Source organism: Bacillus rossius, chromosome 1 (assembly GCF_032445375.1).
Source record: "Bacillus rossius redtenbacheri isolate Brsri chromosome 1, Brsri_v3, whole genome shotgun sequence".
Classification (NCBI taxonomy): domain Eukaryota; kingdom Metazoa; phylum Arthropoda; class Insecta; order Phasmatodea; family Bacillidae; genus Bacillus; species Bacillus rossius.
This window is the reverse complement of record NC_086330.1, coordinates 325572249-325716427: the sequence shown is the minus strand read 5'-3', so window position 1 is coordinate 325716427 and position 144179 is coordinate 325572249. Positions and strand designations below refer to the sequence as shown.

At 36.1% G+C, this 144179-nt stretch overlaps 5 protein-coding genes across 8 annotated transcripts in view; 3 read left to right on the top strand and 2 right to left on the bottom strand.

Moving 5' to 3' along the window:
- Window positions 1-38658: 38658 nt before the first annotated feature.
- On the top strand, window positions 38659-55103 carry LOC134527994 (NADH dehydrogenase [ubiquinone] 1 beta subcomplex subunit 9). 2 transcript variants are annotated; one of them, XM_063361143.1, is made up of 3 exons: window positions 38659-38761; window positions 53756-53898; window positions 54823-55103. In XM_063361143.1, exons 1-3 carry the CDS (start codon window positions 38682-38684, stop codon window positions 55014-55016), a joined length of 417 nt encoding a protein of 138 aa, XP_063217213.1. In that variant the 5' UTR covers window positions 38659-38681; the 3' UTR covers window positions 55017-55103. The 2 variants fall into 2 exon arrangements, with proteins under 2 accessions (XP_063217213.1, XP_063217212.1); XM_063361142.1 differs by having other exon boundaries at window positions 38686-38817.
- A 4319-nt stretch (window positions 55104-59422) lies between these two features.
- Window positions 59423-80078, bottom strand: LOC134527992 (trafficking protein particle complex subunit 12). Of its 2 annotated transcripts, none has more exons than XM_063361140.1 (8): window positions 78535-80078; window positions 77958-78077; window positions 76387-76497; window positions 74878-75129; window positions 70571-70717; window positions 64304-64476; window positions 60917-61049; window positions 59423-60252 (listed from the first exon to the last, which is right to left on the bottom strand). In XM_063361140.1, the coding sequence occupies exons 1-8, from the start codon at window positions 79366-79368 to the stop codon at window positions 60007-60009; spliced, it is 2016 nt and encodes a 671-aa protein (XP_063217210.1). In that variant the 5' UTR covers window positions 79369-80078; the 3' UTR covers window positions 59423-60006. The 2 variants fall into 2 exon arrangements, with proteins under 2 accessions (XP_063217210.1, XP_063217208.1); XM_063361138.1 differs by lacking the exon at window positions 59423-60252 and adding an exon at window positions 60308-60561 and having other exon boundaries at window positions 78535-79935.
- On the top strand, window positions 80062-91404 carry LOC134527995 (CCAAT/enhancer-binding protein gamma). Its single transcript, XM_063361144.1, has 5 exons — window positions 80062-80191; window positions 80552-80815; window positions 82580-82736; window positions 84842-84986; window positions 86769-91404. Exons 2-4 carry the CDS (start codon window positions 80681-80683, stop codon window positions 84973-84975), a joined length of 426 nt encoding a protein of 141 aa, XP_063217214.1. The 5' UTR covers window positions 80062-80191; window positions 80552-80680; the 3' UTR covers window positions 84976-84986; window positions 86769-91404.
- Window positions 91405-102920: 11516 nt separating this feature from the next.
- Window positions 102921-105748, bottom strand: LOC134527993 (uncharacterized). The gene has a single exon (XM_063361141.1). The coding sequence runs from the start codon at window positions 105540-105542 to the stop codon at window positions 104496-104498; it is 1047 nt and encodes a 348-aa protein (XP_063217211.1). The 5' UTR covers window positions 105543-105748; the 3' UTR covers window positions 102921-104495.
- Window positions 105749-115421: 9673 nt separating this feature from the next.
- Window positions 115422-144179, top strand: part of LOC134527991 (guanine nucleotide-binding protein G(s) subunit alpha) — a 298833-nt gene continuing 270075 nt past the window's right edge. For both annotated transcript variants that reach the window (XM_063361137.1, XM_063361136.1), the window contains exons 1-2: window positions 115422-116055; window positions 116168-116240. In XM_063361137.1, coding sequence (XP_063217207.1) covers window positions 115917-116055; window positions 116168-116240 — 212 coding nt within the window. In that variant the 5' untranslated portion in view covers window positions 115422-115916. The remainder of the gene's footprint in view (window positions 116056-116167; window positions 116241-144179) is intronic.

Sequence of the window (144179 nt, the reverse complement as noted above, 5' to 3'; positions counted from 1 at the left end):
CCAGTCATATACGTAAAATATTTGAAGGAAACTCTAGACATTCAATCTCTCAAATAAACATGGCTGCGATAGTGACGTTTAACGTGACGTCACAACCCTCAAAGATATTGGATCCAACATATTGGAAGGTGTTGGAAGCTAAAATTTGACAGTGTGAATGATTGTTTTGTTTTTTTATTTATACTATCCATAGAAAAGAGAGGGAGGGATAGAAAGGCCACTCTCTGAATAACAGCTAGAACGCTATTTGCAGCGCTGTTGTGGCCGTGCACAGTACTAACCGTATAAACATTGGTGGAAGAATGACCTAAGTAGCTATTTATGCTAAAACCACCTATGGCACAAGCTAGCATTACTTTTGAAATTTGCAATCACATCTACAGCCATGGGCGCAAATCTGTAGGATTTCCAGGGGGGGCCCGTGAATTCTGTGGTTTAAGAATTTTGCGCTAGAGGTCAACCGAAACAAGTCTTCTCTGGATGATAAGCTCGTATGTTATACACTTTATTTTTACGTAAGTGATATTAACAATAAAGCAGAGCAACATATGTTTTAGTAATTATTAATTAATGACTATAACAAGTGATCTCTCGAACATGTTTGAATAATTTGCTAACCTAAATACAAAAAATATCTATGAAAAAATCTATAAAAATAATATACGTGAATATAATGCAAATAGATAACACCCCACCCATACATTACCATTTTCCAAAAGTGTTTATTCTAATTTCAGATCTTGAAGCAAAATGTCAGCTTCACCGTAGAGACCGATTAAATTGCTAAGAAAATCAGTAAAAATTTAAAACTAGGGTAACAGATCTTATTAAAATCATCTCAATCTGACGAAGTATGAGATGTAAAGAGTGGGGTTACATTTTAAGGCTTCCGTACCCAAAGGGTAAAACGGGACCCTATTACTAAGACTCCGCTGTCCGTCCATCTGTCTGTCTGTCCGTCTGCCACCAGGCTGTATCTCATGAACCGTGATATTTAGACACAACAAATACTAAAAACATAGTAAAATAAATATTTAACGTATATTGCAACCAAGGTGATTTTTTGTTCATTTTTGCTAGATATTGAAAACGACAACAGGTAGACGCTTGAAATATTCACAGAATATTTAGTTATATATTCACTTTAAAAACAAATGATTAAATTTAAAAAAAAAATATTTAAGGGGGTCTCCCATACAACAAACGTGAAAACAGAATAGAATTTCACAAATGATGTTTTCCTGTTGCCGCTATAACAAGAAATACTAAAACAGAATAAAATAAATATTTAAGTGGGGCTCCCATACAACAGACATGATTTTTTTTTTTGCCGTTTTTATAGATAATGGTACGGAACCCTTCGTGTGCGAGTTCGACTCGCACTTTGTCGGGTTTTTTAAGCCACATCACATAATTACTGCGCCAAAGCTAATAAACGGATCAACATCAAATGAACGATCGAATCATATTAAAACCCTTAAAGACTATTTTATTTAGTAAAGGCATCAACCAGGTAAAAAAGAAAAAAAACTTAATGACACAAATCTCGGAGATAGAACTACGAAATTTATCCTACAGCTAATTGAACCACATAGATTTCTCTGCTTATATTTAGTATAATCAGTATTTTGGCAGTGAATTATTTAGTTAAAATATACCGCTTGATTAGTTATTAAAGAGACGCGTTTGCTTCCTTATTAACTTAAATATGGATGTGTAACGTTTAAATACTTCTTTCTCACTCTTACTTCTGTTTACTCGTGCAGTGTTGCAGTTATCAAATAACAAATGTTATAAAGTGATTATCGGCCATGAATTGTGAAAATTATCGTTTGATAATAAAAGGGGAGTAGTTTTAAATTCCATATTGACGAGGAAAAAAATTATTCCCTGTATATTCACATGTAACGTACAGAGCAGCTAGCCTTACAGAATGGAGATGAGCTAAAAAATTCCAGAAAATGGTATAGGTATAATATAAGTTTCAGTTCGTAAATAAACTAAATTCTACTATAAATACTGTTATAGTATTAAGTTGTTTATTTACTGGAAAAAATAACGTTACATGATCACTTAAATAAAATATATTACCTAAATAATAGTCACTACTTATAAAACAATCAAGCTTACCAGGTGGGAATCAGATTCTGTTTTCCGTTTCTTCCGCGTCACGAACTTATCCATGTTGATGTTTGCCAAGAAAGCAGAAGACTGGCGCACATGAGAGCAAAACCACTTTAAAAAGAGACTACCTGAAACCTATAATACTGTCGTTTCAGACGACAAGATAGTATGGTGTGGGGGAACTACCTGCTTGAAGGCCCCACTTGGGTTGTCAAATTAGTATGTGGGGGAACTTTTGAAGCTTTATTATGTACTAAATAGGCCCCAGTAGGGTAGCCAAATAGTTATGTGCAGAGACTTTACTGCTTAGTAGGCTCCACACACACACTTAAACGTTGGGCTGAATAAAACTGTGTAATAAATTAGATTTCTTAAATTGTGTGACTCTTCACTGGTAATGTTGATATAAAGGTAAATCACAGTTAGGTGTTATTTGATTGCTGTGGAACATACATAAATACACACTGGAGTAGGTAAAAGTACAAATGACACAACACAACACTTTGAATATAAAATATAGAATTATTTTATTCCCAATGTAAAACTATTTCAAAATTTCAATCTTATTAATATATTTAATTATTATTCATATCCAAAAACAACAACCTAATTTAACGGTGACATCATAGTAATTCAATAAAAGTTCAATTACCAGGAGTTATGTTGCGCACATTTAAATATTTTCAAAAGTCTTAATTCGGGTTCGTTGACACTACACAGTTTTTAATTAATGTTTTTAGGGAACTTAAATCAATTTACCTCGGCTAGTTAGGTTCGAATAGTTCATCGGCAGAGCTCAGAGCCTCTCATCTACAGGACCACTGAGTCTGTTAATTAATGTGTAAATTCGTAAAATTTATCTCCAAGTATTATTTAGATCAGCTATAAAGTCAATTTAATTCATGAAATCAATGTTTATAATAAGTTTCGGCGACGATGTGACGTAAAAACGGGAGTTTCGTGATTCGTGCATAAGATTAGGGCACAAAAAAATCTGGGCACTTTTGTTACTCACGTTAATCACTCCTATGATATTTATCTTTTTAGATAAATCCTATTTAAATATTCTGAACTCCCTAATGGTTCATAATTATCATCCACTATCCGGGATGCCTGATGCTAGATAGCTAATTTTCAGGATTTAAAATCGCCGACGTCACGAAGTTGCCGCTCATTCAGCTGGCCATTGTAGAACTCTCTTTCTTACTAGTTTCCTCAAAATAACCAGTAAGACTCACTTTTAAATGGTGGCCCGTGATTGGCCAAAAGGACCGTTTCAGTAACATAATTTCTTACCGAAAACGTAAACTCCGAACGCAACAATTGCGCGGATAACAAAATTTCACTTAAAATTTAAATACATAAATATTAAAATAATAATTTACATAATAAAATTACGGCGTTAATTTTACCGTTTACAGTTTTCAAGTCCATTAGTCCTTAGAGGGGTATCAACAATACCTCGTTCAAATAGTCCGGTAAAAATCCAAAGAATCACTTTTTCATAGACCTACATAACCAAATATTGCCGTTTCTGAAATAAATAATATTATACATAGAGCAAACAAAAATAAAATAAATCGTAAATAATAATAAATAATTAAACTGTCAAAACAAACATGTTGCAGTACAGATTTTGCCGCCCTTGTCAATTACATTGAACAGTGCTCTTTGACCTGTTCAAAACGGTGCAATGTGATTGGCACTTCCCTTTCTCCGTCGCACAATACACAACACTCTTCGTTGCCTAGCAACGCGCGCACCAAACGACAAACAAAAAAAACAACTTGAGAGAGACTACCTCTCCTCCTCGATTCGTTTTTTTTACCGTTGCGCGCCTGAAAATCGCGCCTTTTTAAACACTTTTCATCGGGTCGTCGCTGCTAACAGACCTGCGCGAAGAAGTTCACGGATTTTGCAGAGCAAAATCTTCGAAGACTGGAACTGCTGCTGCTCTCCGACTGCTTCTGCCTTGAGCCGCTCCTGTTGAGAAGGACTCGGGAGGACTTACTTACTGTGAGTATGATTCACTAAAGGGATTCGAAGGGGTGCAATGTACACGTGAGTCAACAATAGGACGTTCTCCAGGTCACGTCACGGCAGTGGGTCAACGTCCACCTGCGGTGATGACTGCATCCTTGCTGCGACTCCTCCTTCCTGCAGCGGACAGCGGCGTCGAGACGGCGCCTGTCCTCAAAACGACCAACAAACCTGGCCTGGTTCACCACGCGTCGACGGGGTCTGGCGTGGGGCGGTGATGCTGTACCAGTCAGCACGGCATCTGGCACTGCAGCTGACGTCATCAACTGCTGATGTGGCGGCGTCCAGCCGCCCTGCCTCACGACTACGCGCGAGACGGCGTCGTGGCGTCTGCGGTGCTGATTGCGTGGGGCGAGGTCACCACTTCCCACAAGGAAGCACTCGTCTATTCCCATCACTGTTAGGTACACAATCGTTGCGAACCGCACTATGTCTAGCTCACTCTGGTGTAACCTTCGCACCTGACTTAAGTATAGGTGTCCGGGTTTTAATCGATAACTTAATCACTATGTGCGTACTTGTACTCTTGCAAATACAAGTGTCTGCAGGCAATACAACTTGTGTACTTGCCGCGGAACACTATGACGTCACCGTTAAAACAAAAATATCTTAAATTAACCTTAAAATTCCTAGCTTAACATATAACATTCTCATTATTAACATCATTGTTAGAAAAAAAAAATACAATTAATTATTAAATCTCGCTTCTTGCATAACAATGCATGGTTATCAATAACCAATAAATTCAATATTAGTACTTTGCTTGCTACTAACATATCACATTGTTAGTTCGTACTTGATTAACATGCATCACAGTGCATTTGCTTGTTTGTGTTCTTATTTCATGAGATTTCATACATTTCACAAAACATATCATTATAGCATATCATTATTGAATATCAAACATCACATGTTTTGCTTTTCATTATAACATATTGATAGCTAACATAATTTATATTCATTACTCAATGTTTGTAACTTACATGTTTACATTTCATTATTAAAAATATTTGCATTTAACTATAGCATATTTGGCTTGCAATTTACATTTGCATTTTAAAACACTTGTTAACATTTTCATCAAAGAATATATATCATATCATGTACATATTAACAATTAATAGTTCATTGTTATGTTTATATAGTACATACTAGCAATTGATCATATAATATAACATTTATATATAACTATATATATAATAACATTTACATATCATAACATTATGTTTACAGGTTATACAATTCAAATTCCATAGTGTCTTTACACATTGTTTCCATTTTCTACTCCTATACAGAGAAATCGTTGGTTTACACAATTACCAACTTAGTAACTTTTTCAACTTCAGTCTGCTGTGCTCAGCTCAACAGCTGTAGAGGCTTTATCTTCCTCTTCTCATCTTTCATTACTGTATTTTCATCCCGTAGCGGTCTCGCTGGGTTGAATAATGTTCACATTTCATCTCAACTTGGTTACTATCAGTAACATGAGTCTTGTAATCTACTGAGGCTCCTGGCTTCAGTGTAGCTAAGGTTCCTTTTACCAATCAGCTGTTTCACAAACATGCTGTATCAGGATAGCTTTTAACATATGGTATCACATGTTCAATATTTTTTTATTTCCTTTTAAGAAGAATTTTCTTGTTTTTTCCAATTTTATAACTTCTGTTAGGCGAAGTTGCTTGTGGACACTTGTTTGCCGGAGTACCTTCACTTTTCGCGACAAAGGGTTTAGATCCTGAGTTTTTCAGATCCACATGCTTCGCTATTCTTCACATCATTCGAAGAATACTACTCAAGCAACTATAACAGTGCTGCGAGTGAATAGTGTTGAGACGACGTAATTTTCTGGTATAGGGGCTTCTCCCAATAAATCCTTAAAAATCATCGATTTCAAATTTTGTGTTTTCATTTCATAAAATGTCAATACCTTGACATCCAAAGTTTAATAAACTAAATAGTTTCAGCTAAATCTGATTGGATTTGTATGCGAAATGAGTGCATACTTTTCTAATCTGCATTCTGGGTAGAATGCAATCCTAAAGATCATTCTTTTCCCTAAATTCATCCCAGAAATGGTAAAAAAAATAGTGAAGTTTTAAAATTTTAGTGAGTTCTTCTATAAATATTAGAAAATTTAGTGATTTTCTATTTCTCATCATCAACATAACGACGCCTATTGGATTACTCAGCATCATCAATAAATCAAGGTAACCTGCATAATATTATTCTGCTTGTAGTTGCGAAGTGTTATGTGCTCTTAGAGACCGTGGTCAAGTAAATGCGCTGGACAGCAACAGCAAAACATGGCGCCATACAGTATGGGAGGGAATTCTACTATACACGCTGAAAACATCACATTTTTAACATAATTTAACGAAGATACAAGCATATAAAAGACAGAAAAATGTATGAAATATACAACATAACAACATAAATGTACCATAATATAAAAAAAATAAAACTTTTAAACAATAAAAAATTAAATTGTTGAAATATCAAGATAAACACAGCCTATATTTTTTACAAATTTCTTTATATATAAACGTCTCCAGGACTCATACCATGTATTGGCCGAACATCAGCCATGTACCTAATGAAAGCTGTCACCTTACTTAACAAAATATACTGTTCAGAATTATTGTCTGGGCCGACACTTTTAATGCCGACGGACAGCAACAAGATCGTGCGCCCAGTTTTCCTTCAGGCAATAGCTTCACCCGCCCATTACAGGCCCTGAAAAAACCATTTTACTGCTCCGTTAAAATGTGAAATATGAAAATCCAACAACGAGGTCCTAAACACAAGATATGAGGCTTTTTATTTAACCCAAAAAATTATTATTTTTAATAACATTTTTTAAAATCATTTAAGGTCAAACAAAGTACATATTTCAAAAACTGGCATTATATTAAAACGACTCCAGGACTCATACCAAGTATTGGCCGAACATCAGCCACATACTAAATAAAAGCTGTCACCTTACTTAACAAAATATACTGTTCAGAATTATTGTCTGGGCCGACACTTTTAATGCCGACGGACAGCAACAAGATCGTGCGCCCAGTTTTCCTTGCAGGCAATAGCTTCACCCGCCCATTACAGGGCTTGAAAAAACCATTTTACTGCTCCGTTAAAATGTGAAATATGAAAATCCAACAACGAGGTCCTAAACACAAGATATGAGGCTTTTTATTTAACCTAAAAAATTATTATTTTTAATAACATTTTTTAAAATCATTTAAGGTCAAACAAAGTACATATTTCAAAAACTGGCATTATATTAATTTTACTCCAGGATTCACACCATGTATTGGCCGAACATCAGCCACATACTAAATGAAAGCTGTCACCTTACTTAACAAAATATACTGTTCAGAATTTTTGTCTGGGCCGACACTTTTAATGCCGACGGACAGCAACAAGATTGCGCGCCCAGTTTTCCTTGCAGGCAATAGCTTCACCCGCCCATTACAGGCCCTGAAAAAACCATTTTACTTCTCCGTTAAAATGTGAAATATGAAAATCCAACAACGAGGTCCTAAACACAAGATATGAGGCTTTTTATTTAACCTAAAAAATTATTATTTTTAATAAAAGTTTTTAAAATTATTTGAGGTCAAACAAAGTACATATTTCAAAAACTGGCATTATATTAAAACGACTCCAGGACTCATACCAAGTATTGGCCGAACATCAGCCACATACTAAATGAAAGCTGTCACCTTACTTAACAAAATATACTGTTCAGAATTTTTGTCTGGGCCGAAACTTTTAATGCCGACGGACAGCAACAAGATCGTGCGCCCAGTTTTCCTTGCAGGCAATAGCTTCACCCGCCCATTACAGGCCCTGAAAAAACCATTTTACTTCTCCGTTAAAATGTGAAATATGAAAATCCAACAACGAGGTCCTAAACACAAGATATGAGGCTTTTTATTTAACCTAAAAAATTATTATTTTTAATAACATTTTTTAAAATCATTTAAGGTCAAACAAAGTACATATTTCAAAAAGGGCATTATATTAAAACGACTCCAGGACTCATACCAAGTATTGGCCGAACATCAGCCACATACTAAATGAAAGCTGTCACCTTACTAAACAAAATATACTGTTCAGAATTTTTGTCTGGGCCGACACTTTTAATGCCGACGGACAGCAACAAGATCGTGCGCCCAGTTTTCCTTGCAGGCAATAACTTCACCCGCCCATTACAGGCCCTGAAAAAACCATTATACTTCTCCGTTAAAATGTGAAATATGAAAATCCAACAACGAGGTCCTAAACACAAGATATGAGGCTTTTTATTTAACCTAAAAAATTATTATTTTTAATAACATTTTTTAAAATCATTTAAGGTCAAACAAAGTACATATTTCAAAAACTGGCATTATATTAAAACGACTCCAGGACTCATACCAAGTATTGGCCGAACATCAGCCACATACTAAATGAAAGCTGTCACCTTACTTAACAAATTATACTGTTCAGAATTTTTGTCTGGGCCGACACTTTTAATGCCGACGGACAGCAACAAGATCGTGCGCCCAGTTTTCCTTGCAGGCAATAGCTTCACCCGCCCATTACAGGCCCTGAAAAAACCATTTTACTTCTCCGTTAAAATGTGAAATATGAAAATCCAACAATGAGGTCCTAAACACAAGATATGAGGCTTTTTATTTAACCTAAAAAATTATTATTTTTAATAACATTTTTTAAATTCCTTTAAGGTCAAACAAAGTACATATTTCAAAAACTGGCATTATATTAATACGACTCCAGGACTCATACCAAGTATTGGCCGAACATCAGCCACATACTTAATGAAAGCTGTCACCTTACTTAACAAAATATACTGTTCAGAATTTTTGTCTGGGCCGACACTTTTAATGCCGACAGACAGCAACAAGATCGTGCGGCCAGTTTTCCTTGCAGGCAATAGCTTCACCCGCCCATTACAGGCCCTGAAAAAACCATTTTACTTCTCCGTTAAAATAAGAAATATGAAAATCCAACAACGAGGTCCTAAACACAAGATATGAGGCTTTTTATTTAACCTAAAAAATTATTATTTTTAATAAAAATTTTTAAAATTATTTGAGGTCAAACAAAGTACATATTTCAAAAACTGGCATTATATTAATACGACTCCAGGACTCATACCAAGTATTGGCCGAACATCAGCCACATACTAAATGAAAGCTGTCACCTTACTTAACAAAATATACTGTTCAGAACTTTTGTCTGGGCCGACACTTTTAATGCCGACGGACAGCAACAAGATCGTGCGCCTAGTTTTCCTTGCAGGCAATAGCTTTACCCGCCCATTACAGGCCCTGAAAAAACCATTTTACTGCTCCGTTAAAATGTGAAAAATGATAATCCAACAACGAGGTCCTAAACACAAGATGTGAGGCTTTTTATTTAAACTAAAAAAATTGTATTTTTAAAAACATTATTTAAAGTTATTTAAGGTAAAACAAAGTACATATTTCAAAAACTTGCATTATATTAAAACGACTCCAGGACTCATACCAAGTATTGGCCGAACATCAGCCATATACCAAATGAAAGCTGTCACCTTACTTAACAAAATATACTGTTCAGAATTTTTGTCTGGGCCGACACTTTTAATGCCGACGGACAGCAACAAGATCGCGCGCCCAGTTTCACTTGCAGGCAATAGCTTCACCCGCCCATTACAGGGCTTGAAAAAACCATTTTACTTCTCCGTTAAAATGTGAAATATGAAAATCCAACAACGAGGTCCTAAACACAAGATATGAGGCTTTTTTTAACCTAAAAAATTATTATTTTTAATAACATTTTTTAAAATTATTTAAGGTCAAACAAAGTACATATTTCAAAAAGGGCATTATATTAAAACGACTCCAGGACTCATACCAAGTATTGGCCGAACATCAGCCATATACTAAATGAAAGCTGTCACCTTACTTAACAAAATATACTGTTCAGAATTTTTGTCTGGGCCGACACTTTTAATGCCGACGGACAGCAACAAGATCGTGCGCCCAGTTTTCCTTGCAGGCAATAGCTTCACCCGCCCATTACAGGCCCTGAAAAAACCATTTTACTTCTCCGTTAAAATGTGAAATATGAAAATCCAACAACGAGGTCCTAAACACAAGATATGAGGCTTTTTATTTAACCTAAAAAATTATTATTTTTAATAACATTTTTTAAAATCATTTAAGGTCAAACAAAGTACATATTTCAAAAACTGGCATTATATTAAAACGACTCCAGGACTCATACCAAGTATTGGCCGAACATCAGCCACATACTAAATGAAAGCTGTCACCTTACTTAACAAAATATACTGTTCAGAATTTTTGTCTGGGCCGACACTTTTAATGCCGACGGACAGCAACAAGATCGTGCGCCCAGTTTTCCTTGCAGGCAATAGCTTCACCCGCCCATTACAGGCCCTGAAAAAACCATTTTACTTCTCCGTTTAAATGTGAAATATGAAAATCCAACAACGAGGTCCTAAACACAAGATATGAGGCTTTTTATTTAACCTAAAAAATTATTATTTTTAATAACATTTTTTAAAATCATTTAAGGTCAAACAAAGTACATATTTCAAAAACTGGCATTATATTAATACGACTCCAGGACTCATACCAAGTATTGGCCGAACATCAGCCACATACTAAATGAAAGCTGTCACCTTACTTAACAAAATATACTGTTCAGAATTTTTGTCTGGGCCGACACTTTTAATGCCGACGGACAGCAACAAGATCGCGCGCCCAGTTTTACTTGCAGGCAATAGCTTCACCCGCCCATTACAGGCCTTGAAAAACCCATTTTACTTCTCCGTTAAAATGTGAAAAATGAAAATCCAACAACGAGGTCCTAAACACAAGATATAAGGCTTTTTATTTAACCTAAAAAATTTGTAATTTAAAAAATTTTTTAAAATTATTTAAGGTCAAACAAAGTTCATATTTCAGAAAATGGCATTCTATTATAACGACTCCAGGACTCATACCATGTATTGGCCGAAAATCAACCATATACCAACTGAAAGCTGTCACCCTACTTAACAAAATATTTTGTTCAGAATTTTTGTCTGGGCCGACACTTTTAATGCCGACGGACAGCAACAAGATCGCGCGCCCAGTTTTACTTGCAGGCAATAGCTTCACGCGCCCATTACAGGACCTGAAAAAAACATTTTATTTCTCTGTTTTAAACTGAAATATAAAAATCCACCTACAAGGTCCTAAACACAAGATATGGCGCTTTGTATTTAATTAAAAAACTTATTATTTGTTAATAGTATTATTAAAATTATTTAAGGTCAAATAAGGTACATATTTCAAATACTTGCATTATATTAAAACGACTCCAGTACTCATACCAAGTATTGGCCGAACATCAGCTATATACCAAATGAAAGCTGTCACCTTACTTAACAAAATATACTGTTCAGAATTTTTGTCTGGGCCGACAGTTTTAATGCCGACGGACAGCAACAAGATCGCGCGCCCAGTTTTACTTGCAGGCAATAGCTTCACCCGCCCATTACAGGACCTGAAAAAACCATTTTTTTCTCCGTTCAGAAACTGAAATAAAAAATTCCAACTACGGGATCCTAAACTAAATGTGTAAGGCTTGTTATTTAACTAATTAAATTAGTATTCTTAACAGTATTTTTTTATATATTTAAGGTCTAACAAGGTACATATTTCAAAAACTGGCATTATATGATAACGAGTCTAGGACTGATAGCAAGTATTGGTCGAACATCAGCCATGTATCAAATGAATGCTGAAATCTTTCTTAACAAAATATTCCTATCATAATTTTTTACTGGGCCGACACTTTTAATGCCGACGGTCCTCAACAAGTTCTTACGCCCTGTTTTCCTTGCAGGCAATAGCTTCACCCGACAAATATGTTGATATTTTTATTTATTTCATTATATTTGAACCACTATTATAGATTTTATTATTTATTGCATACTTAATTATTGTATATAAGTTTTTGATATGTCTTACTAATACTGCAAGGGGTGGAAAATTTTCAATCTGCGCTGCCATCGGAAGAGGACGTGTTGTGGAGCTGCTCCAAGGGTTTATGACGAGCGCAACGACCCGACCTTTCAAAGTATAAAGAAAGGTTTCCTTTCTGCTAAGACGTTCAGGATATAAAAGTGTCAACTCATCTATAAACTTATAGTCACCCGACTTGGCTACACCCGGGAAGCTAACATCCCTATAGCCTTCTTGTCGTCGGGCGTACATTCGCTAGCTTCGCTCGCGCGTGCTGTCGGCCGGGAGTGCCCTGCGTCCTTTGGGAATCACCTAAGGCGTGCAGTTCACCGAAGGGGAGTTGATGCGGGAACCGTAGCGTTTACTCACGGCATGCGCGGGGTGTGTCGCCCTGCCCAGGCCCTTGTCTAGGAAATACAAAAAGAATCACAAATCTGTGAAAAATTTGTCCATAGCTGAATTTCTGCCAATTGTTAGAGTTGACTATGCTTAATAACATACCTGAAGTTTACCGTTGTAGACCTTATGCGTATCACCGAAAACGTGCAGTTAAGTCCTAGAAGTTAGAGTCTTACAGCAGTCCATTAAAATGATTCCCGTTTACGCAGTTAATAACGTAGACTCTCTGTAAGTGCATAAAAATAATCCAGAAACACTATTCAACACGATCACGTTAAAAAAATTCAATGTTGAATAAAAAGTTGAAACAAAGTCGATAACGTTATTGATTATGTTTTTTTTTAAACATTCATTGAAATAAAAGTATGATTTACATACAAAACAAGGGTCGGCGTGTGTGCCGTCCTGCGGCGGTGCTCCGGTCGCAGCAAGCCGGCGCGACGAGCGTTGCACGCGACCTTCATGGCCAAGTTTCTAAGTTCCGAAGATTTAGTTTAGGGATTGCTGCAGATATGTTACGTTTATTCGATTTAACAAAAAATCAGTTAAATTATCGCAAATAAGATAATAATCTAATATTTTTTCTTAAGTTATGATGGCTCCATAAAGTTGCAATAAACAATTTTGTTAGAACTTGTCAACAGGAACACCCAAAAATACCAAGTTTAACAATTATGTATACAAATATCTAAAAAAAATTGGGAAAGCTTTCCTTCTCATAAAGAACGATTTAAGCTTTTATTTTTTATTTGACTAAATCTGTTTGAAATGGGAAAATCGAAACACTAATGAACTTTAAAGTAATAACTCTAGGCATCGGACGCATGACGTCACATTTGAGATGAGGCACAATATCAATATTTGAGAGCATGTTTTCAGTTCGTAAACTTAAAAAAAAAATGCTTTAGTAAAGACTGAAAAACCAGATTAGAAAAACTAAGTAAAGAATTTAAAATTAATACCAATACTAATCAACAAATAAATATATGATAGTTATTGTCTTATTCTATTACTTCAGTAACGTAATCTATTTTTTATCCAGGCTTCATGGTCTATTAGAAACAAAACATTTACAGTTTTCATAGCGCCCATAAAGGTTTGTGGTTTTTATCTTAGGTAAATATTTTCATTCTGATGTATTGTAATAAAATCAAATAAACTTTTGCATCTACTTACATTAGTTAATTGGAGGAATTTACTAGCGATTTTTATCTTTATTTTTAATATCTTTGTTGCCTGTGACTAAAACACTCCAACACAAACGACTTTAGCATGAAGCCTAGAGCAGTACACATTGCGACGCTCTAACGGCTCTAGCGACCCAATAGGTTATTGTAGACAACTAAATATATACCATTTAAAAACTAATAAATATCAAGAAACTTAATTTAAAAGACTTTCAAGTTCCTGTAGTTTATATATATATATATATTAATTCCTGCGATTTTGTAAAAAAAAAACATTTCGCAAAATTTTGTTGATACAACTTTCTTATTTTGCATTATATATATATTAATTCCTGCGATTTTGTAAAAAATATAATGCAAAATAAGAAAGTTGTATCAACAAAATTTTGCGAAATGTTTTTTTTTACAAAATCGCAGGAATTAATATATATATATATATATATATATATATATATATATATATATATATATATATATATATATATACACACACACACACACACTTCTAAACTTTCAAAAGTATAAAAGATTTTGAAAACTAATTTTATTTGATAACTGAGAAGATACAATAATAAAAACGTTTGTAGAATTCGTATTTGTAGAGCGCAACAAGGAGCTAAGATTTAGGACATAACCGCTAGTTTTCTGAGTGATGCACAAGGTATGGGGCGATAAACTGTTGATATGTTACTACAGAACGTTGATTCTAACTCTACTAAATAAATTCAGCGTTTATGTTTTTTTTATATTAAAAGTGTTAGTTTCCTAAGAGCTAAATTCACCGCAGCCCAAGTGACTTCAGCACCTCCCGCAGTAGAATAGGCCTACACATTACGCCGCTCGGAACGCTTCAGCGCCAGCGGGCAGATCAATGGAGTCACACTCTTAAGCAATATACCATTTGTTAAAGCTTAAAAAATATGCAACTTCGTTGGTTTAAATGAATTTTACGTGGGGCCTTTCATGTTTATGTAATTGTATTTTTATTTTCTTAAATTAAAAAAAAATTGGTTGTCTGTAAAGTCGGTTTATGGACGATAGTTTAACGTGACGTCATAACAAAATATTGATGAAATGATTGCATTCTTTTATGAATAAAAGTGAATCAATTTTATTGAATTATCACTATTTTGTATTGATACAAAGAAGGAGTGAAATGAAATCTACTACCTATTTAATGAAAATATATTTAATCTTTATAAATGTGTTTGTTTTTAACAATTGAAGTTAAGTTCCTAGAACATTTTGGGCTTCATTATGAGATTATACTATAGAAATTGCATTTACAAAATTTATTTTTGTGGGTCAATGCAAGAAATTGTAACTTAGGCCTTAACTGCACGATTTTGGTACAACGCACAGGGTTTGCAGCGGTAAACTTTTGATATGTTACTAAGAAATATTGATACTGCTGCTGTAGAAAATTTCAGGTTTTATGTAATTTTCCATATGTTAAAAAACTTTGTTTCCTAAGACCAAAATTTGTTCCAACCCGAGCGACTTAAGTACCCACACGGTAGGATACACACTACGACGCTCGGAACCTTTCAGAGGCCCGGTCAATTGAGTCAGAGAATTAACCAATATACCATTTTAAAGCTTTAAAAATATGCAACAACGTTTGTAAAAGTGATTATTACGGCGGACCATATATCTTTATGTTAATCGTGTTTTTAATTCTTTCGTTGTGAATAAAAGACACTTCTTATTACTTCATCGATTAATATCGTACCTTTAGTATTAACATTTTGAAAATGTTTTAACATAAATGTGTAAAATGGTGTTTCTAGATTATTTGGATGCATTTACGGAGAGTCTACGTTAATAACTGCGTATACGCGAATCATTTTAATGAACTGCTGTAAGTCGCTGCCATCTAGGACTTAACTGCACGTTTTCGGTGATACGTACAAGGTCTACAGCAGTAAACTTTCGGTATGTTATTAAGCATAGTAGGCTCTACCACTGTGCAAAAATTCAGCTTTGGGCAAATTTTTCACAGATTGAAAGCTTTGTTTCGTGGACGACTCGGGGTGCTCGCCTCGCAACAAGAACCGGGGGCGACAGCTGCAGGCACTCTGGAGCCGGGGCGCCCGCCCGGGCTGTGTGACTGCGGGGAGGGCGTAGAGGCAGTCAGTCACGCCCTGGAGGTTTCCAATACAGGAGCTCTTTGTTGGGAATATAGTGAATACCAACTCGCGGACAATTCGGCGGAAGTCGCTGTTGTATCGTCGGCCCTGAGAAGATCAGTGGAAGCCGATTTTTCAAGTCGATAATGGGAAAGGAACGAGAATATTATAATAATACAAATTTGACAAAAAGTTGCGTGTAAAACGTTACACTACCAAAGCGTTGTGCTCTTATTTATGACAACTTGGTATTGTTCCACGTGGTGAGAACAAAACATGCAACACGCTTTGTTGCTGGTAAGACGAGAGTCGTAGCGCCAAGGTGCCATCCTTAAGGACGCGGTTCAGGTGTATAATACATTTTCTGCCATTGCGATACTTCACTGTTATTCTATTTGAAAACGGGAAAACTTCTATTGCTGCCTATTCGAAGACTTAACTTTGCTATTGCAATTAAAGCTAACGATAATTAGATAAAATAACTTTTAACTCTAAAAATAGGAGCTAGAGTATGAGTCAAAATGCTGTCAATCAGTGTTGTTATGTAACAGATACCTAACATTTTATTCATACATGATAATCAAAATATGTAGTTTCATTGTTTTTCTAAAGTATTATCCCTAAAGTCTCCTACAGATACAATTGGATCATAGTGCTCCATTAATGAGGAAATAATTATTTTCTTTATTTTGGTGAATACATGTGATGACAAAATTAAAATTTTTAAGTGAAATAAGTATAAATACTGCTAAGAGTAAAAGAAGTTTTATGGATTACTTAGATGCTTTGTGCGTTTCCTTTTTTTTCTTAACCTAACTAAAACCAAATGTATTTGGGAGGGGTCTGGGTTAGGGAGAGACCTAGGTCCGTCTCAGGCCGAAGCCTATACGCTCTAATCATGCAGGGGTTAGCCATGCAGGAGAGGTCGCATGCATCATGTGCTAGGAGGGAATTGGTCAGCCATGGCCACCATTAGTGCCATGACAAACTCCCCTCACTGACTACTCTAGACTAACACTAGATAAGGTGGGCCCAGGTGAAGCCTCTATTGACAGAGGGAAAACCCTGGGTTCATTCATGCTGGATGCAAAATTAATGTATTAATTAACAAGCAGGTTGGTAACGGGAACAGAAGGGTTGTTCTGGAAGAAGAGTTGGACAGAGTAAAAAAGCACTACTAAGCGAAGGTGGTGAGCTTGGACTGTTTGGTCCGTGTTCCCGCCATGATGCCAGCCAGCACACATTCTTAAACTAGAAATATCAGTATGAATGTGTACATGTGTATGGGATTATTCTTGGGCGCTTCGCCATTCAAGGTCTCAGGAGACCAAAAAAGTGGAAAATCAGACGATAATTCGAGCCCTGCTGGGCCGAAACACGACAGTATTTTTCGCCTACACGGAAGGACCTACAGGGAGGGCTGCGTCGGTGTTGGGCGTTGTATGTCAATTAGAACCATATTATACTTAATAATACTTAATACTATGAGCTGCCAGCTTAGGATTGCAAGAACTGTGCTTTTTCGCTCCGCGCGCATTGGCCGGCAGTCTGCGCGGCCAATCACGCGCGACTATGGCGGCCGGTGGGCAAGGAGCGATTTCGGCCGCTTATATTTTTGTCTTACGTCCGGATCAAAATTTCCGAGCGATAAAACATGTGGGTTTTAACTATTTACGCATTTATCGTAAAATGTTTCTGGGGTTCGAATGTAAAAGTCTTGCAAAGTTTCCGTGTCCGTTTCACAATGCAAGGCTTCTGTAGGGTAATACATTGGAGCGTCTGTAGCTATTCGAATACATTTATTCTGAATTCGCTGCAGCTTTAATAAATGTGTTTTCGCAGTGGTTGCCCAGACTGGGGCTGCGTACGTAATAATAGGGTGAATCAGTGTTTTGTAGAGCACAGTAAACCGTTCGTTACTGTGCCTCCACATCGCCTGCTCATTACTGGATATAGTGAGCTTAGTCTAACCTCAGCTTGAATTCTCTAGGCATCTATATGATGGTGCCAGAGAAGCTTCCTGTCCATGTGGACGCCTAGATATTTTACGACGTCCTTGTGTGGGATTTGTTCGCCAAACAAACGTATTTATGGCCTGTGTTCTACAGGTGGAAGATTTCCGCGAGTAAACACAATAGCTTCGGACATCGTTGTGTTCACTTTGCTAAGCCAGGTCGTACACCATTGCTAGCACACAGCTAATGCATCCGTTTTTTTTCCTAGCCTAATTTAATCTAAGCTAATGCAGTCTGGTAGTGGCTAGGTGAAGTGTGTATGATCTGCTATACAGAAACGTGTCGTTTGCATAGCACATAGCAGCCTAACTTCACTAGGCGGTGTTCCGGGCGTGGCAAATCTCTAGAAGGCTATATATGTTAAATAGAACAGGGCCTAGAATACTGCCCTGTGGTACGCCTGCTCTTATTTGTTTGATGTCAGACATAGTTCTTTAAGTTGATACTGTAAACGTTCTGTCTTCTAGGTAGGACGCGACTAGCTTGGTATAGCAGACCAGGAAATTAGTTTGATATAGTTTGTATAGATTAGCCCCGCGTGATAAACTCTGTCGAAGGCTTTTTCTACGTCTAAAAACGTCGCAACTACATAATCTTTTACGTTGAAGGCGCTTGTTATCTCTTCAGTGAGGCGTATGAGTTGGTGCACTGTCAAGTGATTACTGCGAAAAATCGAATGGCCTAAGTGTACAGACCTGCCCGATCCGCGGACGAATATTTTCACGTTCTGCGCGCATACTTTTCGTTGGTGATACTGCCGACGAGCGCGGGTTTGAATGGTAGTTTGATGATATGAATTGACAAACTGCTAGACTGTGTGTAATATAGTTACCCAAATAACACTAAAACAACAAAAATGAATTAAATAATAAATAACCATCTCTTTTAAAACTATAACGTGTCAGAACTGAGTGTTATTGTGCAAACAAAGACTAATTTTAGCAAAGATTATTGCACGAAGTAAGGGAGGTAGGGTTATATGAATGGTCAAAATAAGTTTTTATAGCAACTGATCTTGAGAAAATGATTTTTTTGTTTGTGTAGGCCTCAACTTTGACAGCTGAGTAAAGTTTATTTAAACAAAGGCACAGCATTTCAATAAGTGTTTTATTTTTTAATGAATTTCTGAATTATAACCTTGTCACAAATTTTTATGTAGGATACATACAGATGCAAGTTTATTATAAACTGAACTATTAGTATTAATGTTTATACGTTTCATTTAGAAAATAAATTTAGCTCATATTGTTACATGAATTAATATATCTGATACGCTTACTTGCGTTATTAAAATAACTTGCATTAACTTCGGAACAATTGTAACGTGTCCCAAATTTTCGGTTGTAAACGCAAACCAAATATTTTCATTTAATTATATTATTAATTGATGTCATGTTATGTTGATAGAACTAACAAAAAACGGCGAAATATAAATTCAAATTTTTGATATTCGTGCTTTATTGTTTGGCTATTTATTTTGGCAATTTTTCATAGTTTAAGCACTTATGAAAATATTTACATAAAATTCTTATAAATGTTTTTTGAGATTCTTTAATTATGTGTGATGATTCTGCTAATAGTTGTTGAGATAATTGAGGTAGATTACCGGTATTTTACCATTGGTTTTGTATTTTGTATTACGTTAGCTACTTTTAAAATACTTTTAAGTCATTTGGATGGTTGGTTAAGTTTTGTTAGCTTAATTTAAAACATTGTTTAATCGTGTGAATGGCTGGAGGGATAAGGTAATTTAATTTCGAACACTGTTCAATTATTTGAATGATTGGTTGTATACAATATTCATTTAAAATACTGTATATTGGTGTAAATGTTTGGGTAAGTTACGTTAGCCACATTAAAAATACTTAACAGCGTTCTTCGGGATAGGTGTTATTCAAAAAACCATTAAATGTTCTTAATGGAGAACCTTCTCTAGAAAATTAGCATTACTTGAAATAGGGATAACAATCTGCAGGTAGAGAAGTAAAGATTGTGTTAGGTAAGTTCCGGGAAGAGGAGTGGCAGATTTTGCATTTAAAACTGCAGAATAAAAAGTACGAATTTTTGAAAAATTTAAATATTTAAGCTTTGTGAAACGATTAATAACCATGCAACATTTTTAAATAATCAATATTAATATTACAAGAGTGACATATTTTTAATTATATAATCTTGATTTTTGAAATAAATGCTTTTTTTTTCGGATGAGGTTGTACTAACCAGCGAAATGATTTTTTTTCCGTATCTAAACTACCGCGTTATTATTTTCCTGCCTAGTATTTTGTTAGTACAATATATAGTACACAATATATAGTGCACAAAATAATTTATTACGGTTGTGGCAAACAACAGTTAACTGGTGTCACTGCTACAAAAGTTTAACATTATTTAGCCAAACTTGTGTTGTGAATGTATTACACTGAAATAAATAATAAAATCACTTCAGGCTATATAAAAAAAGATTGTCAAAATTAAATGATATCGTAGCTTTCGTCCATTCGAAACCTAAATTGGGCGGAGACAAAACAAAATACAGAAAAAAACTTATTTTGTAATAAATGAGGCAATAAAATTAGTTATAGGTATCTAATTTCTTAATTTATTTACTTGAATGGAAATAAATTTGCCATTAGAATCATCATTTGTTGATAACCGCCGTTCTAACAAAATGTAAAACTCAGATTAACGTATATTTCCGTATACATAGCCTACTTTAGCAAAATATCTCCAGAGTGACGTCACAAATTGCTAGCCAGTGAAAGAGAAAGGTGCGCAAAAGGATACATATATAACTTCACGATGATTCACCCGTTATGTTCACAGTTGACAGAACAGAAGAACGAATGAATATCAAGCAATGATTTGTGTAACATTTTCTTAAGTGTTATGAGTACGTAATAAATATTCTCGCAGAAACTGTATGGTGTTATGTAGGCTGAAGTATCTATTTATTCGATTTTTTATTTATTAGAAAACAATTTGATCCGATTTCCGCATAGGTAGTTGAGAAGTGTAATTAGGATAAGAAATTTTAAGCTCAATATTGTGCTAAAACAGATTAAGATAAATTGTAATTGGAACCGAATTAGGGGTTCATATGTAAAAATACAAATGTTTGTTAAGTGACACAATATTTCTGTAAACCTTTGTGTTCTGTACCATTACAAGAAGGAACAACCATATTTCTATACATTTGAGAATAATAACAGTAGTATTACAGAATTATTTTTATTTGGTTTCATATAGAACTTCTATAAGCACTCGAACTATGGTCAATGGACTGGGAATGTTGCGTTTAATGCCGATTATAATTTGTTGTGTTTGTTGCCAGCCAAACTTGTTTAACTATATGATAGAACCTTACACTTAGTACGTGTGGTTTCCAAGTGATGTTATGTTCTCTGGATTATGTAATTACAGTTTCCCTTATACGAATGTACCGAACAAATATAAAGTGTTGTGGTGTATACCACCATTGAAATATAAGAAACCTCTTAGTTAACACTAGGAAAATAACAAATGCAAGTGACAAGTAGCTCATTTGACATTGAACAAGAGGATCGTTCCAAAGAGAGGTTGCACCCTCCTTCCTGAGCGAGCCTTTTGTGACGTTGCAAGTTGTTTCTTGTTTCATTACAAAGAAAAATTGAAAAAGTAAGCCATAAATTGCACCATTTTAAAACATATTTGCAACATTGCAAATAATTGCTTGAATATCTTTCACACTTGGGGTTGGCTAATGACTAAATTTCGAATAAAATTTTCTATTTACTCATTGGTATAACGTTACGTTAACCATGCAAGCACATTTGTTGAAATGCAGCATGTACTTTGTATGGTGTACAATTAACAGAATCTTTCATGTACTTTATTTTAATAATTCTTGGGAATTTTTTTTCCAGAACTAATTGATATGTTCTCGCCCCTTAAATACAGGTAACGAGATGCTGGCCCGTTACCATCACATGCAAGGTCTCAATAGTATATAAACAACATTATTCTAATGTATTGTTATTGTGGTGACTAGCGAATGAATGCAGCAGATTCCAACTCTTCAGAATTGTTTCCAGTAGACGCAGCGTCGCACTGCGTGGCTGCGACTGGTTGATAATCGCTGGCTCCTCTGTGACATTGTGGGCATTGGTGAATCAAGCTTGTCGTGAATGTCAGTGCGCTTGCAAACTGACTCCCCTGCTGCAGCTCATACACCGGTCGTCACTGGATTCTGATGTACTTTGTAATAATTAAGATAGTTTCTGAACCAGAACAGTTGATAAGCTACGGTCCTGAATCAAAAAAGGTAAATTTAAAATGTGTCGTAACTTTATCTTTGAGCCTCATTTAGAAAATGTTAACATACTCACCTTTCATTGTTAGGTACATATTTTTTTACACAATCCCGCATAACCCTGCAAGTTATAAAAATTCTTCCAATGTATGAATTTCCCAATTACATACATATTGATAATGCCGAATGTGGACTTTATATATATATACATGCATACTTACACATATATGTATAATAATTGAAAGAAAATGTTTGCTTCAATGTCTCTCCTATAAATAATAAATGAATTACCTATATGATTAAATATCCGTGTTCTTAGTGGATATAACTAGGAAAATCTGCATAATTTGTATGTATTTGGTAGTTATTAAAAAGTACAATTAAACTTACAATATTATGAATTGTCATACCTATAATGTTAAATTTTACTCTTGTACAGATAGCACACTGTATCTAAGTAACATAATTAAGATGTCACAGATATAATAATTAATACTTACTAATTTTATTCGACAATGTGTTTCCGATTCATTTGACTTCTTGCAAATGGGTTATAAATTAAGTATAACTCCAGAGACGTACCAAATTAGGTTACCTTGAGAAACTCATGACGTCAGCGTGTATGGTTTATGTGTTAGGGAAAATTTATTCAAATACTGTGTATTAAAAAAGTGCATGACATGGTATATTATTGTTTTATTTTGAAACAATTAACCCCAATTATTGCGAACACCATGGTAATATGCTTAAAAAATGTGTGAACTCTGGAGTGTATGAGAAGTTATTTCCAGGCCGGCCGTCGAATCGTCCGGTTTTAGGATCGAGTATAAATGACAGAACTTCGACTATCATCCCTTTTCTACGTGTGTCTCAAGCCAGTCAGGAGCGTGGAGAAACCCCCCTGAAAAGCCTGACTCGAATGACAATTGAAATGTTTTCCTAACTTAAATTAAACTAAGCTAAAGTGTGTGGGAAAGGGGCCAATTTAAGGTAGGACCTAGGCGTGTCTTAGGGCAAACCCTATACACTAGAATAAATACCAATTATTTAAGTTAAATACAAAGCGCCATATCTTGCGTTTAGGACCTTGTAGTTGGATTTTTATATTTCAGTTTTAAACGGAGAAATAAAATGGTTTTTTCAGGTCCTGTAATGGGCGAGTGAAGCTATTGCCTGCAAGGAAAACAGGGCGCGCGATCTTGTTGCTGTCCGTCGGCATTAAAAGTGTCGGCCCAGAATAAAATTCTGAAAGGTATATTTTGTTAAGAAATGTTACAGCTTTTATTTGGTACATGGCTGATGTTCGGCCAATACTTGGTATGAGTCCTGGAGTCGTTTTTATAAAATGCAAGTTTTTGAAATATGTACCTTCTTTGACCTTAAATAATTTAAAGAATACTATTAATAAATAATATTTATTTAGTTAAATACAAAGCGTCATATCTTGCGTTTAGGACCTTGTAGTTGGATTTTTATATTTCAGTTTTAAACGGAGAAATAAAATGGTTTTTTCAGGGCCTGTAATGGGCGGGTAAATTTATTGCCTGCAAGGATAACTGGGCGCGCGATCTTGTTGCTGTCCGTCGGCATTAAAAGTGTCGGCCCAGAATAAAATTCTGAAAAGTATAATTTGTTAAGAAATGTTACAGCTTTCATTTGGTACATGCCTGATGTTCGGCCAATACTTGGTATGAGTCCTGGAGTCGTTTTTATAAAATGCAAGTTTTTGAAATATGTACCTTCTTTGACCTTAAATAATTTAAAGAATACTATTAATAAATAATATTTATTTAGTTAAATACAAAGCGTCATATCTTGCGTTTAGGACCTTGCAGTTGGATTTTTATATTTCAGTTTTAAACGGAGAAATAAAATGGTTTTTTCAGGGCCTGTAATGGGCGGGTAAATCTATTGGCTGCAAGGAAAACTGGGCGCGCGATCTTGTTGCTGTCCGTCGGCATTAAATGTGTCGGCCCAGACAAAAATTCTGAAATGTATATTTTGTTAAGAAATGTTACAGTTTTCATTTGGTACATGGCTTATGTTCGGCAAATACTTGGTATGAGTCCTGGAGTCGTTTTTATAAAATGCAAGTTTTTTAAATATGTACATTTTTAACTTATATATTTTAGAATACTATTAATAAATATTCTTTTTTTAGTTTAATACAAAGCGTCATGTCTTGCGTTTAGGACCTTGTAGTTGTATTTTTATATTTCAGTTTTAAACGGAGAAATAAAATGGTTTTTTCAGGGCCTGTAATGGGCGGGTAAATCTATTGGCTGCAAAGAAAACTGGGCGTGCGATCTTGTTGCTGTCCGTCGGCATTAAAAGTGTCGGCCCAGAATAAAATTCTGAAAAGTATAATTTGTTAATAAATGTTACAGCTTTCATTTGGTACATGCCTGATGTTCGGCCAATACTTGGTATGAGTCCTGGAGTCGTTTTTATAAAATGCAAGTTTTTGAAATATGTACCTTCTTTGACCTTAAATAATTTAAAGAATACTATTAATAAATAATATTTATTTAGTTAAATACAAAGCGTCATATCTTGCGTTTAGGACCTTGTAGTTGAATTTTATATATTTCAGTTTTAAACGGAGAAATAAAATGGTTTTTTCAGGGCCTGTAATGGGCGGGTAAATCTATTGCCTGCAAAGAAAACTGGGCGTGCGATCTTGTTGCTGTCCGTCGGCATTAAAAGTGTCGGCCCAGAATAAAATTCTGAAAAGTATAATTTGTTAATAAATGTTACAGCTTTCATTTGGTACATGCCTGATGTTCGGCCAATACTTGGTATGAGTCCTGGAGTCGTTTTTATAAAATGCAAGTTTTTGAAATATGTACCTTCTTTGACCTTAAATAATTTAAAGAATACTATTAATAAATAATATTTATTTAGTTAAATACAAAGCGTCATATCTTTCGTTTAGGACCTTGTAGTTGGATTTTTATATTTCAGTTTTAAACGGAGAAATAAAATGGTTTTTTCAGGGCCTGTAATGGGCGGGTAAATCTATTGGCTGCAAGGAAAACTGGGCGCGCGATCTTGTTGCTGTCCGTCGGCATTAAATGTGTCGGCCCAGAAAAAAATTCTGAAATGTATATTTTGTTAAGAAATGTTACAGCTTTCATTTGGTTCATGGCTGATGTTCGGCCAATACTTGGTATGAGTCCTGGAGTCGTTTTTATAAAATGCAAGTTTTTGAAATATGTACCTTTTTTGACCTTATATAATTTAAAGAATACTTTTAAATTATACAATTTTTTTAGTTAAATACAGACCGTCATATCTTGCGTTTAAGACCTTGTAGTTGTATTTTTATATTTCAGTTTTAAACGGAGAAATAAAATGGTTTTTTCAGGTCCTATAATGGGAAGGGTGAAGCTATTGCCTGCAAGGAAAACAGGGCGCGCGATCTTGTTGCTGTCCGTCGGCATTAAAAGTGTCGGCCCAGACAGAAATTCTGAAAAGTATATTTTGTTAAGAAATGTTACAGGTTTCATTTGGTACATGGCTAATGTTCGGCCAATACTTGGTATGAGTCCTGGAGTCGTTTTAATATAATCCAAGTTTTTGAAATATGTACCTTCTTTGACCTTATATGATTTAAAGAATACTATTAAAAAATACTATTTTTTTAGTTATATACTAAGCGTCATATCTTGCGTTTAGGACCTTGTAGTTGGATTTTTATATTTCAGTTTTAAACGGAGAAATAAAACGGTTTTTTCAGGTCCTGTAATGGGCGAGTGAAGCTATTGCCTGCAAGGAAAACAGGGCGCGCGATCTTGTTGCTGTCCGTCGGCATTAAAAGTGTCGGCCCAGACAAAAATTCTGAAAAGTATATTTTGTTAAGAAATGTTACAGCTTTCATTTGGTACATGGTTAATGTTCGGCCAATACTTGGTATGAGTCCTGGAGTCGTTTTTATAAAATGCAAGTTTTTGAAATATGTACCTTTTTTGACCTTATATGATTTAAAGAATACTATTAATAAATACTATTTTGTTTAGTTAAATACAAAGCGTCATATCTTGCGTTTGGGACCTTGTAGTGGGATTTTTATATTTCAGTTTTAAACGGAGAAATAAAATGGTTTTTTCAGGTTCTATAATGGGAAGGGTGAAGCTATTGCCTGCAAGGAAAACAGGGCGCGCGATCTTGTTGCTGTCCGTCGGCATTAAAAGTGTCGGCCCAGACAGAAATTCTGATAAGTATATTTTGTTAAGAAATAATACAGGTTTCATTTGGTACATGGCTGATGTTCGGCCAATACTTGGTATGAGTCCTGGAGTCGTTTTAATATAATCCAAGTTTTTGAAATATGTACCTTATTTGACCTTATATGATTTAAAGAATACTATTAATAAATACTATTTTCTTAGTTAAATACAAAGCGTCATATCTTGCGTTTAGGACCTTGTGGTTGGATTTTTATATTTCAGTTTTAAACGGAGAAATAAAATGGTTTTTTCAGGTCCTGTAATGAGCGAGTGAAGCTATTGCCTGCAAGGAAAACAGGGCGCGCGATCTTGTTGCTGTCCATCGGCATTAAATATGTCGGCCCAGACAAAAATTCTGAAAAGTGTATTTTTTTAAGAAATGTTACAGCTTTCATTTGGTTACTGGCTGATGTTCGGCCAATACTTGGTATGAGACCTGGAGTCGTTTTAATATAATCCAAGTTTTTGAAATTTGTACCTTCTTTGACCTTATATGATTTAAAGAATACTATTAATAAATACTATTTTCTTAGTTAAATACAAAGCGTCATATCTTGCGTTTAGGACCTTGTGGTTGGATTTTTATATTTCAGTTTTAAACAGAGAAATAAAATGGTTTTTTCAGGTCCTGTAATGAGCGAGTGAAGCTATTGCCTGCAAGGAAAACAGGGCGCGCGATCTTGTTGCTGTCCGTCGGCATTAAAAGTGTCGGCCCAGACAAAAATTCTGAAAAGTGTATTTTTTTAAGAAATGTTACAGCTTTCATTTGGTTACTGGCTGATGTTCGGCCAATACTTGGTATGAGACCTGGAGTCGTTTTAATATAATCCAAGTTTTTGAAATATGTACCTTCTTTGACCTTATATGATTTAAAGAATATTATTAATAAATACAATTTTTTTAGTTAAATACAATGCACCATATCTTGCGTTTAGGACCTTGTAGTTGGATTTTTATATATCAGTTTTAAACGGAGAAATAAAATGGTTTTTTCAGGTCCTGTAATGGGCGAGTGATGCTATTGCCTGCAAGGAAAACAGGGCGCGCGATCTTGTTGCTGTCCGTCGGCATTAAAAGTGTCGGCCCAGACAGAAATTCTGAAAAGTATATTTTGTTAAGAAATGTTACAGCTTTCATTTGGTACATGGCTGATATCCGGCCAATACTTGGTATGAGTCCTGGAGTCGTTTTTATAAAAAGCAAGTTTTTTAAATATGTACCTTTTTTGACCTTTTATAATTTAAAGAATACTATTAATAAATACCATTTTTTTTAGTTAAATACAAACCGTCATATCTTGCGTTTAGGACCTTGTAGTTGGATTTTTATATTTCAGTTTTAAACGGAGAAATAAAATGGTTTTTTCAGGTCCTATAATGGGAAGGGTGAAGCTATTGCCTGCAAGGAAAACAGGGCGCGCGATCTTGTTGCTGTCCGTCGGCATTAAAAGTGTCTCCCAGACAAAAATTCTGAAATGTATATTTTGTTAAGAAATGTAACAGCTTTCATTTGGTACATGGCTAATGTTCGGCCAATACTTGGTATGAGTCCTGGAGTCGTTTTTATAAAATGCCAGTTTTTGAAATATGTACCTTATTTGACCTTATATGATTTAAAGAATACTATTAATAAATACTATTTTTTTTAGTTAAATACAAAGCGTAATATCTTGCGTTTAGGACCTTGTAGTTGGATTTTTATATTTCAGTTTTAAACGGAGAAATAAAATGGTTTTTTCAGGTCCTGTAATGGGCGAGTGAAGCTATTGCCTGCAAGGAAAACAGGGCGCGCGATCTTGTTGCTGTCCATCTGCATTAAAAGTGTCGGCCCAGACAAAAATTCTGAAAAGTTTATTTTGTTAAGAAATGTTACAGCTTTCATTTGGTTACTGGCTGATGTTCGGCCAATACTTGGTATGAGTCCTCGAGTCGTTTTAATATAATGCAAGTTTTTGAAATATGTACCTTCTTTGACCTTATATGATTTAAAGAATACTATTAATAAATACTATTTTTTTTAGTTAAATACAAAGCGTCATATCTTGCGTTTAGGACCTTGTGGTTGGATTTTTATATTTCAGTTTTAAACGGAGAAATAAAATGGTTTTTTCAGGTCCTGTAATGGGCGAGTGAAGCTATTGCCTGCAAGGAAAACAGGGCGCGCGATCTTGTTGCTGTCCGTCGGTATTAAAAGTGTCGGCCCAGACAAAAATTCTGAAAGGTATATTTTGTTAAGAAATGTTACAGCTTTTATTTGGTACATGGCTGATGTTCGGCCAATACTTGGTATGAGTCCTGGAGTCGTTTTAATATAATCCAAGTTTTTGAAATATGTACCTTCTTTGACCTTATATGATTTAAAGAATACTATTAATAAATACTATTTTTTTTAGTTAAATACAAACCGTCATATCTTGCGTTTAGGACCTTGTGGTTGGATTTTTATATTTCAGTTTTAAACGGAGAAATAAAATGGTTTTTTCAGGTCATGTAATGGGCGAGTGAAGCTATTGCCTGCAAGGAAAACAGGGCGCGCGATCTTGTTGCTGTCCGTCGGCATTAAAAGTGTCGGCCGAGACAAAAATTCTGAAAAGTATATTTTGTTAAGAAATGTTACTGCTTTCATTTGGTACATGGCTGATGTTCGGCCAATACTTGGTATGAGTCCTGGAGTTGTTATAATATAATGCCAGTTTTTGAAATATATATCATATTTGACTTTCAAATAATTGTAACATTACGTATAAAAATGCACTTTTTTTTATTATTATTAATTAGCTTTACGTTTTGCCTTTATGACTTCGTAGTTGTATTTTGGTTTACATTTTGTCTATTTTATGTTTGGGTAAATGTTTTTGAAACGCGAAAACTGTCATGGCCACAATGTATGTGTGCGTCTGTTGCTGTTGCTGTCCAAATGCATAATTTTGACTCCGGTCTTTTAGAGATGCTTTGCATGCCAGTGTTTACATATGTCTACACAGCAGGATGGGGTATCATACCACATAGTTACATCGACACTAAATAAGCTTAATTTCTTCTCGTTTGTTAGTACACAGTACATATATACAGCTTCACATAGGTATAGGCTAGTCTAATGTTGTATATATATGTCTTCATGACATTTGAGTTCATACTCATACGAGGAATTGTGCAAGCCAACTGATACATAAATACAATACACATTGTACACTGGTAGCTTCACAGGCTACAATAACATCTGTATGGGTGGCATTTCACTTCACCTCAAATACAGCAATATAGCGGGAATTACACTTCCGCATAACCACAGGGTAAATATCTGCATAGGTGGCATTTCACTTCACCTTTACACAGAAACAAGCGGGAATTACACCTCCGCTTAACATTACAAATTACAGTGGCTGCACTACGCCTCACATGGCGTACTAGATCACATAATCACAGTGACATACACTTACTTCTCTGTATAGTTCAGATCCTTGGTCTGAAACTTACACTTAGACTGCTCTCAGCTGTTTATGGTACTACACCTTGTACCATCACGAGGCATTCACAGCTTAGGTCGGTACTGCTTACATAGTAGTAGGGCTCTTGTATTCCCTTAACTGCGTTATATTATAACGGCCTACTGGTCGGCCTGTTGCTGGCTCTGCTAGTGCATAGCAATTCTCTTGTACTATGTCTGTGATGACATAAGGCCCTTCAAATAACAAAAACAATTTCTTGGTTACATGTTCCCAGGCCTTGCTTACTGGAGTTGTTTTCTTCAGTACGTGGTCTCCAATTTTAAATTTTCTAATTTTGATGCTCGTTTCCTCTTGCGTCTGATGTCAGCTTCTGCTGTCAACTTCCTCTTCACTAGAGCTTCTACCTCTTCTCCTGTAGGTAGTTTTTCTTCATTATTAGGGGTTGGTTCACATCGGGGTAAATATTTCGGGTTGATCGCCACCGATCTATTCAGGCTCATGGCTTCTCCAGGGGTAACTCCAATTGAACCATGTACGGTATGGTTAATAACGCACTCTACATATGGCAACTTATCTCGCCATGATTGCTGCGAGTTATGGCATAGCGTACGTAACAGACTCCCTATCGACTTCATGAGTCTTTCCACAGGGTTACTTTGTGGATGTCGTACACTGATAGTTGTAGGTATTGCACCTAATTTCCTGACTCCTGTTTGCCACAAATCACTGGTAAACTGGGTACCTCTGTCTGACAATACCACTTTAGGTAATCCAATTTCTTCAACGAAAGTTTTTAATTTTTGCATAACTGCTTTTGCAGTTGGGTTCACAATTGCATACAATTTTGTGAATTTTGTGAAAACATCCTGCATCACAAAAACATACTTAACACCTCCCTTTGACTGTGGTAGGGGGCCAAATAAGTCAACGGATAGTAATTCCAATGGTGCTGTTGGAATGATTGGCTGCAATTCTCCATGCAGGTGTTGTCCAGGTGGTTTCACCTTCTGACATAGGTCACAGGCACTTGTGACCTTACTTACATAGCGTGACATGTTAGGCCAATACACTTGCCTCTTTAATGCTTCAATGAGCTTCTTGCTCCCTACATGTCCCATGGCTACATGTAATTCCCAGGTGATTGGTTGCCTCAAATCAGCTGGTATCACTGGTTTCCAGTGATCTTCGAAAATGCCTCTCTTTCTTGACTGGGCAAACAAAACATTTTCCGCTGATAAACAAAAATGTTGGTGAATTTTATTATCAGCTGACTGCTTCTGCAGCTGGTTGATAGTGTTTTTGCAGTACTCATCTGCCTGTTGTTTACATTTCATATCCTTCAGGATATCTCGGAGTTTAGGGTTGGTTTTAAATATTTCTGTGGATGCTGGTGCCACTAAAAATTCCTTCTGTCGTTTTGATGTAGATGGTGAACTCTCTTGTAGTTCATGCAGGCGACTTAGGTAATCTGCAGTGGTGTTGGCAGATCCCTTGATATGATGTATATGAATATCATATTCCTGCAGTAGCAAAAACCATCTCGTAAGGCGGCTACCAAATAACTTGCCTGCCTTAAGGCATGTTAACGCCTGGTGATCTGTTAACAATTTCACTGTTTCTCCAAGTAGCAGATCCCTGTACTTCTGGAGTGCCCATATAATTGCCAGAGCCTCTCGCTCTGTAACAGTGTAATTTCTCTCTGCTTTGTTGAGAGTACGACTAGCCATTGCTACAGTCTTTTCAATTCCGTTTTCCTCCTGTGCAAGCTTGCATCCTAGGGCTGTGTCAGAGGCATCTGTGTATAACAGAAATTCCTTCCCTTGGGTTGGATGGTAGATGACGTGTTCGGTCAGGAACAAGTTCTTCAGGCTGAGGAAGGCTTGCTCGTGCTCTTCACTCCACATCCATGCCTGGCCTTTCTTCAATAGGCTGAACAGCGGAATTGCACACTGTGCAACTTGGTTGGAGTATATCCTGTAAAAACCAATTACTCCAAGAAACGCTCTCAGCTGTTTCACGTTCTTCGGCGTAGGAAATTCCTGAATGTTCTGCAGCTTGTCTGGGGCTGTCTTGATACCTTCAGGTGTGAGGATGTGACCTAGAAAGGGTAATTCCTCTCTGCAGAATACAGATTTTCTAATTTTCACAGTCATGCCTGCCTCTTGCAATTTGTGCAGTACAGTGGCAACATGCTGCAAGTGCTCTTCAAAATTTGATGATGTTATCAATATGTCATCGACATACGCCCTTGCAAATCCCTGACACTCGGGTCCTAAGGTTGCGTCTAGACATCTCGTAAAGTCAGCCACTGCGTTACACAGTCCAAACGGCATAACTGTAAACACATACTGTTGATTCCTGAAGAGAAATGATGTATATTGGCAGGAATTAGGCTCTAATGGTATCTGCCAATAGCCTGACGACAGATCCATGGTTGTGAGATACTTCACACCTTGATACAATCTTAAAATTTCTGCCGTTTGTACAGGACTTTCCCTGTCCTTGACTGTGATTTTGTTGAGCTCCCTAGCATCGAGACACAGTCTCACTGTCCCGTCTCGTTTACTCACACAAACTATGGGGTTAGCATAGGGGCTTGCTTCTCTCCTGATTACATTCCAATCGATCATAAGTTGAAGGTAGGCTGTGGCTTCCTGAACGTACTTCACCGGAATGGGATAGCATTTGCGGTGGTACGGTGCCTCCTCATTTATTTTAATTTTTGCTTGGTAGAATCTGTTTCTGCCTGGCTTGTCAGAAAATACTGACTGAAAGTTGGCCAGTACACCAAACAGTTGTTGCAACTGACTGGGTGATACACTCTTCACCTCCTGTAGTGACTGTCTTATGTCTTCAAGTGATGCCTGAAGTTGCTCACTTGCTTGTGCATTGTATATGTGCCTGTGCATAGGTTCACTGTACAATATTCCCACAAAATTTTCCCTCACATGCCACTTGCCTGTGAGTGTGACTGGAGTTTCACAGTCATTCGAATGAATTTCACATAGTTTAAAATCTATCACTACACCACATTGTGATAGAAAGTCAGTACCTATTATTAGCGGTTTTGCTAGGCCCTTCACAACTAGTGCAGTCATGTCTTTTGGTCTGCCTAGGCCGTGTACTGTTATCAGTACCTGTCTGTTTACAATAGGGCTTGCCCTTGATGTCACTCCAATTATTTTGAGTGCTGGTACTGGTATCTTGGGTAGTATGATGCCCTGGTGTTCGAGGTAGTTCACCAACTCCTCACTGATACACGTGACTTCAGCGCCACTGTCAATTAATGCATCTACATTGCATTCCTCAATTTTTAATGTCACATGTGGACAAACTGTACAAACTTGATGAATCCTATTTTCATCATTTTCATTATAGAGAAAGTCCCTTTCACTTTCTCTTAGCATAACAGTGCATATAAATTTATCGTAGCTGATGCAGCTGTAGATTGGAGATTTGTCGTTTAGTACCCCTGAGCCTGAATAGTGGGTTTCTGTTCGGGGCGATCCAACTGAAACCCGTTCTAGTTTAACGTGCCCTGGTTGGCACGTCCACCTGGAACACGTTGTTGTTGTTCGTTGTGGTTCCAATTACTTGGTCCTGCGACGCTGGACACTGCAGCCTTGAACTCGGCTGCTACCGGGTTCACTTCCCCTCTCTGGTAGTATGTAGCTTGATGTCCTGGATGCTGCGCCTGGAATGGTGGCGGAAACGTTGCGTTCTGGTAGCGTTTGTTTCCAGAGAACTGGCTATTCTGGGCATTGCCGCCATGATTCTCTGTCGTCTGGGGGGAATAATGGTGGGGTGGCATTCGGGTTTCTTCGTGCCGGCCCTGGTATCGAGGTTCCTCCGTCTTGCGGTACTTCCTCGCGTACTCTCTCTCGTCTTCAGACGAGGATCTTGGGCGTCGGTCACGGGACTCCCTGGGAGGCCGTACTTCAGGCGAGTAGGAGCGGCGGCGGTTGTCGTTGCGGTCGTCCTTCCTCTTGCGCTGGTACATCTCTTCGTCGCTATGATAGTTCCTCGCGTTCGACCACCAGGTCTTCCTCTTGTTGTAGGGGCCTTTGCGTTGGCTCGCAGCATAACGGCCATACGAGCTTTGCTCCCTGCCCTTGGGTTGCCACGTCATAGTGTGGACAGCTGCCTGACGGTTGTCCCTTGGCTTGTTGTCCCTGTTTTGCCAGTAGTTATTCAGGGGTGGCTGGCGGTTTTGCTGAGGCACCCTCTCGTGGTCCTCCTTAGGTGCTGGCGTCCTGTCCATTTTCTCCAGCTTGTCGTAGTTCAGGAGCCTCTCTCTGAACTCTGTGACGTCTCGGTACGTCAGACCGGACAACTGCTTTTGGTAGCGCAGCGGCAACTGAGTGAGTATTGCCGCTACGAACTCCTCGTCCGTCATGGGCAAGTCGAGGTATCTAGTTTTCTCAAACATTGTTGAGAGGTGGGCTTCCAGCGTTGTGCCTTTCCTGGGGTCATACCTCTCAGTATGGAGCTGGGCACGCAGATTGCTCTGAATGCGCAGACTCCAATACTGCTGGCGGAACATGGTCTGGAAGTGATTGTAGCTACTGGTGGTTGCACTCAGCATTTCCCACCAGTAGAAAGCCTGCCCTTTCAACGCACTGTTGAGGCACTTTAGTACCTCAGCCTCGCTGAGATTGAACGTGGCCGCATATTCCTCAAAACGTTTCAGGAACCGTATAGGGTTCTCAGTAACCCTTCCTGAAAACGTGGGCATGGCCTCTGCCCAATGCTTGGCCGGGTGGTGGATCAGAGTAGCAGGGTCCATACTCGACGTGTTTACAAACGTCCTGCTACTTGGCCGATGAGTGGTGGGGGTGACATGTGACTGTTCCTGGGGCAGGTGCTCAGTGTAGCACTCGGTGCCGCCCTGTTGCTTGCTTGTGGTGGGCAGTGTTGGAACAGTGGGTCCATGGCACTCGCTTGCCTGGGCCTGGCCTATACTAACAGCTGATGCAGCTGTAGGACTTGGTTGAACAGATAGATTTTCAAACCTGTCCCTCAGTGTAGCTGTGGCCACCTCGATGTCACCAAGCCTACTCTCTAGGTGCTGGATGTGCTCACGCACCTCTTCCCTGGCATTGGCCTGTCCTCGGTGCTCGTTGGCCATCATGTTCCTCAGGGACGTGATGTGGGATTCCAACCCATCAACCCTGCTATTGTATTGGGAGACCTGTTCGGCTATCTGCTGAATCTCCTCGTGTTGTTGTAAGAGTCTAACCTCGATGCTGTGCTCGAGATTCCTTAGGCTGGCGTTGTTCTGTTCCATGGCAGCATTGGTCTGTTCCAATCCAGCCCTCAACTCAGCCGTGAGATTGGTGTTATTTTGCTCTAATTTCGAATCAGTCTGCTTCATTTGAGCATTAGTCTGCAGCAAGATCTGCATCAGTGACTCTAGTGTCACTGGTGGTGGAGTAGGAGTGCTATCCTGGGGTGCAGCTGTGTGGATGACAGTGTCATTCATGTTTGCCTGCTCTATGATTAGGGGAGATGTGGGCCGCCCTAACCTTTCCTCACAGGTGACTACAGGTGAATTCCCTGCAGATGATGAAGGATTCGACTCACTGCTTGAGGTTTGTGCAGTAGCATACTCCTCTCCTACACTCCGTGATCTTTCTCTAAGAAAGTATTTGTTTTGCTCTTCTGCCATAGTGGTGTGCAATGAAACAATTGACCAGATAATATTTTACACAAATAGTGCACTTGCACACAGTACTTGGATGGTACAGAATTTACACACAAAAATGTTGAGGTGTCCCTTAACCTCAAAATCGGCCCCACCGTATGGGCTCCAATTTAGTATGTGGGGGAACTACCTGCTTGAAGGCCCCACTTGGGTTGTCAAATTAGTATGTGGGGGAACTTTTGAAGCTTTATTATGTACTAAATAGGCCCCAGTAGGGTAGCCAAATAGTTATGTGCAGAGACTTTACTGCTTAGTAGGCTCCACACACACACTTAAACGTTGGGCTGAATAAAACTGTGTAATAAATTAGATTTCTTAAATTGTGTGACTCTTCACTGGTAATGTTGATATAAAGGTAAATCACAGTTAGGTGTTATTTGATTGCTGTGGAACATACATAAATACACACTGGAGTAGGTGAAAGTACAAATGACACAACACAACACTTTGAATATAAAATATAGAATTATTTTATTCCCAATGTAAAACTATTTCAAAATTTCAATCTTATTAATATATTTAATTATTATTCATATCCAAAAACAACAACCTAACTTAACGGTGACATCATAGTAATTCAATAAAAGTTCAATTACCAGGAGTTATGTTGCGCACATTTAAATATTTTCAAAAGTCTTAATTCGGGTTCGTTGACACTACACAGTTTTTAATTAATGTTTTTAGGGAACTTAAATCAATTTACCTCGGCTAGTTAGGTTCGAATAGTTCATCGGCAGAGCTCAGAGCCTCTCATCTACAGGACCACTGAGTCTGTTAATTAATGTGTAAATTCGTAAAATTTATCTCCAAGTATTATTTAGATCAGCTATAAAGTCAATTTAATTCATGAAATCAATGTTTATAATAAGTTTCGGCGACGATGTGACGTAAAAACGGGAGTTTCGTGATTCGTGCATAAGATTAGGGCACAAAAAAATCTGGGCACTTTTGTTACTCACGTTAATCACTCCTATGATATTTATCTTTTTAGATAAATCCTATTTAAATATTCTGAACTCCCTAATGGTTCATAATTATCATCCACTATCCGGGATGCCTGATGCTAGATAGCTAATTTTCAGGATTTAAAATCGCCGACGTCACGAAGTTGCCGCTCATTCAGCTGGCCATTGTAGAACTCTCTTTCTTACTAGTTTCCTCAAAATAACCAGTAAGACTCACTTTTAAATGGTGGCCCGTGATTGGCCAAAAGGACCGTTTCAGTAACATAATTTCTTACCGAAAACGTAAACTCCGAACGCAACAATTGCGCGGATAACAAAATTTCACTTAAAATTTAAATACATAAATATTAAAATAATAATTTACATAATAAAATTACGGCGTTAATTTTACCGTTTACAGTTTTCAAGTCCATTAGTCCTTAGAGGGGTATCAACAATACCTCGTTCAAATAGTCCGGTAAAAATCCAAAGAATCACTTTTTCATAGACCTACATAACCAAATATTGCCGTTTCTGAAATAAATAATATTATACATAGAGCAAACAAAAATAAAATAAATCGTAAATAATAATAAATAATTAAACTGTCAAAACAAACATGTTGCAGTACAATGGGTAACAATGGGGAGGAAATGCTAACGGAACCCTACCCTAGCTTCGTCCTTTGGAATGAACGGTTTCTAGGAATTAAGGGTTTCAAAGTTCTCACTGGAAAACTCCATACCATGGCTTTCGCAGAAGGGGTAGGGGAAAATAACTACGGAACTCGAAGGTAGGAATGTAAAGCATGTCAAAGTGTCTGTCGTCGTTGTAAATAATAATCTGATATATATATATATATATATGTTGTGTACACCATTAACTTTAAAATCACGAAGTGGCCCCCCCCCCAAGGAGGGGCCCATTAATTCCAGGGGGGGCCCGGGCCCCCCTGGACCCCCCGGGATCTACGCCCATGTCTACAGCATTAATAGGGTGGAGAGTTTTCACCTTTTCGACGTTTATTCTCTGTATCCATTCATTGTATACCGTTTCTTCGTAAACTGGGAAGCGGTGTCTAACAGCAAATTTATCATCGCAACCAGGCACACAGCATTTTCGTACACGTGGCTGCATTGCATTTTACTTAATATGTAATTTTATACTCAATTTAACAATCTTACCTCAATGAAAATATGACCACTAAATAATTGAATAAATAAACGCCAGATATTTTCCAGTTTCCATCTACGAAGCAATAAGCAAGTAGCACGCAAATAACCTAAAGTCCTAAACAAAAAATACGAAAGAAAAATTGCCGCCATTACAAATGAGCTTTGGCAACGAATCTTAGGGCGCGGTTACACGGGAGTCTGAACTACTTCAGGTGAACATGTTCAGCTGTTGAGTGCGGTTACACACAGTCTGAACATGTTTCGTTCGAGGCCATTTCCCATTTAACTTAAACAGGTTGGCAAAGTAGTTCAGATCGACATATCTTCTACATTAGCCTCTGATTGGCTGTTTAGAATATAAACAGTCTTTTGCAGAAATTCAAGATGGAAAAAGTGTTTCTGGCACAAGTTCGAGTAATATTTTACCGAATGCAACAAAAAAAAAAATCAACAGATCATTATATATATATATATATATATATATATATATATATATATATATATATATATATATATATTAATTGATCCTGACCTTAATTTTCTTAAAACTGAGATAGGTACTCTCGCTCAAAAATAATAATAAATAAGTTTAAAAATTTTACTGTGCATATTGTTTGAATTCCCGATTTGTAAAAAAAAATATTGAGCAATATGAAAACACATTCCATTTCTGCTGATAATGCTGTATAAACAAGTGAGAAAATCCCGAGTTTTCTGGATACAATTACAAAATAGAGATCAACAACACATTCATTCGTTGACAGTAGACAATCGGTTTTAGAGCTAAACACACTTTTCAGCAACTACCGTGTAACCGTACACTTTCGCGTTTGTAAACGTGTTTACTTAAACATGTTCACCTGAAGTAGTTCAGGGTCCCGTGTAACCGCGCCCTTAAACAAACATTGAGCAGTGAGCACACTAGCGCTCTTACGGCCGTGCACACAAACAAAACGTTGTTCAAGCATCTCTCTAATGTGTGCACATCCCGCGATACCATCTGAAATAAAATGGCGACTGGAGTGCCATTTAGGGTATTATCCCACTCTAAAAAAGTATGTAGTCTTTATAAACGATCGTTAAGAAATTTGGAAGCATGGTGTTGTGATAGGTAAATGACAATAATTATTTTACTGGATAATTAATAAGTCAATTTTCTTGAAGTAATTGATAAACTGGAATGTTGACTGCATTAGGTTGGGAAACTGGTTTTGAAATTAAACTTTTATGCTTTTTCGGTTAAAGCTGCCTGTGTTTGTGGTGATAATAGGTACATTTGGGTAATTCTGATAAATATACTTTCCTAAAAGGAAAAAAAAAAATCTATAATTTAACTTTTCCAAAAGACCATTTCCTAACTAGTTTTTGTTTCACTCCCTAAGAGGGCGTTTTGATACTTATTACTTATTAACCTGCAATTGGGCTTTCACCCGGTGGCAAGAACTCCCATTCACTCCCCTCTTTCCCCCCCCCCTCCATCAGCTTTCTCCTCAGCTCCCTCCCATCCCTGACCTCCACCATTTCCTCCCCCAGCCCATTCCACTCCCTCCCCGTCCTCACCAGGAAGGTGTTCCGCCCTCTCTCTGTCCGCCTCCACACCCTCTGGAGCTTACATCTGTGGTCTCTTCGTCCTCTGTACTCCCCTCTATGTACTTTGCTTCCCAATTGCCCCCATCCCCCTTCCCCCTTCAGCACCTTGAACATCCTGACCAACCTTTCCACTCTTCTTCTCCTCTGTAACGTTTCCCACCCCAACTCCTTAATCATTTCCGTTGGGCTATGCAGTTTCCCATCCTGCCCCTCCCTCCTTCTCCACATTCCCATCACCCACCTAGCCGCTCTGCGCTGCACCCCTTCCAGCTCCTTCACCTCAGTCACCAGGTAGGGGTCCCAGACCGCCGCCGCATACTCCAACATTGGCCTGACCAATGTGGAGTATGCCTTCTCCTTTGTCCTCCTCCCAGCTCCCTGCAGGGTCCTACCAAGCAACCCCAGCGCCTGCCTTCCCCTCCTGACCACCCCCTCTATGTGCTCCGCCCATCCTAGGTCATTTTTCAGTGTCACCCCCAGGTACTTATATCCTGCTGCCTCTCTTATCTCCTGCCCCTTCCAGTAATATACATTTCGTGTGACTTTCCTCCTCTTTGTAAATCTGACAACTTTTGTCTTACCAACATTCAAGGACATTCCATTTTTCTCCGTCCATTGCTCCAACCTTATCAAGTCCTCTGCTAAACATCCCCCTTCCCCCACAACCTCATACACTACACAGTCATCTGCAAATAGCCTCCATCTGGCTTTCATGTCCTCCCCCAGATCGTTTATCATAATTGTGAACAACAGAGGCCCCAGCACACTCCCCTGTGGCACCCCCGACGTCACTTCCCCCTCCTCGGAGCTTTCCTCACCCACTCTCACTCTTTGTCTTCTATTCCTCAGGAAATCACCCACCCAGTTTACCACCCTTCCATCCTTCACCAGCAACTCAACCTTTTCCATTAACCTCCTATGGGGGACCTTATCAAACGCCTTTTCAAAATCTATAAAGATTGCATCTATCTGCTTCCCCCCGTCCACCGCTTCCACCAGGTCTTCCAACAGCCCAGCCATCTGGGTCTCGCATGAAAACCCCATCCTGAATCCATGCTGCCTGTTATCCACCCACCCCAGATCTTCCATTTCCCCCTTTACGTACCTTCCTACCAACCTCTCCATCACTTTTCCTACACAGGACGTCAAACTGACCGGCCTGTAACTTCCTGGCTCCGCCTTATCATTTCCCCCCTTGTAGATGGGAACTACCACTGCCTCCTTCCATTCCATTGGTAGTTTCCCCTCCTCCAGAGACTGCTTGAAAACCTCCAACAGGTACTTCCCAATCTCCCTATCACCCAACTTCAAATGACTATTCCCTATACCATCTGGCCCAGCTGCCTTTCTCCCTTTCAACCTCCTGATCACCTTAATTACATCTGTCAGTCGCAGCTCAAAGGCCTTCCTGCCCATTAAACTGTCGTCCTCTTTACCCTCCCATGCCTCCCCCTTTGTAAATACTGCCAGATATTGCTCCTGCAGTAAGTCTGCCTTTTCCCTGTCCTCTGTATATTCCTGCCCCCCTCCTCCTCTGAGAACCCCTATTCCCTCCTCACCCTTCACTCTTCTTATGTATCTGTAGAGCTCCGTCCCATTTACCGTCCCCCCTTCCCCCATCAGCTGTTCCATGTAAGCATCCCTTGCTTCCCGTGATTTCCTCCCTAGTTCCTTCCCAAGCACCTTCATTTCCGCCTCTATCTCCTCTCCCCCAAGCTTCCTTGCCCTCGCATGCAGCCTCCTACATTTCCTTTTCAACACTTTCAACTCCCTTCCATAGTAGGGAGGGTCACCTCCTTGGCCTACCCTCCTCTGAGGTACAAAACGTGTAGCCATCTGCAGCAGAATATTTCTTAAGGCAGCCCATCTACCTTCGAGGTCCTCTATATCTACCCATCTACTGTATTCCCCCTTCAGGAATGCCTCTGCCCCCACTCTATCAGCCTTACCCCAACAGTTTACCACGTTTACCCTCCTTACCCTTTTCTCCCTCCAGCCCACGTCTAACTCCACTACTGGGATCCTGTGGTCACTGATGCCCTCCATTACCACACTTCCCCTGACCGCCTCCATTGGTCTCACAAGTACCACATCCAACAGGTTCCCGTCATCCTGCTCTCCTCTCCTGGCACCTTTTCTGGTGCTTTCAGTCACCACCTGCTCCAGTCCTCTGTTTGCCAGTTGAGATGCCCATCTCTGTTCCCTTGACCCCATCCCCTCCGGCCCCTTTTCCCATGCCACCCCTGGCATGTTCAGATCCCCCGCCACTATCACCCACTTGCCTTCCCCTAGCATGTCCAACCTGTCCTGCACCTCCCGTATGGCTTCATCCCCTTGCCCTGGTGGCCGGTACACCGCAATCAGCCGTACATTTTTCTCTCCTACCTGGAACTGCATCTCCAATAACTCCGCTCTCCCCCCAACCCATACAACCCTACCACAGAGTCCCTCTCGCATGCACACCATTACCCCTCCTCCATTCCTGTTTCTGTCCCTTCTAAATATTTCAAAGTGTGCTCTCTTCAGTTCCCCATCTCTAATTTCCTCGTCCAACCATGTCTCCACCGCTACAATGATATCCGCCCCATAGGCTTCCACCCTGCCCCAGAACTCCTCCACCTTCTTATATATACTTCTACAGTTTATAACTGCGACTTTTACATATTGGCATTTTCCCCCTTGCGCCTCTGTCCCTTCCGCCCTGATACGAGTGCCCCTTCCCCTTAGAACCCCGATTTCCAGCACTCTTGCAGCCCTATCCAACTCCACCCCCCTCTTTCCTCCTTCCTCGCTCCCCGTCCAACCAATCTGAGTTTTGTTGACTTTAGCTGTCACCTCCTCCCTAGCATTGCTATCAGCACTATATTCACAATCACCCCCCTTCTCTCCACCTTCCTCACTATCTAGTTGCTATCTTCTTCCCTGCTGCTCAAACCTTGCCCTTTCCAAATGGCCAGAAGTCTCCCTTCCTAGCAGGTCTCCTAGCATCCATTTTCCCCTCTCTGTTAGGTGAACCTGATCCCTGCCCACACAGTCCTGCCCCACCCATTTCCTGCTATCTACCAACATGGTTCCCAAGTCCCTACACACCCTCTCATACACCTCGCTGACCGCCGCAGCCTTGACATAGTTTATACCCCTCCTTACTAGTACCCCACTGACCACAACTCTGGCTACAGGGAACTTCTCCTTCACCTTGCCCACTAGCCCCCTCATATCCTCCTCTACTTGAAGTAGTTTACCCTTATTTCAACATTTTAACTAACTTTATTACACATCTGTGATATTGAGATTGATTAGCTGCATTAAAAATACTTAATAATAAGGTTTAGCTTGTCAGTTAAGTTAAAATATTGTAAATTATTTTTCAGAAAAGTGCTCCTTCAGATTAAATGGTAATTATCGGACGTCGCAGATTTTTATAACTTAAAGAAAAAAAGGGAAAACAAGGTTTTCACACACTAAACATGCCCTTAAATGTACCCTGAAGGAATTCTTTCTTAATTCCTACTGGTTCATGATAAATAATTGTTTTAAGCTTATGTTAAAATAACTGTGTTTTCACAAATTAAAAATATGCTAATTCTTCAGTTTCGTATATTGAAGTTTATCCCTCAAACGAAACCTGAAGGCTTGATCCTGATGGCATTATCATGTTGGCTTGATTCTGTGGTACATGATGCTTGCTATTTTAATTCAGTACGTTGAAAGATCCTGGTGGCATGATCCTGTGGTATATGTTGCATGAGGTTTTATTTCAGTACGTCGAAAGATCCTAATGGCTTGATACAGTTTGGTACATGTTGCTTGCTGTTTTAATTCAGTATGTCGGAAGATCCTGTACTTAAAAAAAAATTGTTGTAAAATAATTAATTGTGATCGTAAGTGGAATAAAAAAATTTTTTCAGCCTACAATCATAATTCTTTCTTTATTCCACAATTTCTTTTATGTGCAGGATCTTTCAAAATACTGAACTAAAACAGCAAGCATTGTGTACCACAGGATGAAGCCAACAGGATCATGACAGGATCTTTCGATGTACATACTGAATTAAAACAGCAAGCATCATGTACCACAGGATCAAGCAACAGGATCATGCTATCTGGATCTAGCCTTCAGTATCTAAGGTTAAACTTGGATACATGAAACACCAGCCGTATCAAACACAAAATATACAACAGCTGTAATCAAAAGAATTTCCTGGAAGGACTACAAAATTCAATGTGTCAGCTACTTCAGTGCACTTCACATATTTCTCACAGAAAATGTACGACGTTAACAATTCAATTCAAATTTTAGTCTTCCGTTAGACTCATTCGTTAGGTACAACGTGACTCAAAAAGTACATACTTTAAAGGCAATGTAACAAAACAAACTATTCATAATACAATTACTTTTCTGATAAAACAAAAAATGAAAAATAAGCATTAAAAATTCCTTTCAATTGCAATACAGTCTTTATCTAAACAAATTTCATTTTTGTGACACCTATATTGACTAAAGTTCTCAAAAAAAAAATTTTTTTTTAAACCCACTCCGGTAAACAATGTCAGCATAGGTATTGTAATGTAAAATATAAAATTTTAATTTTTTCACAAACTAGTTGGCGTCATAAAACCATCCCTTCAAAGTAAATTTGACGTGTGTAGTGTATGAAAACCATATTTTTCTAATATTATATTTCTGTTCTATAAAGCCGCTATGTCCCATAATTACTGAATAAATTTATATGTTGGGTTCCGTTTCATTGGGACATGATTTTTAGTTTTAATAGAAAACTAATTAGGGTGGAAAACAGCATTGGCCCCAGTCGTAATGTAATGATATTAAATGTCCCAGTCTTTTTGAAAACAGCGTCAGCTACGCCACATTCATTGTCAGTATATTTACAATTGGGCTGAGAACAAAAACCAGTTATTTGTTGAATAATTATGTCAAATAAATGGCTATTGAAGTCTACTACACGCCCAAGCCAACTGTGGTCCCGGGAAAAATGTGAACTACCCAAGGTCAGACGGACCCCTCCCTCCGCCGTCATCCCATCCGCCACACTGTCCCCTCCCTCCCCGAGGGTCGAAGCGCGTCACGTCACGGGTGGGACGGCAAGTAGAGTTGTTACCATAAGTCACGACACAGTGCGCGGATACGGGAGTATCGCTGTTCAAGTATTTCACGGATCCTTTGAGAGCGGAGCAAGGTTTCGAAGCGTGCGTGACTGTAATATAACGTGTATTGACAAATTGCATCGGGCAGTACAACAAAACACAAAACTATACATAGCCAGTTACATAGCCGGTTACTTTTCCAGATGGATGCAAGATAAGCTTATTCCAAATCTGCCTGCTAATTCGATGGTTGTAATGGATAATGCCCCTTATCATTCCGTTCAGTTAAATAAGCCACCAACAGCCGGTACAAGAAAACAAGATATCATCCAATGGTTACAAAACAACAACATTCCGCATGACAATGATATGACAAAATGTGAACTCCTCCAGCTCGTTCGTGGTCGACGTCCACCTCCCAGGTTTCGCATAGATGAGTTGTTAGAAGAACATGGGCATGAAGTAATGAGATTACCACCATACCACTGTGAGATTAATGCTATTGAGTATGTATGGAACATTGTGAAATCACGTGTTGCTGAAAAAAATGTCGCTCAATCATCACGTACCAGTGAAAACATCACAACAGAAGCAATCAATAGCGTCACCAAAGAAAAATGGCAAAATGCTATTTTACACGTGTAAAACATACAGAAGCAGAGTACTGGACAGGTGACTGTCTAATGGAGCACGAAATTGAGAAAATTGTTGTTAACTTTGGCGAGTCCAGCTCAAACAGTGCATGGGACTTCTCGGACAACAGCAGCACATATTCCAATGGTAAAATATCAGGAATTGAAGAACTAAATGGCTGAGTGGGCGTTTGTTACATGCACTATGCACGAAACTGTGTTGAAATGATTCTTGCATTTTTTCATTAATTAATCACACAAACAATATTTTCTTTGATTATAGGCAAATGTATACCGACATGTATGTTAAATATGGTGCTGAGTGAAATAATTATTATAACACAAACGGTACGATGTGATGCTGTGACACACTTTGGTACACACAGTGACATCTTCGTAGACACTGTGTTTCGCTGTTTCATACGACTGTACGTTCACCTTATCACAACATTTCTTACTGCACGACTGCGCTTCATGGCCATCGTTGCGTACACTTATGAATGCATGTGTATACTCCTTGCTTCCAAAGCTAACGGTATTCCCCTACTGCCAACCTCTCCTCATTCCCCACCCCTCTCTTACTGCGACACTAGCGCTCCCGTCACTCCCCTCCTCGGGATCACAGTTGGCTTGGGCGTGTAGTAGCATTGCACACTAAATTCTTAACTGATGTTACAGTTATTATTATTGTTTATTACCATAAACACACATAATTAACATAATTTGCAACCCTAAAAATATGATTAAGCACATAGGAAAAATTATAATTGAGGTTTATTTATTGTCTTCTTGCTAGTGCTATACTAGTTTGAGTAAAAACTAGGTAAGCAACATTGGTTTCATACATTATTTAATAAACTATTAAGAATGCTTGTGAAAGCAAACTAAGTCACCATCTCTGTTCAAGTGCATAACAAAATACACTGATCATTAATGTTTACTGCCTGTACTTATTTTCACACCTCTCCATCACTCGACAGTGCACTATCATCATCTTCACTACGTTCTTGTATGACATTTGGTTTTTGTGCAGATTTACAAGAAAAGTGTTTTAGGTTTAAACTGTCAAGAAATGTATGTTGGACTGGAGGAATTAGAGGTTTCAGTTCTGGGAGATTTTTGAATTTCAGATCTTTTATTTTCATTCCTTTTGGGTAGAGTTGTTCAAGTTAAATCATGCCTGGCCGTCCAATGCATCGCTTTGCATAGGTTACTCTTTGAAATTGAATATCTTTGTTCATTGTTTCCTTAAAAGGATAACAAGTGGGTTTTTTTCTCAACACAAATCCATCTAATGGTTCACCATGCTATAGCTTTACCATCATCATCTTGGGGTGCTGATATTTTTGTGTACATATTTGTTTACAACATCCATGGATAGACAGTCCTCTTTTGTCATTGTTAAATTTTTTCGACATTTGCTTTACGCTGTCTATCCAGTCCAAAGGAACATAAACATTGTTTACGAACAAATTTTTTTAGTTTCTCTAGTACACCTATCCCTCACTTAGCATGACTTTCGTTCCTAAAAATGATTGTGTTATTCAAAATCGCGTATTCTGTAGCATTAGTTTCCATAAATAGCATGGCTAATTTATTTAATGTATTCCAAAATTACGTTGGAAAATATACTTTACGTAATATAAATGCATTGAATAACACTCAACTATAAATTTGTCACACCATTTATCTTAATATACTTCCCATCGCACTGTGTATGAGAAATACGACACCGGGTAATGGGAGATATGTGGTTATGTACTTTATCGTCAGTTGGCCCGGGCGAGACCTTCAACTCACGTCGCGTACGTTTCCAAACCATCCTTCACTGACAGTGAAACCAATATTACTGTCCGGATAATTACATTTTAATTTTTTAAAAATTAAAGTGCTTATTTGCGTATCACCACCTGGTTCACACCAATCCTGTCAAACCAATGATTATTTTTTTCATTGCAACATTCATTTAATAACCTTTTCCACGTTGAATCATCTGTTCATTTCTGTTCCGGTATCTAATGTCAAATATATTCCTGCTAGTACAACCAACAGCATCAGACTTATGTAAACATTTGGTAAGAGTCCTTATTTCGTACGATTGTGTGCACAGTTGACTTGCTTAAAACTAAAGTGCGACGAACGTTAAGCTGCTTTTGTTTGAATGAATTCTCTGCCACTGGCCAGACTGAGTTCACGGCCCAGTTTGTGGCCAGGCGACAACGGTACGGCACAGCAAGCATGTAAACACATTTGATTCTTTACACTCCATAGCCACAATTTAACTTGCCATAGCTGATGTTTGTACAACAGCCAATAGCGTAGATAGACCTGCGCGTGCATCTCTTCCCCTCTTGTTTGACTCTGTATCCCACAGCACATCTGTTGTTTATAGATGTTGAAACAGACTTCATGGCGTCGTGCTTAACTTTTTCTTTTGCCTGCCGAGATTTAAAGCTAACCGAAATTTACAGACGTGCTATTCAAGATTGGGGCAGTAAAATTCACATCGCGCTAAATGAATCCGCTCAATCTGAAGAGGTGCTAAGTGAGGGATAGGTGTACCCCAAAAAACCTTATCGCACACCATGTATGTATGACCTGGTTCGATAAATTTATGATTGATTACTTCTATTGGTGTTTGTTTGACCCATCACAATCCAATATTTCAGAATGTTTTTGTTGCAATTTTGACCACCACAACAGTCACTGTATGATATTTCATGTTTAAAATCTTTTAAGTAATCACAAAATTTTATTAAGTATTATCCAATTATCTGTGATCCTCTAGAAGCATCATTCTCACCCCACATGAACATTGTAACTCTTCCTGTTAAGAGATTGTGAACACAAAGATTGTAAGTATGTCCACAAAACTCATAAGTAACAAATCTTATTGCTATAGAGCATCCCACTCTTAGATTGCAGTGTGGAAGTAAATGGGCGAATTCTCTCTCTCTCCAATACACGCCGATTGCCGTTAGCGCTGTCCTTGTTTCTTCGTGCGTTGTTGCCAAATATCAAACGAAATTACAATTTTAATTTTTGGACCAAGATTTTTTTCATATTGTATAGCATCAAAATACGCATCAGGCAATGCTTATTTTGAATACTTAATATTTTAAGTGTCCGAAAAAATTAAAAAACATAACTTATTCACTGCGAACTGTTTTGAAGTATTCCGAGATGTTTCACATAAAAAAAAAAACCTGCATGTGTATTTCATTCAGATTTTTTTATTAATTAATTAATGACTTAGGATGCCACTGAACAAATGTTAAGACAAAAACTGTACAGGTTTCACTTAAATAATTTATTTAATATATTGAAAGGCATTTTCTCACAAACTGACATAAAAAAGTTGACCAGCGGAAAATTTTTTTCTATTAAAGATAGATGGGGGGCGAAAGCGTGAAAAATGTTCACAATGAATTGAATTAGTTTTTAAAAGCAGCTCCATTTCAATTGCTTCTGCAGTTTCCGTGGAAATAGCTGTTAAAGATGTGTCTTATCAGTACAAGAGCACGCTGCAATAGAGGTTTCTCTCAAGCTGCCGTCGTAAGAGGAAACAGGGTCATGTGTTTAGATAAGTGGGTTTCTGTCCTGCAAGCAATTTCAAATACATGGCTTCCTTAGTCAACCATGTATTTCCTTAGACACTCATTTCTGAAAACCAGCCTGCCAGTTAGTATCACATCTCGCGACGAAGCAACGCGTTGTGTCCGGTGACTCGTTACAGTTATAATTTTGACAAATTATATATTAACATACGTGATTTTATTTTCTCCATTTATTTTTATTACGTACATATAAAATATGGAAGATAGAACACGGAAAAGAAATTATATTGATAGTCTACGTGGGAGGGAGCGCAAGATTGTGTTGAATGTATTTGAGTATTTTTCAAAAAATATGAGTGTGTGCAATGCAATTAAGGAAGCTTCCAAAGCAACCGGCTGTTCCGAACGAACCATTTACAACATAAGGATGGAACTGCAGCGACATGGTACCCTAAGTTCGCCTGGTAAGGTAAAATCAAAAAGGAAAGACAAAATTTAAACAGATTTGATAAGGTGTCTACTAAGGCAGTTAATGTTTTTTTGTCCGGTCAAAATTTTTTTCGAACCCATGCAGTTATGTCTGGTCGTATCAAAAATTTATTTAGAAAACATTTTTTTGGCATTAGGTACTCCGAGTTATCATACGTTAAAACGGATGTGATATTATTCATATTATGGGAGTTAATGTGATTTTTCTGTTTTTCATAAAATCTTCCCCATTTCGACCCAATAGTTCGGATTTTTCCCATAACTTACTCGATCGAGAATTTCCATTACCATATTTTATTTATCATTTTGGGCATGACTTGTCCAAAAATACGGCATTTATCGGGCCCATGAAAATGTGATATATATATATATATATGGGAATTTTAGAACATAAAATAAAACTATAAGAAATTTTCGTCTACAATAGTTAGTTTTTATTTGAAATTTACATAAAAGTGGCATTATTACAAATTTATATGTGTAATAGTATAAAATATTATAAATGACGATATGATTTCTTAAAATGCTTCTTGTTCGATCTCAATTACAAAGTCACACATCTCCTGAAATTCGTAATGTGTTAAGAGATTTGGCAACAGCGCGCACCATAAGCCGTGTACTGCAATCTAAGAGTGGGACGGGCTATAGTGAGTGTGGGTGTCGGCAAAGTATTTTGCAGGTCGAAACTAAACACAATAATGCTGCTGTCTTGTTCAGCTCTCAGTTTGTCATTTTTGCTGAAGAGTTTTCTGGGCTCGCCTGTGATGTAATTCCTGCTCTTGCTTTAACTTTGCTAATGCTGTGTCATCACTTGCATGTTTAATCATTACTGCAAATGTGGCCTACTTAGTAAGTTATTTAACATGATCAATAGCTTCTTTGCTCACTTTATTTTTCGTGACACACTTCCATGTCCATCTTTGGGTGCTATCCCGTCTTCACTTTTCTTGTCCGTAGCAAGATCAAATCTGTTGTGTGAAATTCATAGTGTTTTAATAAAAATATCGTTGCTCACTCTGTAACCATTAAGCATGACGAGTTTATATGATTTTTTATTTTTAATGGTACCATTTTTTTTTGCGATAGGTTGCTTAACTGTAACACAGGAACACAAGAATGTGCTTTGTAGACTCCAGCATCTGAGACCTGAAAATTCATTAAACTCTTTCTGATGTGAGGCTGTAGGGAAGTTGTTAACACACTTATAGTGGCAAGTATTTTTTATCACTGTTTCCCCTTAACCTTAGATCTTCTAAGTATGTTCTGATGGCCTACATATTCTTTCCCTGGATTATGTAATCTTTTATTTACGTCAGATCACTGGTCTTGCCGCTTTCTTTTACGGCCTCTTTCTACTTTTACTTCATGTATAGATGATGGCAACCCACTATCTTCTTCAGGCGATGAAGTGCTTTCATAAGCTGTTAACGTAGGTGTTGGATCAGCAGGAGGTCTATAGTCTTCTTTATCAACATATCCACATCTTCAGATTCTGAACTGAAACCTGCAAAACTGAAAAAAGGTAATTACACGCACCACAACAAATTTGTGCCCAACACGAGTCCAGCACAATTTTATTCAAACCAGTGACCTAACCGAAGAGCATAAAGTTTAATTAAAACGTTGTGCATCTTACTGTGGTTAAAAAAAATGCAAATTAAGACATCAGAGGGTACTATAAATTTAAGCCATAAACAGTAGTGTAATCCCTGTGGCATAGGCAAACAAAACAGCCTTACAAGAAGTTGTGTAGAAAAATTCCAAATTGAAAAAACCGTCAACGTAGCAAACAGAATTTACAAAAATAAAAAAAATTATTATATATGTTTATAAATTGATAATGTCAAATTTTTCTGTGCATCACCATGAAAATACAAAAAAAAAGTATTTACCTTTAACTTGCCCGTCTCGTAACACACCTTAACGGTATGTTCGATGTGCCTATTCAACTGTGCTTACAAACTTAAGTGCGTCTTTAGGTACACCGTAATTCTTACATGCCCGTATCTAGCTCAATTGCCTGTTTGCACTTGACATTTTGTGTCTCAAAACCCTACGAAAATAAAACAATTGTCAAAGGAATAGTTTACAAATTTAACTATCAATATTACCATTAGTGTACATGTATATGTGGTACACTTTCATAGAATCCCATAAGCACTTAAAATATTATACATTCGAGGAACAAATTTACAACATGCAACAGTGAAGTGTGGAGTCCCACTGCTATTTACGTACGAAACGATGCGTCCTTTGTGTGATCTGCGTACACACATTTTTGTTACATTCTGTTTCAAAAACCATCTCTTCCGATCAACAAGTGGAAACTTGAATGACCATTACTAGTTCTCATTAACAGTGACAATACTGATAAATAATTACATACAATATCATTGCAAAGAAATTACAAGAACTTTTACAGTCCTTGGAAATTAGCAGAAGGAAACGTAATGTGTTGGGTATACAACTCTGTCTACCCAGTATAAGGGAAGACACTCGCACGCAATACAAGTCAAATGCCAATAAAGAACAATATTTGTTACACCGTCAAACAAAATGCGGTGAATGCAGCCAGAAACCATTTAACAGTTCTGCTCTCAAAGAGCATTCATACTAATCTTTATCAATTCCACAACTAACGTGATGACACAAAATGCATTGCTACAATTAATCAAGTTATCAAAAGGCCTTTTGTGAAAACCTGACTTAAGCCTTGAATGAGGACATGATTTATTCGCTGTACAATCACTGTCAGTAACATCAGCGAAATTACTAAACAAACAGAAATTCCAAATGATAAATTTAGAAGGGCAGGCTGAGACAAGATTTTGAAAAGTCTACACTAAATTTATATAATGAAAAACTTAACTTGCGTTAGTGCTGTCCACACGCCTGAAGGTCCAAACCAAATAAAACTTAGAAATACTTGAAGACATGTTGACTCGTTTGCTGCTACCTGAAGAAGGATACAAAAACGAAATATACTAACATAATCGATGAGCAAGGTGCATGCGTGGAGGGGTAGGAGTAGTGAAGGTGAAAGGAGGGGAGGAAGGGATGATGATTTGGAAGGGGAAAGAGAAGTTTCTGACCAAACGATGACGTCGCGCGGTGGCGGAAAATTAAAATCTTTGGATTTCCCTTTTGCTACCAGCACAATTTATTGTTGATAATAACAGCAACCAGCAATATTTTATATTTATATTTTAATATCATTACATTCCTACAGTCATCATCTGTTAATGCAATTAAAAAATAAACAATAGTATTTTAACAGTGTTTTAAGATTATACGTACACACTGGCGAATTTGCGTATACCTAGGCCAAACAAAACAAGGTACTTTTTTATTATCACTTTAAACATTATTTTATTATAGTGTACATACTTCTTAACTTGCCAATCATATTATTAGTAAATGCCAAACACCTCTCTGAATCACTCTTTTCCATGTCACACATTTTTCAATGATTCTATAATTAATTCCATAGATATAAGTATAAACAACTCTTACCTACTTTTTCTCCTAAATGAAATTGCCACTCTGCATTGAGGTTAAGTGAAATCTTTGTAGATGGTAACATGTTCATTATAGCACTTGCCTGATTTTTTCCCTTAAAAGTTTACATACTTTGCTTGAAAAACATGTGCTTAATTAACTTTCTGCGTAAATTTTGCATACCTGGTTTTTTTCTTAGCCTCTTAATTATATTACACCATCCCTTAACCTGAAAATACCACTAAACGTTTACTGGGACTCAAGCATGGTCATGGTCGAGTTAAAACACATGCAAATGTAAATTGGTTAATTACATGTAAAGTTCTTGAAAATAACAGAATATGCTTTAACATAATCATTAGATATAAAACGAGAAACTGAATAAATCCATTTTCGGGTGTTCACTCCCTCCCCCGCCCTTATTTTAGTGCGGTGCCCCTACAGTATTGTTTCCCCAGATGTATTGGGTTTCTAAAAACAAACTATTCATACATATTAATTTTTGTAAATATATATTAAGTTTTGAAAATTTTTTTCAAACCTATTATATCAATGCTAATTTGCAGACAATACAGTTTCAATGATGCCGGCATACAATTAGCAAGTTTTTGTTTGGCGCACATATTTAGAGATTATGAGTGACATGCTCCTTGCTGAACTGCTGTTGCCGAGCTGCCAGCCCTAATATGACATTTGGTCATGGTACAAAAGCTTCATAGTACATGGCAGATGGCAATGACGTGTGTGATGGTAGCAGATAAAATTTCAAAATAGGCAGCATCACAGTGCAGAGGGCCTTCTTGCTTCAGTAGTTGCCGTGCTGGTGCTTGGATGATTGACTAGTTTTAATTCCAGTTTGTGTGATTACATTTGTATTGACGCAAACAGCACAGTTGTGACTATACGTACCGAATCAGAAGCCTGTTTTCCTCGCTTGTTTTATTCATCGTATTTGTGTTTACAGTAATACCTTTACAGTTTGTGCAGTAGCGGATCCAGAGGGGGGGCTAAGGGGCTCAAGCCCCCTCCAAAAGCATCTGGGTCCACTGTTGTTTTAGTGTTTGCCTTGATAAAGCCTAGCCTCAGCTGGGTCAAGCTCCTCCAAAACCAAAATCCTGGATCCGCCACTGAGTTTGTGTTACGTAGTAATAACTTGAAATCTTTTGTTTTGTTTTAGACGTTTGTTTAGATATAGAGCTATTTTACACAGACAGCGTTTTGAGGAGCATCGAGATGAAAAAGATATGAGAAGAGCAGCACAGCTCCTGGCAGCTGGTGAGCAAGAACTGTTTGAAAAGCAGCATTACCAACCTTTGAGATGTAAGTATTGTAATAATAAATTTGGTATGTTTTTGATCGTACTGGCAAGGGCAGAGTAACCAATAATTATTTTGTGTATTTTTTTTAAGTTATGTTTATTTCACTGTGTTTGAGTGGTGAAGTAACTTGTCTCCCACTGAACTGATTCAGGTTCAGTTTATGTTAAAGTCAAACCTGGATTTTTTGCAGGTTGGTTTTTTCAGGGTACCTACTCCTGTCTCCACCACCCTTTCATTCTGTCAGTGTTCTATCATATTTTGTTGCCTGATATCATCATCATCCAATCCAATCCAATCCAATCCAATCCAATCCAAACCATCATAAATCAAATGTTTCCAGTCTGTGGCCAGGTCAGCCAAGTAAAATGACTCCATCTTCCTCTGTCCTTCCACCATTCCTCATTCTTCACTTTATTCCCTACTTATTCTCTCTCCCGCATGCCTTTAACTATCTGTTCGTCCCATCTCCTCCTTGGTCTTCCTTGGGGTCTACTTTGTCATCATTTTCCTAGTCAGCCTGTCTTTTACCATTCTCTGGACATAGCCACACCATCTCATTCTTACTTCTTCAGTGATATTTTTCAAGTCCTGTAATCCTGCTCTTGCTTGCACTATCTCATTCTTGATCCTGTCTAACTTCGTAACTAACAACATACTCCTCATAAACTTAATTCCTACTACTCTGATCTTCCCAGTATCTCTCTTTGCTTCAAGTCTACTCCATAAATGACTATGGGCACAAAGTTGGTATTTTACAACATTCATTTGCACTTAAATGGCACCTTCCTCTTACATACCAAATCTCTCACACATGAGTAGAATGCATGCCTGATGTTAAAATTTTTTTTTTAATAGGAGGTTTGACTGTTTGCTACTTGACCTTCTCCTCCAGGATGTTACGTTGAGCACATATGTATTGTCGCAGTTCCCAAGTCTCCTGGTGGCACCGCCTACCAGCGGGAGGTCATCCCACCCGACTGGGTCCTGGACTACTGGCATCCGCTGGAGAAGGCGCAATATCCAGAGTACTTTGCTCGCCGCGAGGAGCGGAAGAAGCAATTTGTCGAAATGTGGGAGAAACAGTACGGCAAGCCAAAGCCGGATGCTTACGACCATTAGCGGAATTGTTGACGATATAGTTGTGTACAGAGTAGGGTACGTGTTGTAAAATAACTTAAATGTATTTAAATAAAACTATGAGAGAAATTTGTGTGTCCTTAATTAATTGCTTAATTTGGAATAAATATGACTTCCCGGCTTCATATGATCAGGTTGGAAGATGGTAATTGTCTTTGAGATCATCTTTTAAGACAAATAATTTTTCTTATATTCAAATCCATAATTTTTAGTATGAGAATTTTATTTTATAATTGTTTGAAGCTTTGTTTTGTACCCATTTTCCAGTGTATAAGTTGAGAAATTCTAGGGTCAGTCCAAGTCAAAACATCCATCTACACCCTACCCCTCAAATTTTTTTACAGCATCTATGCACAAATATAATGTGTATTCTAACTCGTACCAATCCCAAAAATTAGATATGATCGAGCCAATTTAGTAATGATACCTTTGAGTTGAGTCCACATTTGATAATTTTTTAGCAGTGTTCCTAAAAATTGAGTCAAGTTTAATTAGTTGCAGGAATCTCAGAGAATATTTTTATGTTCTTGGTGTTTGTTAATTTACCATTAGCATGATACTAAGGTTCATAAATATCTTCGAAAGAGTTATTTGCATCTAGTGAGTAAGTAAAATATAACTATTAATCATACCTACAGTGTAAACTCTTTATAACGTCACTCGATTTAACGACAAACCTTAAAACGTTGAAATTGCTTGACTTTGTTTGGTTTACCTTGATTTCTATACAATAATACACCCTATATAGCGTCACACTCACTCTATTTAACGACAATACAGCATTATAAATCATTAAGCAGTACTTTCTAAGTTGCTGAAGTTGATAAGAACTGCAGCTGTCCACGTTCTTTTGTTTGCTGTTTTGTTGTATTATCTAGCATGTGTTTACTTCAACTGATGTACCGGAGATTCTAAGAAATTTTGTCTTTTTTTATTGTGTACTGAACTTGTACCTGTTTACCTCGGTCACTAGACTTTTGTCAAGCTGTTACACGTTATCATTATCGCAGTTGCTTACAGACTTTCGAACTGTAATCATGGCGAGTAAATGAAAATCTTTGTGTATTGACGAAAAAGTTTTATTAATACACTCAATAGAGGCGGGAGAAAAGATCAGTGATGTTGGAAGACGCTTTGGATTTAGCTGCTCTACCTTGTCTACAATATGGAAAAACAAAGAAAAAATTCTGCAAGCAGAGGAGGATGGAAAATCTGCTAAGAAATAAAACAAACCTCAATACGAAGATCTGGATCAAGCGATGCTATCATGGTTTTATAGACATGTAAAATGTGTACTTTATTAGTAAACACATATTATTATAGAATAGTAAAATGATATCTTTTATTTCTCTCCATTTAACGACAACTTTCTATAACACCGAAAAATGCTCAGTCCGTTAAGTGTCTTTATATAGAGTTTACACTGTACTTTTTTTTTTAATCTGACATTTTTATCAATGGATTCTGGAAAACTCAATAGACGTGAAGGCCTTTGAAGTCTAGCAAAATTATGTGTTAAAAGTGAATTAAATTCAAGGAAACATTATTAATAGCTCAAGCCATTTTTTCTCATTTTAAATGGCTAACCCTACACTTTCCCTAGATGTAATTCTGAAGGAGAGCCTTTCCTAGAAAAAAAAAAAAATCAAAATTCAATTTTTGAAACTTTTTCAATGTGTGGAATGGTTTTATTAGTGTGTTGTGATATATGGAGTAGTTTACCTTTTTAAATAGTAGTTAGGTTAGCTACATTAAAAATTCTGTAAAATTGTTTACAGTATGTTTTATTAGCTACATAATTTTGAATTTATTATGGTTCTCCTTCAGGATTATCTGCCTGGACTCCATGGCACTATAAAGTTTTTTATAACCAGTTGGATTTTTTTAAAATAAAAAAGCTGCTTGTAGCATTATTTAGCAACATTTGTACTCAAATATACATTTTTTTTTAATCTTCTTTAGGTACTTCTTTTATTGTCATTGAATGGACGTGCTAAAATCATGCAAATTAAGTAAATATGGGTCATAAAATAGCAACCTGTGATTTTGTCACAGATATCAAGTCATCGCATTACTAGCACTTAAGTCGATATGGAAAAAGTGAATGCTCCCAAACCACCAACAGCAACACAGCTTTGGTTTTCATGTAACTCAGATTGTTTTGTTTCCAATAAACCAATAGCTGCACCCCTTTTCTTTTTACTATATGGGCTGCAGATATTTTTTTACTACGTAAATACATTGAAGTACTTTATAGAACCTAACTCCAAAATTCTTGATTTGCAGATAGAGCGCAGCTCCAGTGCCTACTGGAATAAATAGAAACTTTTGGTCTCTAATGAGACAGGTTTTTTATTTTTTTATTTACAATTGTAATATTTTCTAGAGCAATTCTTTAGCATGTATGTGTGTGTGTATATATGTATATACCCATATATGTATATATACATATATATGTATATATATGTATACATACACATACATACAGTGTAAACTCTATATAACAACACTTAACGGACTGAGCATTTTTCGGCTTTATAGAGAGTGGTCGTTAAATGGAGAGAAATAAAAGATATAATTTTACTATTCTATAATAATATTTATTTACTAATGTAGTACACATTTCACACACGAACATTAACAACACTTACTGCATATAGTCTGTTATCTTGTCTGATGTTTTGTTGCTGCTCCAATATTTTAATTGTATTTTCTTATGTATTTTACTTATATCTTGAGATACTGCCGGATCACCTTGATTGTATAAAAAGTATTTTTCTAATAGTTTCGCTGCATCAAGTGCTTAATAAAACGTTTTTGTCAATACACAAAGATTTTCGTTTACTCGCCATGTTTACAGTTTGAAAGTCTGTAAGCAAGTGCGAAAATGATAATCAACTTGACAAAAGGCTAGTGACCGAGGTAAGCATGTGCAAGTTCATCATACAAAAAAAAAGACAAAATTTTTTAGAATCTCCGGTAAGTCAGTCGAAGTAAACACGTGCTAGATAATACAACAAAACAGCAAACAAAAGAACGTACACAGCTGCAGTTCTTATCAACTTCGGCAACTTAAGTACTGCTTAATGATTTATAATGCTGTATTTTTGTCGTTAAATAGAGTAAGTGTGATGCTATATAGAGTGTATTATTGTATAGAAAACAAGGTATACCAACCAAAGTCAAGCAATTTCAACGTTTTAAGGAGTTTGTCGTTAAATCGAATGACGTTATAAAGAGTTTAGACTGTGTGTGTGTGTATATGTATATACACACATATACATGTGTATGTGTTTTTTTTCCCCCTCTATGAAATCCAAAACGGCTGTACCTATTTTGATGAAATTTTCAGGCAATCTTCAGATTAGCCAAACGGGTGATCCTGTGAAGTTTGATAGCAATCAAATAAACAAATTTTTTTTTTTGCAATTGTGAATTATATTTCAAAACAAATTAATACAAAATTAGATTTTATTAGATTTCTGAACATTACAACTAAAAGCGATATTAAGGTTGAAGTAGCTAGTCTATTATAAATGTTGTCACACATACTGGAGAATTTATATTTTAATGCTAACAGGCAGGGATCATCAATAATTGGGAAAAGAGGGGGGTGGGAGGAGTTGCTTATTTTAAATTGCAAGAGGGAAGATGCAACTTTTTTTACTCACTCAATATCAATACTTTTGATTGTTCTTGCAAATTTAAAAGGATATTATACATAGTTATTGTTTGAAATAGGCATTTTTGACAAACCTGTTAAAATTCTCAGCGTATTTTTATTCTAGTGTTGCGAAGACAGCCAAAATTATAATACATTGGAATTTTTGGCATATAAAGATTTTTTGCATTATTTTATAAAGAAACAAAAAGTCTTTAAGTATATATTCAATAAACTTAAGGTTGCATAAGTTGTTTCTACACAGACTGACTAATAAAACTTAATAAAAAATATACTAGACTGGCGTTTTATCGCATAAGTAAAGGTTTGAGACAGGTATATTAGTTATCAAATTATAAGTTAGAGTTTGGAGAACTTCGCGAGAAATAGTTTGAGTTTGGTTTGAGTCTGAAAAAGGTAGGTTTGCACACGGGTGATAATAAATTGAACCATAGATATTTTATTTTCTACTGTACTGTAAATTTTAATCAAATTTAAGCCATTGCACTGGTGTTATGATTCGACAAGATTCTGGCTTCCATTTGTTCATGAAAAATTCTTGGCATAGTACTACTTTCAGAATCATAATCATAGTGGATTCATTTGTGATGTTATGGTGCTACAGTATTTTATGTTTTAGAAATATGGTTTACACATGCAATTTACATAATGAGAATTGGAATGGTCTCGGTTAGTGCTGGATGCAAAAAAATTATCAAGGCAGTTATTGAACACACATTTTCATTTATACAGTCAAATAAATACATATGAATACAAAATAAATGAACATATATACACACAAAATATGCAGATAATCTATGAACACCTGGTGAACTGATTTCGGCACTTTTCAGGATCTTATTATAAAATTTCTTACAACTTTTCCACATCACAAGGTAATTTTTTATATTTAATAAGCAAAATTAAATGTATTAAATAAAGATAAAAATCAGCATGTTCCTGTGAATAATATGTTAAGGCTAAAGCCAAATATTTTCAGACATATTCCACATGATCGAATTCTACAATCTATATTCTAAAGTCTGCAAATATTTATATTTAATGTGTGACTATAAACTGATGTGAAGGCATCAAAAAACAAAATGAAATATGGTAAGACTGCTTAAGTTTTGTGACCAGTCATTCAGTTTTTTTTTAGATTTTTTGTGATTTTCGTGACCCACAGACACCCGGCATAAAACAACAAAATTAATGACCACTTAGAATAATTAATTTTTGAAAGATGAAAATGAAAGAGATACGGGGATGATGTAAGATCACAGCAGCAGGCATCAGAAGTGTTGGTGCAATTCACATCTGCAGCTTGAGGCAACTGACACACATGCCATCTCCCTTGTGCTGACTCAGCTGCCTCAGCAGGCTCAGCTTCTTCTGGTTGCTGAAGGAGCTCTCCAGCTCATACAGTGTGCAGACGTTGAGCAGAAGGTTCTCGTGCAAGCCCTGCGTAGGGTTGTTGTTCACCGCACCCTCCAGCAGTGCAAGGGCCTCTTTCAGGCGGCCCAGGTACAGCAGGCACACACCCATGTTGTTCAGCAACTGTGGGGGGTAACAACACACACCCATGGTGTTCAGCAACTGTGGGACAACACATGCCCATGTTGTTCAGCAACTGTGGGGGGTAACAACACACACTCATGGTGTTCAGGAACTGTGGGACAACACATGCCCATGGGACAACACATGCCCATGTTGTTAAGCAACTGTGGGGGGTAACAACACACATCCATGGTGTTCAGAAACTGTGGGACAACATGCCCATGTTGTTAAGCAACTGTGGGGGGGTAACAACACACACCCATGGTGTTCAGAAACTGTGGGACAACAGATGCCCATGTTGTTCAGCAACTGTGGAACAGCAGCACACACATCATGTTGTTCCACAACTCTAGAGAAACAATACACACACCCATGTTCAGTAACTGTGGGGAAACAACAAACACATGTTCAGCAACCTTGCTGCAACACTGGTTGGAAGAGCAACTAAGTTCACCTTGATGTACAAATCAAGAGTTTTGTCAAATGTAGGCACAGTAAAACCCTGTTTAATAAGCATGAATAATTTTGCATATCATCAATACAATTAGTTCATAGAATTTAGGCTTTTTAAAGTGTTAGAGGTTGTTGAGAAGCAAAAATAATTTACTAATTTAATTTCAGAATTTTCTTCAGTTTCCACTGTATTAGATCAATGCAGACTTACCATGATGTTAGCTGGATCTATTTCTAACGCCTTCTGGAAATATTCGTGAGCCTCTTGGAAGTTGTTATCGGCTACCGCCATCAGACCTTTGTCCACCAGGTCTCGCAAGTCAGGCTCACTAGGGAGTGAGCCCCTGGTGAGGACAAAGCATGAGTCATTCTCCAACATCCAAGATCAATCACAATCATAAATTTAACCCTTTTAGGCACACACTGTCAATATCCTAATATAGACTTTTTTCTTTTTTTGGATTTTTTGTGTGGTAATAATCTTATTCTATAATTATATTAATGAATTAATGTACAATTAATTGATGACATTTAATAGAAGTAAAATAAAATTTATTTATTTCACAGCCATAAAGTATGATGTCCACTAAGATGTAGGTACACACTAACCCACACATTCAAGGTTTGATAAACTCTGAGGAATAGCCTGAAAGGGTTTACTTAAAAAAAATAAAATACATTTTTAAACTGCAGATGCCATAAAAAATTATGTTCATTATAGATTTTTAAATATAAAAAATAATTTATTTACTCACAGTTGAAATGTAAGCAAGGTTTGTTTTTTGCAATAGTGACATATATTTCAAATATTTAAATAAAGTGCTATGGTAAGTGGTTAGCAAATTAGTCTCTATATAAGCATTTAGAAAAAAATCATCAATGAACCACACCACATTAAGTATATTGAAAAGTAACAATATTTACAAGGTAATCTATGATCTCTGTGATTTTAATCATTACGCTTGGTTTTCCTGTCAAATTAAAAGTGCTTTCAAAATAATTAAATGTACAGTAAGTGTGAGACATGTATATCTTTTTACTTCCAAAACACTTACTGGGATTTATCATCCTGGTAATTTAATACTAGTATCGTCATTCAAAGTGCAAAAGATTGTATGTCTGAAAATGGCATGCTATCATTACAGTATTACACAACAATCAGCTTGAAAAACTAGAACCTTTTGACATTTAATTGGGCATTTTATTGGATAAGCTGATGACATATGATATTTTGAACCACGTGGAAGTCAGAAAATGCAACATACAACAATAGTAAAAGAAAAAATGGAATTTTTGAAATACAGTACCACCTATTTACTTTATGTGACAACATGCAATTTAAAGAATTTTGTAAGAGGCTTGGCATACAAAACCTGAATCGCAAACTCTTTTCTTATCTTTCAGATGTAAACTCCTTTATAACAAAGGGACAGAATATCAATTCATATTATTTTTCTTTAAAGTACATATAACCAAAATTAAGTAATGTTTGATCAAATATGTTAATGACTGAACATGTGACCATTTTAAATATTTTATGGAAATCAATAGGGATTAAAAATATTAACACTGAAATATGCACAGAATACTCATCGGAGAAATAAAAAACTGCAAATGCCACAAATAAAGTAGGTAATGGAAAGGTGAAAAAGAAAAAAAATTCACAGCATATTATTAGGGGCCTGTTCTTTTCGCGATCGTGATTAAACGACGATAAACGTGAAATCACCGTAAAATAGAGTTTTTACGCGAAATCGCCATAACACAGCGTTTTTACACGAAATTTAGTATTAAAACGCGAAATCTCAGTGTTTTTGCACGAAATTTAAATACGGGGTAAAAGACTTGTCTCGTCACTGGTAAACAAACACCGCAACATGGCCGCCACTGAACATTAATCATAAATGCAATAAAGTAAACAAAAGTTTACACACGCTCACGTTATAATGTTAAACCCAAAATATACTGTAAAAATACGCAAAACTACGGCGTTTATTTTCCTTTCCGGCATAATGTTTGGATAAGATAAGACAAACAGGCGAAGTTTTAAAGCCTACGCACACCGCTCGGGGCACTGACGTCAGCTTGGAACAGTGACACCGTATATATCAAAAGCAAGCAGATGATTGGGCGAACGGTGTTTGGAACAGCCTTACGTGAGTGGCCATATCACGTCAGCCGGGGGCGCTGGCATATAGTTGGAACAGCGTCGTAGTATCAAGCAGATTATCGGGCGAACCAGGCACAAGCATTCTAAATTGCACCAAAAAGCGGAAAAATGTAAACAAACATTCATTTTCAAATGGTGTGACGATGATGATTAGTTGGTCAACAGTGTTTTATAGATTTTGTTGGGTCGTTAACACAACGCCGAAATACCATAACGCCAAATGTCACAATTGACCACAACGCCGAAATAACAACCGAATGAATGTGTGTGTGTTTCTTAAATGTACCTTAACGCCAAAATACCACAATCAAACCTAACCTTACCTAACTTAACTTAACCTAGCCTATCGTAGCCTAACCTAGTATAACCTAACCAAACCTTTGTGGCAGTCCTGCAATGACATTTTTTGGCATTGTGGTACACAGCAGTTTTCTAGCTCTTGACATTGTGATCAATTTGGCCTTTCGGCGTTGTGGTGCGTTCCCGATTTTGTTAAAGGGATTAATAGTTTTCCAGATTAGTTTATGGGAACAAACTAATAATCAGTGTCTAAATCAAAAGTTTGTCATATAAATATATGCATTTAACCAATTTGTTTAGGGTATTCAGTAATGAGTAGGTTCAAGTAAAATTATTTAACTTAAATAATTTCAGATATATTTACAGTAACACACACACACTTTTTTTTAAGTTTTTAGCAACACTTTTGTGTTTTTAAGTGAATTTTAGCACCACTTTTGTGTTTTTAAGTGAATTTTAACACCGCTTTTGCTAATTTTTAGTGACGAAATCTGAAAATTTTATTTACCACTTTCAGGGGGCCCTACATATTATGTGCAGATTGACAAGACACAATTCAATAGCAGTTGGGGGTTTGTCACATCTCTAATACGGATTGAATACTTCTAACTATATTCTTATATTTTATAACTCAATTGATAGAACAAATGCATTATAATTTTTGTGACAGTGACAATCAAAGTTTAACGTACTGTGTCCAGGAATAGCAAAACATATGATTCCATAAACTTAAGTACTCTCCTTGCTTCGTTCTACTCATTTACAAAGAACTCCTTATAGCAAACACTCAGTCCCTTCAGTTTTTTTATACAGAGGTTTTACAACTGTTGATTAAGTCGTGCTGTGTTCAGCAAGCACAGCTTCAGAGGGGAGGCGATAGCTTCTCCCAAGCCCAAATTCCATTATGTATTTTTTATGGTATATTTATGTTAACTTAAAAACTTAAATTCAAGTGTTAAACTTTTCTTTCACCAAAGGTTTTATGAAACTATTAAAGATCAGTTTTTGAGACAATGAATTTGTAAATATTCCAAGTTTATCTCCGACTTTTGATTTAACGTTTTGCCACCTTAGCCTATGTGGAAGTGTTAGCCCCCTCGGAAGTGTTCTGGTGTTGAGAGGCTGTACCGTTGTTGATGCCGGAGCTCCCTTGCCACTGCAAAGTTCTTCTCTGCCCCAGCCAGGTCGCCGAGCTGGAGGTATATCCTGCCCAGGGCGGAGTGCAGGTCGCGCCTCTGGAGGCCCGGCCAGTCGTACGAGCCGAGTATCAGTTCCATCAGCTCCACGGCCAGGCTGAAATCCTGAACCCCGCACACTGCATGAGCAGGGACAACATCACACGGTGAACTGCGATAACACCATGTAGTACCGAAACGAAAGTTATAAAATGGAATTCAGTAGCATTTAACTAAAGCATAATTCAGTTAATAAAAAAGGTAACCTTTTAATGTTTGACTTTCAAGGAATGTCATTTCCAGACAAAAATTTGTACCTCAGTGCATGACTCAGAAAAAATTAATTTAATTTGTTTTATTTTGCATCTCTTACTGAATCACTTATAAACCACAAAAACTAGTTAATTTATTTTTTATCGTTCTGAATCTATCTGTTTCAGACCAATTTATTATATTTTTATTTCATCGTAAAAATGCACCATGTAAATGTTAACACCATTTCGGTGGAGTAAGTATTACAAAAAAGCTTTTATAAAATTAAAAACAATAACACAGCAATCCTTTGTTTAAATAATTAAATTGGACTAAAAATAAACTCATAAAATCCTGTCTCTACGCATGAGCTACCGATAGGAGACTCCAGTTGAGGGCTGTACAATCAAACTTCCCTGTGTTTGTGTGATTACTCCGTTTCAATGTGTCTTCTTTCAAGCACAGGGCCGGCGAAAAATCCACATGGCCCAATTGAGTTCCAGAATATTTTTTTTATGCCTGTGTTTACCCTGATAGTGGGAAGAATAACAATTCTACTGCTAATAACATTTATTGGAAACCTTACAAGTAATGCAATTTTTTTCCAGATCACATTTACAGTTATGGCCATGGTAACTTTTAGTCTTTCAATATATATTTTAATTGTGGGGTTTGAAAAATGGTGGGGAGGGGGCCCAACCAAATTGTTTGCCCCCCTGGTAATTAGTTTCTCTCGATGGCCCTGTTAAAGTGTTCATATCACATAGTTTACATAAAGTTTTACAATTTTTCGTTTTAGGCTTTACCACAGACAGGACTGAACAAATAACATTTACTGAGCATACATGAAATAAATCTAGAATAAAAAATTATATCCTATTTCAGACTTTGCAAGAAAATAAACAAATACATAACCAAATGGAGCAAGAATTGTAAAAATGTTAAAAATACTGGGTACACCCAATATTTAAAATAATTTTAAATATATACATTGAAACAATAAGTCTCTGGTAACATAAGTTAAATTAACGAAAATTTTAAATTTCAAAAAAAATTATTTTTTTTTCAACTTTGCTTTTGACAGTCTTAGTATCCTGGATTTGTTACTTTTTTTTTTTTTTGCTGTAATCTCAATTTTAAGAAATTTTTTACTTATAAATTTTTTTCCCATTGCATGGCATCCTTTATGTCTTCACCAATTCCTCACTTAGCACGACTAATGCATTCCTAAAAATAGTCATGTTATCCAAAATTGTGTATTCACCATAAATAGCAAGGCTAATTTACTTAATGTGTTCCAAAATGTGTAGGGAAATATTCTTTATGTAATATAAATGCGTAGAATAACACTCAACGATAAATATGTCATACCATTTATCTTTATAGTCTACTATCGAATACTTTGTATGACCTTCAACTCATGTTGTGTACCGTTCCGTGAATTTTCCAAACCATCCTTTACTGGAAGTGAAACCGATATTACTGTCTGGATGATTAAATTTCAATTTTTCACAAATTAAAGTGCATATTTGCATATCACCAACTGGTTCACACCAATCCTGTCAGGCCAATGATTATTTTTTACATTGCAACATTAATTTAACAACCTTTTCCATGTGAATCGTCTGTTAATTTCTGTTCCGGTATCTAATGACAAATAGATTCCCGCTAGTACAACCAACGGCATCAGACATATAAACTTTTGATAGAGTCCTTATTTTGTACGATTGTTGCTTAAAACTAAAGTGCGACCAACATAAGTGTGGCCTTTATGATAATCTGTGCGCCGTAATACTTCTAGTTTTGTCTCAAATACTTGAACATGATGCATTGAGCTCTCACTTGGAGGCCATGATTCCAATATGATTTCAACCGCAGGTGCTTGCGCACGTACAGTTATCGACAGATGACTGGGCAGACATTGCTTGTGTTTGTGCACGTGCTGGCTAGACTGAAGTTCATCACGGCCCGATCTGTGGCCGGGCGACAACAGTACGGCATTGCGGCATATGCAGGGTGTCTACCAGATCTAGTAAATGAAATTCCCTGATTTTTCCAGGTTTTCCAGGTCTAAAACTGAATTTTTCCAGGTTTTCTTTAACACAATTACGACATTCCACAAAACTGAAAAAACTGCATAACAATACATTGATGGGTTTCGAAGTATTTCAACTTACTTAAATTAGTAAAAATATTACATTCTTCTAGACGTGGCCAAAGTGACTCAACTGATGGCAAATAAAACATGCTGCTACAAATATTTCACACACTCACTTTTGCAGAAAACATTAATAAAAGGAAGCTCCCGTCAATTTCGCAGTGACTCAACTTTTGCGTCTATAGCACTTGCTTCAGAACAAGCCAAATCAAACACTCGAGCCTTCTTAAACTGCAATGCCTTGATCTCCTCTTCAACGCTTCTTTTTTCAGCCTTCTTCTTGTCTGTAGCTTCCTTTTCTTTTTGTTTTGTTTGCAGGGCTTCCTTAAGCCTACAACTAGCATTTCTTACATACTGTAACATGCTCTACAGCTCCAAAACGTTGAACAAAGTCATACACTTGTCTTTGTGCAATCAGTGTTTCTTCCTGCAAGTTTTCAGCCAGCAGATTAGAATTCACTGAAAATCCTCTTTCCAATGATGCATTTCCATCATCATCCTCACTAACTTTAGAAGGCCTGTTTTGGCAACTACTGTATGTGCCTTAAGAATGAGCATCCACAAATGATCAAGGCACCCATCTTCTCGAGAAAAAGACGAGAACAGTGCTTCAGAATCTTGCGAGGAACATACCAACTGATATGATCACTCAATGTTATCAGCTTCTTCTCCTGATAGCCACCTGTTTCGAAGACAACATTCTAAACTGTACTTCACATGCTGTTTCCTCACACCCGAATTTAAAGCCATAGACGGACATAAGCAGGAAATTCCTTTGGTAAGTTTGTACTTTAGGGGACTTTTGTCTTGAAGTTTTTTTTACCATAACCTTTGGACAAGTCCTAACATCATTTTTCAGTAACAGGACAGACTTTTCTGGTACTTTCTCTTTCTTGATGGCATGGTATACTGCATAACCCAACTTGATATTGTTAGCAGTCAGTAGATTTTCCTAGTTATCTACATCCAATCGAGATACATTGCGTTTTTCCCTAAAGCTCTTCAGTACCTCTGGTTTCACAAACTTTCCTGACAAAGCTAATAAAATGTCAACTAGTGAATCATACAGAAAAGGTGCCATGGGTGCTTCACTTTGGAACATTGTAAGAAACCATTCCAGCTCTGATGCCAAAGAGTGGAAAATTGTAAATTTTACTTCTAGAAGATTATCTTCAAGAGCACTTTCCACTAACCTACATTGAAAGACAGATGAAATAGAAATTTCACTAACAAATTTCTTTAGGTGGGGTAACGTTTTCATGGCACGCTCAGCAACTGCAGTACGTATTTTCTAACCATCTGATTGCACAAAATTTCTTGGGAAAAAGCTCTGATCTAGTTATTCTAATGTAATCTGCCCTCCTTGCAGGTACATGCTTAAACAAAAAGTAACTGTGCCTCAAAAAACTAACAATGTCCCATTGTGTAGCAGAAATTCCAGTTTTGAAAGCACCATGGACCATATGAAGCCCACAGCTACCAATTTCTAGCAACGATGGCGAATCTTCACCAAAAATGTCTGTGATATGTATTTTCAAAGCTAACAAAAATGCCCAGTTTACGTTGGGGCATCCATAATTACTTAAAATTAAATGCACCTGTCGGTGTAATCCGAACGCAGGAAGCACATGCCGCAGCACGTCACGTCAGCAGGAACAGACCAGCTTGAACCAGTTTGTATCACGTGTTTTAACGCCACTTCCAGCCACTTCCGAATCTGATGGTAAATAAAAGAAAATGGACGTGGGAACTGTTCTTTATTTGCCATTCAAAAATAAAAATGGGAGGGGATACACTTGATGCTACGTCAATGCAAGCTGATCAATAAACAAAAAAGTATTGCCAACTACAACCTACCAAACCAAAATTCCCTGATTTTTGAACAAATTCCCTGATTACAATATTCCCTGATTTTTCCAGGTTTTCCAGGGTCAGTAGACACCCTGCATATGCGTGGACGTAAAAACATTTGGTCCTTTACACTCCATAGCCGCAACTTACCATAGCTGATTTTTGTACAACAGCCGATAGCTTTGTCAGACCTGTGAACCCATCTCTCCTTCCCTTGTATAGCTAACTACTATATGCCATAGTACATCTGTTGTTTACCGAGTTGAAGCAGACTTCGTGGTGTCATACCTGACTTTTTTGCCTGTGGCAATTTCACGTTAAGTGCTATTCAAGACTGGGGCAGTAAAATTAACATCGCACTAAATGGATTCGCGCAATCTGAAGACGTGCTAAGTGACAGATTGGTGTAAAATCTGATATTTACTTAACTCAAAATGGTAATAAAAAATAACTGTTAAATGCAGGTGGGTAAACGTGTACAACCGACTTAATAACTACACCATGCCATAAAATTTCAAATTCAATGAGTGCCAAAAATGAGTAAGTGACAAATGAATAAAAAAGTTATAGTATAAATGTAAACCTAACATTATTTTCTTAATATTTTCTTATGATTCTAGTGCTTCCTACAGTTTGACATGTCTTTCTTTTACTAAATTATTCTTCTAAAACATAAAATTGTTTCTTACTGTGCATTCAGTTGTTTTTAATTTAAAATATTGAAAGAAAGAAAGGAATCATATGTGTTTGTGATACAAAGCTGTATAATTACCAAAATATATTTGTAACTTTGAGGAAAATTGTTCACCGGGATAAATTTTTCTGTGTAACATATACTACTATATTTTTTAATTTAACGTAAAACTCTAAAACCAAGTAGCCAGGAAAAAGTGTTACGTAAAGATTTTAAACAGTAAAATTATCAAAATATTTTTAATTTTATAGATCTGCATTATAAATCTTTGATATAAACTGGATACATGATAAGACACATTGTCCCCGGGAGCAACCGTTCTAGTAATGTATCAAATTGTATTTTGAAGTTAAATATTAAAATAAAGGAAGCAGTTGAATGCGTCTGTGATATGAAACTGTACCATGAACAAAATAATTTTGATTTTTTGAAAATATGAATATAAAAAATTGATATAAACTGGATACACAATAAGAAACAACTACCAAAAATGGGAATGAAAAAAAAAAAATTGACTAACTTTATTTAGTACAATCAAATCCACCACATGGCCAGTTTCAGATATGATGAATACCAATGGTCAATGGAGATTAGATTAAATATCAACACAGGGTAAGAATAGCATCAACTTTTAATTTTAATATAGTAATTGTATAATTCAGGGCATTTGGTTTTATCACTAGATCACAGGTTTTCTTCCCCATACATCCCAAATTAGAATACCAGATGAGCAAATCTAATTTATAATGTAATAAGTAGAAGATTTCAGCAACTGGAAAATGGTTTGTTGGAATCCCATTAAAAAAAATTAGTCATTATCTTAGCAACTTTTCCAGTTTTGAGGCAATTGGATGGGCAATTGGATGAACTGAAGTTTCAGACAGTGTTTTCTTTACCTTAAATAATAGCAGAGGCAATGGATGAAACTAACAGCAAGCCAGAGAAAAAACACACTGCTAAAGATGAGGTGTTAATTGGAAGGTACTTTGTTGCTTCCCAATTGTACATGAATACAGTCATTTAATTTTTATTAAGTCAGAGGTGAAATGTATGGTGTAATTAAGACATCACAACACTGCTACAAACTGTCAGCAACATAGCAAAATATTGCTGTCCTAATGGGCCACGTACTAAAATGAACACTATTTTCTCTGCTATTGTAAACTACTAACAATAATAAATGATATTGTCTGAATGTAATAATGAACCACCTCAATGAGACACACAACTCATTCACTCGTTGGAAACAGTGAGAACATACAAACCTTCTGGTAAATTGCACAGTTCACGATTGAGTGCAACACTCGCACTTCACGGCTCACCCACAGTTTCTTTGATTCAGCTCTGTCGCTGGGGCTCAGCTCTATGCGGCTGCCATCCTCGCACAAACCACTGGCTAGATTCTTGATGATCTAAGACATGTATTTCAATGAACATTGCTCAGATTTGCCACACATGGGAAACACAATTGTGGAATAAGCTAGAATTACAATAGCGTGATAGCATGATGCGACAGCGACAGCAAAACATTGGTTTTTGCTGTTACATATGCACCGAATATATGACAACCATCAATGCTTGGAGCTTTTTTTATTCACTATATTTGAAAGGAAAATTTTAATTTCATATTTAATATTCAATTGAAAATAATCACTGTGCGTAAACCATTTCAAAGATAAATTTAGGAAACAAAAAATTAAAAACCTAAGAAAAATTATAAAATTACCACTGCACCAGTTTTGAAAACACACATTTCAGTAACACTGTGCCAGCGACACAATGAAAATGAAAATATTTCTAATCGGGAAGTCTTGTCGCGTTCACCATATTTGTCGAACTGATATCTAGATGTGTCGAACATGATTGATAAGAAGTCTTTGCGTCGCCGTCATGCTAATGTGATTTCAGCAATAGAGTGGAAAATATTAAATCAGCCCTCAATAGGTGAAAGTTAAGCACACTGTACAGTGCCCAGAATTCACTTCCTCCATTCCCAAGATGTTAGTCTTAGGGCGGGAGTTCCAAATGATTGTACAAATAAATCAGGGTTAAAGTCTCATTCACATCAAGGTCATGTGGGGTAGATTGGTGGAACAGTAAGATGAAGAAGCGAAAGAATGCACTGGTGGAGGAAAACTGAAGCAACCAGAGAAAAACCGCACCTGCCCATGGCAGCGTCCTCCACGTTTCACATTTGCTGGTTTGCTCCCACCAGAAATCGAGCCCGGATCACATTGGTGGGAGGTGAGTAAATCGAATGGGGATCTGTGGTCGAAAGAATTGAGGAGATGCATGCCGACCAAGGTGTAAAGACTGATGTAATGGACAATGCTATTACATCCTGGAGAGTTTGTTTTTTGTCTTTCAACTGTACTCAATGTACAGTATTTTAAATATTTTTGAGTCAATGAACAATTACACTGTATAAAATTAAGGTATTTAAATTATAAACTCATCCAAAGTTTTTTAAACACAGGAAAAAAAAACTAGTGTATCTCTACATCAGTAATGAAAGAGCACCCATTTGTTATAGAAAACATTTACATTACGAGTAATGTGAAGTCACACAGACATCCAACAAACAGATATTCATCTACTGCAGACCACAGGTTGAATAGTACACATCTGCAAGACAAAAGGATGACCAACTCCACACACACTGCACTGCAGTGATAAAGTTTAATAGTTGAATTATATAAAAAATTAATGTAATCTTACTTGCAATTGAAAATTTAAGTTACTATTACATAGGTGTCTGCAGACACCCAAAAACTATTTATACTGTATGTATAAATAATATATGGAATTGAATAGGTAACATGACGAAAATGTAAAAATGGTCTCTCTTTCTCTGTCTACAGTAGAACCCCGATTTTGCGAACACGGATTTAACGAAAACAGCGATTTAACGTAAAGGTTTTCAGGAACCAACAAAAATCACCAATTTATTAAAATAATAATATAGATTTCCAAAAAATGCAAGTAAATAGTAATGGAATCTTATTAAAAAATACACTAAGTGGTGTCAGTAATAGAATGGAGGTACTATATATTAATATGTGCCTTTGCATCATCTGTCCAAATACGAAAAAATTAAAAAAACTGTTCAAATTGCTTAAAAACTCCGGGCACTGTAACTGAATTGCGTAGGTGCGTGCCATTGCGCGCGCCTGGATAGATAGACTGTCCGCGACACATGACGTCATGAAGGGTTTCTTTGTCCGCATCCCCCTCCCCCTTCTCTATCCCTGGCTTGACTCACCACGTTATCTTCCAAATACGCCCGCATAGTAACAGTGCTAGCCAATAATCACACGTTTCCAAACATTCCCTTTCCCATCCTCCAGGTTTTTTCAACTTGTGACCACGTCACACCAATACGCCATTATCATTATTCTCTAGAGGTGTAAAAGTAACGAAAAAAAGCGTACCCGTATGTATTCGTTACTATAACAATTAGTACTCGTTACTATCGTATCGTTACGTTACTCGTTACTTCTGAAACCGCATTAAAAAGCTATTTTATGTTGCACCAACAAATCGAGTGGTATTGTGTACGCGTACATTATGACGTCGCGTAAATAATAAATAGAATATAAACAATTAACAATATTTGATAATTAACAGTTTTTGTTAACCAAGAAACAATTAAATCTCATTAGAGCGGCGTTTTTATATTATCTCTTTTAAGATAAGAACAAAAAAACGTGAAAATACACGATAATAAAAAACAAAAACATACATATTTCTAATTTGTAAACTATACTTTCTTACGTTGTTTCTGTTCCAATCTCAAACTTTGTCTACACACACAATACCTTTAATAAACAGTAAAAAACTTTGACGACGAATTTCCAAATTATACTTTACTTAATAAACAAACATAGTTCTTTGTAACGCAAATTCATCGAATATGCGCGCGCATGCGTAAAACATACGAAAAATGCGAGTAACGAGATGCAGCCGTGTGTAACGTTTCGTTACTCGTTACTAGATGGCGCACCCGTTACTCAGTACCGAATACATACGGTTTGCTACAGCTTTAATATTCTCAGTAAGAGCTTTGTGCGCGGTGTTTAGTTTTTGGAATACGTTTTTTATAAGTGCTGCGCAGCTGAGCGAACAAAGAGAGTCAGCCGGCGGCTACGCCGCGCCGTAATAGCAGCTGACCGAGTACAATGACCTTTCTCCGCGTACGGCGCGCTATGGACGGTAAATTTTCATCAATTTGCGGCCTTTTTTTTTTAATTTTTTACTGTGATGCAATGTGTATGTAGCTCGTTTTTGTTATAAACGCTGCAGGTTGCGACTGTATTTTAATAAACTTTAACGTATTTCTTACACTTTACATATTTTTAAACTTTTTTTTATGCCTCATTTTTCACGTTTTCTAAAAATCTGTATGTACGACCGAGGTGTACGTACGAACCGGGGGCCGTACGAGCGAGATCAAAAACGTTGAAGATGGAAAGTTGACGAAGTCTGAGCTAGCACGGCAGCACAAGATATCAGCGTCGACCCTGTCTACGATATGGAAACGTAGGTACGCGATTATGAGTGCGGGGGTCATTGAAAATCGGTAAATCGGATTTAACGAAACATCGATTTAGAGTAAACATTTTCGGTAACCGTAGCACTTCGTTAAATCGGGGTTCTACTGTATTTTCAATTTGAGGGTGAGGTCCATTAGAGAGCCTCCCTAGTCAAGGGTGTACTTGTGTTAGTGATGCTGAATGATAAGTGTTTGCTGGTGCTTCTAGTGCTGTATCGCCTCCAAGCACAAGACTCTGAACCGGCGCACAGTCTTCTCGTCGTGCATGGGGCAACGATGACGTTTGAATGGCAACCATAACATTATATGGTAGAGTTTAAGGTAACAGAGTTCTTTAGTGCTTTTAAAAAAATCTACTGGGAGTTTCATACCCAAATATTATTCTGCAAACACCTTTTATCACAATTTTCACTTTTCAATATGCTTAAAAAATGAGATGCTGAAACAGTACTACCATTTGAACATTAACATACGTATTCTTAAATGCCTTTCGTGATCAGACAGCATTCATCACGTATCTTGATCAGTTTTAAAATCACGTGGATTCTTCTGAAGCTCTGCACAACATATATGAACGTGAGCCCAGCAAGGGTGATTTCGGGAAGACTTTCCGGAGGAGCGAACGTACAAAGAAGGAATAAGTTGCAAAAAAATTACATTAAATAAGTCAGAGATTATAAATGCAATATATATTTGCATTACATAATTTTATGGTTCACATGCTGAAAATTTGGTATTTTTTAGTAAAACTTTTCATGAAAGAAAAGCACAAGCCATTAATTTAGGTATGTATTTAAGTAAACATAAATATACACTTTCAATTAAAGAAATATTGAAATGCAATAAATTCCTGTTGAGAAATTTCCAAAAGTACATAGAAATTTATACTTATTAACAGGGAAAATTTATTAAATGGGTAAAATTGAATGTATTAATAGGCAGAGTGCAAACATTTTTTAAAATTGAGTATGCAGGGAATATTGTCAAGAGGGTTTCACTGGGCGGGCGGGCGGGACGGACCTTGCGTGTAGTCGCGAGCAGTGCGTGCAGCCGCGAGAGCGCCTCGCGGTGCCTGCCCGTGTACTGGGGCAGCTCGGCCAGCAGCAGGCGGAAGGCGAAGGGCGCCATGGAGCCCGGCCGGCCCCCGTGCAGCTCCGGGTAGAACTGGAAGTATAGGTCCGGCCGGTCCAGGTCCCCGAACGGCTCCGACTCCGACTCCGCCAACGAGAACGACCGCAGCTTCACCAGGAGGGCGATGCGGGTGAACCACAGCTGTTGGGACCACACACAGACGGAATCTGAAACCACCTACGCCTCGTAACATGCACACCTGCAAAAAAAAAACAATAATGTGGAAGATAGTTACGCTCATCACCCATTCAGTGACTGTGAAGCCAAAGAGATTTGTATACCTTGGAGATAAGCATTATTAACCTTCTCCATTGAGATGTGTATAAAATAGAAAATGGAAGTGAAACAAGAGAGTAATATTTTAAATACAGCTACATAAGTTACATAAGTTATTCAATTAATGTGTTTGTAATTATTCATCATTTTTCAAAGATGTCTTAGGCACTTTAGAACTAACTAACTATGCTTAGAACTATATCTCTAAGTTTAGCTCTAAATGAAAAACTGTGCAAATTATTTATTCTCTTTTTAGAAATAAAAGTTTGAGTCACTTTAGTATTCATGCCCTTTTGAAAACTTATATTTTTATTTTTTAAAAATGCTTATGTATCTGAAGATTGTAATTATATCAAAAACCATTGTTTTTTGTCTTTAATGTATATAATATATGTACGTTTGTATGCCCAAAAGATTTTTTGGCACATTTGCTTTTTTTAGTTATACTTTTCTTTTGTGGTCAAATTCTTGCTGCTAAAATTATTGATAAATAGCATATATGTATATATATATATTTTTTTAGTAGAATTTTTTTATAATATTTATACAAGAAATAATCAATAGCACAATACTAAAAGAAATTGATTTTTTAACAAAAATTGTATGTACATTAAAGTAAAGTGTTTGTTATATTCGTCAATTTTCAACTGGCACATTAGGCGTCTAGTACAGAATAAATGTCTAGTGCTGCCAGTCTGCTTTAACAACAAACACAACTGTAAAGTACAGTGAAAGGACATATCTGGCATTCTAAGGTTCAACGAATTCAGTAATCCAGCACCAATCAGAGGCTTGCATTCAGGTTTATTCGGGTGGATTCCGGCTGTTGAACTTGGCCACCAGGTCTCACTGCAGCTGTCCGAGTTTTAAGTCTGTTCAGCGTTTATCTTTACTGTTTGTTTTTATTTCAGTACAATTTTTCGTGTTTTCTATTGGGTTACATTTAAAATTTCCCAATTTTCCCCATTTACTATTTCTATTAAAACTCTACTGACATTCAATAATCCAGTAAAATCTCAGACTCTCTGTTTCCGTAGTAAATAAGTAACCCTCCGTAACTCCGCAACGGGATGTCTAATCAAGTAATCAGTAATAACTACTCGGCAGCGCTGCACACCGCACCTGTATAGAGTGGACCGTGTGCTTGCTGGGGTGTCCAGACCTGCCGACTCCTTGGCCGTAGATTGTCAGCAGCTGACTCGTGAGGTTGACAGCCGCTCTGTAACAACCTGCCTGTCCAAACAAACAAAAAACAACGTAATTTAGTTGGATACATTACAACAGCATCACAGCAAATTATACTTTACTGTGTAACGCAGTATTTGACATGACATATGATTAAGATTTTAATTTAAATATTTTTGATATTTGTAACATTAGTTTTCATAAAACTTAAGGTTTGATTGTGAGATATATGGTGTTTACACTACTGTAATTGTAGATTGTGTTGATCATTTAGTAATTTTTTTTACATGTGAAGATTGCTGACCAGCAAAACTTTCTGCAGAGCCTGTGGTGATTTCAGTAAATGAATATTAGAAGAAATATTTGTTCATGTTGATATTTAATTTGTTGTCAGTGTATTATTTTATTTTTGTACAGGACTTGTCTAACATCTTCGAGCAAACTTGTACACACAAATAACATCCTATTGTATGCAATAAACTAAACTTTGCTAAAATAAACTCACTAACTATATCAGTGATCTCAGAGATTGTAAGAAGCACATATTTCTGTGTGTCAATAGGATGGCATTTCTATTTCTTTAACACCTCCATGATCTACACACTAAATATGTCTCCTCATCTGCAGCAAACTACGGGGTCACATTCACAGATTTTTTCATTCAATCTTTCAACCAAAATTCTATTCCTGCTCCTCATAACAAAACATGCACTATTTTGTCAAGTTAACAAACATTATGTGACGATGTGTCCATCAACTTGTAAGCTAGTTTCAATTCCCAGCCATTACCATAGGGATAAGACCATGGAGTGACTAGGACAGAGACTGGGCAAGATGATACTGCGGTGGTTCGCCACTCCCCTCCGCTGTATGTAGGTGAAGGAACAAAGGAAGGAAATTTCCCACAAGTGAAATATTTCAGACTCGACTAGGAATTGAACCCAGCACCCATAGCTCACTGGTCAGAAGCTCTAGCCATTGAGCAAACTGACCAGACTAGTATTAGGTACAATAAGAACTAAAAATCCTTACCCTTATATTCAAACAGCATTCTCACAAAGCCACACACACATATTAAAATGAAAATCGACATGTAGTGTCTCGCCTGGGGCAGGGTCTGCATCGATGTAATGGGGCTGACACTAATAGGATTCGGCTTCCCTACCTGAGGGGCAGATCAGTCATTTTGGCCAGCTTGGAGAATGCATGGGGTGAGATAAGATGGGTAATGGTGCAGCAATGCAATAACAGGTGGAGGAAACTATAGCATCACGAGAAAACTCATAGCCTTTGCAACTTCAGCCACTTGAGAAAATCAAGGTTGGACCCCGCTGCGAATCGAACCCGAATCACCTCGGCGGTAGGTGAGTGTTCTGACCATAACAACCACCGCACCTCTTCAAAGACACGTGTCAATGTGTATATAATGGCAGGGTGCCTTTTATTTATTGTCCTCCTCATGAAACACTAGAGAAATGGCCTCGCTCACTATACATAAAAACGCTCACCTGGATGAGCTCCCGCAGACCACGTACATCTTGTGTCACGTCGTTGGCGGTGAGGACTTGGCGCTTGGCTGCCTCCGCTTCTCCCAGGAGGTGATTGACGAACTCATGGACAGTGTCGACCTGCAGAGTCACACTGGAGCGATTAGCTATCGAGACCACAGTTACAAATAACTTCTACAAATTAAAACACTTTCTTCCATACAGCACAGCCTGATACTTATCAATTCTTTAAAGATTTTTTTAAGGATTATTTTAGTTTCAACATTTTAGAGTTTATGTCTACTTGGAAACCATGTGATGAAAAGCATTATAAAATTGGATCTAAGAGTTGCAATACATACATAATTATAATAAAACTAATAAATGTAGTCACTTTATTTTTATGGTGTCTTTTGATATACATATAAAAAAGACATATTTAAATTTTCTGCTTGAAAAGATTTATGTATGAATTTAAATTTTAATGATATGCTGACAATGTAAAACTCATAAAGACGTAGAGGTGCTGTAATGACCTTTGAAGGCACCACTGTTTGAAGTTACAAGTTAGGAGATCCACTGCTCTCTCGATACTCACCATGTTACCTTCCATGACGACACCAGGCATTGTCAGCAGCTCTCTGTCAGGAGTGTAGCTCCCGGGCGACGAGGTTGCCACTGCGATTAGCGCTTGTCTGGTGCGATCACACGGTATCCACGCATCCCTCCGCCTGTCCACTTCACTCGGGTGAGCACCGGAACTTTTTCCAAAAGCACTGTCACTTAGGATCGGCTCCAGCATCTCGCCGGGAGGTGTGGGGGTCACAAGAGGTGAAGATGTCGGGAATGATCCACCCGTCGTGGAGGAGAAGTCTGGGCTGGTCATCATACTGCTGGCTACGCTTGTTGATAGCCCAGGTATTATCAGATCCAAACTTGGTTTCGATGGAGGTGCTGATGTTGCAAACTGTTGATTAGAGGCAGGGCTGATCAAGTCAAAAAAATTTTTGTCAGAGTTTTTACAGGCTTCTTGAGAGAAAATTTTGCAAACAACAGGCTCTTCCTTGACCAAAGTTTTGCAGTCTAAACCATTACTGACATCCGGGACCAAGTCTGCACCCTGCTCCGGCTTACAATCGCTGTCTGTTTTGAGAGGCTGTCGAAAGTTTTCCATGATGGTTGTCGAAGACACCGTTGTCATTGCAGAAGTAAGAGGTGTTGATAGAGAAGACTGGATGGGAAATGACTGACTATTCGCAGCTTTAAACAAATCGTGTGAGGATGCACTTTCTCGCACACTAGTCATCATTGCTGGGCCATTTGCAGATGGCAATCGGTCAAAAAAAGTGGATGCTTGTGATACTGAAGTATCCTGAGAAAAGTAATTACGTAATGAAGGGTGATCAACAGCGTTTGTATTCTGGTTATCCATTATGGTCTCTAGTCATTCAGGCAATTCCAATTACAGATAAGTATTTATACAGATTAAAAAAAAAAAAACACTAGGAAATTATTTCGGGGTTACCTGAGAAAATTCATTGCATTAATTGTAAATGCACAAAGTATCTAGCCATTCAGAAGCTATCAAAGAGAAGATTTTTCTTTGACCGATTTCAATAAAGTAAAATAATTCAGTATGGAATTCTGCTTTTCAATTTTACAAGCAATCCGTAACTGTCGTTTAAAAATTTTTTTTACAATCGACACATAGTATTATTTGACGTAACTGCAAGCGAGGCGATTTCATTTTCCACGTCAATTCACATTTCACCACTCTGAGCAACAGCTGATAATAACCCTATCAAATCGTACCATTAAATTCCGACGTAAATACATTTACCCAACCATTTACCTTTCTATTAAATATTTTGCAGTGTAGCCACACAATACCAAAATAATTTGTCTTTGTTGGAAAATGGGCCTGAATGCTTTATTCACCAACTCGATTAAATTGAAGCGGACACGTATATAAATACATAATGTAAATAAAAATTCTGTATTTTTAATGTTTTAGAAATGCCTTTCCATCTGACAAGTTGTGAACTGCCTGAACGGCTCTGCCAACTCAACGTGTGAAGTTGTGTACTTAGCTGTCAAGGCCATCTGTTGAGATTTCATCACCATGGCCAAGTCGAAGTAGAACGTGTAATGTACACAGTATTATTAACAAACGTGGATGTAACAAAGTTATTTTTGTATCATGAGTTTTGTGTAGACCACACACTGATCGCTCCGCGAAAATGATGGACTTTTTAGTATGTATTCTGGTCATTTGTTGTTATGACGTTTGTTATGCCATGCATAGTTTGAAGTTTTAACCAAACTTAAAGTGATTTCTCAATATATAGCCTTTTAAAAATTATCTAGAAGTAAAGCTTTTGAATTCTATAGCAGCCATTCTTCCCTAAATTTATCTGCAGACGAAATAGGGATATACCTTAAACATTTGGGAAGATATGTATATTTTGTATTGTTTACTAATTATTAATTTTGACAGTTGCAGGGATTTTTATTTATATGTATTGATTTTTTTTTTAGAGTTCTGTACGATTTTGACTTGTCAGTAGGTATGTTTAAAAATCAATTATTAAAATATTTTCTCTCTTATTTTACAGGTATTTAAATTTTTTTCTTCTGAATTCTACTCTTCACATATTTAAGTAATATATTATCTACAATAGTAATCAGAATATTCTGATTTTATATAAGTGTAACAATCTACATTTTTAAATAAAAGTTTTCTAATGGCACCACTTGGGAAAGAAAATAGTGGAGGGCAGAAGAAAGGGAGGCAGGGTAGACGCAAGAGTGACGACTACAGCAGCAGTGGCGATGTGAACGGAGAGGACTATCGACGGCGACGTGAGAAAAATAATCAAGTGAGTGGCACGCAGTAGTAATTTGGGTTATATTTTACACATATCCCAAAAGTTAAAAGTTCCGTATCATGTATCCAAGTTTATCTCTGGTTTCTGATGGAATGATCCTGTATTCATTGATCCTGTGGTACATGGTGCTTGCTGTTTTAGTTTCATACGTTTGGAAAATCTAGACATACAAAAAACAAGAACTTGTAATCTAACAATGAATTATGATTAAGTTGAATAAAAATCAGAATGAGATTATTTCCACAAGGCCTGATATTTTATTTGTATTGTGAATTCAAGTTTTTGTTTGGCCAGGATCTTTCAACGCACTAAGTTTAAACCTCTAGCTTCGTGTACCACAGGATCAAAGGATAAAATTTGATATGTGATATGGAACAATTATCCCTCACAAATATAATTAGGTTTTTTTTTTTACTGAGGCTTTACATTCTCATCGGTAGTAAGGCCATTACGGATAGGAGCATACTTCGAGACCTAAGTGAAAAAAGGAATCAGCAATGGTTTTTTATAAGGAATGACGAACCAGCCCAGCATTTGCATGGAGTGATTTTGGGAAACCGTGGAGTGATGGGTAATGGTTGGACCAGGATTTTTACCTAGGTCCTCTGAAATTTCGAGTCCAGTGTATTACCACTGCTCCTCCATGTTCCACAGGGGCTGTCAGGTCACTTTCTTCCCACCAAGGTGATCTGGATTCCGTTCCTGGATGAATCAAATTTTTCTCAAGAAGGAAGTGGGATGGAAGTTGCAGTGATTATTGGATATTATCTGGGTTATCCAGTTTCTCCCATCCATTTATTCCTTAAATGCTCCATTAGCATTATGTTACCTTTCATCATCACTAATGACCTGTGTTGAAAATACATTAAAACTCTATGCATTTCCATTATCTCGTTCCATAACTATGCACGTTAGTTTATTTTGAAAATAACCTCGGTAACAAAAATTGTTGTGGTTTCTTACCGGAAATCAGCATTCAGGGTTACCTAAATGTTTTCTATATGTTCAACATTGTAAAAGAGTTTACAGAAACCAAATCCATTGGATTGTATGCATAAAATCACCTTGGTATGAAAATGAAAAATCTGCTTATCATTTTTGGCCACAAATATTATGTAAGGTTGTACATATGCATTACCCAATTGCAGGAATACAGAAAATGAACTTGTAGTGATTGACCATGATGTAATTAGTCAAATAACATTTTTAATAAGTCTGTTAGTGTATACTTTAAAGCTTTAGATGAACACATTTTTTTTATGTGGCACATGCTGAACTATTGTAAGTGTATATTATATTATTTTCTCTCTTTATACTGTTGAAAAACAAGTAACAGTATCAGTGGGATATGATAGTTTACATGTACTAAAAATAAATGAAAGTGCATTTACTTTTTTTTTTTTTTTTTTGGGATGCGTAAGGGTAATCAGTACTAACTAAATCTACACCATTTTGAAACTTATCTTTTAAAGGTATTTACATGTTATTTTGTTGCAAATGTACATTTTAGTTTCTCAATGGCTCACTTTAATTAGAGAATGCTTTTGGATGTGTAAACTGTAAATGTGACACTGATTCACGTACAAAAGACTTGTACCTTAGTCTTATGGTACCTACCATAGTCAAAGGTTCAACGGAATAAATAAATAAATAATGACGTATTGGTATTGATCAGTGAAACATCGACATTCTGGACCGTTGTTATTGCAACCAGATGTGTCAGTTCTCTGAAGGGACTGGTTGATTGTCTCTCAGGCGGTGAAGCGGAGCCGTGTGAGGAGCAAGTTGCGCACACAGCAGACCCTGGCCAGAGTCAACCAGCTCAAGACTGAAAACGAAAAATTGGAGGAGAAAATTAAACTGCTGACGAAGGAGCTAGGTTTTCTCAAAGATCTCTTCCTGGCGCATGCAGGTCAGTGAAGTGCTGTCCACACGTCTAGGAGAAGTGTTTACTTCCTGACATCAACTGGCAAAGCTATTATTGTATTATTTTACACTAGACATATTTTTTTCCCAGTAGCTTGTTCATGAAAGGACCACATGACTTCTGCCATGTTAAATACTTGGATCGAGACGTTCTCATGTCATTTTTAAATTTGAATGTTTTAAGCGATTGTGAGTCTTTGTCGAAAGTAGGTTATTTATTGGTTCTTTGTGTTTAGTCTTATTGGTGATTGTTTGATTTAATTAATATTTTTGCTGATTCTTGCAAAAAGAAAGGTTTGTTTAGTTGGATTAGATACAGCAATAAAAAGTATTTAATATGTAATAAAATACATGTTATGTAATTAATGTCGCTGACCTAACCAACCGTCAACACATTTTTACTGTATTTAAACGTAAAGAACTTAACCTAACCTGATTGACCATTAAAATGGTAAACTACTTGAAATATTGCAATGCAGTTTTATAGAACGATTAGGAAAAATATCAGGAAGTAAATTAATACGTTTTCAGGTAGATAATTACACACGAGTCAAAGTTTGTGGTTGACTGTTATGAGGTTTGCCTACCAGGACTTATTTAGTGCATTTACATCAAAAGTTTGCACCTCTACAAAGGGAATCCGTTAGCTAACGTGCAGTTTTATTGTGGTGCTGCAAAAATGTGGCTTAAAGTAGTGGCTCTTATCTCATCATGGTGTATAAATTATGATAAAGACTTGGTACAGCATATTTTCATTACGTAAAATTATTATTAAAATGCTGTGTGTCACCCAAAAGCAGTGTGGTCCCAACATCAAGATTTTTAGATATGCAGTTTGTAAAAAAAATACCGCTTTTCTTGAGAAAAGTTTAAACTGTGCATGTTCTTCTGAAATTTTACACACAGTTGGACAGTACCATCTCTGTGGGCTCATTTACTACAAGTACCGTAATGATACAACAGACATCATCAAATAAAAAATGGAGGCTATAGTATTTAAAAAAATAACTGGCAGAGTAGTAATTTATAAATGTTTAAAGGATTTGTAAACTTTTACATGATTGACACTTGAACACAAACATTTTTCCTAGCGAGATTTGGCGAGAGGGTACAAATTGGATCATTTTTGTCAGTACATCATGCATTGAAGTACTTCACCTTCAAATAATTTTAGTAATTGTTCATTTTAAGTACCCTTAGTTGTTATGCACATCTAGCAACTGTTGTGCACCAATAATTGTTACATGTAGAACTGAATATCCGGTTGTTAATTTTCTAATTGGCTGGTGAATGTTGATGTTTATAACCCTGATAATGCAAACATCAGACAGTGACTGTCTCGAGTTGACACTCGACCAGATCTAGCCTCATTTGCCTGTTCAACTTAGCGTAAGCGGTATGTTCCTCCGTGTTAGAGTCACAGTTGTATACAGCAACAAACTACGTGGCTGCAATCCCCAAGTGCAACCCGCCAAGGAGTGGCGTTGAAACTGGATTTGGTTTTAAGCATATCTCCCGTGATCTTTCCCATTATTAGCTATGAAATTACTGAATTTTGGCTACATAATTTGATTGTTGTGATGTGGGGAATCTTTTCATTGTAGCTTCATTGTATTGCCAACTTCAAAGTGCAAAACTTAATTTGGCAAATACCGGTACTATTGGAACAAAATTAACACATTGTTTCAAATCACTAATCTATAATGTTAATTTATTGGAACTTTGAATGTTAAGATAGAATTGCTTTAACAGGCATTTTGACCACTAAGTGCTTTGAGTTTTATCGTAGCATCATCGAACATTCATCACTGCTTCAAACGAACGAGCACAATGCGTGTAGAGGTCTTCATTTTTTCTACTCGCTGATCTTGGCATTGTATTTTCTTGAAGTTTTTAACAGCCATTCTCTTCATCTCAGGTCATGAAGGCGTTCAGGCCTGCTTATAAATGATTGCTTAACTACTTGATAATCAACAACTTCACGGTCTGATTTGTGATGCACCTAAGCCAGTGTGCATGTTGCACAAATGTTTTGTTGACCTGATCATGCTGAGTGTAGTTTCGTTGATGTGCGGTGTGCCGTGCTCGCAGGCTCCGCGCACGGCGTGAACCTCCAGAACGTGGATCTGGAAGCGATGCTGAAGGACGAACCCATGGATGAGGCACGCCTAGAGCTGCTGGAGGAAGGGAAGAGGATGTGTTTCCCGGCTGATCACTCGGACTAGGCGGACGCTAGGTTTGTACCTCAGTCTGTCGAATCGTGCACTGCGGAGAGGGTCCCATCTCCAGCCACGGCAGACTTGCCAGAATGAATTAATGATCTGAGGCAGTTGCGGCCAAGCTCTAAACAGCAAGGGCCAGTCACGCAAATTCCAAAATATAATGGCCAAATTATTATTATTATTTTTTATTTATTTATTTTGTCGCTTAAGAAACAACACATTTTATTTATTTTTTAATTATATTTTTGTTTCATCATGGAAATGTAAGCATTTAGCATCTTCTCATGAAGTGAATTCGCCAAAAAAAACCACAGAATGTGCTGCTATGGTCTTCTTTCTAACAACAGCTACCATTCAGTTCCAGCATGGCCCATAAAGTTATTAAGCAATCCTAAAAAAATTTGCATTTTGTCACAAAGGTGCAGTTGTTTTTTTTCAAAGGGAGATATTAATGTTTTGGACCTACAGCAAAGGCAGTATACACGTTCTTCATTCAAATCACTAAAAAAAAAAAAAAAAAAAACTTGAATTATGTTGTCCAGTTTTGCTACTAATATTAAAAAAAAACACACTGAATGGGCAGCTGGTTGCTTCTGCGTATGGCTAACTCTGAAAGTATATGCCCCACTCGTCACCCTGCCTCCTGTGGAACATTTGAACATCAGTGTGCTGTGAGCATCTCAGCCACAGTAGTGTGCATCAGTAGCTTTGAAGGGTGCGTTTCCGGATGTATGTTCCTCAAATAAAATTGCTGGTTTTGGCATTCCTCGCTCCCACTAAATATATGCCCAGCAAATTTCTGAACATGACTACTACATCTTATTTACATGGAAATAATTTGACTCTGAATATATTGTGACCCCATAATTTTTCATTATGATTTATTTCATGAAAAAGACTTTATGGATTGTAAATCGCAGGTGAAGTACATAGAACTTGAAAATTATTTAAATTATTAATTTTATTCCATTTTTACTAGACCATTTCTGGTGTCACTTTCGTCATTAGAGTGATTTACATGGTCTCTTTTGAAACACCAAGCCGCAGTTAGAAAACAAATAGTATTTTATGACTGTAGTTCAGAAAGCAAAGAATGTGGTGACATAGGGTGGTCAAATGGTTGTCTGGGAGGGTGAAAGAGGAGTGAAGTAGAAGAGAGGAGGAAAGAACCCAGCGACAAACTCCGTTTGCACTCTCTCCTCTCCTTCATCCTGCATCTCTCATCTGTCCAGAGGTTCAGAAAGCCCTGGACTAAAGTGGCTGACACAGTTAAGAGACAGACATTGTAGTTTTTCAAAACGTTGTTCCCAATGGCAAGATACAAATTTGTAATTATAATGCGAACTCCACTTTTGTTTCCCACAGTTTTGATAAAAATAATAGCATTATATTTAGGTAAATACTGTGTGCAAGATAGCATATTTTGAATGCTTGTATGCATGTGTGTTGTCTCATGTGACAGTGTCGGCACAACATTTTTATTTTGTTATATTTTTAATGGTTTACTCAGCGTTAGTTAAAAATTCAGTCAGTTTGGTAGCTTTAACTGCAGTTTTAGTGAGAATTATTGCTTATCTTATGAAAGTAGAAATTTTTAAAATAAAAAAAAAAAAGAATATGTACATCAGGCTATACGTATGTCACAGTGCATATCATTTCAACCGTACCATGGTTTGTACGCTTGTTTTCTCAGTCTGGCAAAGCTTATGTCATTTGATTGGGAAGTGGTTGTAAAGTTAAAAAATCATATTGCATAATATATTTTAATTTCAATAATGTGTTTCTTTTTTTCCCAGTACCGGACACCACAGTTCATTGTACTTCCATCGTCACAATTGTTTGAAACTATTGGTTTGTTTTCTGCAGCAGCGAAAATTCTCTTCAACAATAGTATTTCAAATGTGAACATGGTAAAGTGTAGACAACCATGACCAGTTTCTGTGAAATGTTTTGATTTGTTTTCCAGTGCAATCAGTCCATTTGTCAGAAATGAATTAACAGCATTGTAAACTAACACTACAAATGAAATACATAGCAAGTAAAAAGTTGTGTGTTGGTTCGCTGACACACTTTGAGTAGTTGAACTTATGAATACATATTCTTTGCAACAGAGTAACCTGATGTTTAAAAAGTGCACTAGATAATACAGTATATTAGAGAACATTTGTTTTAGTGTCGTGCTGTTTCACAGTGTGGATGTTTAAGAAGACTAAAACTATAAACTTGTCCATTCAAGATTAGTTTGAGAGTAATGTGTAATATCATTAGTGGTAATTTTAATTGTGTGTGTGTGTGTTTTGTATTGTGTGAGTTAGGACAATGTCAATTTTGCTTAAGTTTATAGTAGTTTGAACATTTGAAGTACCTAAACAAATCCTGTGGAAACTACGTACATCATAGTGTTAGGTGAATTTTGCATACACTCCCAAGTAATTACATATTAGTATCTAGATTTTTGACATATACTCCACTTTTAAGTGGGTTTCAGCTATTTGTTTTTAGTAAAGTTTAAGCCTGCAGTACATATTTTTATCAAAAATAATTTAGTTAATCCATGAAAACAGGAATTTTTAGCTTCACAAGTGCTATCTTTGTGTTATACTGTCAGACTGTTTATGGATCGTAGGGTTTTTGGAATTACTGGCAGGAATGAATGGTTTTGGAGTTTCATAACTTTATTTTGCCTCTCTTAGATTCCTGCTGGTATGCTTATAAACACTAATGCAAAGTTATTAAAAAAAATTGTAATTTTTTTGTAGACATTTTTTAACCTGTGTGTTATTTTATATGATCAAAGCATTTTAAGTACAGTGTTAGACACTTTATCATTCTCGTTAATTTTAACTATTATGTGTTTGAAAACCAGTATTGTTGTTGGGGACGCTACTAGAACATTACAAAAAAAAATTTAAAGTTTAAAATCAGCAATTTTTTGATCTTTAATTTTTATTATTGCATCAGTTCTAGTACTATACTGTGCCATTTTTTAACAAGCAATTTTCCTGATTAATTAAACATTTCACATTATAGTTTAGAGTTTAGAGATAATTTATTTTATAAATTTTGTAAATTTAAATGTGTGAAATAAAGTTACAAATAAGTGTTATTAAATGATGCCTTAATTAATACAAAATACATCTTGTTTACAAAGCATCTACATTGTCCTAAAAAATGAAGCAAATTTGCACATAAAGCTTTTGTTATTGTTTGTAAATTTTCCTATTTAATACACGTGTAGTTAGTTGTTATGCTTGATTAATGTGTTTGGACAGTTAAATAACTAAATAATCAATGTTTACTTAAAGTAAACTTGATCATATTTTAATAGGTTGCCTTAAGGCTGTGGTTTAAACTATGCACAGAATGTGACGACACAGTAATGTAACACGTAACCAATGCAAGAAAATCACAGTCATTTATGAATCATGAAAGTCGCAAGACATCACCAACCCGACAACCTGAAATCATTAAACAGTAGAAAATTTATTTGTTATTCGGGCTTTCTTTGTTAATTCATGTTATATCATCAAAACATCTGAAATTTTCAATAACTAATAATTTAATTTAAAGGTGTTATTTTCTTTTACTGTGCAAAAATTTGACAAGAGAAAACATCATGTGTAAAATAAAAACAAAATCATTGTGGCCTTCTATGTACATAATGTCTGTCTCTTTAAAAGTTTTCAGAACACTACACTTAAAATATGGAAGGCCTAAATTCGAGTCTAAATGCAAGAAGTTGAAAGTTGAAAGATATTGGGAGTTCATGTAGTTTATAAATGATTATATGGAAACGTTATTGAACCTTTTTTGTCTTGCATTTCTTGCATAGTTTATAAACCCGGCATAAGTGCCAAAATAATGGTCTTGTCAGGTTTGTGTAAATTAAGTTTATCTGCATAGATTTATTTATCATTTCTTCGTAACCCGTTGAGAGATAATTTATAGACCTTAAGGACCTTACGTGGTGAGGTCGACCAGAGATGGTTTAAAGCTCTTTTAAAGTTTTTATTTTGTATAAATATGAAGCCTTTTTTGTGAGTGTTAAACCCTAATTGTAACTTAAAGTTATTTTTACAAGTTTGAAGACAAAGGAAGTTGTTATAAATTTTTTTGTAACACTTAATAGCTGAATGTATCAGTTTTACAATCGGAAGTTTTGTTTCGTAGGCTTATTTGGTGCACTAAGAGCGGTATTCCAAGACATTCGGGTATGGTAGCAAATAAGCACTGCCTTGTTGGGATACAACCATAACCTAACTCACAGACAGTATTCCAGAACGTGTCCAAACCTAATCTCTGTTAGGTAGTGAAAAAGCAAAAGTTTTAATAAACTGTGCCCTGCAAGAGGCAAAAACTGATTTCAATGCATTCTAGCAGAGGTTTGGGAACTTTTGATAAATTTTTTACATCAAAAATCCTACATATAGCATCACTGTCACACAAATTAAATAGTTTAATTAAATTTTCTCAAGTAGTTTTATTGTTGTGATTATTAGTTTTTATGACAATTCAAAATGTGTTTCAGGATAATTGTGCTATTATAAAGTTTCATTTGGCACACCAACATGCTTGATACGTCTCTTGATATCACAAAAATGACTATGACTATATACGAGTTAATGGTGACAGATGGGGTTCAACCATCTAGAAAAAATCAAGGAAAAGGTGAGCTCTGCGCATGCGTGGAATTTAGGCAACAGAACAGCAATGAATATGAAACCAAAATCCGTTCCTTAAAAATAAGGGACTGGCTGTGTCCTATCGTGCACTAGGAATACAGTTAAGATACAGTTGTAGCATATTTGACACCTAAACCCTTATTTTTGTGTCTTGGAATACCGGCTTAAGTAAAGAATTACATGAGGTAGTAGTAATGAAATTTCCTCCTGTAAGTAAACACAGCCAAAGTGTTTTTCATTATGCAATGTGATACCAAAGGTACCTATTTACGAAAAGTAAGAAAGTTAGTTAAGTTAGAGTAAAACGTTTACTCTGCTCATTCTAAAACTGATCGATTTTGGTTATTTGCATGCACAGTGGTTTCTTGCGTTTGAAAATCCTACCGGGTCACCATTTTACAAATTTTAATAGTTTCCAAGCATTAAAAAACATACAGGTAAACCTGCAGTGATCAGGTAAGCAAGGTCATGTGTCAGAGTGAACCTAGTTAACTTTACCCTAACACTTTACGTAAATGCCTCAAGTTTATTATTTTTCGTACACAAAATGATCAAGTTACAGGTTGAACTGGAAAAATCATGCAAAATAGTTACCACCCAAATATAGTGCAGGACAAACTACTAGTGAGGAACATGAGGGGTATGTGGGATGGAGGTTAAGTAGGGGAAAGGAATTTTTATAGTAGAGCCTGGCCAAGAAGGTTGAAAAATTGATCATGAAGTACTTAATGAGCGATAGGTAAATAGAAATACCAGCGTCAATACAATGATGATGATTTCAGAACAGTTTGTGTGTAACAGGGCCATGCCGAGTCAGCACTTAGAGAGTACTTTGTCTAATTCAAATTTAACATTTAATTGTTAAAATCACTGTTCATAAACATATTTCAAAGATTTCACAGAAAATTTTAGTAAACAGAACTTTTAAAATACAAGAACCAGTTTAGCCATCTCTCGAAAACAAAATTATGACACAATTCAGTAACGCTGTGCGCACGACGTGATGAAAACAAAAAAAAATATTTGTAATCTGGAATTCTGTCGCATCCACCATTTTTGTCACTTTGATATCAGATGCATCGAACATGATTGGTTAGAAATCTTTGTGTTGCTGCTGTTGCACTATTGTAATTCCAGCATAATTGGTTGTTTTGTGTTAGTTTGAGATGCTAGTCTAGTAAAACGAGATGGTTCAAACAGCAAATTGGCATTTGTAGTTGAGTCATTGAGCTGTATTGGATTTTAAATGCAAGCATTTTTTTTCTTGTGTGCATTCTACCCTTAATATATAATGTATTATATATAATATATGGATATATAATATGTGAATATATTATACATATATGAATATATAATATAATGTAAAACGCACCTATTTGCTTACTATTAGTGTAACCGTCAACTGCTGATGGACAAATTTGGCAACTCAACTGTAATGTGCAAAAAATAACTTACCCAGGTTTGTGTTTAGAATAGATTACAATTTCTAACATAAAGTTCTTAGCTTTGCTTAAGATTCATCCAGATTTCAAAATTGAGTGTTTGTTATGAAAGAAATTGTCGGTGTGTATAGTTTACTTTGTAGTTCTTACATTATGTATGTTATGTTCGTGTTGTAGTCGAATGATTGATGTTGTTTGTTACTGTGAACCAGTTAAATATTTCTTTGAAATGTTAATGGATTGTAAGTTAAGATGTAAATAAATTATTAGTGTTTTTATGGAATAATAAGTATTGAAATTTTTCTACAGAAAAATTATATATAATTTTTTTTTATGTTGGTAATACAAGTCCCTAAAGATTTGTAAGATTTTTCTTGTATATATTTTTTTGAATTGCACCTCATTGGTAATGAATCTGACTATAAATGTCATTTGGTTTAAAATGCATGTCAGGCTATAATTTGAATATTAATTTTTGTGCCAGATGCTAATCTGATTTATTACTGATTGATGCTCAAAGCACTGGGGTAATTCCAAACAACCTTTAGAAGCATGAAGGTGTGGCGAAAATTGGAAAAAATTGTCCATTGAGCAGCAAAAAAGCAGTTTCTGCCGTGTGTGGACGTGACTCAAGTTTCCCCACCTAGACAACCTCAACCCTTCTAGACCTGGTTCACATTAAGCATCATACATGGTTACACAAATTCAGATGATTTAATTATGTTCATATCTATACATAAAACCCCATGTGTGAGTTTGATGGTGATGCTTTTTCGAGGAAATTCATCCACAGGGATAATTTGAGGGGGAGGCCATAACTATATTGAAGTTTGGGATTGAACAGTGAACCCTCCCCTGCCAGGTTTGAGGGCGTATGTTGGGCTTGAAGTTATCGGTACCAATAGAAATGTTATCGTGGCGTAACCACTTAACGGGAGTTTTAAAAATGAAGCCTTCCAGTTTCATATAATCATGTTAGTTTGATAATGTTTTTCAACAGTTCAGTTCAACATTGAACTACGTTTCCTATCTTCTAGCAGGATATTTTTCATATTCCACGGGTGCATTCATTATTCCCGTTACAACTATAAAGACATTCGATAACCCAGCAAAATCGTTAATCGGACATGGCCGAGGTCCCGTGCATGCATGCCGGAATAAGTTCTTTCATTTTTTTCTAAGTAATTTATGGTAAAAATATATTGTATAAGTTTTCTTGCTGACACAACACAAAATGCACTAGAACTTATTTCTACATATTACAAGGGCTACTGGACAAATGTGAAAGTAATAAAAAAAATTTAAACTGCACTAAATTTTGTAAAAAAAATAATAATTTAATCCTATGAAAAATTGCAGGATGCATAATATGGTAATATCAAATGTGAAATGGAACCTGCTAGAAAACATTGTAATGAAATTTAAACTTACAGTAAGGATACCATGTCATGGCAGTGTGTGATTCTGCTGTGGCACCCTGCTGCCTTCTGCTGTACAGGTGAAAAGGCAACACAACACACAGTCCTGGATCCAGGAAGAAAATAATCTACAGCTGGGAATCAAACCCGAGACCTACGACTCACCAGTCACAGCTCTGACCACTTAGTAAAAGGTTGGACACAAAACTGCAAAATAGAGTTAATTAATCTTTGGACTAAATAAGAATTTGGTCCAAGTCACTTCACTATGGAAAGAAAAATAATGAGAAACACATTACTCCTTAGTAAAATAACTTAATAGCATCAGCAAAATTTTGAAAAAAAAAAAAAAAACATAAAATACTTACACTCCAATAAAGTAAGTAAAAAGTAGAACTTCCATAACAAAAATCATTAAAATTCATCCAGACTTTATAAAATATTATCATTTAAAATACTAACCCTTAAGATTTTGTGGTAACATGAATTGTTAAGTTTATGAAAATATTTAAGACACAAAAGTTCATAATAATTACAAATTACTGGTATTTGTCTGAGCGGTCTTGCACTGTTCGAACGTGGATGTTAAAGCATCCCAGAATAATGTAATATGGTTCACAAATTAATTGTACATTTTTTTGGAGCCCTGCTCGAAATATACTTTCAGTATTCCTCCACCCACATGGAAAATTAAATGTTTACGTTATTACAGGAAAGCTTCACTATAAAGAACATGAAGGGACCAAAAAATAGTTGAGTTTGTTATACTGAAGTTCTTTATACTGAAACATAAGCATTGTTATAAATATGTATACCGATAAACACATGAAACACCTTAAGTGTTTTAAGGTTCAGTATCTCAGTCATTAGTCTATGGCCGCTTGAAGAACCTGTTCACATACTCTCTGCTGATGCTTTGTCTATGGTCAGGAGACACATTGTAGGCAGAGCTGCCAACCTCAAATCACACCCATCAGTAATGACAATTATATTAAAAAAGTACGCGTAAATCATGCACAATAAATTTTTCCTGAGGAATTATGACACACACAAGAGAAAACAAAGGACAATTATATGCAAAAAAAATTAAAAATGTAGGCCTATGTATATGAATACAATGAAAATTAATGAATCGAAGAAAAAAACTATTTGAACAATACAATCATCTGAATATGTAAGAAATGTCATTAATTTTACAGGAAATTTTCAACCTTCAATTCAAAGTATTCAAAGTTATACTTTTGAACAATTATATTTTTATTTGCTTCTTTTATCCTGGTTGGATAAGAACTGTCTTATAAACAAACAACAGAAGACAAACAAAAGAACTTGTAAACAATAACTCTGCGTTCGTTACTTTCGTTTTTTCAGATGTAGCGAAAAAACTACGATATGGATTTATTGCTCGTCATGACTATAAAATGTTCCGCCTGTTTCTTTAATTCAATGTGCCCTCTACAGTCATCCCTTCCACCATGTGCAATCGAAAAGTCAAACGTGCATACATTACAAAACGCGTGGTGTTCCAAAACATTTGAAGACAAGCATGGCCATTCTTTTGAATAGTTAGGTCTTAGGTCGAAAGTTTTGAAGAATTGCGTTCTTTTTTTTATCCCCCAGATACACGCTTCATTTCTACAACCGGCCGGTAGCCTACAACTCACGTAGTTTCGGTTTCCTACCATGTTCGTGCAACTTTGGATTTCACTCAAAAATTGAAATTAAAAAAATCGAAGGGTTGGGTTAGGTTAGTCACAACATGCTTGTTTTCATTGATTTAGCGGCTGAAGTGGCGTTAATACCGAAATGCAAAACTTCGGAAATCTTCGGAAATTCTTGCAGGGAACCGAAACTACGTGAGTTGTAGGCTTCCCACAACCGGCACTGAAGAACACAACACTATTGAAAAAAGGAAAAAAATTTCACGTCTGTAGACACGACAAAAACAATATGGTGAAAAAAATGAATTTCAAGAAATAAATTAAAACAGCACAGGTTAGCCAAAGTACCGTACAAAAATTATCGTGATGTAAGTAGCCAACAAACGAAAAGTCCGAGAATATGTACTATTTGTATCGTACAACGGACGTAATACCATCCCATTATTATTTCAAAACACGAGAATTAATCTACTCATGTCGACAGTACATGCGCACACATACTAGTTCCGTTATTGTATTTGTTTACGTACACGCTGTTACGTTTGAATAAGAAAATTAAAAATAAAGTACAAGTTTTTGGATGGTAATTTTTTTCAAAATTTGCCTCAAGGTTGTTTGTTCAAGTGAATATTTTTGTTTCAGGAAGAAACGGACCGTTGTAAAATTCGTTAAGATGAAATAAAATTCAAGGTTATTATATACGTTTTTGGCGGGACCAAACAATGAGTTCGGTTAAGTGAAGTGTTCGTTTAACTGAAGTTCGTTGTACTGGTGCTTTCCTGTACTATCATGCAGAATCTTACTTAATGCTCCCAAAGCATAGAAACAAGCTAATGTGAATAAATTTTTTGAAATTGACGTTTATTAAGACTGAATATTTCTTAATACATCCAGTATTTGTTGTCTGTTTTGTACAGGCTTTCATAATTTTAAAGTATGGGTTGAAATTTTGACAATTTTAATTTGGAAAAAAAAAATTACAATTACAGGAAAGCACCAGTACAACGAACTTCAGTTAAACGAACACTTCACTTAACCAAACTCATTGTTTGGTCCCGCCAAAAACGTATATAATAACCTTGAATTTTATTTCATCTTAACGAATTTTACGACGGTCCGTTTCTTCGTGAAACAAAAATATTCACTTGAACGAACAACCTTGAGGCACATTATGAAAAAAATTACCATCCAAAAACTTGTTCTTTATTTTTAATTTTCTTATTCAAACGTAACAGCGTGTACGTAAACAAAAACAATAACGGAACTAGTATGTGTGCGCACGTACTATCGAAATTAGTAGATTAATTCTCGTGTTTTGAAATAATATTGGAATGGTATTACGTCCGTTGTACGATACAACTAGTACATATTCTCGGATTTTTAGTTTTTTGGCTACTTACATTACGATAATTTTTGTACGGTACTTTGGCTAACCTGTGTTTTAATTTATTTTTTGAAAGTCATTTTTTTCATCACAGTCCATAGTGTTTTTGTCGTGTCTACAGGCGTGAAATTTTTTACGTTTTTCAATAGCGTTGTGTTCTTCAGTGCCGGTTGTAGAAATGAAGCGTGTGACAGAACAAAAGTGTATATGGGGGAGAAAAAAAAATAACGCAATTCATCAAAACTTTCGACCTAAGACCTAACTATTCAAAAGAATGACGATGCTTGTCGTCTTCAAATGTTTTGGAACACCATGCGTTTTGTAATGTATGCACGTGTGACTTTTCGATTGCACACGTTGGAAGGGATGACTGTAGAGGGCACATTGAATTAAAGAAACATGCGGAATATTTTATAGTCATGACGAGCAATAAATCCATATCGTAGTTTTTTCGCTACATCTGAAGAAACGAAAGTAACTAACGCAGAGTTATTGTTTACAAGTTCTGTTGTTTGTTTATAAGACAGTTCTTATCCAACCAGGATAAAAGAAGCAAATAAAAAGACAATTGTTCAAAAGTATAACTTTGCATACTTTGAATTGAAGGTTGAAAATTTCCTGTAAAATTATTGACATTTCTTACATATTCAGATGATTGTATTGTTCAAATAGTTTTTTTTTTTCCTTTGATTCATTAATTTTCATTGTATTCATATGCATAGGCCTACATTTTTCATTTTTTTTTTTTTTGCATATTATTGTCCTTATTTTATCTTGTGTGTGTTATAATTCCTCAGGAAAAATTTATCGTGCATGATTTACATGTACTTTTTCCATATAATTGTCATTAATGATGGGTGTGATTTGAGGTTGGCAGCTCTGCCTACAATGTGTCTCCTGACCATAGACAAAGCATCAGCAGAGAGTATGTGAACAGGTTCTTCAAGCGGCCATAGACTAATGACTGTGATACTGAACCTTAGTACACTTAAGGTGTTTCATGTGTTTATCGGTATACATATTTATAACAATGCTTATGTTTCAGTATAAAGAACTTCAGTATAACAAACTCAACTATTTTTTGGTCCCTTCATGTTCTTTATAGTGAAGCTTTCCTGTATTTTTTTTGTTTATAATTTTAAGATCCTACAAAAATAATTGGATATTTTCACAAACAATGCCACATATTGATATTGTAATGGAGGTAAAATTCTTATTTTTTTACTAGACATAATATACATTGGTCCAAAAAGAAATTTCCAGTCGATTTCAAAGAAATGTCAACTTTGCACACGTGTAGCATGATGCCCCGTGTTAAGCATCACCACCACTGCATCTGTTCTCTCTTTCCCTCCCATCCCTTCAAAACCCAAGCTTTCTGCCCATTTCTATCCCAAGCCCACAACCGTCAATGCTTAAAGGTTTGCAATGGAAAATGTTCTCTGGTATTTCCAAGTCACAGACAAAGGACATTTGATTAAGGCTTGAATGGAAAGCTATACAATATCTTTCCTCAACCACTGCCCCATACTATGAAAGTGCATTGGTTGATTTGAGTGAGTTGGGTTAAACGATATACGCGAGTGTGGCTATGACTGTGATCCCAAGGCAAAGAGAAGACTTTGGCTGGCGAGGGAAGCTTTGCAGCCAAAGAACCATTATAAGGTAACTGAAGATTTTCATATGAATTTAGCAAGAACCAAAGCTCAAAGTTTTGGTAAAGCTAGACAAAATGTATTCCTAAATCCAGTTACAATGTTGTGTACCTGTGGCTATTGAAAAAAGTCAATCTGAAAGAATTTAATCATGATTATAATTACTTTTTTTCTAAGCTTTACTAGAATGTCAGAATCATCTTAGTATTACCCAAATTAACTGAGACAGAAATCGTACTAATTAAACATGACATTTAGACTTGATTGTTACACTATGTTGGTAATGTCTTTTTATGCATGATTTACAGAATAAGTGTGTTAAAGAACTATTAAATGAATTATTTAGATAGAGTTAAAGAGCAGATACAATTCCACAAAATGCATCTCCCATGGGTGATTTTTTTAAATTTTAATTTGGACATAAATGTGTTGTTGGCAGCGAGGTTTTTAAAGATGACACATGCCTACACAGGATAGAGGTAATGTCACAGGAGTTGGCCACAGCCTACAATAATGTTGGCCAATTGGTGGCCTGTGACATCGTTTAACATTAGCAGTCATTTGCATACGTAGAATAAGTTGTCAGCACACACAATTATAAAGCCATGTAATTCTAACAATACTGAAAAATATTGCTGATGATTTTGTACATTGTTTCATGGTAATTCTTTTAAAATTTAAAGTTTTTTGATGTGAAAACATCTCAGCTCTCTGTATACAACATTTTGTAGGACTAATTTAATGAAAATTGAACAAAATTCGTTGACCAGAAATGTGACCCAAGGATGACGGACTCACGTGTAGCAACATAAACCCATATATAGTCAATTTCGTAAACATCTATTGCTTGTGAACTTAGTGAAGCAGTCAGTATTTTCAAGAAAGAATACAGTGATAATTTTTAAGGGTATTACAAATTCAAATCGTTATGCCCTGAACATATTGTTCCTATTTCTCTTACAGATCAGGATGTGTGTATGTAGTTATCATGGAAATGCTGAATTGCTTATAGGCTCATTGAGGAAGTACCTACAAAACTTCCCTATAATTCTGTAAGCAAAGTGCTTTCACAAACATTATGTGACACAAATAATATTCATTGTGTAGACACAGAATGCAATCACTGTGGAACTTCAAATTTAGACATTAATTTTGATGACGCTGAGTTCAATGGAAGTATTTTTCTATTATATGTGGGGAACAGAAAATTGCAGAGTTGTAAAGCAAGAAATTCATACAGACATTGAATCAGTAAAACGTGAGCTTTACAATTACTACAATATCTTTCCTGACACAGTTTTAATGCTAAAAGACAACATAGTGAACTGTGAACTTTAAAAGAAACACTCACAGAAAACAAATAATTATTTTGGAAGACTTCACAGAAAATTATTTAATTAAGCATCAGGCTGAAATCATGCAGGTTCACTGGAGTTCACCAAGTGTTAAAATTTTCACTGCAGTAGTATACTACAAATTTTAAGGTCAATTACAACATATTTGCTATGCAACAATATCAGATTCATTTAACCATAATAAAGACAGTGTGCATGCATTCAGTGAAGCCATTTTCAAGCCATTTTCAATTATTTGAAGACAATGCTCCTGTTTCATTTTGATTTTTTTTTCTCACTACTTTTCTGATGGTGCAGCAAGCCAATTAAAATGCAGATATAAAGTATGTGATCTGTGATGTTTTCCAGGAAGATGATTTTGGCTTACCAGCTGACCACAGTTATTTTGAAACGTACCATGGAAAAGGACCCTATGATCGTGTTGGCGACGAAGTAAAGAGAGTGATTTTAAGGTCTAAGCTTAAAAAAATGGTAGTAAATGGAGCTTAAGATTTTACAAATGCTGCTGCCAAATGAGTAAAATCGTTATTATATTGTATGTTCCTGAAACTAAAATACCAGATATTGCATGAAAGCTACAGCGTCGTTGGGAAGGTTGTCTCCTAGTGCTCAGACTCTGTAACTATCACTATATGGTGCCAGCTGAAAATGGCATCAATGCTTTGCTGTTAATAAATTCAGTGTTTTCTTGATGGGAGAGTCATGGTCTATGTTGTGAAATTATTGAGAATGCTAACACTATACTACTAGGAAACATTGAAAACTCTCCAGAGACATCGTCACAAGAAAGTATTAGTTTGGAAGTCGAAAGCTCTAAACTAAGTCAAGGAAAATTTGGGCTATGCAAAGTCATTTCTGAGAAGGAAGTCCATGTTTTGTTACTAGTGTATAATTAAAGAATTATTTTCTCCAAGTGATTTTAGAGTAATGGGGTTGAAGGCAATACAAAACAAAGGAATATGATGAAAATGATATATTTACAGTTTCAAGAAGTAATGTGTTGCTTTTACTCCCTGATCCACTAATAGAATGTTGAATTGACAGTGATAGGGTTATTTACAAGTTTGACTCTCCTACTAATGTAAATTAAGCTTAATTTGATTCTAACATGTTTGTTTATTTTGTTTTGTAATATTAACAATTTAAAATTAAGTCCAATACAATAATGGGGCAAAATTTCCTTCTGTAACAGTACTTGAAGTGTTTTCATAACTGAAATATGTAAGTAAACAAAACCATAAAAATTTGTTGTATGTAAAATGATGTACATGTCTGTAATATTAAGCATACAGAGCCTTGTTAAATTAGTGTTCTATTCGAGGTAAAAAAATGCAATTTCATCCTGTATACACTCAATAGAGAATAGTGTGTTTTTTCCTGTCCTTCAGTGACGTTACGTATTATAATTTTTATAAATTAATTCCACATGTATTAAAAAGCAAACCTGTTCTTCAACCATTCCTATCAACACATATTTTCTTCCAAAACATACTCCTAACTAATATTTATAATACTCAGGAAATTATTATTTCTGAATTGTTAACATGCCGTCCTTCCGTGACGACAAAATTCTGTGGCCTGACCCTAATAATATGGATTTTAAAATGTTTAGGTTAATATTTAGTAATGCCATTGAAGTTTAACTTCTAATATGTGCATAAACTTAAAGTATTAACTGTTTAATGAATTTTAACAAAACTAACAGTATTTTAATAAAAAAATTTTTGTTAAAAATCAGGTCCAAAGCCGGCATTTAGGATTTTTGCACGCCTTTTTCACTTTTATCAGAATCGTTTCTAATAGTTTAAACTTTCAGTTTTTTTTTGTGTTACCATTTGCAGGTAATGGTGGCAAGCAACGTTTACGATTCAGACAGTGAATCCTAGCGGCACGTGTAGAAAGTAAGTGTGTGATTCGCGTGAACAAATTTTAGTATGCACTTGAAAGGCGAATATTTTATTGATCAGTATATTTATCACACTCAAGATTATTTTAAAGAATTATACTTTGAATTTTGTGTCCTAGTTTCGTATTATAAGTTTATCTGTAACATAAATAACATGAAAACACTTTAATTTGTTCGTTACCGAGGTTAGATGTTTACACATCACTGATGAGTACTGAAAGACTCGTTCACATTTTTTTTTGTAAATAATATTTTTAACTAAATTATTTTTTGTTGCATCATCACATTAAACTATTGGATTTATTGGTTACTATACGGAATAGGAAGATAATTAAAAGTTGTAAGAAATTTAACGAGTGTATGGCCCTCGGATTAGTTTCAAAACTGATATCTGGCTCCTCGAAAAAGCTGAAGCTGGCCATCACAAGCCTATTGTATGGAACCATTCTAGAATTTTCCTGACTGATTCCGGGAATCATGAACAACGGGTCGTCTGGATTGCGAGTCTTAGTGTCTTACCATTGCATCACCTAATTCCATTTGTTTTTTCATCAGGGCTATCGGGAGAAACCAAGGTCACGCAAGCAAGTAAAATCAGCTCTCCTCCAATTTAATGTACAACTATTCAAATTCAATAATTAATATACGTATATACACACACCCACGCACGCACGCGCACACACACACACACACACACACACAGAGAGAGAGAGAGAGAGAGAGAGAGAGAGAGAGAGAGTAGAACCCTGTTATAATGTTCCTGCATATAATGTTTTCCTGCTTATAATGTCATATTTTTAAAGTCCCAATATTTCCCCCATAAGGATAATGTATTTATTTCCTGCATATAACGTTCATAAATAGTGTAATTTCCTGCTTATAATGTTTGCTTTCTAACATTCAATAAATGGGGAAAAAATGTTTTAAAACCAAATTATTCCAACACTTACAATAAAAATTTCCTTTATGTGTGTCTATGTTTACAATCACTGCCATACAATACATGAAGTTTGTTAAAATACAATTTTATGCAATATACTGAAGGTACACAATGTTCATAGTTACGTGTCAGTTGGCACCCTTAGTCAACTCTTCTCTTCCTTGCCATTCCAGTGGGTATTCAGATGCACGTACATAGTCCTATGATATTTAAGTTGCAAACCATTGAGCGAGGGCATAACTAAAAGTGTTTTCTATTGCTTACATATAATTTTTTTTTTTCATTCATACGTAGAAATCCCAAAATTAATCATTTTCAGGTGGCGAATGAGTAGACGTTCTCACTCTTAATAATGTCATCATGAATCGTGAGAAAATTTTACAAAAAAATGTGGCAATGTATCTTTAAAGACAAACAAAATTTAACCAGGGAACAAGTCGAAGTTGAAAAATTGTTGGCTTGTTTCAGAAAATTCATGTATCAAGTATACTATCTTTGGTTTTAACATTAAAGTTGTTTACATAGCTTGGAGAGTCCATTGGTTCAAAGCTCGAACATTGTTAAGTGCTAAATTGAGATTTCCTGCTTATAATGTTTTTTTCTTGTGCTCCCTTGAAAAACATTATAACAGGGTTCTACTGTATAAACAAAACATAAACATGCCATAATCATGGTTCATGCCCTCTTGTTAAATAAAATATTTAAATTCTTTAAGGACTCCTTTACCACTATCAAGAGGTGGAAAACTATTTGTAATACCGGTATCAAAAAATTCCTTGAGAAAATAATATTAAATAGACAGTTAATACCCAAATAATAATTTTGTTGGTTAGTTCAATTCTTGCAGATAAGCCCATTTGCTCTAGTATTATCTCTGTAAAACATATCTAACCTAAACATAGGTAGTATCTATCTGAATTGTATAACCCTAACATTTAATTTTATCACTAATTACACTTACTTTTAAAGTTCAATGTACGACAATAAAACACACTTTTTGAGTTTAAATATAAGATAATATAAGATGCTAATTATGAAAAACAAAAATAATTTTTTTTCTAGAGTTAAAATCTAACCATGTGGCCTGAAATTCAAAAATTGTATTGTGCAGGTGTTTTTAGCTAACAAGTAGGAAACAAAAGAACATTAAAATACCAGTGCTTAACCGTTTTTTTTGCCCATTATAAGTCTTTAAAAAGGAGTTTTTTTTAAAGAATTATTAGTGAAATTTAAAGACCTTTAACTGCCATTCAATTAGGGGAGGGGGGTGGGGGTGGTGGTTACGAACACTTATAACTTGAAAATAGAAATGTGATCTGCATTTACTGCAAAAGTATAACGTGTAAGGTTTCCTATGAATTACATTAATCTGGAAACACAACCCCCCAACCCCCCACCCCCTAACTCTGGAGATCCAGCTCCGAGGATTTCCACCCCCCCCCCCCCCTTGGATCCTTTTCAAGGCCCTCTAGATGGCCCTAAATGTTATAATGATTTTGAGTATAAGCAATAGAATTACATTTTTATTTACTTGCAACACTTCACTGGACAAATTTCCATTACTGTCAAAGCCATAACAGAAAAAATGTTGCCAAGACAGAATAAGTTCAAGTTCAATCTTCATAAGCAGTGGATTAAAATTTTTTTAGTTTGATAAAATTTGATAAAAACTCAGTGCATAAGTTTAACTATTAGTTTTATAATTTCCCCGAAATAAAGTTCCACAATGATTGTTTAAATACGTAACCACAGAGAAAACATTTGATTTCTAGCATTTGTTAACAAACTTTAAAATTACAAGAATATTTTGGTCATAGATTTACAGGCATAACTTGGTAGGCTTAACACAAACCAGTAAATACAATTTAATAAACAGTATAATAAATACTTACAACAAAACTTAACTGATACATGTTGGTTACACTTTTATCACATAGCACAGTAAAAAGCAAATCTGTTTGTAAAGCAAATCTGTTTGTAAAGCAAATCAGTTTATCTACCAAACAAATTCATATTTCCAGGCCTGTTTCACATATCCAAGTTTATTCCTACATTCTAATGAGTTGAACTTATAAACATTGATCCCGTGGTACATGACAAATGCTGTTTTAATTTAGTTTGTCGAAAAATCCTGGACATAGAAAAATTTGTGTTAAACAATGAATTATGATTGTTAGTTGAATACAAAAGAAAAATTTTTTTTACAAGACCCCAACATAATTTGTTTGAATTGTGATATTCAAGTTTTTGTTTGGGCAGGATATTTTAGCATACTGAATTAGAATGGCAAGCATCCTGTACCACATGATCAATATATACTCCATCATGCAATCAACATTTGACTTAGTTACATGATATGGAACAGTTTACAAAATGAAAAATTAATTTTGAAAATATTTTTCAGAGTTTGTATTAGAATACCATTACCACCATGTTCATCACAGAGAATGAATGATTTATAAGAATCATATTCCTTTTCATTCAACAAAAAAATACGAATTGAAACCTTTTTACATGGGCCTTAAACTAATAAATGTTCTACCGATATCCCTGTTAAATACAGCATCCCAATCACATACCATATTTAAACGACATCTCAAAGATTACCTACTACGAATAGCTCCATACTCTGTTAATGAATTCCTCAGTGCATCTACATAAATTGCTGCATTGTTTTTTATTATCATTTTTTATTGTAACATATATTATTGTGTTATAATGTATTTTTTTTTATATTGTTTTGTTAGTGTATTATGATGTTGTATTTTATTTATAATGTTACTGACAAAACCTGGACATATGTACTGTCAAATATAGGATGCTAATAAATGAAATGAAAAATTTTAAATTTTATGTTATTGCCTATCAATTCTGTGGGTATAATGTACTTAGCAAGTACTATACCAACTACGTACTTAACATTGGTTATTTTAAAAAGGTTTTCTTATTCACTACTGTGTATTTTTTTTAATGTGGTTCAATGTTAAAAAGTGTAAGTATTTTACAGAAAAGGGATTGCTGTAAAATATCAAAAGGGGCTATGTAATAAAGAGTGCTATTCCCAATCAATACATAATCAACTACCTAATTCCCATAAACCAAAGTATCACAGGCACAAGAACAGCAGTAGCTGTACCTATAAACACTAACTTAGTCTTTTGTGTTATTTCCCATTCATCAGATGAAGTCGGTACAGTGAAGGCCTGTTCATCACTAAATTGTTTCCCAGCATGTAAAGACAGAATTGTCTGCTTAAGGTCTTTAAAAATTTTTTCAGTGATGTCCTGATTTTTTTTCAACAAGCTAGCTACTTCACCACTGAAAGTTTTTTCAGGTGAATATGCTGCTAATTTTTTGTCCAATGAGTTTGCTAACTCTCCTAGTCGGGTATGCACATGTTCTTGCGTACTTGAAACATTTTTCATTTCTGTAATTATTTGGAGAAGTTCATTATTGAGCTTTGATTCTAGATGCTGATCTAAATTTGGCAAGTTATTTTCTTGATTCTGGATAGCAACATTCGATATCAATTTCTTTAGCTCTTTCATTTTTAAATTATTGTTTATGGTACTACCAACCACACCAATAACTGTGCCAATTACAGAACCAATTATTGACCAATACTTTGTTCTCTCAGCTTGTGCCCTCTCCTTCTCGTGACTTTCTTTGACTGCAGATGAAAGGGATGAGAAATAATCTCTCTCTTCACGTTCTGCCTGTTGAAACTCTGATGCAAACTGCCTCTCTTCTTTCAGAATGCTGTGTTCTTGAGTGATGAGATGAAGATAACGTTCCTCACCTCTCGTTGTTTTATCCAGTTCAGCGTACAAATCTTTCAACTGGTTCTGAATTGCTGCCACCTTTCTATTTGCTTCTCGTCTCCTTTCCTGTGCTTGTATAAATTTACTTTCAGCTTCTAGAACTCTGTTCTGAGCCAGTCTCACTTCATCCATGCCTGTCACATTTTCATACCAAGCTACAACTTGGGACAATGTTTCGGTAATAATATTTTTTTCGATAGCTGCTTCACGAGTGTTTGATGCTTTCATTACATTTCGGGCAGCTGATTTTAAAACGCGTGAATTATTTATGTTAATTTTATAAACAGTGAGCATACATCTTGCCATAGCAAATACTTGAATAAACTTGTTCCCAAACTGGTAAACTAAACCACATTACAGAAAAAAAATTCATTCCCCCTGAATTTAGTATCCAAGATTACATCCAGTCATCGAATTTAAAATCAACAGAAACATGTTACGTTTACATATAAATAATAAAATATAAATAGTCAATCCATCGTAGACAACCCTAACCAACCAACATCACATGTACATATCAAAACATATACGGGTTCCGATACATGTCATAGAGCTCAGCTGATATAAATGAAATGAGAGACAAATACTCATTTCGCAACGGGGACAGGATATTTACAGCTAATGTTAGCAACTGCTTAAAGAAAGAATATATTTCGAAATAAAACGGAGTCTAAAGAGAAGAACAATAATCATTTAACTGGGGTGTGATTGAGAAGCTTTTGAAAGTTTGCATTGACGTCGTACCGACCATGGCATCTAAGCCCATGCTCCGCACCGCCAGTACCGGATCCCGTTTTCGGAGACCACCCCTAGCCCAGCCGGAATGAGTCAAACGAGCGCCCCGGGCGTGACCTCAATTAACTCGAATAAACTTCAGGACACGAGACCCCGGGGGCTCGATTTCATAAAACAATCAATGAATGAGACACTAGAACAATAGTAATTATTCATAAGCATTAAGCAAGTGCATGCACGGAGTGGGCAACGAACCTCATTACCAGTCCCCACGACCACTGGCCTTAATTACAGTGCCCGTGAACCTGATCAAGTCAGGTTAGGAGAAATCCAACCTAAACAATTTACATTGAGACAATTTGTCACTATATTGACAGTCGTCAACTTGGTGCGACATTTCAAATCATTAAATAATACAAAACAGCTGTTAAGCCTTAAGCACCCAATTACCAGGTGCTACATTTTATTTAAGCTCCTTGAATGTGTTTTTTGTTATAATTCAACCAATTAATATAATATAAGTTTTTGGAGCCATCTCATAAGGGAAGTGAAAGTTCCTCCCCCCCCCCCCCCCTCTCCGACCCAAAAATAGCAAGGTGGCCATGTTCCGCAGTCTCGAACCATTCCGCGTTGGGTCAAGACGTGTTCGTCCGTGAGCAGCCTTCACCTTTGTGCTCACCGATCGCTCCTTCTGTAAGTAATGTAATCACATAATCTTCTAATTCGCTGCTGCTCACGTCGACTCGGCATGTATTCCGCGGAACCGGGCCTCTCCCGACCGTCTTTTTAGTGATTCCGCACCGCGTCGCGGATCATGCCACTTACGGTACTGGCCGCCTCCAGTCACAGTGTTTTTTAGTTAATTCGCCGCGCGTACGCTTGCCGGCTCCAACGTCACGTAAATGTTACAGTTAATTTAGGGTCACGCTCGTCGAGCCCTCTCAGACTCGTTAACTCTCGGTGCTGGCCGTTTCCAGCAAACATTAATCACGTTCCCGCGAGACTGCCGCGGTAAAATCCAAGGGCTGTTGTAGTTTCGTGTTTTGTTTTAAAGTGTAAATGTAATACGGCATAGATGCCGCACAGTACATTAGCTCGGTTTGTGTAGCGACTTTGTACCACGTAGTGTACGTGTAGGGTGTATCAGGTACCCACGCGTACCACCGGAAAGTATGTGAATTAAACACCGTTTAATATAAACTGTGTCGTCTACCGTCATTCTGCACCCTTCCGTCCTCCATACGGCCGAGCGCCGCAACTCAGGATAGGTTTCAAGCCGCGTACCTGGCGGGGCACGCGGGGGCAGAGTACCCCTGACCCACCATCAATGGCCTAGTATCGCACTAGCCTGGCGCCCCCCGGACATCAGCAGCACCACGACGCCCGTAGCGCATGTCAGGTACCTCCCGGGCCTTAATCAGGGGTCGGGTGACGGCAGCATGCATTAAATTTGATGTGAAATTTTTCTGGTACATCAGCATTAATAAACAAACTCAGACAGAAAAAAAAATCCTTGTGATGTTTTACTGTACTGGGCGGTCATCGAAATCAGAGTATAGCCGTGTGAGCTAACCTAAGGTAAAATTTGACTGATTTAAATGCCCGGTGAGTTCTCAAGAGGTAATCAGGCCACATGGCTGGAGACAGCAGTTACTAATTTGAAATGAATAAAGTTAATTTTGAAGAGGTTTTAGTTTAATACACAATGGGTAGATACTATGCATGGTGCTACCGCAGCACCCAGCCCGGATCGTGTACGTGCAAATGCATGTCCCAACGTACATATGGTTGCATATGTATGGCATTTCCAGCTAGAGACATGAAGCGACAGAGTTCCAGTTTGGTTTTGTAGTGAGGAAGCCCACGAATTATAGCACAATAAGAATTACTTCACTGATACATTATGCCCATAATGTAAAACATGGCAAACACTTATTGGACGAATGAATGCTAAATGTAAGCACAACATAACACGTTACTATAAAGCTGACAGTCTATGGGAAGTATGCGCGGCAGACATTGGCAGCACATTACCTTGACGTCGACCCAAGTGTCTCCCCTGCTCATAAAGTCCATTATGCTGCGCCAACTCCTGATCCTCCCCTGCCCCGTGCAGTGATTGTGTTATGAGGAACATACTTTTATATTTAATAACGTGTCATGTATATTATTTTATCTGTAAACTTTTGTAATTATTGTTATATGTGTTTCTAAAATATTATGTAAATATTTTACGTTAACTGTCACCGGGCGTCGAAGCCGAGGCCAACACCTGGAATCTCTCCGAGCGCTGCACGTGTCGTGGAGGGGGGGGGGGGAGGACGGGCGGAGAGGCATAGATGCGGCAGGAGGGGACAGTTGGCATCTGGCGGCTGGACGGGACGGTCGCACGGTGAGACGCAGAGCGAAGAGCACCGACGGATGAGATTGTGTCAAGGGGAATTGAGACTTCATGACCACGCGGGTTACGCGGTTTATCATTTTTGTGAATAGTTAAATAGTATATGTGTTTTTCTTGTTTCCACGAAATCAGACATTGCGCGTATCGGCGGACACGGGCGTACTGCAACGAGACGGACTTCACGTCTCCGGCGCTGGCAATCAGACTGACTTTGTTTTTCGCTATCATTCAGGAGGGGCATAATAAGTTCTTTAAACGCACGTATCGCGAGACCATGGGGGCAGCCCGCACTCGGCGCCTGCCCACCGAAACACGTGTAGCCGAGCTTCACTCTGCGGAGAGAACGGGTGTTAAGCCGCGCGCAGCCCATGTAAAGGAACTGTGTGAAAGACTAAGTAAAATGTTGTATCACAAATTGACGAACTTTCATTGTAGCACGGGTAGTGATAATTTCCCCCTGCCACAAGGCCTGAACCCCGACCCGAGAGTAGGACATAACCAGCTAAATTACAGGGGGTGATATCCGTGGCTACGACAACCTTAGGTGAATAGTTAAGAACAGTTTTTGATAAATGTATGTATAAGGGCGATGTTTAACGAGAAGGAAACTGTCCCTGGATTTATGCATGGGTAGAGAGCCTCTGCAAGCATTTTTATCGTGCGAACAATATGTAGCCGACTGCAGATTCCCATGCAAAGTTAGCTATTTTGAGGAAGTTTGCACATTTGGTCTGGAGATGGCCCAGTGTCGGCGAAGTTAGAAAAGTTCACGAGTAGTTCATCCTACCTGATGATGGATATGCAAACATCGCCTGTCAACTACGATAGTAAAAAAAAATGTTGGGTGAGGGGTGGGGGGGGGGGGGGGGGGGTTTGTCTGTAAAATCGGTTTACGGACGATAATTTTGCGTGATAACGTCATAAGAAAACATTGATGAAAAATTGCATACTTTTTAATTTTCAAATATTATTTACAGTTTTTGCAAAGTTAATTTAAATAATTTGTTTAAATATAATCATGAACAATTAGTTTAAAAAAAAAACACCTTAGTGGAACGTGACAATGAATCATGCTTTTTCGTGCGTGCAGCCGCCGTTCGTCGATTTATAAGACATTATCACATCAAAAATAAAAAAAATAAAAAACTTAGAAACACATTGCACAGAGCGAAATGTTGAAGTTAAACAGTGGGCTCTTTTTCAACCACACCAAAAGAGGGCAAGCCATGGGGCCTATGTAAAAGGATTGAAGGAAACTTACACTATTGATACTACAGTCAATGGTGGCAAAAAGTTTTAGATCCCGTGGTGTGTGGATAGGTCCATACCTAGCACCATGTGAGCAGCCCCAGCAGCTCAGGGCTACCCAAGTCCACGAAGTAAGCAGAGCGTTTCACGATTCAGGCTGTGATTTGCGACGTGATTTAGCAGTGAATAATATTCGTTCAGAAATTAATGTCAAGTTATGAGATTATTTTGTTTATCATTAGTGGTTTAATAAATTAATAATATTGTTTGAGAACTATGGCTGGCTGATGAATACCTATACTTCCAGGCGGAAAAACACATTAACACTGCACGATAGCCGTGTGGGCGGCTCAACATTGGGGTCATTCCTCTAGTTGCACTACATCATACCAATGATGCATTCGTTGCACTCGCACTAATGGGGGCAAAAAATTTGACATAATGGCCTATACGACAGAGGAGCACGGACAGTTGGCGTCAAGAATCCCAGCCATTTCCATGAAGTTAGGCTATGTGTCAATTCACCCCTCACCTTCACACACAAGTGTTCAATGTCGTAATAACTATTAATGTTTTCCTACAGTGTTTTCAAAGAGGGAAGGAAGGGACGACATCACGATTAGTGCTTATTGTGTGTTTTCAGACCTTGCATAGAAAGACTTGTGTTCTTAAATATAATTCCAGCTGCTGGAGCAACAATTCAGTTCAAACCTGCTGATGGTCAGAGACAGGTGCTGTCCCATGGAGCTTCAACATATATCTTGTAATCGATAGTTGGTTAAAAATTTTCTGATATGCTTATTTTAGACTACAGCCACTAGGAATTTGTTATGAATTTCCATCAAGCTGAACAGGAATGTTGTTAATGAAAAAATAAAATAATTTGACAAAATTGATGTTGCTTTATTTTTTGAAGTGAATTGGATGAATATCATACTTGACTGTCAGGTGGCCATGCCATAAATATTGTGACACCAAAAAATGCGACACCTACCTGCGACCAACTCGTCACATCATTCAACCACTGACTCAACTGACTCCATATAAACATGAGCATCATCATAGGGCATATCCACTGCCATTACTAAACAATTATCTGCATTTCCTATTGCTTCTCGCGAGGTAGACGGCTGAGTCTCGCTCAAGCGCAAATATCGCGCCTCGATCAGTGGCTCGTATTGCCCCCACTGACTCATTTCTCTTGCCTACCTACGTTTGCTTCATTCGATAAATATGACACTTCTCTGCATTTTTAAATGCTTCTTCTCAGGCGATTTCACTTTTTTTTTAAATAACCCATTTTTACTTAGGCATTTTGCGGTTAATGGCTCTAAAACCAAAGTTAGTAACTGAACAGTTTGACGCCACTCCTGCTGCCTGATTAAGTTTTGAATAAATATTAAATTGAAAATGATCTCAGGGGGCAAAATGGGCTGCAGGCAGGAGTGCGTCGTGATTTTAAACTACCTGAGCTGTTCAGGCCACCCAGGACACCTTGAAATAAAAAGGAAAACCGACTGAAAAGATACTGCCCTTTATTAATGTTGATACACTTGCTTGTCCAATGCCAGGCCGAGATTGTTGTCAGACCGTCGCTTCACGATTGGATCAACACATTAACATTGCGCGCGAACAGGATAGGTTGCAAACTCGTGTATAATGTACTATCCTGTGACCATAACTAACAGGAAGGCTGCGGCAAATTATCGTAGAGCTGATAAATTGCAAATGTTTATATGGTAAATGAAGTTAAACATACAATGACAGCAAAATATAATCAAACGTTCTTAAAGGTGATTGCAATCTAACCCACTACAATGCGAATGTTTCGAATTGTGCGTAAGCCCGGCTAGATGAAAAACATACGAGAGTCACAGTCGCTTCTTACAGGTTAACAAAGTTATTACTTGGTTAGATTGCAAATGCATACATTACATAGTCAAAATTAGCTAAATCGAAGACACGTATATTAAAGAGTTAGTACACAATGACACTCAAGGCTTGCTAGATGCCCTTAACAAATAACAATTCACTGGCATCGAAGCCTGGAAAATGTGTATGGCTCAAGTCCACTGTCCGAATGCTTAGGACGTGAAAATTACGTAATATGCCGAAATATCCCTGTTGGGATTTAAAAAGATTATGCGAAAAGCCGCACGTAAGAATGTATGGCTGAGTGGGGTCGGGCGCAGAGCTAATTGAAAATATTTGGTAAACTTACGACTATTGCGATGAACTGGACGTGGCGCGAAAACTGTAGGCTCTGCGTTCGCAGAGCGACCGACCCCTGTGAGCTACTGACGGCAACTGACGCTCGAACTACGCGCGACCTCGCGTCAAGACGCATGTAGCGCGGGAAAACACTCTGCGTCTCAGGTCAAGCAGAAAAGTGTCTCTGAATGATAAAAACATTTGGAACACACTTGGTTTAATTGCTGTTTAGGCTGGCAGTGGTACATGGTGTAGACTTTGCACCGAAAGGACAAGACACTTACAAATTAAAATTGGCACATTAAGTGTTACATTACATGAAATAATAGACTATTTTTACATGCTGCAGTTCACGTTACGTGTTTGTGTCACACTGTACGAGTGGTGGCTAATTATGTTACAAAGACACTGGATGAGACAGAAAATGATGTTTTTTTATATGATGTTTGATGTTATTGAGAGTTAAAATATACTCTTTGCACTTTATGTTACTTGAAATGATGCCTCGCGACAGTCTTGCATTGGTGTTTACTGGATTTGGCCAGCGCCATAAGTTCTGGGCCACGTGGGGAAAGGATCACATGGCAGGTGAAGCTAATGACGTCTGGGTTAAACCCGTAAATGTCTGGTGTATGTGCGTAGGGAGAAAAATATAAATGTTTAAGATGAAATAAAACAAACTATAGTTACCAGAAGTACTGTAATCAATTAGAAAAACGGTAATGGTCCCCCATGGGACGATGCATCTGCCCCTGACCACAGCTTGTTGAAGACTAAAGACTACCACATGGTTTTGGCATTTTGAGAAGGGGTTGGGGGAAAGAGAATCACCTCCCACCAAACCATGTAAGAGGAACTAAAAATAATTTCTCAGGAAACCTATTAACTAGACACTTCACAAATCGCTTATATAAATTCAAACAACAAATTAATTGGTTGTAAGCCTAAAAATGCAGTAGTAAAATTTTAATGTAAATAAACATTTTCAAATACATGAGTCAAAATGGAGATTGTCTGTGCTTGCTGTGGCCATTCCCTTAAATTTTTGGACCTTCAGAAACACAATTAACAGTGACGTCGTACCGCCGGAGGCCATCCGAGCCCGGTCTCAGCCCGCTAGTATTGGCTCCCGCTGGTGGAACGCCCCCCTAGCAAACCCAACCCAGGTCAAGCGCAAGTACTCCCAGTGTTACAATTTTGCCACGGAACTCCACCTAGCGTGAACAACTGTCAATTAATCGTTGAACGCACACGTAAAACAATCTCATTTAATCAACATGTAATTAGAAAAGTACGTCGTAGCACAAGAGTGCAAGCCCCCTCAGGGCACAGTAATTAACGAACACCCTCAAGTTTCATTATGGCCCAAGGGCTTAAATTAAGTGTAAGGTAAAGTGCTGAAGCAACATCCAGAACAAACCACAAACATAAACAGAACCAGTGGTTTTTAACACTTAATTGCGAGTCTTTCCTTTGACTTATTTTTTCAAATAATAAATTTCAATGTTTGCAATTAAAACTTTTGTCAATGTTTAGAAATTAAACTATCACCTGAATAATTTATCACACAAGGGTCATGCACATTTAGTGAGTAAGTTATCAAATATTAAACCGAATAACGGTAATCTCCTTCGTCCTTCTTGACTCGCGGCTTGGCGCGCGATGGAACTGTCCTCTCCCCCCCCCCCCCCCACTCGCCAGTCACCTCTGGCAGTTCTGATCAGCTCGCGGCCCAGGGCGAAAGTTCCGTGGGGAGCCTTCAACTTGCAATTCTCTGATTCTTCACTCTGGTAATTATAGCCATGTCTCAAACCTTCTTTAACGTCAACTTTCCACGCGACCCCGGGTCGGTTTTTACGGTGCAGGGATTAAACCGGCTGTCGTAAATTTCTGCCTTAAGGCCACGGGCCACAGGACAGCCTTAAGGACAGCCATTATCCGGACCTGGCCGACTCCAGGAGACAGAGCTTTAGTTAACGCAGTCGAGCAAACATCTGCTGGCCTCAACCACACCCCCTCGGGATTAATTTAATGCGAATAATTCGCACACGCGAATTAGGTTTACCGCCTGTTATCTTTAATATACAGACGTGGCTGACTCCAAGTGTCCACTAAACCTCCCCTACGACGAACTGCCCTAGGGAGAGATATTCGTAACACAATCAAGAGTATAGTGTCGTGTAATTCTCGTGTATCCATTTCTGTCCAAAGAACTAATCAAGTCTAGTGCCGTGTACAATCCATGTTCATCTATAAATACGTGTAACCCACGTTAACGAGTGCAAATGAGTGTTTCTGTTGCGTAGTTAGGCACCAGCCATCTATGCTGAATAGGAAGTGCCTGCATGTTTCATTAGCAGCTAGATTACACTATTAAATCCAAGCCACCGAGTCTAGGGAAGTATGCTGGGGCCGATCGACATGAGCTAGCCTGGCCCCCTCCCGGAAAATCAATCTATAATCCACAACCAGCCCCTTAGACTCGCCGCAGGAATCTAGCGCAAGACCCCGGCTGACGGCAACAGTATGTTTTAATTAAGAAAATTTAAAGTAAGAATAATGGGCAAACACATACACACACACTGCACTTATTAGTTATTTGCGTATTAAAACTATTGCTTCTCGACTTGTGCAATTTGGTTGGAGGGTACGTTTCACCAGCTGGGAAATTTTACTAGTTAGGTGGGGACCGGGATTTATGGTCGTAAGAGGTACGATGTCAGTGATTACTGCATTGTAGGGTGTACAAATTATAAGGAGTGGTTAACTATCGATACTAATTTTCATATTAGTACTTTGGTTCATATTTGTCCTGTGTGGGCCGGGCGAGCGGGTGCATTTCGTCAGCAAGGGCTGCTGCAAATGCAATGGGAACCAGGACCAGGCTTTATTGCCATAGGAGGTTAACCTTCCTAATATGTTTATGTTGAATTAAGATTTTTTGGGCATAAATATTTTCTTTATTATATATAAGTGAATAGTTTATGTTACGATTTTATAAAATTGTATTCAGTGGACCACCTGAAAATTTTCCATATAGTGTAAAAAATGAAGATTTTTTTTTTTAAAGTTGGAAAAACAATATTTTGTTTCATTAAACGTACTGAAATGTAATGAAATTTATCTAAACATTGTTTTCATTTTTGATCAATTATATTGAAATGCAACACATTCTTTATGTTTATGATGCTATAAAAAATAATCCTGGATAATGTAACTCAACTGTAATGGATTGGTGTGTTAGCTAAGTTGCTCTTGAGTTTTGCGAACGATTTTTTGTTAAAACTTGTAAAATTTTTAATTTTTAATTATTGATATTTTAGCGTTCTTTATAACAAAACAGTTAATTATTCGATATTTTATACATTTATTTTTTGCTTTTGTTGATTTAAAAATGCGTTGTGTCAAATACTAATTAAAAATAATAAAATAAACTAAATTTTATTTGTAGCTGAAAATACTTTATGATTGTATGGACATTGTTTCAATATTTCAATTAAACATTATTATAAGTCGAAATCATCCAATAGATGGCAATACATGACTGCTTAAAAGTGCCATCTATTGAGTATATGAGCAAACATTTATAAATTTTATTAGGTAGCAGACGACAAGAATTGTCAGCTGATTTGAAAATTATCCAATTTAATTTTATAGTACTACGTTGTTGTAAGAATTAGTGTCGTATGAGTGTTATTAAAATACTTTAAATATTAGCGAGAGCTTGTATTTTGCTGTGAATAATTTCTAATACATTTATTATCACCCTTTTTTCGAAAATATACCATGAGAAAACTTACCCACAATGCAACTCGTTTTCACCCTTGGCAGTGTCGTGCAAGCCCTATCGAGAGTGAGGTGTAATGTTCTTCCTATGATTAGTGTTTAAGAAAATAGTGTGTTTTATATTGTTTAATGGATGACAAGTGGTTTACGGTGCTAGAAGATATGTGTCGCTAAGTGTGTTGTGTTGTGCGCGGTGTATTAACGTTTACAAAATAGGGAACAACGTTGCAAACGAGGGGCAGCCTGAGTCCAATCGGTGCTGCCTGCCCACCATATTTCTTAATACCTGGCCTGATGCCATGGGTTGTTTTGGAAATAGTGACTCAAAAGCGGGCCAAGAAGAAAGCAAACGGATAAAAGAGACGAATAAAAGAATAAACTTACAAATTCAGAAGGACAAGCAGGTGTACAGAGCAACGCACAGATTATTGTTACTAGGTAAATATTGGGATCGAGTATAGTGGGTTGTCTGGTCAGCCATGTTGAGTGAAAATATCTGTTGATTTTTGTTAAAATCGCTATAATATAATGTATTTTCTTGTGTTGCAAGGTGCCGGAGAGTCCGGGAAAAGCACAATAGTAAAGCAGATGAGGATATTACACGTAAATGGATTTAGTGAAGAGTAAGTGCTCAAATATTGCATGTTGTGTGTGTAGTTATACTATTTGTTTTCATTAGATTTTTATACCATTTTGACCAGAATATTGTTTTATCTAGAGAAAATTAGAACTTATCTGCTTTAATATTTTACTAATGGAACTTAGGCTTACTATTTTTTTTTTAATCTGATGTCTGTGGTAAATACACAGTTTGCAATAACAGGTGTCTCTGATGCTAAGAAAACATTTCTTTTTTATAAGTATTGCAGTTTATTAACCCGTTTCATATAAAGATTGTGCATTTGTGTCCAAGGTCATTTTTGTTAGCTCTGTTCAAATTGCGTGCTCTGAGCCACCTGTAGTCAAGGTGGTGTTGGTTAGCGCTCTTCAGATTGCTTGACACAGTAGCATGTTCTCCTGTTTCATTCCTTTTGTGACGGAATATATAAGAGAGTTCTGACTTGGGCGTTTTTACAGTAGTTGTAACTTAAACATTATAGCTATTGAAATATTGAATGGAAACATTTGCTAATGGAAGCCAGCAAATTTTATATAGTATTCTGCTAACATGTTATGCTATTGGATTTTTTTTCCAATTGTATTTGGGTAGGTAATTGTGGAATTTGGAGTCTTTTGAGAAAAAAACAAAATGGTTTTCATTTTAGTACTGCAAATGTTTAAGTACCCTGCTAAATACTAATTAAGAGTTGAATTTGAAAACTGAATTTCTTAAGCAGAATGGCTTTTCTGTGAAATAATATTCCAAAAACTTTTTAGTAATACTAACTTTTCTTAGGAGTTGTAATGTACAGTTTTTTTTTCAATTCCCACTAGATTCTGAAATACTTGGTTGTAGGACGAGGATTGAAGTCGTGGAAATTGTTGGGGTAAAAGCATAACAAAAAGAAAATCAAGTGAAAATTATTAAAATGTATTTAAGATTTCAATGACAGAGATTTCAGTAATTTTTCATTAACATTTACTCATTTATAATTTGCTTAGCTAACCTATTTTCTTTGACTTCAAGACCCCTGCAACTACGGAGCTTTTCAGAATTAAGTTGGAATAAAAACACTGTAAATACCTTATGTCTTGGCTTTTCTGCAAAGTAAAAATAAAATGACTGATATACCATCTTTCAACACTATATATGTTCCTGTATTTACCCTGAAAACAGAGTTCATAATACCTAATTGTTTATAAGAAATCAAATTTTCAACTTAAATTACAATACCTGTGCATGGATGGTGCTGTAACCATTTATTGTTTATCCATATGGGTTTCTGTGTTTATTTTGGAGATCTTAGTCAACTGAGGTATTGTTTTATAATAAAATTGGGTAAATATTTACTTGGGCGGTATTTCCGAAAAAAAAAGTTAAAAATCCGAAAATACCTTTATTTTATGCTCTTCAACTTCCTCTTTTCATTAAAAGCGGCGGAGATTAGAAATTCCAAATACTTTAGGAGATATCAAATTTTTAAATTTCTTCATATGTAGTTGAGCGGTATTTTGCGAAAAAAAATGTTAAAAATCTGAAAATACCTTTATTATATGCTCTTCAACTTCCTCTTTTCATTAAAAGCGGCGGAGATTATAAATTCCAAATACTTTAGGAGATATCGAATTTTTAAATTTCAGCACAAAACCAGCGCATTCCTGTGGCGTGCGTGCACAATTGTTTCTTGTTTACGTACAAGGATCTATTTTTTTTATTGGATAATGATGTCACGTGATTGTTCGTGATAGGCCAGAATTCAAATGAACTAATACGTGATTATTTAGTTCAATTATTGTTTAAAACGGTGTTTAATTACCGCCTCCAACTTAGGTGAGTTTTTAACGTTTATAATTTTAAAGTCTTATTTGTTATTTTGATATTGTTGCGCAAGTAATAAGTAACAAAAAAATTTACGTGAGTTGTTACTGTACATCCTTTGTTACGGGTTTGTTAGGTAAGGTCAGTTACATTATAAATAATTTAAAACTAAAGAATAAGTTAATTAAAATTAATTCACATTATTTTTAATGTCACCTTAGTTTGAAAGTATTTATAATGTAACTGACCTGACATAATAGACCATTTTAGTTTACTGTTCACCCTCTGTCCGGGTTTGTTTGGTCAGGTCAGTTACATTATAAATATTTTAAAACTAAACAGCCATTAAAATTAATTCACAAAATAATTTTTAATGTCGGCTTAGTTTGAAAGTATTAATAATGTAACTGACCTGACCTAATCAACCATTTTATTAATTACGCATTCACGATTCACGTATTCACAAACACACAGCAAAATAACAAAAATGGCGCCGCTCTAATGGTTCCACAGGTCTTGTATTGCAAAATTAAAAAATTCTATATCTCCTAAAGTATTTGGAATTTCTTATCTCCGCCGCTTTTAATGAAAAGAGGAAGTTGAAGAGCATATGATAAAGGTATTTACGGACTTTTAACATTTTTTTTTGTAAATACCGCTCAACTACATATGATGAAATTTAAAAATTCGATATCTCCTAAAGTATTTGGAATTTCTTACCTCCGCCACTTTTAATGGAAAGAGGAAGTTGAAGAGCATAAAATAAAGGTATTTTCGGATTTTTAACATTTTTTTTCGGAAATACCGCCCAAGTAAATATTTACCTAAAATTAGTTTATATGGTGGAGCATTGCAGTTGTAGGGAAATATTAATGTTTATATTTTTTGTTTGTCTAAATATCTGCAAATTTAGGAAATACTTTTTTTACATTTAATTTAAAGTAGTGTTTTGAATCACATAGTAACAAACGATTCATAGGTTAAGTTTACGTTAGCGATGTAAAAATTACTTAAAAATATTGTGGACGGTTTGTTGGGTTAGTAGTAGTACATTAGGTAAATATGTAGAGTCGCGGTATATGCGAAAAAAAATGCTAAAAATCCGAAAATACTTTTATTCTATGTTCTTTCACTTCCTCTTTTCAAATCAACTGGCGGAGATAAGAAATTCCAAATACTTTAGGAGATATCAAATTTTTTAATTTTCATCACAATACCTGTGTATTCATGCTGCTATTACAATTGTTTCTTGTTTACGAGTATCTATTATGTTTCTTATTGGACAATTTTGTCACGTGACAGTTCCATGATTGGCCAGTATTCAAATGAACCAATACATGATTATTTATTTATTAATGTTCTGTTGGAGGTATCGCGATGTAGGTGAACGACTACATCATTTACTTCTAATGGCAAAGGAAATGTACCCACCTTCAACTTAGGTGGGCTTTTAATGTTTCTAATTTTAAATTCTTATTTTTTTATTTGGATATTGTTGCGCAAAAAATAAGTAACAAAAAAATTTTACGTGAGTTTTTAATGTTCATCATTTGTCCGGGTTTGTTAGGTCAGGTCAGTTACATTATAAATACTTTAAAACTATAGAACCATTGAAATTAAATCATATTATTTTAAATGTACGCTTAGTTTGAAAGTATTCATAATGTAACTGACCTGACCTAATCGACCATTTTAGTTCGTACTGTTCATCCTTTGTCCCAGTTTGTTTGGTCAGGTCAGTTACATTATAAATACTTTAAAACTATACAGCCATTAAAATTAATTCACATTATTTTTTATGTCTGCTTAGTTTGAAAGTATTAATAATGTAACTGACCTGACCTAATCGACCATTTTATTTATTACGCATTCACGAACACACGGCAAAATAACAAAAATGGCGTCGTTCGAATGGTTGTACAGGTGTTGTATTGCTAAATTAAAAAATTCTATATCTCGTAAAGTATTTGGAATTTCTTATCTCTGTCGGTTTTAATGGAAAGAGGAAGTGTAAGAGCGTATAATAAAAGTAATTTCAGATTTGTAGATTTTTTTTTTCGCAAATACCGCTACTCTACATGTTCAAAATTAAAAAATTCGATATCTCCTAAAGTATTTGGAATTTCGTATCTCTGCCGGTTGATTTGAAAAGAGGAAGTGAAAGAGCATAGAATAAAAGTATTTTCGGATTTTTAGCATTTTTTTCGCATATACCGCTACTCCACATATTAACCGTACATTAAAAATAATGTGAAATCACGTGAACAGTCGGTTATGTCAGGAGAGCTACATCCTAAATTGGTAATTCCTAAGCAACCATAAGAAATATTTCGTAGTATTTTTATTGTAGCTAAACTAAACCAACCAAGTATTTTTAATGTATTTTTAATGTAGCTAACCTTACAGAATCGACCATTCACATTATTACGGTAAAATTCATCGAATTAAACACACAAACCGACACGGGTAAACAATTAATGGCGGCAGCAGCGGCAATGCACAGGTATTGAAGTGTGAGCTAAAAACTGTGTTTTCTCAGAAACCAGTAGGAAATGCTGTGTTCAGGGTAGGTACAGAAACATCTCTAGTGTTGCAAAATTGTATATTCTTAGTTTTATTTTTACTAGGTATGCCGAAAAGCCACGGCGTAAGATATTTACCAAAAACACATTTTTGTTAGAATTCATATACCTACAATTATCTAGACGTGCGGGGCTTTTATGTAAAGTAAAAATAAAAATCTGAAAACACCTTTTTTGTATACTAGATACGTTCCTTTATTAACACAGTCTTTCTATATTCTTTTTGGTTTATGAGAAATCACAGTTAGTAGGTTTCATTACAATACCTGTGCATTGAATCAGCTGCTGCCATTTTTTGCTTTCCCTTGGTAGTCATGTGTGTGCATGATTTGGAGAAATTGAGTTAATTTGTGAAAATTGTTGATTATGTTAGGTTAGCAACATAAAAAAAATACTTCAAAACAATGTGGACGGTTGTTTAGGTTTGAATAGCTACATCTTAAGTTGTTTATTCCTAAGCAATTTTTAAAAATATTTTGCAGTACTTTTATTGTAGCTATACTAACCAACCGTCCACATTGTTTTGAAGTATTTTTGATGTAGCTAACCTAACATAATCAACCATTCTCACAATTTAACTCAAGTTCTCAAAATCATGTATACACACAAACCACACGGGAAAGCGAAAAATGGCGGAAACCACTTCGATGCACACACTTTTTATTGCAAGGTATAAACAGTGATTTCTCAGAAATCAGTAGGAAAATAGAAACACTGTTTTCAAGGAAAAACAGATATATATCTAGTCTTAAAAAAAAAAAAGAGTAAATTTAAAATTTTATTTTTACTTGTGTAAAAGATCCTCTTTTAAGAATATTAACTTACCACCTATTCTCACAGAAAAAAAAATTAAAATTGAATTTTTATAAGAATTTTATTACTTCTTTCATTTTTATAATGATTACCTAGAAGTGCCTAGCCTCAAATGCATCACTATAAAAATACCGTTTGAAGAACATTATCACTGATAACTTCAGTGTAAATTATCATAAAAATTCACATTGCACAAAAAACTCACTTTTTGCAGTATTGCTATTAACACTTAATTAATATTGCTCATGCATACATTAACATTTTTCAAAGCAAATATAAATTGCATCATTAATTCAAGGAATTTCTGAAATATGCAACAACACAAAACTCCATACAATAACTACTCAGTAAAGTCATTGCCACTGGGTGAAAGCCCAATTGCGAGAGTAACATTAAATAAAAAAAAATCAAAATTGTAAAAAGCACCGTTGCTGACCATAACCTATCGCAACTGCCAAAAGAAGAAAAGAGTGTTCAATTTTTTACAACAATATAATTTTGATTATCTACACACCAATGGTTGTAATATAAATGTTTTTCTTACATTACATAAATCAACTAATGAAAACAAACTGCATTAAATAAATAATGTAAAGAAATCTTTAAAACCCTTAAAATATTTCACACCTAAACATATTGGCTCATAAACGCAAAATGATAAACACATTTTATTAATTTCTTTATATAAGTAAGTTACTATTTCTAATCGGTTAATATGATTGGCAATAATTCTTTTGGTGCCCATAACACAAATATCATAAACATAATTTACCATAGGCAACATGGTGCTAATAATGGTACTCTAAACTACAGGAAAATAACTTTCAGCTTAAAAACTTATTGCAATATTGTAATTTATTTTTAAAGAATCAAGCATGATTATTAATAGCAATATACAAAAATTATGGTAACATATTTATATGTAGCTGTGATATATTCATTAAATCTATTCTGTTGAATTACCTACCATTAAGTGAAAAGTGCTTAAATTGCTATCATGAAAGCTCTTGATACATTGAAATAAGGTTTGAACTGAAAGAATTTGGTTGACACTGCTGCAGGTAGGCAGATATAATTTTTTGATCACTGCTAGTGGTTTAGGAATTTTATCTGAAAATTCCTTCACTTTTTAGATAATATTTTGTGTATGGTTTTATTTAAGGTAAACTTAAAGAAATCAGCATCAATATTTACATGTTTTTTCTGTAGTCTATGAAACTGCACATTTGTCCTATTGTTCCTAATCACTTCTAAATGAGGTGTTTTTTTTATAGAATTCAGTCAGTTAAAAACATACTCTTACGAGACTTTATTTAACTAAATAATTGTTTTAACACATTTAAAATAAAGGTAACTAGACCCAACCAACCTTCATCTCCAGTTAAATGGGTAACGGCATGCATACATTGAACCTGTGGTACATGTGCATGCTGTTTTAATTTTGTATAGCGAAAGATACAATAACAAAAACTTTTGATATAAACATTGAATTATGATTGCAAAATGTATATGAAAAAAAAAATTCCACAAGATTTGACATTTTTTTTGTATTGTGAGAGTATTTTTTTTTATGTCCAGGACCCTTCGACGTAGTAAATTAAAACAGCAAGCATTATGTACCACTTGATCATTGTATACATGATCATGCCTTCAGGATCAAGGGATAAACTTGGGATACATGATACAGAACAATTACTCTGCATGATAGCCTAGGACTGATCATTAAAGCATCCAGAAAGAAATACAGCAAACTACAGCAATGCACAAGAAAAGGATTCTAAAATTGTAAAAAAAGAAACACAGGGAAAGAAACCCACATAAACTCACGTAGAAAGTGCAAATCCATATCAGTGCTAGAACACATGTTTGCGTTGATCTGGAAGTATGAGAGAATATTAATTCCGTGAAATATTCAAAGAATTGTACCATAGCAAATCATAAAGCACACAATAATAATTGTGCATCCACAAAAAAAAAAAAAAGAAAAATAAATTTTCTCTGTATTCATCAGCATTGTCATTGTCAAACCATCTAAATTTTGGAAACAATATAAAACGTTTCCAAACATTTGACTAATGATACCAACATTAAGTAAATTATTTAGCAAAAAAAAAGTTAAATTAAAATCGAGAAATAAAGTAAACAAAAATCAATTTTAAAACTTTATATGAAATGAATCCATATAGTACTATAACTCTGAAACAAACAATATAAATTTAGGGTAGCAATAAATAGAACAGGATTCTCTTGTTCATCACAAGATGAATGACGATGAAATTACAATACATATATGCACGTATGTGGTAAATTTTTTACGTAGTAAACAAGGTAACCTGTCAGAAATATCAAAACTCATCTATACTAATATTATAAAGGTGAAGAGTTTGTTTGTTTGAACGCGCTAATCTCAGGAACCACTGGTCCGATTTGAAAAATTATTTCAGTGTTGGGTAGTACATTTATCGAGGAAGGCTATAGGCTATATTATATTATCAATAACATTAGGGATCCTTACTAAAAGTCCAATTTAGAATCAAATGCGTTGGAGGGGGTTAGATACAACATGCAGTACACGTACGAAGTGTGTGTTAACAATGCCGCAGGTGCTAGAAGTTTATTTCCTATTGCCTATTAACATTGTTGCCACGCACTAGATGCCTTATCATTCTTAATTTTCCCATACAAGTAAAAAACACCTGTGTGATATTAACAACGAAGCAATCAGTACCCTCATAAGAGTTCAATTAGTATTTAAATACTTTTTAACACTTTAAATCGCAAACCTAAACTATTGTTTTTTTTTCCCTCTCTCTGTGTTTAATTTGTTTTTTATTGCCCTTTTTTTCAAGTATATATATTTTAAAGACTTGAAACTTCACAGTAATGTTCCTTATGTTACGCAGGATGACATTTTCTGAAAATTAGATCCCATGGGTGGTTAAAACCAGGCAACAGTGGGTACTTTGTCTGCATGAGAACAGGATTTTGCATTGTTCATGCCTTCTGCGTCTCCATAGCAACAGGCATCGCGTGGCAGTGGCGTACCCACAAGGAGGGGCATGTATAATGAGCGGTGCAAGAGTGATCTGCTTGTAGACTGCCGTAGCGAAGTACGGGTACATCAGTTGTACGTTGCGTGCACGAGTCGGGAAACCATCGGTGCTATTCATTTTCTCTCCGGTACATTATACAGCATTGTAATAAATTTTCACTGAATTATTTTAATTTACCATTACTGTAAATGGGAGATGTGGCTTAATTTTTTTCCATTAGTATAGCAGTGCGAAGCCGGGTCGAGCAGCTAGTAGATAATAAACAAACCCCCCCCCCCCCCCCCCCCCAGCACCAAATCTTTAATTAATTTCTTATTCATCACTCAAACAAATTTCATATTAAAATTAATAAAATTTTTACCATTACAATATTTAAATTTAAGAACCGAAAACTGCTAAAATAGCACTATTTGACACCTTAAAATCCAAATTTTCCCGGGGGAGGACCCCCGGACCGCCCACTTTAATACGGGGGGGGGGGGGGGTCATGCTTCGTAACACCCCCCATACACAAATCCTGGCTACGCCACTGAATTACATATTCAATGTTAAGTTCATATGATCATTGTCTAATATTGATGTCATTCATCACCATGATGTGTACCAGTTCCGCAGTAACATTGTTGGTAATAGTCGAAAATTATATTACAAAAGCTTATTTTTAAATTAAAACTTTTTCACCTTTTTTTGTTTTACATCTGCAATATTGTGCTTTTTGAAGCACGAGTATAGTCACTCTAATTTTTCTGCTGTTTTTTATTCCTTGCTTCTCCTTGTTTAGTTAATTATTTAAATACGGGTAGGAAACTTAAATGCTTGCCACACATTGTGCTATGGAAACCAAAATGGGCACAGTTGTGCAGAATTAGTTGAACTTTAGAAATGCAATTTTGCAGAATGATTTAAGTTAATAACAGAACACAGACATCATTATCAAAATTTTATTCAAAAAGCTTTTGACTCCACAACTACATGCTTGTCTATATAAAAAAAAATTTTTTAAACTCTTAATACTTGAGGTATAATACTACAACAACACGTTATAGCGTGTGCTTGTTTTCCCCACTCAGGTCATATAGTCATCCCATCTATCTTCCTTCCCTATCATCTCCACTCACTACCTCTATCAGTTTGCCCTAGCTACCTTATAGGTTCTGTTACACTGTGTTAAGGTTTGGAAGTGTTTTTCAAGACAGCATGTCGGGTTAGATCTCACGGATTGACCATGGAGTACAAAGAAAAATTCATACTGAAAATCCGGAATTTGAAGCTATCACAAAGTCTGTCTCGTCAGAAAGTTGGCAATTTATACTGTAGTGATTCTGACGACTGATTAAGAGGATAAGAAAGGTAGCATCGCATGAATAACAAGAATATAAAAAAAATTTATAGAATCTGAACGACTTGACAGAATTTGATGGGGTTGTTTTTGTTGGCTAGATGTTTTCATTAGAGACCTGAATGTACAGAAATAGTTAATACTGTTTATAGTTAAAAAAAAATTACTAACTTTTTTTTGTAGTACCCAAGGTCTTGAAATCAAAAAAATAAACAATTGTGATAAAAACTTTGGCAGGAAAATATATTAAAATTTTAAGCCAACTTTAACTTATTTAAACATTCTATTTTGCAATTTTAATAAATTCGAAATATAGTTCTGAGCTTTGGTTACTATAGAGGTTTTTCTTATATGATTTTCATAACTTGACAGCCAAATTTTTTTCATGCTTGTTTATTTTTTTTTGTTTCAAGCCCTTATTTTATGAAAAAAAAAAACCATTTGCAATGTTTTTTTTTTTAAAAAGCTTATAAAACAAACCCCATTGAATTCTGTCAAGACCTTCAAATTCTATTATTGTTTTTATATTCTTGTCATTACTGTACGGTGCGACCTTTACTATCATCTTAATACATGGCCTCAACCTTAATGGTGTTGCCTTTTCGGAGGCTGTTGGTTACCTAGTATGTGCAAATGGCAGGCAGGGTGTGTACTGGTCACGAAAAAGTAACCTGATTGAAGGATTAGGAATAAAAGCCAAGAAAAAGTCCTAAAAAAAATAGCAACTATGGTTGATTTCATGGAACTTTAATTTAATATAACTTTCATTTTGTTTTTTGGTGCCTCATTTTAGTTTACATATATATATATGTGTGTGTGTGTGTAAATAGTACTGCCAAATATTACCTACTGATTTTCAGTAACTATTACATACTAATTTAGACATCAAGTTACGGAACTACGGAATGTTATGTATTTATTACGAAAACATATAAACTTACTTATGTCTCAAAATCAGAATTTTCTACGATACATAATGTTCATTTATTTTTTGTAATATGGTTAATGTTATGTAAAGTACTCAACATGAATATGAACTTTGACACTTAGTTGAACTTTTTAATTATTAAGTAGTTTGGAAACCTGTGCATTTTTTAATTTCTTTAGGAATGGATTATCTCATTGCTGTTTAAAGTGGTGTTAATTATTTTGTAGAATCTAGTACCTGGTGTAAACTTCATAGCTTTTGTTTAGTGTGTGTTGAATTTGCACATTTGTGATTACTTTACTGACCCAACTGCAGGCTGGAAGCAGTTGATAATGATGATAATTACTGACAGGAATGCCTGGTAGTTAGCAACACTGGTAGGGAATGTCTTCTAAAATAATGTGAAAATTGTCTCTGAAAAGGTTTTAACTTTTTAGCTTGAAAATCAGCTCATTGTGAATAGCACATCTATTTAGTACTATGTTTAATTTTGCTTATAATTTTTTTTATAGGTCTTGATAAAGTCCTGAAATATTGGTTCGCCAGGTATTTGCAGATCTCCTGGTAGATCACTGCTTCTAATCTAGTTTTAATTTTGAAATAAATGGGGACAACTAATAACCTAGCTGTCATGCATAAATAACAGGGAACTTCTTCTGACCTAGCTTTCCTGGGCAAATCACAAAGGAGAGATGCTATGCCTCACGTTTATAAATGATGGTTAGTCCCTCCAGAGTTGAAAGAAAAAAAATCCTTCAATAAAAATTGCACCATAATAAGTGATGTAGTAAAGGATGTAATAGAAGATGTAAATTTCCCCAAACGCACAAATAAATATTTTTTAACAATTGTCTGCCATTATAATTTAGATTTAATACAATTGACATACATGTTAGAGCAAAGAATAGTGGCAGTGTGTGTGAATAGTATCCTTAAAGTATTTTGTTGAAATTTTTATCCTCCAAAAAGTGGCAAGAATAGTTTCATAAAGTCATCTCTTTTTTTTTTAAATATTATTATTTCTAAAAATATTTTGTCACTGATAAAATCTTTCTGGTTGGTTGCAATAACCTACATCAGACAATTCCAGTGGAGTGTTTGTGTCCATAAATACATGAGTTATACAAATTATTCCTGTTTTTTATGGGACATTATGGTAATAGCACCTTCATAACCTGTTTTGCAGTACCTGAATTGTTTGCTGATGAAAGCTCATGAAAACATGCACACTGTAACATTTTCATGATATATATATTTACTTTATAGTATTTTTACCATTAAATTGATGGTTATATTAAATCAACTCATGAATTAAATGAAACATGGGACGTCTGATGATAATTTGAGCACAAGCAATTATTCTAACATCCTGTTGGTATTCTCTCATATTTATTACCAGGATTTAATTGAACCTTGCAGAATATCATTTTTCACCTTCTATTGCCCACAACCTCTTGGTCAGAATGACAGTATCTGCAATTATTTTTTGATTTAATTTAAAAATTATTTTGTTCAATTTACAATTTTTTTGGTATAAAATCAACATTGAACTACTCTTGTAAAACAGGCATGTATTTATTGCATTGTGCGCACATCAATATACCTAACTTTTAAAAATTTCCTAAAGCATAGGAAATTTTGGGAATTGCGTGCTTTGTGATTCCATAATATTGAGGACATAATCAACATGATGGTGTTAACGTCATTATTATCCTTTACATTCTTACGGGACAAGAGTAACATAATAATTGATGTTTTGGGCGGGATACATTAAACATGTATGTTTATTGCAAAATTTGTTTCTGTAGGAGATTATACATCTCGGGTATCGTATAGTATACTATTATCATACCTACTCTTGTATATAATACGATTGGCCTACTAAACATATTTCGGTATCAAATTGTAAACTGGAATACCAACCCTTATTCTATTCTTTTTGTGATTCTCTCTGTTGCTTCCACTCTGTGTGTAAAATATACATCCATTCTTTGTTTATTATACTTTAACATAGTTTTGTTGTATCTTCATTTACTCTAAAATGGTTGTATTTATAATTTACTATTATAAAAGAAATTCATTTTGGTGTCACAAAAAAATACTGTATGGGACTATTAGATTTACTATTGCACTAAAACACAGAAGTTGCAAGACGTCATCAACCCTACAACTTTAAATTGTAAAACAGTAAAAACTAATTTCTTTCCTAGGCTTAATTTGATAATACATGTTTATCATGAAAACATATGAAATAGCCAATAATTTTGTTTAAAGGTGTTATTTTAGTTCACTGTGAGATATTTGAACAAATGAAAACGTAATGTTTATAATAATAATAATAATAACACCGTAGCCGTCTGTTTATGTAAAGTCCGCGTCTTTAATAGTACTTCCAATAGAATAGAAGGAAGAAAGAAACAAGCCGTGACTGTTCACCTATGCTTGCGTTGTATTTCTGTGTCTTACGTAGTCTATAAACTAGTATTTTAAAACATCGTTACGTTTCGGGTATTTAATTTTTCTATAGTTAGACTTCTCGAGATATTTCATCGGAATCGTGAAGTTGAATACAGTGCCTCTTGGTCTAGACTATTTTGCGACACCGATACTTCATTCCTCTTAATTCACCACTTTTGCCGTAACATTTGTCAGTATCACGGAAAGTTTTCTGATAAATAGTGAACGCTGTTATATTTCTCGATACCGCCATAAAGTTGTAACGTCTAGCTATAATTTCTTTGATAATGAAATATTAGTATCACAAAATAGACTAGAGCGGGGGAATTAAAGCTTAGTTTAACCGAAAAGTATGATAACTAGTCAAAAAAATGAAATGCGTGAAAAATAGCGTTTATATAGTTATTGCCCAAAACCCCCATAATCCCGCGCTTGTCCCATAAGAATGTAGGGGTGGTAATGATATGAGCGACGTCATTAGTATTGCTATGGAATCGGAATCTAGACTATTCCCAACTTTTTTTGCGTTTTGCATTTCTTGATAAGTTTATAAACCCGGCCTTAGAGTCGAAGCATCTTGCTTTTCTTGAACGCCCGTTACACGTCGCAATGTCTTTTCGTCGGCGGTTGTGTTTGTTCGGAAGTGTTTCTGCGGACATGGTGTCCCGCCGAACAGCTAACGCACCAATAATTATTGAATCACAAAAGCGCGACGGACGCGACAGTAAACACTGCATTATTGAACATGCTGTTTACCACCGCGCGTCAGACAGAAAAAAAAAAAAACTAGCCATCAAAGATTTTTTACCATTATACTCGCTACCTATAGGTATACAATAGTCATCAATGTTTACAAGTTTGTTTAAATTGATCTCTGTGAGATCCAGATTTTATATGTATCCCGTAAAAGTCATAATACTTAACGTATTTTATGGATTTCCCAAACGGATTCAAATACACGAACAATAATTGTATTACCATTGCACCAGTTTTACAAACTCGTGAAAAACAAGTTACTCACGTTCATTTCTGTAACTTAGCGCTCGTGAGACGACAGAAATAGGAAATATTTATGATTGGGAATCCGGTTAGGCCGCCATTTTTGTCGCACTGACGTCACAGATAAGTCGAACGTGATTGGTTATTAAAATATTCGCGTCAGTTTCATCGCGTCTTTCGCGCTATTTTAATTCCAGCATAAATCTGGATATTATCAGCATATACTGAAAACTTGTGCATGACATTGGCTCAGCATGTATATCGCTAACCCTATTAACTACAAAATGCATACCTATTGGGTTCAGTGTGCCAAGTATTTTTTTTGCACTGGAGGCTTGCTTCCCGCTGTGACAGTGCCTCGGAATGTGATGTAAGTACATCACTTTGTGCATATGTTTTATGCATTTTTGTTACTGTGTAAAAGTTTTGTCACAGTATGAAAGAATCCGCGACTGTGTCAATATTGAAGCTGAAATCACAATGTCACGAAAAACATGACAGTCCCGACACACTCAGTAGCCAATGAAACACAAGGTCACCGTGACATCACGACAAAATACGCGCCCCGACTCTACTATTTATAATTTTGTCGTGTCGTGTCGCACGACGGAAAATAAAACGGAAACCTTACAGAACTAAACTTCAACAATATTTATGTACTTGGTAAATGTTTATGCTGAAAAACGAACATTCGTTGTACATACGTTTGGGTACACGTTCACATTTGAGTGTGACTTAAAATGTTTATTGCATTTATTTTTAATTTTCATCTTAGCCAACAGCGAAATTATTTACTGTCCCTTATCAACATATTTATAGCTTGCTTTCTTGTATATAAAATAAGCTTAATCTCACTTTGTGCAATAGACAACTAAATGTTATTTTATTACGCACTTAAGCTATCAACAAGAAATAAAAAGATTCGTACAGGGCCTATGCTGTTTTTGGCGTATTATATACATACGTGTGCTGCATTTTGTGTTCGCATTTGGCTTGGAATGATTTGTAGACAGCCGTATTAGAGTTCGTCGTGTTAATGTTGTCGTGTGTCGTGTTGGAACGACGTACGACGCCTGAACGGATTTGTCGTGTCGTGTGTGTGTCGGTCGTGGGATTGTGACTCCAGCGCAGAAATTTGTGTTGGTTGTTTCCTATATAAATATTTAATTTTTTGGTCAGTATAAAATTATTAAAATACCTGGTCAAGTAAGGGAATAGGTACAGTTTGTGTCTTTGGCTGCCCACTGACTACACGCTCTTCAGTTGACACACACATCCACGACCGCTAACTTCTATCCAAACACAATCCTACTGTCCAGTCCTCTGTCTGCGTCCAGCGTGTATACATAGTGCGCGGTAGGACGCCTTCCCTGTCTTTGGAAGGCAGTTACTCGGATGGTAAACTGAATTTGCCGTATGTGTACAGATTTCAGAATAGTCATATATTACACACAACACGATATGTACAAGTTTATAACCAACAAAATTGTACAAGTGTGTGAAAATATCCAGTTGTGTTTCACAACTTTGCAGTTGATATAGGTACTTGTAAAACCTGGGTTATTGACAATTGTATCTTACAGAATTGTAGCTGACACTTGTTGTTTACTACTAATTTTCTACTTAACTCAAAATTAGGTAGATTATAATTACAAGTTTACTAATAATTCGCCTAGAATTATTAACAGTCTAGTTATTCTCCTACCGATAAAGAACGCAGGCTTTCACGACCATTGTTTGAAGTAGCTTGGCTTCTTGGTTCTTGGACGCGGCTACAACCCAGAAGCCATGATACTTCTACCGAGTTAAAGTAAAAATAGTACAGATAAATTGAATCATAAACAAATGCAGCAATTTAACAATAATAACTGTTACCATACATTAAGGCATATTGCCAAATCTTGTTAATTACAAGTGTAATTAATATGCCAAATTTTGTTTGTTGCATGTGTAATTATGATGCCTATTTTTACAAGTGGACCAAATACATTTGTCACTCACAACTGAAACTTGTACTTCTTAGTGAAAACTTTTGAAAATCCATGTGGAACACCTGTTTGTAACAACACGTAATTACAAGAAATATATTTTCTTTACAGTTATTTGTAAAAGACTTGTGCTTTTGCGAAATATGCCCATATAAGCGGCGCCCATGTGTCTTGAACGATCTGTATGCATATTTGAACGTGCCTTGCATGGAATATGCATGAGATTATCTTTATTGAAGACTTTTATTGGACAGTTGCGACTGTTTGAATCTTAGATTGTGTGATTTCAAGCTATATCTGATTTACAGCCCAGTTATCTTCTTTATAGTGAAGTCAATAAACACGGAAATGCACAAAACAAATAAGGTATACTGGGAATGGACTCTTGTCTTGGCATACAGAAAGAAACTATCTATGGATATGCCGATAGCGACTTTAGAAAACCACGAAAAATCGAACTCGGGATAGCTGTATTATTTCTACGCACATTAAACTCAAATAGTTGTAGACTGCCCTCTTAAATCTCGTGAAAATTATCTTTGAAAAGGTTTTTAGTTGTTTAACTTAAAAATCGGCACATTCTTGCGATTTGTGTATTAATTTTGTATTATATCTTTTATTTTTGTGTATTATAATACAAAATAAAACTGTGGCATGCAAATGTCCTGAAATTGTTCACTAAGTACTTGTAGACGCACTGCTCAATATCGATGTGACGCTGAACTCCAGCGACGTTAGAACTTTTTACTTCTATGGGCTTGTAACAAGGTACTTTTTTTTTCTTCCTTTCCGCGCCCCTCCGTTAGGCAAATATGCACTGGCGGTTGAACCTGACATACGTTGGAAACGGCGAGATAAAGAGACAAAAGTTAAAGATAAGCTTTACAAGGTCGTACAAAGATAATGTGCTAGCAAATGCCCGGCAAGAGTTACAAATAAAGCATTTCGCTGCCTATTTACCCCACAGAAACACAACGTTGGGACATCTGGAAGAATTTGGAAGTGTGCGCGAAAAATAATCTTGGCTATAGTGCTTGGAACACAGTTGAACTCTTTTTGGCAATTGGTAATTAATACAGTAAACATGGAAGTAATATATTAGAATGGATATTTAACAAATTATGTTATTTTTACTTCAAAAATGCCTTAATGTTATAGCCAATTGTGTTGAATAATTTCTGCGGCGTTGAATAATTTCATAAATGCATTGTAACAAAAAAAAATTGCAAATAAAATTAAATTTAAATATATTGTAAGTTAATTTAATACAATTTCTTGGACATACGCTATTGCAGTTTTGCACTGCTTGTCATGGGAAAAATTCATAAATTAAAAAAAATGAACCCACAGAAAAAAGCCTAAATCATCTGATATCAAACAGATAAACCCAACGATGAACCTTAACAGGTATTATGTACAACACAACGACAGCACAGACGAACACATTCAAACTTATATATGAGACAGTACAAGAATTCTGTAGAAATAATGAAGTCATGAAAATAAAAAATAATAACAGCACAAACTAACACAATGGGCTAACAACGACGAGACAGTTTCAACAATAAAAGTAAATGCAGAAAGAAAACAAAACCTGGACAACGCAGCAAATATACGAACACAACGATAAAGATAAACATTTATTGACAACTCTTCGACGACATTACTGACGAACACAGCAGGTTTCCTGTAACAAAGCAGTTCGGTAACTGACATCTGTTCCTGTCATGAGGCACAAAAAGACTGCATTTACAAAACTGCAAAATTGTATTAGATCAAAATTCCCCATTGCATTAATCATTTAAAGAACACATTGTATCTTAGTTTATGATTTATAATACTGTTACGAACGCGAGAGACCAGACCACAATGCCAAGTTCGGAGTTGGCTGGCGGCCCTGCACGGCCACTGGCGTCACGCACCGTGTCACGTGCCGTCCACTGACTAAAGCATGCCACGCATGCCTGGCAGGATTACAAGGGTCGTCGCTACCCTCCTCCCTTCCGTGCCCCGCGCTTCGTTCTTCCTCGGCGCTGTTATCTATCGCTGAGCGGCCTTTGGTATTTCCGCGGGCCGCTGCACGGAGGGGCGTGAATGGGCGTCGCTTTTCTCGATGTTTCGGGCGTCGGTCGGCCCGGGATGAAGCGACACGTCACAGTTGCTCTCATCGGCTCGAGAAGGGCGCCACAGGTACTTAAGCAGCGACGCCCCTCCGCGGTAGTGCTGCGGGAGTTCCAAGCGAGTTCGGAGAGTTCCGCGAGTGAAGGGAAGTCCGACATCAGCGAAGAGGGTGAGAGACCCCCTCGAGAGTGGCGCGACGTGGAGTGACGGGATCCAGAGTGTACGACTGAGGGGCGCGAGGCTGTGTGGTAGGCTAAGGGGCGAACCACTGTCGAGTCTAGCTCCAGTGAGGAGTGTGAACTGTGGAACTTGACAGACTTGCGAATAAACATTTTTAAGTGTCAGTGATTGGTGATCGGACATTTTTAAGTACAGTTATTTATTAGCAATGTAAATATTAGTAATTAATAAAACTGTAATAAAACTATTGGGCTATCCCTTACGAACCCAGTTCTTCCCACGTTAAAAATTGTAACAATACAGAACAGTTTATATGATACCCAGAATTTTTTTTGAAACACAAGGCCCCTTTTTTTATAAACGACTTTAGGCTTTGTACAGTTATGTGATAAAACCTCGAACTTATTAGTTCCTGTCGACAGATTCGGCTGAAGTGCTAACTTCGTTGCGAGGGGTTCTGGGTTAGAATGCCGGATAAGGACATGGTATTTTTTTGGCAGTTTAATTGGTGAAATTATGCCAAGTGTAGTATTTAATCGGCCCTCCCCTGTGTAATAAATTCCAAACATTTTTACTAAAGAAATAAAGACAATAAATTTTCAGACATATAAAAGATTTAATTCATAATACAACCGTTTAAGAATGATATTTTCTAATGTTGATATACGTAAAGCCTTTTTAATTTTAGTGTAGATAAAGTATCTGATTTTATTAACTCCCGTTTTAGTGTGTTAGAGGATATATTTTACCTTGATCAAATCAGTTACCTCTTTTTTCATTTTATGAGGTAGAGGAAAATTTTTAAACACGCGCCTTTTTCGTTTTAATTAATATGTCATAATTTATATTTACACTTTCATTTATTTTGGTTGTAGCTATGCTGTTTGTAAGAATGACATTTTTATTTTAAATGTACAGTACAGGTACCAAATTTCTTATTGAAAACTTACAACATTTTTCATCCCTCTCCCCTTTTCACACGAGAGTGTCTATGTAAAAAATTCAAAACTACATACCGTATTTGTTGGGTAGACATTAGTGTACATGGCCAAACCCAATTCAAATTTATTTTAATGGTTACGTGGATTTTACTCAACAAACTTGGATAATGCTAAGTTATCCAGGGTACACTTCTTCTCGCATTACCCGTAACAGATATGTGTTTTACAACTACAAAACCCTTCCCCCGTTTCACTGCCTTTGGGGTAGAATTTCGAAAAATGGTAAAAACACCCCCTTTCACCCCCTTAAAAGTATAATTATGGAAAATTAAACACTACCATTCATAACTCTATACTCTTAGCTGTATTAGATTCGGAAGTATGTATTTTTCTCTTAAACCAAACTTGCCCCTTTGTACACCCTTAAGGGATGGAATCTTGGAAAGTGGTAAAATAATAATGTGTAGTTTATTATTTTTTATCAACTAATTTACGTCTTAATTAGTTTAGGAGATAGTTTTTTAAAATAAGTTATTAGTTATCCATTTTCACCACTTAAAAAGACTTTTTGAAGAAATGGAAAAAAAATTACAATATACAAGTTCTTTCTTAGTTTCTTAGCTCTAGTTCTGATAGATTAGAAAGTACAATTAAAAAAAAAAAAAACATTCTTATCTCTTTTACACACCTTAGGGGTTGAATTTTGCAAAATGGTGAAATTGTGGTTGGTATAATTTTCGTATGTTTATTATCGATACCCAATATCTTTTCTTACGCTTATTAGATTCGGAGATATAATTACTTATTTTAAAACCACATTGACTCATTTTCACCGTCCTAGGGGCGAAATTCTGTAATTTACCTATAGCTTAGTTTTTAGGTTAGACAAAGACCTTACTAATAAAAAATGTTTCATAAAAATCCGTCAAGTTCTGAATTGATTCTGGAACAAATAACCACAAATTATATATTTTTCTAAGTTCTTAATGATGTTTGTAGCCATTTCCAATAATATTTTCATAATTTCATCCAATGTACAGAATTTTTACCCCGAACAGATTTATCATTACTATAGATTATAGTTATTCAATACGAAACGTTAACGACTTCTATTTCTATCAGCCAGTCACTATTAGTATCAAAGATTCCATTAAATTATATACTGTGCTTTAACGAAGCTTAAATGTAAAAATCCAACTATACAACATTTTAATGGCCTTACATCCTTTGAAGACTAGATGCCGTATTTAGGTTCTTAGCTAAATTAAATTAGCCTATTACATAGCCAGATTGCTTTCTCCAGAAATAATTTTAAAATAGAAAAAAAAAGTATTTTAAAATCAAGATTTTTGCAGACATTTCGCCGCAAAAAAACAATCTTTTGCGGCCTCTGGCAACGGGCCCCTCGACCTGTTGCGAACGTGGAACTTGCTCTCCCCTTATCTTCCTCCGCCCCAAGATTCGGAAACCACGTGATTGGATGTTTCAACTGCTGTAGGCAGCCGGCCGAAGCCTGTTCTTCCGCGCGAGCTCTCCTATTGTGGCGGTATTCTACTGTTATTTCATTAAAGTTGTAGACATCAAGTGTTCGCCGGGGGTCTTTTTGGATTCTCATGTCTCTGCTGCGGTACCGTTGGTAGCATTTAAGCATAGTGTCTTTTCTCGCATTATTGTTTCACACTATTCTACTAATTGTACCGCACCTTATTATACCTGTATACTATCCTACCTTCACAAAAAGTTATGTCAAAATATTTTTAAATTATTAAACACGTGTAATGATCTTCTTCCACCTTCCTAACCACAATTTAAAAATTCATTGTAAGTCAGTATGAATAAATGTCGTGACTCAATTTTAAACTAATTTGTATATATTTTTTGCTATATTAACGTCATCGCTTTATGCCGGGAGAGTGTTCACAAACTAAACGACTCTTCAATACATCCCAAGCAAGCACTTGGTGGGATTTGAACCTATTACCCCAGATTAGAAGTAAGACCTCCGAAGCTGGACGCATTTCGTGGTTACCCATTTGTTTGTATGAACGCGTGGTACCGTCTCTGTCGGGAAATACTTACCCCAGATGCGCAGTGTGTTAAAAGATAGATACCGTTAAGCTACTGTTATAATAGGTGTTTGATGTGTAACATTATAGCCCTTGGTATTCGGCATTTGGTAGAAGTAATTTCGTAAATGGAATGGAAATGTGTAACCACGGTGCTGCCATCTGTGGCGGATGGCGCGAACCGAAGATTTCAAAGCCAAAGGGCAACATTATAGTATTAATGACTTTAAACAAGATGAGTAGTATTTTAATAAAATTTCTTGTCGAAAATGAGCTCCAAAGCCGGGGTTTAGTATCGTATTTTTCGCTTTTATCGGAGCAGTTTCATTATTTTGTTTAACCTTTCGCTCTACAAATCGAATGATTCGATAGTAGACGTAGCTGCTCCGGCAATGAATTCTAGCGGCGCGGGTGCGGAAACTACGTGTGATTCGCGTCCAGAAATGCAGTTGAAAACACAATTTGCGTTTTTTTTTCTTCACGCTCGTCATTATTTTAAAGAATGCTACGTTACATTTCGTATTTGAGTTTCGTATTATAATTATATTTGCAACACGAGGAAACATTAATTTGTTCGTTATTGAGGTTAGATGTTACACATCTCTAGCGAGTACTGAGAAAACTAGCTCACATTTTTTTTTACGTCGGATGGTTATATAAAAAAACTGTATTACAAACGACCAAAAAACATTCCTACACTTTAATGTCCGTAGTTTGTATTTCGCGATGTTGCAATAAAAAATATTCGGACTGGATTTTCATGGAATTTCACTTAATATCTAAGTAGTTAGTGCAAATCTTAAAGGGCTGAATTTTCTTTGTAACTAGTTTTTTGTTACTCTTAATTCAGTAACATTTTTTTAACATTGATTTTGTTGTTGTTGTTCTGCGCCTCTGTCAGGTTTTTTCTCCAAAAACATTTATTTAAAATAGCATATGTTTAACTGTTACTGTAGGGGTGAAAACATCTGCATAGTGTTAGTATTTCACGAAACAATAATTGAAATATTTTCTTACAAAGTACACGTTGTAAAAATTCGAGATTATCTTCCGTGTTTAACATTGTTTCCACGGCGCAAGCTTAGGGAGTCTGGTCATAGTTCGCGCCATAAAAACGCACATATTTCAACACACATCAATGACGGTTTAGGCGTTGACTATGGTTTACCTGTAACCACAATGTGGATACGATTGTTATATTTTAATTAATTAAATACAATTTACTTCCATTCCATTTGACAATTTCCACAATGTGAATTTTACTTCCTATGAAAATTCTAGGTTAAGAGGGGCGATGTTTTGTGTATTATTCATGTAATCTAACCGCATTCCCAGTGAAAATTACCGCTCTCAAACCCTTAGATAGGTCATGGCGTCCCTTATTTTAGTGAATGGATTTTGGTGTATTTGTGACCAATCTGTGCCCAAATTACTGCGTATGCATCACTCTCTCGGTGATAGTCGTCCAGATGACGGACCCGCGTGTAGCGCCATTATATATATACATATTTTTATAAATATTTTATATATATATTTATAAAATTTGCTTTCGTAAACAAATTGCGTGACGTAACAAGCGCGTGGGTGTAACGAGACAATTAAAATTAGTCTTAAAAATCCATAGTTTCCGAGCAATTATTTTTTTTATGTAGGAGAGTGGTGAAGGAGTTAACGTATAGACTGACGAGAGCACGTTCAAATCCCATCACCGGAAATTTCTTTTTGAATAAAACTTATAATTGAATTATGAACACTATAATTCATGTAAAATATTTTATTATTTGTTATTTGTTGGAGTAGCTATAATAACTTTTGTTTTGTTTATTTCATACAAGGTTGGTCTATGACCATAATTTTTTACTTATAATAATAACAAGTCATACAAACACAATCGAAGTTATAGTTTTAAGATTTTTTTTGGATATATGCTATTTGCTGGTTCTGCCTCTCCGGAGTTGTAAGGCTGTGGTGGAGCCATAAAACAAGTCTTAAATCAATCTTTCTCATTGCAAGAACCATTCAAATAAATAATTTATACTATTTATATAAATAAGATTCCTTATAACTTACACGTATAGCCTGATGTTTTCAGCCTGATCCATGCAAGTTCTTTAGCCACGTTTTGAATGAAAATAACCACCAGCCGGCCAGTGTTGTGCTCTGTTTAATACGCACAAAATATACCAAATATATTTGGTTCAAAAAAAAAAAATACAGAAAAGAACCTCAGGGAACTTAAGGCAAAAAAAGTCAAAATAATGAGTGATGCCTTAAAACAGACCGCTCTCATAGACGAAGAAATTTTAAACACAAAAAAGGTTAAAGTTATGTGGCAAATATATATTTAGTAAACTGCCACCTGTTTTTTTAGTTGGGTATGTATCACATTTTGTGCATTTTTGTTTTATATTTAGTACAATACAGTTCCGTGTTTTAAAATGTGTGCTTTGTATCATGTATTACATAAATAAAAACATGTAATTTTGTATATATATTGCAAAACCTGGAAAATCTTGAAAATACCTGGAAAAACCTGGAAAAAACCTGGAATTTTTTATCACAAATATAGTGGCCACCCTGTATATAAAAAGGAACTCTAAAACTCTTTGTCGTGACAAAAATTGTGTTACCTATTATTGATAAGGGGTTTAAATTGTTTGAAATTAATGGTTTGTAAGTATTAATTTTAATTTCAGTATTAAATGAAACAAGTATAACTTTTGACACGCGTACATAAGTAAGTAAACTCAGTTTTTTTTCTACACAGGTTGGTTGTATTTACATTCTATTATCAGTAACCAAGTCAAGTTTTTCCAAGTTTACATTAGATTCGTGGATTTAATGAGTTTGTTCCGTCTGAATATTCACAATTCATCAGAAAATTAAGAATTTAGTCGATAACTGCAATATGGAAAAAACGCGATAGAATTGTATGGTGGCGCACAGATTGTATTATTCTGGCAGTTTTAAAAACCGTCGTTATTTTTGTTTTAACCTACATCTTTGTTTTGGTCGACCATCAGAATCATGAAATGACTTTTTATCAGGTGTAAAACAAGACACACCGATTATTGTAGTCTTCCATTATTCTCATCATTATTGTAGTCTTCCATTATTCTCATGTAAACGTAAACAAACAAGTGTTGCGTGGAGGCAGAAAAAGACGCGTGATCGTTCCGAGATGGTGCATCGCGCAAGGCACCGTTTATTATAACGGCTGCCGATCTGTCACCTTACCGGGAATCGGTTTGGACTAGAGCTGTAGCAAACCCTATGTATTCGGTACTCAGTAACGGTTGCGCCATCTAGTACCGAGTAATGAAACGTTACACACGAATGCATTTCGTTACTCGCATTTTTCGTATTATGGCAGTTCACTTGTAGTTCTACACTTTACCTATTAATTCAAATTAAATTTAGAATGACTTTAAACACAAGTCTGGTTCAAAATACGTAAAAGTGAAAATAATGCACCGTGCGCAGTTTGGTATGTAATGTGTAAGTATGTTTTCTACATATTACGAATGTTGCGACGCCGCGACGTCATACTGTACGCGTACGCAATACGACTCGATTCGTTGCTCTAACATAACATAGCATGTTATGAGGTATCAGAAGTAACGAGTAACGTAACGATACGATATAAACGAGTAATAATTGTAATAGTAACGAATACATACGGGCACGTTTTTTTCCCCCGTTACTTTTACACCTCTAGTTCGGACACGTTCAGAAGTACGGCTGTGGCCCAGCACGGAAGTGCTTGATTCGCTACATTACCCGGACGACTTGGAATTCCACCCTTAAATTGTTCGGGGTGGCTTGACTGGTCCCGAGGCTTGTGGATCGACGGATGACAGCCCTCAGTACGGCTAGACTACAGACTTGTCAATCCGCGCGCCGTGGGAACGAAGTCTTCGCCTACAAGGCCTGCACGCTCGTGTCTGCGTAAAGAAACCCTAAAATGATTTGTGTGATACTCCGCATTTCCCTCATACAGTTGCGTAAATGTACGCACTTATAAGTAAGGTTGATACGATTTCCTGAATTAGGTTTTTAATAAATTTTGCTTTAAATTTGCTGTGAATTTTTTGAATTATTTTACTTTGTTTTTCATTGTCACCTAACGTGTCACATTTTTCACAATTTTTTTTCATTTAGTCAGTTAGTCATCGTAAATATCGTAACTATAAGTAAATTATCGTAAATGTTAACTCGTCATATAATTGTTTGCGGTTTCCTTGCCTTGGTTACGCTACGTGTCACTGATTGAAGCCTGCCCCTCCCACCTAATTGCGATCTCGCACTGTTTGCTAAGGCAGTGGGATACCACAAAGTTTTATTGTAAACCTCGCGTCTTGAAATATCCCAGGAAACACGTAGAACGAGATTGGTCATTGAAATTTGTAAAGGAAATAATCACCATTAAAATGCATTTCGTGCTTTGAAATCCTCGTGCCAATAAAGTGGCCAAAGAAAATAAAATACAATCGTGTGCACACCGTATTAGTGACGCTTGGCATTGAAATAGATACTTGCATATCTTAAGAATTACAAATACAAGATATTTTTACATTTTTTATTATTTTCAGACCAATTTCGTTCTTCATACGATTGTTTAGGGTGTTATTTTTATTGTAATCAATTCAGTTTATTTTTGAAGATATGGTATTTTCCGACAAACATGGCACTAACATGTTTAATACTAATCTCATACAAACTCAGAATTACTATCAACAATAAAAATAAACCCACAAGTAATTTTTGTGTTTGAAAAAAATGTACTAGACGGTAATGTAAAAAAGTTCAAAAATGATGCAAGATCAAGAAACAAAGTAAAATAATGCGATTCATACAATTTGGAAATAAATGCCGTTAATTGAATTTATAATGTTCAAATATTAAATTTTTATAATTATAATTTTGTGAAAATTCTGATAAATTATTATTTGTTGTTCTTTTCGGTGCGACACGGTGTATTTGTATTTCGGCGTTACATGGTGCATTGCCATGCTCTTTGGTGTTATTTCTGTTTTATCGCTACTCACCATTAAATATTGTCACTGATTATAAACAGTATAATATACAAATTATGTGTTTCGTGTACTTACCGGTTTTTTTCTCTCTCCAAATTTCGCATGATGACTGAGTACACAAGCAAAGGATGTTTTGGTAGCCGGTCAAAATAATTGACGGGCGCTAAGGATAATTATTCGTTTATCATTCAAATTTATAAGTCACATGCTGGTATTTCAAATCCTTACTATACAACGTCTTCGACAATTTTCTGACGTAGAGAATGGCGCTATTTTATGGACAAAGTGAAACTACGCCTTGGCGAAAGTCTTTCTCCCTCAGGTTTTCATGAAAGTGACTTGCAAGTCATGTGAACTAATGTAAGAAGAATTATTATGTAACAATATACATTTTACATAAAAAAGAATGTAATGTTATTTCTGTTAGAATATCGTGTCTCCTGAAATTCTCTGCAGCTAAGATCTACATATTATGTATATGCAAACACAACCAGCCAATACACGTTATTATCTATATAATAAAGGAGAGAGTTTGTCTTTCGCATAGCCCATAGACGGAGAGGTCTATAGCCGTGAAACTTACTATATAGATTATTTACGGAGGGTGTTCGTTTGCTTCTCGAAGCGATTTTTTTCAAAACTCGATTTAGTTTTTTTAAATATATATTTTTTAAAGCTTAAGCAATCAAAAATTAATTCTGCTGTAGTTGGTAGTGTGTAATTATATGGGAAAAAATATTATTAACAGAATAACATCCATAGCATCCATAGCACAGGCATCGAAAAATTAAATGTAAGAATAAATTTTTCTTCTTTCGGAGATTGGACCGTGATTTTTAGCTTAACACGATCGTGCGAACATAATAAAAAAAAGAAAATAATATTCTGCACAATATAGTCAACAAACGCATTTTCTTATTCACTAAATAAATTGCTCAAATGATGGCATAGAGTAGGACGTTCAGAGCTTCTGACTAGCCGAAAACATATCACGGCTTTAGCAATAACACAGTATTAAAGAAGAGTTAAACTTAAAGCGAATTCCACTTAATGGTAATACCGGGCTTGTGTAAATGTTTATCGCAATGTACTTTAGCTAGTCAGATTGAATAACATGGCATTCAACTGTTATGTTTATTACTGTTTTGTGCTTGTGAAAAGCTTATGTTTATTGTGGCCGGGCCTTTACTGTCTAGTTACTTCAGCATAAAGTATAGACCCAAGCCTTCAACCCAGAAGCCAAAAGCTTAGTTCTTCAGCTTCACTCGACAGTCTTTTAATATGATCACGGCAGCGGACAGAAGAAAAGGGAATGCGACTAGCGTGTGACACCGAAATGGTGTCCACATCTACGTGACACGTTGGCTTCACCAATCAACATCCAACACGTGGCGGAAGGGTACATGCTGGGAGTTGAAACCAGGGACGTAACTAGACTATTTTCCACCCGGGGCAAAAAATTATCTTCCTCCCCCCTCCACCCCCCCACAACTCACATTTTTCCAAACCAACCAACCAAACCTTCCTGGAAACACTTCAGATCGCCACTGCATATTAATTAATTCCACTATTCCAAATGTTTTTTATTCAACTTAGATGGTAAATGAATTCTAAGAATTTTAATTGACGAATAATCTTAG

Coding starts and splice junctions, on each gene's coding strand:
- LOC134527995 (XM_063361144.1), top strand. CDS start 80,681: ATGGCACCACTTGGGAAAGAAAATAGTGGAGGGCAGAAGAAAGGGAGG. Junction 80,816..82,579: donor GACGTGAGAAAAATAATCAA/GTGAGTGGCACG, acceptor ATTGTCTCTCAG/GCGGTGAAGCGGAGCCGTGT. Junction 82,737..84,841: donor TCTCTTCCTGGCGCATGCAG/GTCAGTGAAGTG, acceptor CCGTGCTCGCAG/GCTCCGCGCACGGCGTGAAC.
- LOC134527992 (XM_063361140.1), bottom strand. CDS start 79,368: ATGGATAACCAGAATACAAACGCTGTTGATCACCCTTCATTACGTAAT. Junction 76,498..77,957: donor GTCTGCGGGAGCTCATCCAG/GTGAGCGTTTTT, acceptor TTGTTTGGACAG/GCAGGTTGTTACAGAGCGGC. Junction 60,253..60,916: donor TAGATCCAGCTAACATCATG/GTAAGTCTGCAT, acceptor TACCCCCCACAG/TTGCTGAACAACATGGGTGT.
- LOC134527994 (XM_063361142.1), top strand. CDS start 38,717: ATGGCGACTGGAGTGCCATTTAGGGTATTATCCCACTCTAAAAAAGTA. Junction 38,818..53,755: donor GAAGCATGGTGTTGTGATAG/GTAAATGACAAT, acceptor GTTTTGTTTTAG/ACGTTTGTTTAGATATAGAG. Junction 53,899..54,822: donor GCATTACCAACCTTTGAGAT/GTAAGTATTGTA, acceptor GTATTGTCGCAG/TTCCCAAGTCTCCTGGTGGC.
- LOC134527993 (XM_063361141.1), bottom strand. CDS start 105,542: ATGGCAAGATGTATGCTCACTGTTTATAAAATTAACATAAATAATTCA.